This window comes from Talpa europaea, assembly GCF_964194135.1.
Source record: "Talpa europaea genome assembly, chromosome: 16".
Taxonomy (NCBI): domain Eukaryota; kingdom Metazoa; phylum Chordata; class Mammalia; order Eulipotyphla; family Talpidae; genus Talpa; species Talpa europaea.
In genome coordinates this window covers 43,323,487-43,436,889 of record NC_140084.1, presented here as the reverse complement: position 1 = coordinate 43,436,889, position 113,403 = coordinate 43,323,487, and the positions used below count along the sequence as shown (strand labels likewise).

General features: G+C 55.7%; 4 protein-coding genes across 6 annotated transcripts; 3 read left to right on the top strand and 1 right to left on the bottom strand.

Moving 5' to 3' along the window:
* Positions 1-7,692: 7,692 nt before the first annotated feature.
* On the bottom strand, positions 7,693-10,374 carry ZNF574 (zinc finger protein 574; the record flags this gene model as incomplete). Its single annotated transcript, XM_084256932.1, has 1 exon — positions 7,693-10,374. One exon carries the CDS (start codon positions 10,372-10,374, stop codon positions 7,693-7,695), a length of 2,682 nt encoding a protein of 893 aa, XP_084113058.1.
* An 11,285-nt stretch (positions 10,375-21,659) lies between these two features.
* On the top strand, positions 21,660-66,986 carry GRIK5 (glutamate ionotropic receptor kainate type subunit 5; the record flags this gene model as incomplete). 2 transcript variants are annotated; one of them, XM_084257969.1, is made up of 19 exons in its annotated part: positions 21,660-21,738; positions 22,041-22,205; positions 24,358-24,455; positions 24,558-24,723; positions 27,193-27,371; positions 28,962-29,015; positions 29,098-29,259; positions 30,998-31,150; positions 31,476-31,580; positions 31,670-31,777; positions 38,528-38,731; positions 49,783-49,896; positions 50,045-50,154; positions 50,232-50,405; positions 59,350-59,515; positions 60,712-60,937; positions 62,723-62,851; positions 62,943-63,064; positions 66,558-66,986. In XM_084257969.1, the coding sequence occupies 19 exons, from the start codon at positions 21,660-21,662 to the stop codon at positions 66,984-66,986; spliced, it is 2,943 nt and encodes a 980-aa protein (XP_084114095.1). The 2 variants fall into 2 exon arrangements, with proteins under 2 accessions (XP_084114095.1, XP_084114094.1); XM_084257968.1 differs by having other exon boundaries at positions 49,780-49,896.
* Positions 66,987-75,673: 8,687 nt separating this feature from the next.
* ATP1A3 (ATPase Na+/K+ transporting subunit alpha 3) lies at positions 75,674-89,104 on the top strand (the record flags this gene model as incomplete). 2 transcript variants are annotated; one of them, XM_084257967.1, is made up of 21 exons in its annotated part: positions 75,674-75,733; positions 75,914-76,117; positions 77,043-77,156; positions 77,255-77,389; positions 77,724-77,841; positions 77,963-78,231; positions 79,168-79,366; positions 79,442-79,551; positions 79,626-79,760; positions 81,537-81,729; positions 82,021-82,196; positions 82,282-82,418; positions 83,002-83,152; positions 83,250-83,418; positions 85,940-86,094; positions 86,174-86,297; positions 86,970-87,115; positions 87,586-87,716; positions 87,977-88,078; positions 88,390-88,475; positions 88,735-89,104. In XM_084257967.1, 21 exons carry the CDS (start codon positions 75,686-75,688, stop codon positions 88,761-88,763), a joined length of 2,931 nt encoding a protein of 976 aa, XP_084114093.1. In that variant the 3' UTR covers positions 88,764-89,104. The 2 variants fall into 2 exon arrangements, with proteins under 2 accessions (XP_084114093.1, XP_084114092.1); XM_084257966.1 differs by having other exon boundaries at positions 75,686-75,733; positions 88,384-88,475.
* A 3,657-nt stretch (positions 89,105-92,761) lies between these two features.
* Positions 92,762-95,399, top strand: RABAC1 (Rab acceptor 1). The gene is made up of 5 exons (XM_084258013.1): positions 92,762-92,891; positions 93,188-93,400; positions 93,733-93,830; positions 94,959-95,060; positions 95,137-95,399. Exons 1-5 carry the CDS (start codon positions 92,836-92,838, stop codon positions 95,223-95,225), a joined length of 558 nt encoding a protein of 185 aa, XP_084114139.1. The 5' UTR covers positions 92,762-92,835; the 3' UTR covers positions 95,226-95,399.
* Positions 95,400-113,403: the final 18,004 nt, after the last annotated feature.

Below are 113,403 nucleotides of genomic sequence, written 5' to 3'. Positions count from 1 at the left end.
CTTCCTCTCCTCCCCACACACATGCACACACGCACGCACCCCAGTGGTGGGGTTCCTCGAGATGGCGACCCCATCAGGGTCCACGTGGTGGGGACAGTGCCACGGCCTGCGGGCCCGTCTGAGAGGGCACTGTGGTGGCCACCACTCCCTCCCACGAGTCTCGGCTGGACCCGTGTCTGCCCGGCCCCGTACGCATCTCCACGGACGGAGGAGACAACCCACTGGGAGCCACTTTACCCTCCTGCTGTCGTGGAGGCCGACAAAGTTTTGAACCAAAAAAAGAAACCAAACAAACAAAAACAAAAAACCAAACAATAAATTAAAACTAGAAAAAAAAAGAATTTATAGATATATATATATTTAAGGGAAAGAAGATGAGGACTCTTCAAGAATACGAAGGAGCCGCGAGGCGGAGCCAAGTCCCTGCACCGGTGGTCCAGGCCCTTGGTCCCCAAGGCGGACGGAAGGACAGATGCTTCTTTCTCTTCACAAATACCTCATGGACGTCGTCTTCGGGAAAGCCGGAGGGGGGCGGCTGGGGCAGGGCCTGTCCCTCAGCCAGGGCGGATGGAATGGGTGGGCAGGGCTGAGAGAGGGTGTCAGGGACAGGGGTGAAGAACCCCAAACTCCCCGCCCCCCCAATCGACTGAAAAAGCTTTAAAAAAAAAAACAGGAAAAAAAGAATGAGAAAGCAAAAAGAATGGACGAAGGAAAAGTAACAAACTTTCGGGTGGTTTGATTCCTCCTTTGATTTCTTTTTCTGTTCTCTTCTGTCTGTCCTCTGTCCTGTCTCCACTCTCTCTGCTCACACCTCTTTTTCTTTCTCTCCCTTGGCTCTTCTCTCATTCTCCCAATCTCCTCCTTTCTGTGTCTCTCCTCAAACCAAAGTGTTGCTGTGAAGGACGCGAGCCATTAAAATGAGAGTGGAGCCCGGCAGCAGAGTGGCCCCTGCCCCCCTCCCCAGTGGGCAGGAACAGAGGGAGGGGAGCTCCCCAAGACACAGAGATGGGCAGTGCTGCCGGACACCCCGAGAGAGGCCACCCTGTGCCCGAGGCTTCAGCGTTCTCTCTTTTTTTTCTTGTCTCCCTTCTCCCACCCGGGAAATGGAACTGTTGGGCTGGGCCATGGAGGCGGCAGAGACTCTGCTGTTGTAGGGGTCTCGGGGTGCCTTGTCTGGGCAGCGGTGGTGGCCGCCCCTCCCACCCTGGCACCGAGGGGGCCCGACGTGCCGTCGACCCATCCTCGCCCGAATGTAAGCATCTCTGCTGAACCGACTCCCTGCCCGCACCCTACCTCTGAGTTTGTCCATTTTTATTTCCTGAAGAGAAGGAACTGGCGCAAGGGCCTGGGCCCCAGCCCATGGGTAGAGATGGGGGCCGAGGGCTCCTGACCACATAGGAAGGACATTTGAGCAGAGCAAAATGAAAGGAATGACAACCAAAAACCCCTCCGAGAAGACAGGCAGCATGGAAGGCATGGTGGAGATGACTCAAAAACTATGATTCTAGACCAAAAAAAAAAAAAAAAAAAAAAAAAAAACCAAAAAAAAACAAAAAACACAAAAAAAGGAAAAAAAGAAAAAAAAAAAAAGGAAAGAAAATCCAGGACTCACCACCACCCACTTCATCCTGCGTCCTCCTCATCAAGTGCTGCCACCTGGGGCCTCTCCACCACCCCAGTGTGTGGGGGGGAGTGGGGCAGAGGAGAGGAGGAAGCAGGGGGCAGGGATGGGGCCGATGCCCTGACATTGGTGGAGGGACCCCCGTGCAGCCGGGGGTGGTGGGGACCTCCCCATCCAACCCCCATAACTAGGAAAAGAAAAAAAAAAAAAAACAAGAAAAAAAGAAAAATTCCTGGGAGGGGGAAAAATAACCAAATCCCAAGCTTTAACTACAGCTGTGAAACCAAATATTGGGAAGGGGGTGGGAGGGAAGGAGGGGCAAGCGTGCCCCAGGTCTCCCCCCTGGGCCCCCTCCCCCAGGACTCGAGATAAGGCACCAAATACCTCATAGAACTTTAATGTTAAAAAAAGGAAACCAAATATCGTTGGCTGGGGGCCAGCCAGGGCAAGGGGCTGGGGGGCTGGAGGGAGCCAGGGTTGGGAAGGTGATGGGGGAATTCATGCCCCCCACCCCCCTCTGCCCCTTCCCCTCCAGTCCCCCCCCGTCTCGACTCCGGGAAACAAAACTATCTCATCGTTTTTATTTTGTGGTCTGTGCAGAGCCTGTGTCCGTGTGTCTGTGTGTGAGCGAGAGAGTTGGGGCTGGGGAACTTTGTGGGGGATGGGGAGGGAGACCCCAGGCCAGGCTCTGGGCTAGGTGAGACGTCTGAGATGGGGGGCCAGGGGCCTGGGCTCCAAAGAGAGGAAGATGAGTGGATTGGAGAAAGGGGAGCCCTCTGGATCTCTCTCCACCTGGCCCTGACCTCCTACTCGAGGGAGGGACAGAGACTGGGCCTGCCATCCTGGCAGGCCTTTTAATCGTGCCAAAAAAAAACAATGCCAGTAACTAAAACACCTCTCTCTGTTCTCTTCTGGGTGGATGGGGGCTGGAAATGGGAGGGAGAGGCTGGGAGTGTAAGTGGGGGTAGGCAGAGATGGGGAACCCACACCCCTTATGGGTGGGGACTAAGAAGGGGAAGGAGAAGAGTGTGAGCTTTTCACGCATCTCCCTGGGGGAAGGTCAAAAGAGGGTCTCCAACCCCCTGGCGGCCCTGGGAAGATGGGTTAAGGTACCAGCTACAGCTACGTAGAGGATGACCTCTTGACCTGACTAGATGTCCTCCCCCTCACCCAAATCCCAGGGTGCCTCTCTCCCCTGTTAGCCCAGGGTAGGGGGACTGAGTGAGAGAGAGAGTGACAGACTGAGCAAGACTGCGACACGCGGGCCCCACTGGCCTCTGAGTGGGAAAGGCAAGTGCGAGAGATAAAGGCCTCCAAGAGAAAAAAGAAACAAACCAAAGATTTAACCATTTAAAAAAAAAAACCCACAGACAACTCCGCTACCTTTTTATACGTTGGGAAAAAAAGCGAAAAAAAAATAAAAATAAAAATGAAAAAAAAAAATACACAAAAACTCCAAGCCGCCGGTCCTTCGTGCGGTTTGAACTTTGACCTCAGCAGTCTCCAAAGCAAGATGACGATGACAAAGGCGAAAAAGAAAAAAAAAAAAAATGTATATTTTTAAGTATTTGTCCTTGAGATGTTAGCTCCTTGTTCAACAAACACAAAAAGGAGAGAAAAATCCAGAGAGAAGTGTTGCTGGGACGGAGACAACTATTTACTATGTCTGTGACACCCCCCCCCCCCCCCCCGTCCCCCTTCCTCTCCTCTTTCCTCTACCCCTGCTACCCCTCCCTCCCCCAGCCTGTCCTCCAAGCCCAGGGGCTCAGTATTTATTTATTTATATAATTGCAGGGTGACTGGGGGCCTCTCTAAAAAACTTGTAGAGAGGGCCTTTGGATCATGGTGGGGGGGGGAAGGGGCAGGTCTGGGAGTGGGGCGGGGGGCACGGGGGCTTGATCTTGGATAGACTGTTCCACTGGCTTCTTATGCCACTGCTGCCACTGTCACCTCCCAAGTCCTGGCTGCACTAGGGCAAGGTGATACCGCCCCACCTTTGGAAGAGCTGAATGGCTCGGCCCTTTCTGGGGCCCTGTCTCACCTACTCGTATGTGTGACCAGGTTGGAGTGGGGATGGGAGGTGGTGGCAAGTAGTGGGTATGGGAGACCAGGAGGTGGTGTCTGGAAATTGAGTAGGCCCCGAGGACCTGCCTTCCCCTTTTCTCACTGAGTTAGCCCCCCCCTTTCAGTTCTGTCTGATCCCTGTGTTGGCAGCCCCTCCCTCCCCACCCTGTATTCTCTCCCTGTCTCTTCTCGTGGTAGCGGGTTAGCGTTTCAGTGTTCTTAACTCCAATCTGCTTGTTCATTGTACAATGTGCTTCTTTTAAGGCCCCATTTTTGTAACTTGAGTGTGTCATTCATCTGAACAACATCAAAAAATAAAAAATTAAAAACTGTACAGAGAGAAATGATGCGTATTCTCCCTTGGTCTCCACTCTGTCCTGGGCAGGGTGGTGGGGGCTGGCAGGGGTATGTGTGTGCTGGGCAGGGGAGGGCTTTACTTCTGTTCCGCAGTGGATGTTCAGAAGGCTTGAGTGATTTTATTTTTCCTCCCTCGACAATAAGAAAACCAAATCTCAGAACTTAGGGTGAATTCAAATCTCAGTTCTGCCATTTTGTAGATGTGTGAGCTTCCGTGTCCTCATCTGTACTGTAGGGACAGTACCGGCCATGGGCTTGTAAAAATTAAACGAGATGATGATGATGGAAGTGCTTAGGACAGCTCTCCAGCACCCCTCCTTCAACTGTGAGAGCTGTGAGGCAGACAGAAAACCAGCAAGTGCTTCCCCACGTCCCTCCTCGGAGGACTAAAATGACCCTTTAAAACCAGAGAGGGCTTTGAAGTTGTCTGGTTGTGCAAAGGACCTAGCCCCCTCTTCTTTTTCAGAACGTTAACTGTCATTCACTATTTCGTGCCCATCTTAAGTCATCTGGCAGGAACAGCTTCATGGGCCAGGCCCCAAGACCTCACCACTGAAACTCAGAAATGATGTCAACAGCTCACTGCCATCAGGTCTCCTTGTCACCGTCTCATCTGACATATGCTTGGCACAAAGGTACGGGGATTCCGCAAGTTCAGTAGTAAGGAGACATTTTATAGTTGGGGGGACAGAGCTAGCTAGAGGGGTAATTTATGAAGTATTGGCACCACATCCCTTTGCAAGATTGAAAGAAAAGAGGGCTTCCAAATTCTCCAGTCCACAGGGATGGGGCATGTGGTGAGATGTTGGGATGTTCAAAATAGTACCCCCAAAAAGAGTATTTGGTCCAGCCCCTGCCCTCAGGGTGGTGCAGTCAGAACCACCCAGACCCCGGAGTTCTATCACCCAGTCATGCTGTGACATGTATAGATGGCAAACCCAAGAGCACCCTGGAGCTAAACACGGTGCCCACCTGTCCCCCATGAAAATGCCCAACTTGCTCACATGCCCACACTGGACAGTAATACTTGGGCCTCCTCTTGTCAACACACTGGACACTGAAGACCACTGTTCTGTCCCCTTGACAGTCCTGCTCGCATGGCATCCGTAGCCCACGGAAGGCAGCGAATGCAACACTCTTTGCGGAGGGGTCTGTGAGTTACTTCATCAGAATTGGGTTTCCCCCACATGCTGGCTGGCTGCACAAGTCTGGGGGGAATGGCCTAAGACAACTTAAGAGTTCAAGAACCCCTGCCTGTCAGCAGGGATTAATGCTAGCATCAAAAACATTTTGGTTAATGTCATCTTTTTAAGTGTTTAACTGAGGGCCACTGGGTTTCAGTGGATTCATCAACAATGAATCTGGCTCATGAACATATTTGCAGGAGGACTGTTCTCAGGGAGGGAGTGCAAAGCTTTCATAAGAGGCTCAAAATAGGTACAGTGAAGGACATCAACACACCATCAGTCATGCTTGTCTGCTGAAAGCACCGTTACCTCGGGGTCAACCAGCACCCTCAGGCCCTCTCCACTCCTGGCCCCTTTCAGCCTGACTTTTATCTGGTTTCACCAAGGAGGACCCCTCCAACTGTTCTAAGCACGCATTTGATACCATTTTCAGGCTGTTCTGGCTCTTCTTGAGGGGGCAGTTAGAGAATGGTCCTTACCTGGCACCTAAGGGGCTCTGGAATGTGGGGCTCAGATGGTTCCAGTTCTCTCTGCAGGGTATGTGGTGATGAAAAGATGGTGCCCACAACCTACAAACTCTGGTCGAAAACTACTGACAGGCCACTGCCCTTCACAAGAGCTGGCGGGATAGCAGATGGGTGAGTCCATTTTCTTTTTTTGAAATGACTAAAATTATGCTTAATAATCTATTCATGGAGTTAGGGGACCAGGTTTCTTTTCTTTTTTTTTTTTTTTTTAAATAGAGGCATGTTTTTTTTTTTTTTTTAATTTATTTATTTGTTTGTTTCTTTGTTTATACATGTACTGGGTACAGTCAGAAGCGCGGGAGGGTGAGAGAATGAGCCAGAGCCAGAGCAGGGAGCAGAGCAGGCAGAAGGACCGAAGTACACTGCTGAGGGGAGCAGCAGGCGGCAGGAGAGGTCTGCGCGCCATGTGGGACCCTCCTCCGGTGGCCGGGGAGCAGCCGGGGATCGAGCCGCCGCCGCAGAGGCTGTGGGCAGCTTCGCAACCCAGCGCTCAACCGCTGCGCCACCGGGGAGGCCCTAGGGGACCAGGTTTCTAACTGCCTCTACCACCTATGTGCCTCATTTCCTCACCTGTGCAAAAGGCTGGGCCAGTGATTTCTAGAACATGTCTTAGTGCTCTCACAGAGGGCAAAGGAAATGATGAAGGGAATCAAATGTAACAGACCGAGGGGCAGCTCTCGGCCTCTTTTCCTTCAGTTTCAATTCAATGTAAGCAGCTCCCTTTCACCTCTCATTTATTAGGGTTCCAAATAAGAATTCTCTCCAATGAAGTATACTTGGGGGAGCTTATTTTTCTTGGGGTGTGAGTTATGAGGACAAAATTAGCATAGTAACTGAGCATTCCTATGAGCCCCACACACACCATCTCCTTTCTCCACTGCCCTCCCCCAAGCACGCAGACAGCAGCCGAGTATAGAGGAAAGCATGTGGGTGGTTAAACCAGATGAAACCAGGCTTGAATTCAAGCTCTGCCCAATCTGGGCTGAGTGACCTTCGGTAAGTCACCTCTCTGCTTATCACTTCAGATTCCTTCCCTGAAAATGTTCTCTTCACAGGGTCATCATTAAGATTATTTTTTAAAAAAGGATAGGAGTATTTGAGGCAAACTAGACATTCAAACACCACCCTTCTACCTAAAAAAAATACCTGTTGATTGGGCCCATGTCCAACTCCTGAGGCTTCTCCCGCCAGCGAACTATCACTCAAAGCCTTCTCCACTCCACCGCTGGTGCTGGGAGCCATCTTTTTCTACTGCCCAGATCATACCTTTCTCCTGAACTGCACTTCCCTCAGGGAGAAGCCAGATAGTCTTGGGGAGATGGCCCATAGTAGGCTAGGAAGTGGGGAGATGGATGGTAGGTATCTCAAGACTTTCCCAAATGTTCCTGCTAATAGCTTAAGGCTTTTCTGTGGGGCTGTGGTGACCTCTAGTGGCACGAGGACCACACTGCCGCCACTGAGTACCAGCCCAGCGCCCACTCCCTGGGTTGGTTCCCTGGGCTCCTTGAGAGCCAGCCTCACAGACTAGGTTTTAATCCAGTACTATCTGCAACTCGGTAGGACAATTCAGTTCAATTCCTACTACTTGCCAGGCCCTAGCCTAGATGCCAGAAACACAGTCATGAGAAGTCCAAGTACCTGGCCTTATGGCTCCCAAATTCCACCCCATACAGCTGGGCCAGACATAAATGTCCAATTCAAGTCTTTATTGACAATTTCACCTGGGGGCCACCAGTGCTAACCAGTGGAAGGTTGGGGGGGGGCACCTTCAAGCATATCAAGGACCCCCAAGCACCTCCTCAGAAGAGAGAATAAATCTAATTACAGAAATTACATGGTGGTTGGGAGGGGTAGAAGAAGGGGCACAGTATATACAGAGAATTAAGAGGATGTTGGAGGAGGTTCTTTGCAACAAAGCATAGAGGGAACGGGGCGGTCAGCCACTGATCTGGACCCCCTCGGCCTCAGCCAGAGGGTAGATCTCAATTGCTTCTACTAAAGGCAGGGCCTCCACTGCAGTCTCCATCACAGCCAGGCCAACAGCTGCCTCTGCCTCTGCCAGCTGCTGCCGCACAGCTGCCTGGTGCTGCTGTTGGTGGGTCTTACGGTGCTTCCAGAGGTTGGAGAAGGAGCGGTAGCTCTTGCCACAGTCGGAGCAGGAGTAAGGCCGTTCACCCGTGTGAATGCGACGATGTTCTGCCAGGCGCATGGAGATGGCAAAGGCCTTGCCACACACTTCACAGGCAAAGGGTCGCTCACCTGTGTGCAGGCGGCGGTGGTCCTTCAGGTGGGTGCTCTGCCGGAAGGCCTTGCCACAGTCTGGACATGGATACGGCCGCTCGCCTGTGTGGATGCGCCGATGTACCTGCAGCGATGTCTCTGTGCTGAACAGCTTTTTGCATTCACTGCACTCCAGGCCTCGGCGGCGGGGTGAGGCAGCAGGGGCCGTACCTCCCAGGGTCGTGGGGGAGGTAACAGGTGAGCGCGTAGCCCGGGGGGCCCGAGGGGCGGGGGGCTCCTTAGCCAGGACCTCTCCAGGTCCAGCAGCTGCGTGGGCTGCCTCGTGCGCCTGCAGCCGAGCAGCCGAGCCCACCTTCTTGCCACAGGTTCCACACTCAAAGCGCCGTGGGGCCTGGGCAGCGGCTGCTGCACAGCGGTGCTCACGGAGTCGCAGTGAGGAAGGGAAGGCAGCCCCGCAGGATGTGCAGCGGTGGGGCTGGCGCCCAGCGTGGGCCACAAGCTGGTGCACCTCCAGCAGCCGGCGCAGCAAGAAGGAGCGGGGGCACTCGCGACACTTGTAGGGGTACTCACCCGTGTGGTGGTAGCGGTGCATGAGCAGGCGGTATGGGCGGTGAAAACGCACCCCACACTCCTGGCAGCGGTAGGGGAAGTGCTGGGCATGCACCAGGCGGTGTTGCCTCAGCGTGGAGCTCTGTGTGAATGCCTTGCCGCAGTCCCCGCATCGGTAGGGCCGCTCCCCTGTGTGCGTGAGCCGGTGCCGGGCCAGGTTGGCAGGTGAGTTGAAGGGCTTGGAGCAGTCTGGGCAGGGGAAGGGCCGCTCGCCCGTGTGTGTGCGCAGGTGGTTACGAACATGAGACTTCTTCTTGAACATCTTGCCGCAAATGCTACACTTATGGCGCCGTTCCAGGCGGTGCACAAAGCGTTGGTGCCGGGTCAGCTGCAATGCCTTGCCAAATTCACGGCTGCACAGGAGGCAGCGGTACGTGCCAGGGGCAGTGGGCCCAGCTGGGCTTTCCTCGGATGTGGGGGGCTCTGAGGCCTCTGGCTCTCCAGTCTCTGCCGGCGTTGGCTCAGGGAAACCAATGACAGGCTCCTCTGGTGGGACAGGTGTTGTGGGCAGAGGGACACCGCCTGCCCCATGGGTACGCCGGTGATAAAGGAACTTGGTGAGGTTGACAAAGGTCTTACCACATGGACACGAATGCAGAGGATTTGGGGTGTGAGCTCGCCGGTGGGCCAGGAGCAGGGCCTCTGTACTGAAGGCCAGGCCGCAGTCCACACAAAGGAAGTGAGACTCGCTGCTGTGGTCTCCAAGGTGCTGGTCCAGACTAGAAGGGCTGGGGAAGACACGACTGCACAGGGGGCACTTAAAGACGCCCTCCCGGTGGCTACGCAGGTGCTGCTGTAGCTGGTGAGGCGAGAGAAAGAGCTGGTCACAGGCCGAGCAAAACAATTCCTGGGTGGCAGCTCCGCCAGGTTCTCCACTATTGTTCCTCCGGGTCTTGCGGCCCCGGCGATCACGCCCGATGGCTTCACCGTTGCGCAGCTCATAGCTGTGGTCTGAGGATGGCAGGGGGTCGGGCTGAGACACAGGCACCTCAGCTAGCGGAGGGGTCAGGGTCTCAGGTTGCAAGGCAGGCTCCTCAGACTCTGGGGCCGGAGCAGGGAAGTGAGTGGCCTGGTGCTCCAGGAAGTCGGCTGGCAGCTGGAAGAGCTGGGAGCACTCAGAGCACTTATAGAGGAGCAGCTCCACTTCAGTCACCACCTCAGTGGCGGTGGCAGCGGCAGGGGGGACAGCTGCCCCTTCCCCATCCTCTTCTGCCTTGCGGTATGAATGTTCCACAGCCACCAGGGCCTGGCCCACAGGGGATCCTAGGACCACTGGGGATCCCAGGACCACTGGGGGGGAAGGCTTGGTGGGAGTGGCCCGGAGGTGTGTCTGCCGGTGGTTCAGCCAGAGCTCCTGACTGGCAAAGAGAGCCTTGCAATCCACACACTCATAGTGGATGGTACTGGAGCTCAGGGCGGGGGCCTTGGGTGGCGGCTCAGCTGGCACTGCCTCCTGGGGCGCCATCATCTTCAGGTGTAGCTCCTGGTGCTCCAGGAGCTGGGTGGGTGACATCAGGAGCTGCCCGCACACCAGGCACTGGTACTGGCTCTCCTGCACTAGGGTCTGGTAGAGTCCGGTGCCGGAAGTTGTTTCTGTGGCCACAGTGACGCCAGGGTCAGCCACGCCCACCAGCTCAAAATGCTGCTGGGGCACGTGGGAGTTCTGGTGCATAAGAACCTCCTCCAGGGAGCCGTAGAGCTGGTTGCACTCAGAGCAGACATAGCGGTGCTCAATGTACAGGACCGTCTCCTCCGACTCCTCAGTCATGGCGGCGGCCAGGCCCTGGGCTGGGACAGGGGAGTGGTGGGGACAAAGCACAGCTCAGTCACTGCTTCCTCAGTCATTCCCAGGAAAAATTCTTTCCCTTTGTCATGCCCCCCCAACCTTAGATCTGTTTCCCCCTCTAACTCCTTGCTTCCACTTCTCCATTCCAGCCCCCCTCCCCAGTAATTCCTCCTCTCAACTCCCCTCAACACACAAAAGCACCAAGCACAAAACCTTCCCAGCAGTCCCTTCCCAGGAAATCTACCCAAGTCTCACCTCCAGTCAACTTGCACCAAACTCCACCCACCAGATCCCAGTAACCTCCCAATCCCTCATCTCACAGCAGGCTCCAGGCCCTACTCCTCCATCGCATAGAAGCCTGGGCCATCTTCTCTAGAGACATCCTCCTTACTGGTTCAATACCCCATTTTGGACTCCCAGGTTCCCAGGAGGGTTCTTACTCAGGCCCTAAACCCTCAGCTTCTCCCAGACTCACTCTTCTCTCCCTCTGGTGCCCAGATTCATGCCCCACATGCCTTCCCCCAACCAACTTTCCTCACATTAGCCTAACCCACTTTCACACCCAGACGTTCTCCACCTTAACCACTTCCCACTGATAGCCAGATCCCTCTCTGCAAATTACTTAACTCCCACTACAAATGGAGGCCCCCTCCCACAACCCTAACTCCTTATCTGGAACACCCAGACCCATCTCTACAAATCATCCTTTCCTTACAAACTCACCTGCCCTAACCCATTCCAGAGGTACTCAGACCCCCTCCATATCAACTTAATTCCTATCCTTGGCAAAAAAGATCCTGAACACCCAAGGATTCCCAGACTACCCTTCACGTTGGCTTAAACTCCTTTCACACAAACCCCTCCTACTGCCTAAATCCCTTCTAGGGTCACCCAGATCTTCTCTTACACAGATCTACCCCCACACCCCAGGCCGAGGGCAACCAGATCCCTCTCACCAGGCTTAACCTGTGGATACCCAGACCCCCAACTGCATCTAACGTCTCATTCCCACTCCAGTCAGACTCAGATCCCCTTTCACCTTAGCACACAGATCTCTCACCACCTTTAACACCCTCCAGGGATACCCGATACCCACTCTTCACGACCCAATTCCCTATACCTTCCGAAAAAACTACCTCCCCCCAGCCTAGTCCAGAGCCACCAACACCCTTTTCACAGGACCCTCCTTTGCAGAAGGACCCCACCCACCCATTCTAAGGGTGCCTCCCGCTTTGGCTTAACTTTTCACGTTAATCTAACTCCACGCCTCACACCTGGACGTCTCCCTCAGCTCCCAATCTCCCTTCAAGGGATCGCCACTTCCTAATTTTTCACACCGAGACCCTTCTCACTTATTCTCTCCCGGCATAACTCGACTTTCTCTTCACGTTAACTTCGTCGCCTCTTTGCTCATGGCCCTCACCCCCTCCCGGGCACCCGGCCTTCGGCCCAGAGCCGTCCCACGCCCCAAGCCCTCAGCCCCGCAGCCTCGGAGACCCTCCGGGGGGCAGCTCCAAAGCCTCCCTCCGCACCCCGATCCCCCGCAGCCCCCAGCCCGAGCCCCGCCCCTCCTCACTCAGCCCTTCACACGCAGCAGCCCCGGCCCCACGCGCAGCCCCGGCCGGCCCTCCAACCCCCACCCCGGCCGCCGCGCGCCCGAGCCGTTGTACCGCTCCGCCCTGCGCGCGCCCTCGCCCCGGCCCACACTGCGCAGGCGGGGTGGCGAGCAGGCCGCGCGGGCAGGGCGGGAGCGGGCCTCCGCGCGCCCGCCCGCACTCACCCGCCTCCGCTGTCTCGCAGGCCCCGGCCCCGGGCCCGGGCCCGGGCGGCCGCTCCCCTCGCGCGGCCACCCTAGCGCTGCGCCCTCTCTAGATCCCGCGGGCCCCTCTCGCCTGCTCCGCAGCCTCGCTCTCGCCCCCAATCGCCCTCAGCAACGCCCCGCCCACCTTCCTCCGCCTTACCACCGCCAGACAGCCCAACGCGCCCAATCATCGCCTCGCTGGCCCCTGCGACTCAGCCAATAGGCGCTCATGTCTCCGAGACTTGGGCCAATGGTATGCAGCGTCGGCATCCCTCCGCAGCGCCTCGCCAATCCTCTAGCGAGGTTCCCTCGCCGGCCCGCCCTCAGTGGCTAGTGCCCGCCCCTTAGGCCCGGAGGAGGCCGCTCCCCCGCCTCTTGGCCGGCTCCGCCCGACGGCTCAGGGGAGGGCGGCGCGCTGACGTCTGGCGGCGGAACGGGGCGGTGACCGCCATCTTGCCTGACTACGGGCGTCAGGCGCGTCGGGGTCGCGGGGCAAGTCGGGGAGGTGGAGGCCCGCGACCCGGGAGGGCGGGGGCATGGAGGTGCAGGGGCCGCCGAGGAGCCGAAGGAGAAAGTGACGCACCCGTCAGCGCGAAGGGGCGAGGGGGGACGGCAGCCCCGGTCACCCGGAGGAAAGGGGGGAATCGAGGTTCCAGTGGGGAGACATAACGGCGGCGAGAAGGAAGGGGAGCGACAGCGAGGGGCACTGGAGGAAGTGGGGGGGAGATGTGTCAGCAGAGGAGCGAGGGGCTCGGAGGGAAGGAGGAAAACCTGAAAGATAGGGGAGGAAATGGAAAACGGAGGGAGAAAAAGAAAAAGCCGGACACCGGCAGTTGCATTCGTGGAACAGGGAGTGAGAGAGAGAGAGAGTGTGTGTGTGTGTGAGAGAGAGTATGTGTGTGTCTCGGGGTGGGGGTGTCGAAGTGTTAGGCGGGTGAGGACCCACAGTCAGGCACCCCGTTTTGTATCGGGGTTGCTCTACAACAGAAGGACAACGAGGGCGAAACCTGAGGGAAGTGACCCCCTAGCGGATGAACTGTAGTCTGCTTCTTTGCAGGGCACCTTTATTTCTTCCAAGCTGACCGCCCCCATAGCTCTGGGGAGGTGGCCTCCCCTTGGGCTCCTGGGGCCTCAGGACCTTGGGAGTGAGCAGGTGTTTCCAGAGCTACTCCCTGAACCCGGGAAGAGGGCACCTGTGAGAGGTTCACCTACTCTTAACTGCCTCCTCCCCATTTCTCAGATGAGTAAACTGAGTCTCAGGGGAGCCATTTACCTGAGGCCAGCTGCTATTAGGGAACCCCAAGAAGAGGATGACCTAGGCCCCTGGGGTGGAGAGAGACATACTTCTGATGAGAAGATATTAAGTCGTGGGGACAGAATGTATAGCATGGTGACTATAGTCAATTGTGTGGCATATTTCAGTGTGTTGAGAGTACATCTTGCAAGTTCTCATCAAAAAAAAATAATGGAGTCTAACTTTATGGAGGCATGGCACCTACACTTCCTGTGATCATTTTGCAATGTGTACAAACACCAAATTATGTTTATGCCAGAAACTAATGTATGCCAGTTATACTTCAGTTATAATTTTTTTCAAAGATTGATTTATTGATGCATACAAGAACGGGTTTACAGGCCAGAGGTGTGGGGGGCTGAGAGGATTCACCAAGACAGAGCAGGGAACAGAACAGGCAGATCTACTGAAATACACTGCTGAGGGGAACAGTGGGCTAGTCAGGGGAGGTCTGCTGTGCCATCTGGGTTGCTCCCTGGCCAGTGTTCGAACTTGTCCTGCAGTGGGTACGGAAATAGCTTCATAGATTGTGTGTTAACTCCTTGCGCCACCAGTGAGGCCCAGTTACAATTTTTTTTAAAGATTTATGTATATAAGAACTGGGGTGCAGGCCACAGGTGTGGGGGGTGAGAGGATTCACTAGAGACAAAGTGGAGAGCAGAACAGGCGGATCTACTGAAATATACTGCTAAAGGGAGCAACAGGTGAGACAGGAAAGGTATGCTGCGCCGTGTGGGCCAGCTCCCTCTCTGGGAATTGAACTCAGGCATTGAACTTGTGCTACAGTGGCTTTGGATAGCTTCACAGTGCTGTGCTTAACCCCTTGTGCCACCAGGGAGGCCCCTCAGTTAAAATTTTTTAATTAAAAAAAAAAGTCTTAGGTCTGATGCTTAAGTCATCACTTTTGCTATGTCCTTCCATTAGTTTCTGACGGGTTAGGGAGGTGGTGGTCCTAATTTTCCACTGGATGAAACTCCCTAACCCCAGATGCATGTAGTTAAACCAGGCTGCCTAGATTGGACTCCTGGCTCTGCTGCTTTCTGGCTGTTGCCATGGGTTAGTCAGCCCCCTTGTGCCTCAGTTTCCTCATCTGTGAAATGGAGCTAGTAGCCCCTGCCTCTTACAGTGGGTGTAGGCACGGAGTAAAAACTGTATATGAGTTATTTTTACTGGGAACTCAAGGAGCATAGTAATAATAGCTAACAGGAACGTGTTAGGATGAGCGAAGCATCGCACTCAGTGCTTTCCAAGTATTCAGCTTAATCCTCTAAGCAGCCCTAGGAGGGAGGCACTAGTCTCACTGTGCAAAAAAAAAAACCAAAACCACAAACACACAACTGAGACCCAGAGAAGTTAGGTAACGAGTAACATGTCCATTAGAAGAGTCAGAGCCAGGATTCCAACTCACTATTAACTCCAAGGTCTATACTCATGGCCTCCAGGCTCTACTGCCTGGCCAGCGGCATGTCCCCTGGTCCAGGTCACATGTCGCGTGGATAAATGCTAGAAGTAGGGGAAAGAAATTGGTGGAAATTGGGCCTCCCCGGTGGCGCAGCGGTTGAGCGCTGGGTTGCGAAGCTGCCCACAGCCTCTGCGGCGGCGGTTCGATCCCCGGCTGCTCCCCGGCCACTGGAGGAGGGTCCCACATGGCGCGCAGACCTCTCCTGCCGCCCGCTGCTCCCCTCAGCAGTGGACTTCGGTCCTTCTGCCTGCTCTGCTCCCCGCTCTGGCTCTGGTGAATTCTCTCACCCTCCCGCGCTTCTGACTGTACCCAGTGCATGTATAAACAAAGAAACAAACAAATAAATAAATAAATAAATAATGCCTCTATTTAAAAAAAAAAAAAAAGAAAAAAAAGAAATTGGTGGAAATTAGTGAACTCTAAAGCTGGGACCAGTGTGCTCTGAAGCCCTCAGAGTGAATCACCTGGGACAGGACTCAGGCATTTGACATTCTCCAGACCCCTGGGCAGGTTCTCACTCCTGCTGAGCTGTTTTTTTTTTTTTTTTTACACCCCCCCCCCCCACTGTCCCCCTTGAAAATACCTGGGTCTGGCTTGCTTTGTCAGGGGCCTTTCAGCTCAGACTTTCTGCTTGGACTTCCCCATTTACCTGGATTAGCTTGTCTTCAGATGATACCAGAGTAAGCTGCGGCTAAAACCAGTCCGGGAGTGGAGCAGGAGTACGGTTGCTGGGACAGATTAGGTTTAGAGAGGGCAGGCATTCTGGGGTCCCGCACAAGCGCAGACCTAGAGGCAGGGCTTTCAGGCCTAGCTGAAGCTTAGAGTGAGTGTTGGGTCACATATGTTGCCCAAGTAAGGTGAGGAGGTACGTGCAAAATTAGTGGCCCTTCAGGATGAGCTGGATGGGTGGAGACCCCTGGAGGTGCCCCACATGCCAGCCACAGAGGACTTCCCCCTGCCAGGCCAGGGTGAGAGTTGCCACGTGCCACGTGTGTGTGCGAGGCATGCGGTCACGTGCGCTGGGGGCTGCACGTGAGTGTGGCAGCGTCTCCTCCCCATCACGAGCATTTGGGGGTGGTGGTGAGTCACAGGCTCAGCCTTCAGCGCCAACTGTCATGTTCCTTCCCCCCAAATTTCACCCCCCACCCAGCCTTGCACCACCCACCCCCACTTCAAGATCTGTGTCGCTTTGCTTCAGTCTTCCATCCCCCTGCCCTGCTCAGCTCCCTCCCAGAGGCTGCAGAGCTGCCCCTGGGAGTCTCCCACTTGTGCTGGCTCTGCCCTCCAGCTCTCTGCCCTTGTGGCTTCCCCTCTCTGCTGATTCTCAGTTGGGATGCTCTCCTCTCCACCCACTCATTTTTGTGGGTCCCAAGAATTACTCTTTGCCTTGTGGAGAATTCCCGTACTCACCATCCCTTCACCTCCATAGGGGCTGCTTCTATTTCTGGGGGCATACTCTTGTCTTCATGGGTCAGCTGCTCCTGCCTCAGTGGGCCTCCTGTCTCCAAGAGCTACATCATTGCCTTTGTGAGTTTCCTGGTGTCTGCAGGCCTCCCCCTCCACATCCACCCCCATTTCTGTGACCTTCTCCCACTCTTCTGGGCCCTCCTCCCTGTCTCTCTGATATGCATTCTTATTCTATAGGCCTCTCTTGTGCATGGCCTTCTCTTGTCAAGTTACCATGGGCCACTCTGCCTGAGAAGTGCTTTCCATGCCCATATTCCCAGGGGCCTCTGGCCTTTCTGACCTTTCTGTGGCCTCTCCCCATCTTCCCAGGGGCTCTCAGTGTCCACAAGCTGCCCCCTGTCCCCATTTCCTTGGGGTGCTGGGAGTGGGGGCATTAGGGGGGCTGTGTCCATGAGCTGCCCTCCTCTGCAAGGTCCTTGGCATGTCTCAGTGGGATGCTCGTTTTTCTCCCCACTTTCTCTGGTGTCCTTGTGGGGTTTGTGGACCTTGGCCCACCTCAATGTGTCTCCATGACCGGCTTTCTGTTTCTCTGCATTTTTCTTCATCTCTGTCACCCTCACCTCCCAGCTGCTTGGCCTTCTCCCCAGGTCTCCCAGCCTCTCGTCTCCATGGGCTCTTGTGCCCACGGGCTGCCAGGCAGGGCGGTGGCACGGTGTGGCGGAGGGGTTGGCCCGGGGTGGGGGGGTGTTGGTCCGTCCAATGCAGCGCCTTCCCCTCATCAGCATTCTCTTCGCGGGCCCCCCAGCCCCAACCAATACGGGCTCCCCCTCCCCCGACTCCCCTCCCTCTTCTCTCTCCGCCTGCCTCCCTCCCTTCCTCCAGCCCGCCCTCCTCCCTGCCTCCCTCCCTCAGCTCTCTCCCCCCGCCCCCCGCGCTCCAGGACCCAGCGCGGGCGGCGGGCAGGCAGGCAGGCGGGCGGGCGGGCGGGCAGGCAGGCAGGCGGCGGCGGCCTCAGAGGGAGAAGGAGAGGTGGCGGCAGCGGTGGCCGGCGGCCGGCGGGGAGGCAGGCCCAGCTGGGGCATCCGAGCCAGCGGCGGCTCCTCGCAGGGGACCCGAGTCTGTGGCCAGGCCCTCCTGCTGGGGCCCTGTGCCTGGTGCCCCCGGGACACCCCACCCTCCTCCCTCTTCCTCTTCCACCTGCTCCTCTCCATACTCCCTTCCCTCCTCCTTTTCCTCTTTTCCCTCCTCCCCATCTCTCCACCTTGCCTGCTCCCCGCTTGGCTTCTCCGGGTCTCCCAATACCCCATCCTCCCCAGCCCCTCCACCCCTCAGCGTCTCCCAGCCCCCAGCATGCTTTTCCCGTGGGGGCTGAGGGCTTGAGGACTCCAGGCCCTTGCCTCAACCAGGGCAGGGCCAAGGCTTCTGGGGGGAGGGGGGAAGGGGTGGCCCCCTCCCCCCCACAAAACCCTCCCCTCCCCCACTGCTCCTGATGGCCGGCTTCCTTTTCTCCACCCAGTCCTCGCCCCCCGTGGCCCCCCCAGGCCGGCCCGGCTAGGGGAGGGGGCGGGGGCCCTTTCCTGGGCCGGCTTCCCCCTCCCCCGGCTTTGCCTGTGCCCCCCTCCCTTCCGTTTTCACCTTCCTCCCTCCTTTCCTTCCTCCTTCCCCTCCATTTGCTCCTTCCCCCTCTCCTCTCTCCCCTTCTCTCCTCCATTTTCTCCTTTCCCCTTCTTCCCCTCCCCACCCGCCCTCTCCTCTTCCACCTGTCCTTCCTCCCTGCTCCTGGGGAGCCCCCCGTTTTGGATTAGTTGGGGACCACCGCAGGAGGCGGGGGAGGGGGCCGGTGGACTGCCCTCTCCCCCCGCCCAGCCAACCCACCACCCAGCACCAGAGCGTCTCCGTTGTGGTTCCTCGCCTCGAGGGAGCCCAGCCCTCCGTCCCACCAGGATCCGTGAGTGTCTGCAGGGCGGGGGTTGGGCGGGGGCCCAGCCTGGGTCCTGGAAGGCTGGGCTGGCTGCCGCCTGGCGGGCCCCACATTCCCCGGCTCTCTGGCTCGCTAATGGGCAAATACCCTCCCCCTAGGGGCTTGCCCTGCACCCTCCATCTCCCCCACCTCCACTCACCTTCCCTCTGGGCATGCAGCTCACCCCGACCCCCTAGTCCCCAGGAGCAAGTCCTGGGGGGCTGACTGTGGTCTCACTCCTTCTCTGGGACTCCCAGCAGGTCACCGCCCCTGTTTTCTCCAGCCAGCTCGCCCCTGGTCTCAGTCTCTGTCTCTCTGCAATTGCCTTTGAGCCTCTTCCTCTCTGCCCAGCCGCTCAGACCCATCCCCATCCCCTCCAGTCTCTCCCTCCTGGAAATGTCTTTCCATTTCTGAATAATCGCCTTCCATGTGTCGCTCTGACTCTGTCCAACTTCTCTCTTCTTTGCTGTCAGCCTAGCCCTTCCTTGGTGCGTCTGGCCATCTCTCTCGAAATTCCCGTCTCCTCTGTTTTGGAGGCTCCAGTGCCAGGTCCGGCCCTCTCACTTCTCTGCCCACAGTGCTCTGCCAGTCCCCCTGCTCACCTGCCTCCCCGAGCTCGGGATGTGGAATCTGGCTTCCTTTTCTGCCTCTTCCACTTTCCTCCAGATCCACTCTGGGACCAGCTTCCTCCGCCCCTCCCGCCTTAGCCGCTGGAGGTCCGGGGTGGGGGGTGGGGGTGAGGGGGGGAGCCTCTCTGTCTTTCCCTTGGTGGGCTCCCTTCCCAAGCTGCCTCCCACTTACGTTCCTGGCCCTTAGTTCCCATCCCACCCCGGCCCTGGGGCTTCTGGACTCTGGGGTCTCCCCGCCATGAGGCCCTGAGTGTCCCTTATGTGAGTATGGGAGTGCTTGCGTGGTCCCTGCCTGTGCCCCTCCAGGTCCCCGTCTCAGTTTCCCTCCCTCGCTCTCACCGCCCCCTCTTCTAGTCTGAGTCCTCCAGCAATCTCACCTCCTCCCCTAGAGCCCTTCTCTCTTCTGGGTCTGCTGCGTGGCTCTGATGCTTTTCCTCCCCACTTTGCTCTTTCTGGCTGGCCCTCTTTCTTTGCAAAGTTTTTTCCACAGACCCCCCCTCGAATCCCCCACGGCCCCCCCTGTTCTTATACATGTCATTGTTTTGGCCCTCTGTCCTCTTGCCTGCTCTTGCCCCCTGTGCCTTCTGTCTCTGTGCTCTGGATCTTTCTCCCTTGCCCACTTGTCTGTCTCCCTCTCCTGGCAGGGCCTCCCTGGCAGTGGGCTGCTGTGCTTCTGCCTTTATATGGCTTGGCCTGGGAGGCTCAGGTCAGCCCTGCCCCTCCTCTCTCCCACCTTTCCGTCTCTGACCCCTTTGGTGAAGCAGACACTTCCAGGTGGGGTCTGTGTGTCCTTCTCTCCCCTGTAGTCTCACTTTCTTTTGGTCTGTTTGTCTTTCTGTCTGTGCTTTCCTGTATCTCTGTTCATCTGCTGCCCCCCAGCCCTATTCCTCCTCTCTGTCCCTCCTGCTTCCACCCAAGTCTGCCTGCCACCTGTGGGTCCCTGCCTTTCTGCCCCTCTCTGTCCCTTGGTCTTTCTGTCCTCTAGCCTCTGCTACCTGTTTTGCCCCCCAGAAGCCCCTAGTGTCACAGGGTGACCCCCTCACCCCGTCTCTTTCTGAGCCCTGTCCTCCTTACCCCTCCCTCTGTGAATTCTTCCGGATCTCCCAGCGTTCCTTGCTCCCTCACCCTTGACAAGCCTTCACCTTCCATCCAAATTACAGTCCTCAGTCCCCAGCCTGTCCAGATGCCTTCCCACCCCCAGCCTGTCTTTCCCAGAGGCAGAGACAGAGACTTGCTCAAGGTCACATGGGAGTCAGGGCTGAGCAGGGACTAATCCGTCCCCCTGTCCTGGTGTTCAGGTTTTTCTGGCCAGGAGGGCCAGTGTGAAGTGTTGCCGTGTCTGCCCTCCCCTGTCTGCTCACCGGCCCAAACCTCCTTCCGTGGAGAGACACCCAGGCTCATCTCACAGCACTCTGCTCTCCCATAGTAACCCCGGGGTCGCTGTCTTGGGGCGAGGCCTCTGTCAGGGCTGGTGGTGCACATCTGGACAAACTCATCCTTGCCAGTGAGCAGAGGGGCTGCCCACTGCAGAGGGCTGGGGCACCCCTCGGAATTAACTCTGTGGGGATGGAGCAGTGGTGGGGAGCCAAGGTATATTGTTTCCCCCAATCTCTAGCCCCCCAGAACAGGATGGGGGTCGCAATCTGGCACCCACTTCGAGTAGACAGGGTTCACTCCCTGCCGTCTTCACTGTTCCCGGCCAGCTCTCTGTATCTCCCCAACATCCCCTTTCTCTTCTGTTTGTGTCTTTCCTGCTTCTGGGTCTCTTCTGCCAGCACTGCTCTTTCTCTCCCCACATCCAAGCCCCCATATCTTCCTGTCTCTTCCCTCTGTCTTGCTCCTCATCTTCTCCCTACCTTCCTGTAACTCTCCTCTCCATTTCTCCCCCCATTTTCCTGTGTTCTTACCATCTTTCTGTTTGTTTGCTTCTATTGCTGCCCATTTTCCCTTCTTTCTTTCCCAAGTTTTTTCATAGCCTCCCCTCTTTAATCCCTGTTCCTCTTTCTGTCTCTTCCCCCTTCTCGTTATTATCATTTTTTTCATCCCCCTTAACTGTCTTGGGTTCATACATCTGCCTGTATGTGTGCGTGGCTCTCTCTGTCTCCCCAAGTTTCCTAACTGCCGGATACTGTCCCTTCCAGACCCCGGATGTCCAGACCTCCCTCCCCGTGGGATTGTGGGAACCAGGGATGGCAGGAAGGTGGCAAGTGAGGCCTGGGATGGGGTTGCCTAGCAACCACCAGCATCCTCTCCAGCCGGTTTCTGTTGCCTAGTAACAGCTGCCTGCCCAGAGACAGGGGTGGGACTGGGTGGGGGGTGGCACTTCCTGGTTTCCTCCTGGGGTGGGGCTGGTCCCTGGAATTAGCTTTTACCTGAAAGGATGCCTCCCCCCACTTGGGTTTCTGAGCATCCTATGCAGCACGTCTCCCACTCAGTGCCTGAGTGCCCTGAGCTCCTCCCTGTGGTGCTCCTCAGGACCTGAGCTTCCCTCCTGGCAAGGCCCTTGGCAGGTCTGCTTCTGATGTGGGCAGACACACCAGACCCTACAGAGCTCATCAACAATGTCCCAGCATCTGTGGGCAGCTCCCCGCCCAGTCGCCTTCCCAGGGGGCTCAGAGGTCCCCACATCAGCATTCTCCCTGTGGGCCGGGGGTCTCCCTGTAGGTGGCGAGTGGGGGCCGCGGCAGCTGCGTCCCCATGAGGAGGGGAGGAAGATGCCGGCTGAGCTGCTGCTGCTGCTGATTGTTGCCTTCGTCAGCCCCAGCTGCCAGGTGCTCTCATCACTGCGCATGGGTGAGGCCCCACCACCCCCTGCCCACCCGCTCAGAGACCCTCCCATCGGCCTCCCACGGGGCTCTTCTTTGGGAACCCAGCATGCCAGTCCCTCAGGACCCAGGCACCTGGGCCTGTCAACTTTCCTCAGCAGCAAAAAAGCAACAGCCCCGAGGAGTCCAGACCCCTAGGCCTCGCCAGCCTTGTATTGGGAGTCTAGACACATCACCCCCATCCCTACCCCCATCTCAGAGTCCAGGACCCCAGTCCCTCCTCCCTCAGGACACCCAGGAGTCTGGTCCCCAACCCTTGTGTCCCCTCAGCTGCAATCCTGGACGACCAGACGGTGTGTGGCCGCGGTGAGCGTCTGGCCCTGGCCCTGGCTCGGGAGCAGATCAACGGGATCATCGAGGTCCCGGCCAAGGCCCGCGTGGAAGTAGACATTTTTGAGCTGCAGCGGGACAGCCAGTACGAGACCACAGACACCAGTGAGCAGGGCCACAGGGGTGTGGGGTGAGGCAGGGCAGGGTGGTGGTCCTCGGTCCATCCTCTGCCCCCTCAGCTCACCTTGTCTTCTTCTAGCCCCCTCTGCCCCTCATTTCATGTCTGCCCTGCCTTTTCCTTCCCAGAGGTGGGGCTGGTAGGCGTGGAAGGTGGGGGAGCACCAGCCCCAGGCCCGCCCTGGAGAAGCTCAGGGCCTCATTTGAAAGAGAAGATTCCCAGTTAACTGGGGGCACTGGCCCCCTGAGCTGAGTAAGGAGGGGCCCGGTCAGTGATGCCAGGTGGGTCTCAGGGGCTCTGAGGGTCATCTGGAGAGGGCAAAACTGAAGCGGTGCTTTGGAGAGTGAGCAGAGTATAGAAAGAGTAGGACATGACCAGCCACAGAGCTGGCTACAGAAGTATTTGTTGAATACTGACAGAATGAATAGATGTGAGTAGGTGTCCCTCAAGCAGAAGTGCTGGGCTCGTAGCCCTTGGGAGAGGCTGTCGTCAATGTGGTTTAGACAGATTTCTTTCCTGCAGGCCTTATCAGAGCCTTTATCTTGGTCATGTATGTTTCTGCTCATGACAGGGAGAACAGTATATTATATTTCCTGGCCTTTTTTTTTTTTTGACTGGTGTGGTCCAGAGTGCAAACTGGGGCAAGCTGGGGATGAAGGGCGGGGAGGCACATGGTGTTTCAGACAAGTGTCTGTCTTCTAGAACTGGGGCAGCATGATGGGGTATTTGGAGCCAAGGAACAGCTTATAAAGTTGTGCCCATCCTGACCACTTGGTCTCAGAACATGTTTTGAGGGATCATGAGAGACTTCTGAGGTGTAATATGATTGGGCAGTGAGAGTGGGAGGCGAAGCTGGGCAGAGTGGCACACTGAGAGGTACCGCTTTCACCCATAACCCACTGTCACTGGGTTATTCCAGGGAACTGAACTTCTGGAGAGTGAATCTGGGGGTTAGATTTGGGTGATCAGTGAGGGAGATGGTGCATGCCTGAGTTGAGAGCCCCAAAGCAGATCACGGGAGAGGCTGGAGAGAAGGGAACAGATGTGAAAAATCTGAGGACAAAAGAAACAGGACTTGATGACTAATTGGTTATTGGGAGAAAGACTGATGGCAAAGGCCATTTCTAGGTATTTGGTCTGTGTCAATGGTGGGGCCATACCCAACACAGAAGGCACAGAAGGAACAAGTTTAGAGGAAAATGAGGCATTTGTTTACGATGCCTGTGGTTGGATGTGGCAAAAACTCAATTGAGGCTGCCTTAAGGGGAAAGAACTTATCACTTCATGTCACTGAAAGTTCTCAGAACTGATTTCAGGCATGCAGGGTCTAGGCAGTGAAATGATATCCTAAGATTATTTCAGGCATGGCTGGATCCAGGTGTTCAAATGATGTTCTAGGATTCCTACCTTCATTCCTGGGTCCTGCTTTCCTCTAAGGTGGCTTCATTTCCATCCTCCCCATCTGGTGGCAGGATGGCCCCAACAGCTGAAAAATTACATCTCACCAGTTTAGCAAACTTAGAAATAATGGTAAAAGGCAGGGGAAGCCTCTCGTTGGTCTGGTTTGAGCCCATTTCCATCTCAGAGCCAAGCACTGAAACCAAGAGAAGGTGATTCTGTGATCCTGGGTCGGGTCCCCATCAATCCTGGGAACCTTGGGGGAAGGCAGTTTCTACCATAAGAACAGGCACTGGGCTGCCCCACAGATGCTTGCACCTTCCCATTTTGAGAACACACATTTTCAAGGCAGACAGAGTGGAAGGAAGAGGAGCAAGTGAATGTGACAGGAGAATGAGTTTGAGTATAGTGGAGCCTCAGCTGTGGGCTCAGGGCAGAGGGATGTTGGGTGCACCTTAGGTTGCAGTGTGGTTAAAAAGATTGAGAAAGATAAGGCTGAAGAACTGGGCCCTGGATTTGCAGACAGACAGAGACCTCAGATGTCTCTGGTTCTTCCCTTCCTCTGTTTCCCCATTGAGCTCACCTCTCCTCTGTTGCCGTTGCTCCCACACCTCTCTGCCTTGCACCCCTCCTGCGGTGGGCCAGGGTCTAGGCCTCTGGGCCCAGAGGTGGATCCTGTCCTGGGCCAGGGTGTCTGTATGAGGAGTTCCTTTACTCTGCCATCTTTCCCTCCCATCACAGTGTGTCAGATCCTGCCCAAGGGGGTCGTGTCTGTCCTGGGGCCCTCCTCCAGCCCTGCATCTGCCTCCACTGTGAGCCATATCTGTGGGGAGAAGGAGGTGAGGTGGGATCCTGGGTGGGGCAGGGTGGCATGGGTGCCTGGAAGGAGCGGGGTGGGAAGGAGGGAGCAGGAGAGAAGCCAAGGCTTCTTCTCTGTCCAGATCCCCCACGTCAAAGTGGGTCCCGAGGAGACGCCCCGCCTTCAGTACCTTCGCTTCGCATCTGTCAGTCTGTACCCCAGCAACGAGGACGTCAGCCTGGCCGTGTCCCGAATCCTCAAGTCCTTCAACTACCCCTCTGCCAGCCTCATCTGCGCCAAGGCCGAGTGTGAGGGAGGAGAACTGGATGCTTTATTTTTTGTTTTTTTTTTAAAGATTTATTTATTCATGCATACAAGAGCTGGGGTGTAGGCCAGAGGTACAGGGTTGGTGAGAGGATTCACCAGAGACCAAGTGGGGAGCAGAACAGGTGGATCTACTGAAATACACTGCTGAGGGGAGCATTTGGCAAGACAGGAGAGGTCTGCTGTGCCATGTGGGTCAGCAACCAGGCTGGGGATCGAACTCGGGTGGCAGTGGCTGGCAATAGTTTGGTAGCGCTGAGACTTTAATCCCTGTGCTACCAGGGAGGCCCCTGGATCCTTTGTTTTCTAATTCCCATGCTCCAAGAGATCTAGTGTCCCACACAGCCACATGGTCATCCCCACCACCCCTTCCCCCTTCAGGAACCCAGACGTCTGCCTTTACAGATCCCGCCCCTCCCCCACCTCCCCAAAGAGACCTCCAACAGATCGTGACTATACACCTGCTAGGGTGAGGCCCTCTGCCGGGACAGCGCGAGGCGTGGTCCCCAACCTCCTGAATCCAGGGCCAGTGGAGGACACAGCAGCTGAGCAGTTGTGACTTTTTGTGATCTGTCTGTCAGGAGGTGTGTGGGGGCATCGGAGCACACACAGGTGGGACCCTACTTAGTCTGGGAGGTTCGGAGCCTGCATCCCTGAGAAAGGGACATCTAAGCTGGACTGAAGGTTAGGGAGGAAGGCATGGCGGGGCCGGGGTCCTTTTGAGAAGCTCAAGGGCACGCAGTGGCCGGGGTGTGACCACAGGGGTCTTGTGTTTCATCTTGAAGGTGATGAAGGTCCCCACAAAGGGTGGGGCAAGGGGCATGGTGCCACATGTGTGCAGGAAGAGCCTTGTCGGGAATGCACTGCAGAGTGACCCAAGATGTGGCAGGGCCACCAGCCAGAGGTGGCAAGAGGTGGTGTGGGTAGGGCTCAGGTGGTGGCAGTGGAGTGCAGAGACACTGCAGGATCTGAGTAGGGAAGGGCAGAGGGTCATGGTTGGCAACCAGGTTCTGCCTAAGGAGGAGGGAAAAGTCAGTTCCGGGGCATACCTTGGGTCTTTGGAACTTTCTTTTATTTATTTATTTATTTGTTTATTTATTTATACAAGCACTGGGTACAGTCAGAAGCACGGGAGGGTGAGAGGATTCACCAGAGTAAGAGCGGAGAGCAGAGCAGGCAGACTGACGAAATACACTGCTGAGGGGAGCAGCAGGCAGCAGGAGAGGTCTGTGCTCCATGTGGTACCCTCACCTGGTGGCTGGGGATCAAACTGGCCTTGCAGAGGCTGCGGGCAGCCTCTCAATCAAGTGCTCAACCACTGTGCCACCAGGGAGGCCCGGTCTTTGGGACTTTCTAGTGGAGACATTGGGTGGGCTGGTGGGTTTGTGGGCATGGAGCTTGAGAGAAGGGACAGGAGGGCCATACTTAGTTACCTCGAGGAGAAGGTCCCCATTTAAGGGTGTTTACTGAGTGCCTTTTTGGTGCCATCCATCACCCCTGATGTTGGGGACCCTGCAGCACCTGGGTCAGAAGGGGGCTCTGCCCTTGTCAAATCTGCATTCCAGAGGGAGGAGCTAGGAAGTGAACAGAAGTAGGCAGAGTCAGCTCTATGCCCAAAAAGATGAGGGTACGGGGGTGGAGTGCAACTTAAAATGGATCTGGGGCTGGGCTTGGGCCTTATAGAAGGGGTGACATTTGAGTACAGAGCTGAGGGAGAAGGAGGGAACCATGTGTGGCTCTGGGAGAAGAGCATTCCAGGCAGAGGGAGCATAAGACAATAGGAGACTGGAGCCAAGTGGAGGAAAGGAGAGGTCAGCCAGGTAACTCGGGCGTCAACAGGTCCAGAGGGGCTGTGGAGGCTGTGAGGACCTAGCCTTCACTCTGACCCAATGAGAAGCCTTTGGAGGGTTTGGGGCAGAGGAGAAGAGGATCTGCCTTACATCTTTCTGGCTGCTTTGTGGGGAACAGACCCTTTGGGATAAATGTGGCTGTTGAAACAGTCAAGAGATGCCAGTGTATTGGGCCAGGGCTGCTGGATGGTGCCATGGTGTTCAATGTGTTTTGAAGGTAGAGTCTAGGTGGGCTGGGCAAGGCAGTGAGAGAGGAAGCCAGGCTGCCATCCTGAGTTTGGCTCAAGCAACTGTCTGGAGTTGGTTCGCTGACCAGGGCAGGCGAGCAGAGAGCAGAGTGTAGCACTGCACATGTTACATAAGATCCCGGGAGGGCAACAAGTTGGTAAGAGACGGGAGTCTATGTTCTCGGGGAAGGTGTGGCTTGGTGGTTGAATTCAGAAGCACCCCTGGCCAGGGTGTGCCATGGTACACCCAAGAGTGCCATCTCCTGAGCATGCCCTGGTCTCCCCCTCAGTTCCTGTGTTGGGGAGGACAAAGAAGTCTCCACCCCACGTGCTGGCCCACACAGGGCTTCTCACTGGGCCCCCGCCACTCCCTCAGGTCTGCTGCGATTGGAGGAACTGGTTCGAGGCTTCCTCATCTCCAAGGAGACACTGTCGGTAAGGATGCTGGACGACAGCCGCGACCCCACGCCGCTGCTCAAGGAGATCCGAGATGACAAGGTGTCCACCATCATCATTGACGCCAATGCGTCCATCTCCCACCTCATCCTCCGTAAGGTGGGTGCGCCCACCCCATGCTGACTCTCTGCAGGGTCAGGGGCAGAAACAGGGTGACAGAGCAAGGCCCTCAGTAGTCACCGGGGTTTTGGGGACCCATTTTCTACAAGCAGGAGACAGTCACGAAGTTTGTCTCAGCTGATTCCTGGTTGCCCACTGGGCCCCCTCTCCTGAATATTTGCTCCCTTGGTGGGTTGCTCTGCCGGTCAACAGGGAATGGCAGGCCAAGTGTCTGTGGCAGTGCCGCGCAGGTAAATGCCAGCCTCTGTGGGACAGCGCCATGTTCTTTCCTTGAGTGCCGGTGCGCTCCCCGTTGAGGGCCTCCGCATGAATTCTTTAATTTGACTATCACCCCATTTGCAGGGCAAGCGTGATGATCATTGTGTAGATGAGGAAGCTGGGGTTCGGGGGGGACGGACTGGCTCAAGGGCACCCAGGGGAACCAGCAGTAGGACCTTCCCCCGGGCACAGCACCACATGTGTCCACTGGTGATCTGCATTCATTAATCATTCATGGCTGCCCTGCCCTTAATTTTTCCTCATAACTTAATCTGTAATATTTATTTTTGTCCACTTTTTTTTTTATCTAATTAAAACCATATGTCACTGCTGATCGAAGCTCACGGGAGAAAGTGGGGACAGAATCCTCAGGGTTCTTGAGGCTTAGAGAAAAGATTTCAGACATGGGAGGCAGGCAGGCCTGGGCTGGGTCCCGGCCCCTGTCGGGGTCACTTTGCTCTTGGGCCTGCATGTGCCTACCGTGGAAAGGGCTGTGAGCCTATGTGACAACAGTCGGGCACTGTGGCCTGGCATCTTCAGTGTTCAGATGGCCTTACCTGGACAGGCCTGGGCACTCCCAGCAAGGTTTTCCAGCTTAGCTCTCCTTGAGAGCTGAGAAGTGGCCTCAGATCCTGAAACCTGAGCATCCACTGGGTGACCTTTTGTTGCAAAGTGCCTTTATTTTTAAAGATTTATTGATTGATTGATTGATTGATTAATTGATGCATACAAGAACTGGGGTACAGGCCAGAGGTGCAGGGGGTGAGAGGACTCCCCAGAGACAGGGAGGGGAGCAGAATAGGCAGATCTACTGAAATAAATTCCTGATGGCAACCGCAGGCGATACAAGAGAGGTCTGCTTTGCCATGTCGATAGCTTGACAGCGCTGAGACTTTAACCCCTAGGCCACCAGGGAGGCCCCTGACCAGGCTGTCTTATGCATCATCAACCTGTACTTGGTTTAGGGGTAGCACAGGGGTTTGGGTTACCCTCTCCCACCACCGCCCTGTTTCTGAGGCAGCCTTCACCTCCGGAAGGTATCCTAACAAGGGACTTCAAGGGCGCCATTCTCTCCACCAACAAAATATTCATCCCACCCTAATGGAGCACCAGTCAATTGCGGTGCCTGGTAGGAACTGAGTCTCCCTCTGCTCCCCAGGTCTCCTGCTCCCTGTGTCCCTGTCTCTGGGTGACTTTGTTTCCCACAGGGTGTCTTCTTGCCAGACCTGCTCTAAATATCTCTTCCTCTCTCAATTTCTCCCTGTTTCTGCCTGTGGGTCACCGCCACCTCTCCCTCCTCGTGTCCTCCAGGCCTCGGAGCTGGGAATGACCTCAGCGTTTTACAAGTACATCCTCACCACCATGGTGGGTACTCCCTCCTACCCCAAGTCCCTCCGCAGTGTCTGCCCCCATGGCCCCAGGCCTCACCCCCTCTCCTCGGCCCCAGGACTTCCCCATCCTGCATCTGGACGGCATTGTGGAGGACTCCTCCAACATCCTGGGCTTCTCCATGTTCAACACCTCTCACCCCTTCTACCCCGAGTTTGTGCGCAGCCTCAACATGTCCTGGAGGGAGAACTGCGAAGCCAGCACCTACCCAGGCCCCGCGGTGAGCACACAAGTGCACACTTCGGTCACATGGCCCCCAGGATCCTCACTTTCCAAGTACATGCCCTGGGGCTTCCTCTCTGCACCTCTGCTGCCCCAGCCCATGTGCACCTCAGGGCCTTTGTACTGACTCTTCTGCCGTTTTGTACATACAACCCCAGAGAACTAGCCACTCACTCCCTCATCACTGCTCAAATTATGTCCCTTCAATTGTAAAACATTCCTTGGTTCCATTTAAAAAGCAGGAAACCCCACTATTTTGCCCCGTTCTGTGTCGTTCTGTTCTCCACAGCACCTGTCTTTGCTCATCTAATTGCCATGTGGCTTGCTCTGATTTTGTGTCACTGTAGATGCAAATACACAGGTTGTGAGGTCCCTGAGGGCAGGGGTTTCTGTCTGTTTTGTTCACTTTTGTCCTCCCAGCACCTAAAACAGCCTGGCTCATAGTAGGTGTCCAGTAATAGATGGTGGATAAACGCAAGCATATTTATGTGTATTTGCTCACAGACACCTAGTCATGTACCAAGTCACCAAGACACTCCCCAGGATGCACACCAACAAGAAGCACAGAGTCACACTGCTGGGATGCACACCCACACCCCGTCAGGCACATCTGTGCGCATGGCCGCACCTACCTACACAGTTCACTCTCAAACCTCACACTCCTGCAGCCAAGACACAGACATGTGCGCACAGACACCAGCATCTCAGGCACAGCCTGTGGGGAGTGGAGCACTCACCATGGGAAGGGGGCTTTATGTTGGGGAGTGACCCACATTTTTTAAAAGATTTATTTATTTTTGTGTGAAAGAACTGGGGTACAGGCCAGAGGTGGGGGCAGTGAGAAGATTCACCAGTGACAGAGTAGGGAACAGAACAGGAGAATCTACTGAAATACACTGCTGAGGGGAGCAGGGGATGAGACAGGAGAGGTCTGCTGTGCCATGAGGGTAGCTCCCTGGCCGGGGATCAAACTCATGCTGCAGTGACTGGCGATAGCTTGATAGCGCTGTCTTTAACCCCTCTGCCACCAGGGACATCCCCAGTTTACCACTTCTTATATTCTGGGGTTTTATAACCGAGTGGACATTTGAGCAATGATTTGGTGATGAGGGAACGGGTGCTGCTGTAGGCTTCTATGAACATTGTCTGCTTGATCCCTCCCCAGGCATTCACAGGCAGTTTCCTGTTACCCTCAGTTCACAGGGGAGGAAAGCAAGGTTGAGAGGTGGGCACCTGGCCTTCCAGCTCTGAGCCACCTGCTCCTCCAGGCTGGTCTCACAATGGTCTGGCTGGTCCCCCAGGCTGGTCTCTACCTCCCAGACTCCACATCGACCCTGTGCAGAGATGGCAGACACCTGAGTCCAAACCCACCCACATAAAAGTGCCCGTAGCCGCTTGGGGCTGTGGCTCCTCCCCATCTGCATCAGTCATGCATAACTAGCTTCCTAGGTTCCACCCCCCAGGATGAGGTGACACTGCTGGCCTTCCAGGGATACCCTTTCAGTCATGTCCTTCTCCAAAGAGACACGTGACCACGGAGTGGGGGATAGCTGCACACCCCCTACCTGTTGTCCATGTTCCCCAGCCAAGGACCCTCCTGGTCCTTGATCTACAAAGTCCTTGATCTGCAAAACTTTGTAGAGGAAATGTCAGAGGGCTTAGGAGTAGTGATTTGGGGCTCCCCTGACTCGGCTGCCTCTTTGCCATCTCGCGCCCCCCTCGGGTCCCCACCCCAGCTGTCGGCTGCCCTGATGTTTGACGCCGTGCACGTGGTGGTGAGCGCCGTTCGGGAGCTGAACCGCAGCCAGGAGATCGGCGTGAAGCCACTGGCCTGTACCTCGGCCAACATTTGGCCCCATGGGACCAGCCTCATGAACTACCTGCGCATGGTGAGCCGGGAGCGGGCAGGGCAGAGGGGGTGGGATAGCCCTTTCTGGGGGCACTCACTGTGTCCACTCTGCGGCCCCTCTGCTCTTTCCTCCCTCTTCCAACTGCCCCCGCTGCTTCCCATGTTTCTCGGCTTCCTCCTCTCTGCTCTTTCTCCTCCTGCTCCCTCCTCCCTGTCTATGCTGCCCCTTCCACGGCTTTGTCGCACCTCCCCTCTTTAACTGTGGTCCTTCCTGGCCCCTCTCCCTCTCTCTCATCCCCTCCGCCTCTGCCTCCTTCCCCTGGGCCCCTGCCACCCCTCCCTCTGCCCACCTCCCACCCTGCTAGGTAGAGTATGATGGGCTGACCGGGCGGGTCGAGTTCAACAGCAAAGGGCAGAGGACCAACTATACCCTGCGCATCCTGGAGAAGTCCCGGCAGGGCCACCGCGAGGTGAGCTGTCCAGGAAAAGGCAGAGGCTGACCGTGGGGGTGGGCCGTGGGGCAGGGCCCTGAGGGCTGACGGCACTCTCTTTACCCCAGATTGGGGTGTGGTATTCTAACCGCACCCTGGCCATGAACGCTACCACTCTGGACATCAACCTGTCGCAGACCCTGGCCAACAAGACACTGGTGGTCACAACCATCCTGGTGAGTGACCCATGGGGAGCTGAGGGGTCATTGAAGGGGCCTTTCCTGAGGGGTATCTTGGCCCCGTTCTAATGAGGAGGGTGGTCTCGGCTGAACAGCCAGGTTGTGACCCGTGCCCCCACCTACCAGTTGTGAACAAGGTGTCAGCATCCTAATCGTTGCACAGACTGCCCTCAGGCCCAGGCCCAGCCCGGGCTCTGCCAACTTGTGGACGTGGCATACGTATAAGATGGGAATCACTGGGCGGCCGGTAGGAGCATGTCCTGCGCCTCCCTCACGCAGTGGCTGGCTGTTAGGTCCCTGTTCATCACCATTGCTAAGAGTGGATGTTTCGTTACATGTGCCAACTCTGTGTGTTGGCACCTGACAACGAATTTAATTTCCATATTGAAGATAAGGAAACCAAGGGCCTCCCCTGGTGGCGCAGCAGTTGAGCACTGGGCTGCGAGGCTGCCCGCAGCCTCTGCAGTGCTGGTTCGTTCCCCGGCCACCGGCGAGGGTCCCACAAAAAAAAAAATGATAAGGAAACCAAGACTCAGAGAGGTGAAGCGACTTGCCCGGGATCACATAGCCCTGATGGAAGCTGCATCTCTGAGCCTCCAGGTTGAGTCTTAGCCTCTGTCCTTTGAACCCCCAGTGCTCTCTTTTCTGAGCTCCGGTCAAGGGCAGCGCCTGATATCTCCTGGGGGTGCCACTCCTACATTTTGCCAGATCACAGAGGGGCCTTCGCGTCTCTCTGGATACTTGTTCTGTACCAGCAGACATCCAGATGTCTGCTCTGTGCTAGGGCCTTTGCCAGTGTCACTCTTTATACCTCTCAGCTGCTCCAGGCAGTTAGTCAGATTTTTCTCCTTTTGAAGGTAAGGAAAGATGTCACACTTGAATATGCAGGAATTGAGCATCAGACTTGGGGCCTAGGCCCTCTCATCTGTACCCTGCTGCCTTCCCCAAGCACAGAGGGTCTCCTGGAGGTCAGGGCGGGGCTATACGTAGGGCACCTGTGAGCAGGAGGCTCTGACACGTGGGTCCTGGATGCCTCCACACCAGCAGCCAAGCTCAGCTAGCTGCCGAGTCCCTGGCCCCAGGCATCCACTGTTGGTCGCTGGGAGCCCTGAGCAACTGTGAGCTTGCTGCTAATAGCAGTGGGCGTGGAGAGGACGACCACAGGGTTCCACAGGATGTGAGAGGCTCCCCAAAGCAGAGCCGATTCCTAGGGAACTCCTGACCTAAAGTGGACCTTGAGTCCCTCTGGATGAGGGCCATGAACCTGCTGGGGAGGCACAGATGGCCTGCAGACAGGAAACCAGACACTTGGTAATATCTTCTCCCAGGACCCTGAGGGCCAGGCCGGGCTGCTGGGAGAAGCCAGTGCCTGTGTGCTTTCGGAGTGTGAGCGGTCCCAGAGGCTTCTTGAGGCTGAGGAAATGGAGTCCTTGGTGGGGAGTAGGGGCGGAGATCAAGGAGGGGGTGTCAGGAGAGTCAAGCCACACACTTGTCCTTCATTTTCCCCAAAGCCCAGAAGCCAGTGTTGTTTCTCCCTGACATTTGTTCTTCTGATGGATTCATTCATTCATTCCACAAGTATTTACCAAAACTGCCATGTAACAGACCTTACACAAATTCTAGAATCCCAGGAGTAGTCCTAGGGGATCTCGTGGTTCCCCCAGTCTTGAGTGGCACTGAGGGTCTAACAGAGGGCCAGGCAGCAGGAGGGGAAGGGTCTCGGAAAGAGTCCCTTTAACCCCTTCATTTTGGAGAGAGTGAAGCAGAAAGGACTGGTTCTGAATGTCAGAAAAACTGATATGTTTGCCGAGGAAGGCAGCAGCTGTGGAGGAGATGGCCCCAATGTGGGGACAGGACGAGCCTGTGCTGGGCTAGGGCTGTGGGGAAGAGGCAAGGGAGGCTAGGGCTGTTGGAAGTTGAGAAGCAAGAGGAGCTCTGGCTTGGGGTGGAGGTGGGGATGTACCTGGGTGGGACTCACCAATTTGGAGCAGGGAGTGGCACCACAGGGCAGGTGGAGATGCAAAAAAGGCCAAGGAGATGTGCTGCAGGGCTCCACCCCATCCAGATTTTTCCAGGACTCTGTTGGTCCCCAGGATTTCCTCATTCATTCCTGCTTCTTGGTCAGACAGACCTTGTTCCTGGTCTTGTTCCCTGCCACGTCAGATCGTCTAGCTGTGCGGTTTCCATGCCTTCGTCTGTAAAAAGGGTCTGATAAGCCCCTTCTTGAAGGGCTATGGGAGGATTGAGATAATGAAGCATCCTGGCTGTGCCCCGGGAGCCTGGGAGAGCCTTCCCTTCTCTTCTGACTCTGCATCCTTGATAAAAGTCTCAAACACACTGGTCATATCCGAAGTACCGCTTCACTGAATTTCCACCTACAGAACCAGCCTCTCTCCCTGAGCCCTCCTGGGTCCCTTCTAGTCTTTACAACCCCCCCAAGAGCAACCCCACCTAGACCCCTTGAACTTCACGCTGCTGGCATCCTCCTCTTGTTCTGCTCCTGTCTAGCTGCTTCTGTTTAACATATTTGTGAGATTCCTCCCTGAAGTAGTTTCGCCTTGTTGCTGTGTGTTCTGTGACTACCGTGGTGTGCCTCCCCATCGAGTGTAGATGCACATTTGGGTCGTCTCTAGTTCTTTTTTTTTTTTTTTTGTTCTCACGAGCAGTCCTGCCATGAACATTCTACTACGTGCCTTTTGGTGAACACCTACGGCACTTCTGTCGAGTGCTGGGCCCAGGAATGGAATTACCACTCCTGTTCAACTTGCCTAGATCCTAGCAGAGTTACCCAGAGTGGCCCTAACGTTTTTCTTTTTAAAGATTTATTTTATTTATTTATACATACAAGAACTGGGGTACAGACCAGAGGTGCAGGAGGTGAGAGGATTCACCAGAGACAGAGTGGGGAGCAGAACAGGCAAATCTACTGAAATACACTGCTGAGGGGAGCAGCGGGTGAGACAGGAGAGGTCTGCTGTGCCGTGTGGATAGCTCCCTGGCCGGGGATCACACTCATGCTATAGTGGCTGCCGATAGCTTCATAGTGCTGAGACTTTAACCCCTTGTGTCACCAGGGAGACCTCGTAGCACTTTTCATTCCCACCAGCCATGTTTCAGTGGGAATTCCACTTGCTCCTCCTTTTTGCCAGCGGCGAATAAAGTACCTTCCGTGTATGTTCCTCACTGATCAGGGAAGTTGGCCACTTTTTTTGGTGTTTATTGGCCATTTAGAAACATCTTTGGGGGGCCTCCCCGGTGGCGCAAGGGGTTAAGATGCAACTTGTGAGGCTGTCCCCAGCTACTGCAGCACGAGTTTGAGCCCCGGCCAGGGAGCTACCCACATGGCGCAGCAGACCTCTCCTAACTCTCCCGCTGCTCCCCTCAGTAGCGTATTTTGGTCAGTCCTCCTGTTCTGTTCCCCACTCTGTCTCTGGTGAATCCTCTCACCCCCCACACCTCTGGCCTGTACCCCAGTTCTTGTATGCATAAATGAATAGTGCTGATGCTTAACCCCTTGTGCCACCAGGGAGGCCCCTCACCTACTTGTTTATTAAGAACTTAATGATTGTACCTTTTATAGTTAGGTCTAAGAGTCATCTGGAATTGATTTCTGTGTATCATATAAGGAGGGAGGTCAGGTTACGTTTTTCCCTCTGGATGTTGAATTGAACAGCATCCTTTATTAAAAGGCTCATTCTTTCCCTTATCTCCACCATCTTACTTTTATTATAAATCAAGTATCCATTTGTGTGTGGGTTTCCAGACTCTCCATTTTGTTGTCTTTCTTTCTTCTGATACCACATTGCCTTAAATACCAAGCTTTAAATTAACTGTTCGTGTCTGGTAAGGTAACTCCTTCAGTTTTCATGTTCTGGAGGATTGCTTTGGCTCTTCTTGACCTTTTGCATTTTCATATATGTTTAAAGATCAGACTTCCAAATTTAATATTAAACTGGGAGGGGGAACAGAAGTTAACACAGACCTACATAAAATAGAATTAAGATACATTGGGGGAAAGGAGTGAAAAATCAGTCTTCTTCCCTCTCTTGTCTTTCATTTCCACCACCACCACCACCCCCTCTCCCTGGCCACATTCTTCCAGAAACATCTATGCACTTAAAATCACATCCCCACTCTCTCCCTCACAAAGAGTGGCATATTATACAAGTTGTTCTGTAGCTTGCTTTTTTTTTCCCCCTCTTAATATATCTGATAGAACTTATTTTAGTTGTTGCCTGGGATTCTTCTATGACATCAATAATCTTTTTAACCTGTCCCACATTAACCTAATTTCAACCATTTCAGTCTTTGTTCCCGAGATGAGCCTCATTGTGCAACTCTCAATTCTGCGTTTCTGTGTACAGGTGCATGGCTGGCCACCGGCCATATTCTTAGACTCAGCCTCAGCAGTGTTGCTTTCCGTCTGCGATGCTTCTGCGGAGAATCTCTTGGAACAACTCTGAAAACCCTGGATTAGAGCCTTGGATCTTTAATCAAAAACAAAACAGAAAGTCAGAGCCTTGTTTCTGGTGGTCCAGGGCCCCTTTATTTATTTATTTATTTTAAAGATTTATTTTTTGTTTATTTTATTTTATTTATTTATTTATACAAGCACTGGGTACAGTCAGAAGTGCGGGAGGGTGAGAGAATTCACCAGAGCCAGAGCAGGAGCAGAGCAGGCAGAAGGACCGAAGTACACTGCTGAGGGGAGCAGCGGGTGGCAGGAGAGGTCTGCGAGCCATGTGGGACTCTCCTCCGGTGGCCGGGGAGCAGCCTGGGATCCAACCCGCACTGCAGAGGCTGCAGGCAGCTTCGCAACCCAGCGCTCAACCACTGCACCACCGGGGAGGCCCCGGGGGCCCCTTTAAATCCTAGTTCAGTTTTCTGTTGTTGAATTCTATTCACAGGCCCCAGCCCCTGCTTCTGGCTCCATGAATTTAAACCCTGACCTTGAGGCCTTGAATCCTAATCCACAACCCAACTGTCTCAGTCTTAAGTGTGGAGATCAGCCTGGGGCAGGAGCCTTGGAGCACATGGCAACTAGATTTTGAATCCCAGTTCTGCCCCCCCATCTCCCTTTCCCACTGCCCTGCTTCAGCGCTGCAGTTGCAGACAAGACACTGGCTCTCTGGGCTTCAGCTCCTCACGTTAGGAGTGCTGTGCAGTGGATTGGTGCCCAGCACTGGTGTCCGTCCAGGGCATCCTTCTGATCCTCCAGTTCTGATACTCAGGCTAGGTCCCCGTCTCTGAGTCTGGCTTCTAACTTCGCCCAGGCCCCTCTATGATTCCGTCCACTTGAGTTCAATCTAGCACAGTATGTAAGGGCAGAGCTTTGACCTCAGACCAACATGTCCATCTCAACCACTTACTACTTCTCTTCTCAGGACCTTAGTGTCCTCATCTCTAAAACAGAAGTAATAATACCGACCTCCCACGCTGACAGAATAGCTGTCACACAGCTAGCTGCCGCTGCTATTATTAGTATTATCTCACATTCCTACTCCCAGTTCCACAGTTTGGGATTTGGAAAGGCAGCTTGGTAGAGAGAAGCACTGACTTCCCTCCTACCCTTCCCCCCTGTGCTGTGGGGCATATGAGGTCTGGGAATCTGTAGGCCCAGCCTCACAGTGCTTAGTGCTGTATAACATACCACCGCAAGCCTCAGCTTCCACTTCTGTGAAGTGAGTTGTCTAATGGTGCCTCTTGAATAAGGTCACTGAGGAATGAGTGATCCACATGCAGGGGCTGATACCTGAAGGAAGCTCAGTAAGTAGAGCCATTGTGGATACTTTTGCCAAAGCTCTTCTGACTCTGTCCCAGGTCCTAATTCCTCTCCAAAGTCCAGAGAGACTACATAAACAATTGTTTAGACAATAACTATGTCAGGGTAAGTTTCTCTCGTTACCATCATCTTCATGCACCTGGAACATTCTCTCTGCTTTTGTGCTTATTCAGTACAAAAGTAAAATTGTCTGGCACCCTTCAGAAATAAGCATAAACCTTTTGTAGGCCAGAGATTGCTGTCAGGTGTTTGTTTAACCCTCAAGCATTTTTTTTTTTTTTTTAAGGTATTTGAAGCTAGTCTTTATAATCAGGACATTTTACCAGCCTTGGCTTCCAGGTTTTCAACGCTGGCACAGCTGGCCTCTTAGGCTGCGTCACCTTGGGCCAGAGCTCAGTGCTGGTGGGGAGGCCCTCTTGATCCTTTGGTAGTTCATGATGTCAGTTTGCTACTGGTTGTATAAAAAAGTGAAATAGAGCAGGACAGACAGTGTCAGGGTGTGTTGCCCATGGGGATAAGGGTTAGGACTGATTTGTAGAACCAAGTCTGGTTACTTGGGTTGCAAAGTCCAATGTAACTTTTTTTTTTTGTGTGGGACCCTCTCTGGCAGCTGGAGAATGAACCGGTGCTACAGAGGCTGCGGACAGCCTCGCAGCCCAGCGCTCAACTGCTGCTCCACCAGGGGAGGCCCCACCATTGTAACTTTTAACTGGGTCATAGCCAACACTTTGAAAGCCTGCATTCCAGTTGGACCCAGGCTCCATCCCGTCTGATTCAATCTCAAGTTGCTTGCCTCCCTCGTAAGCCTTGAGCTTGAGACAGCAAGCATCAGCTTGGCTGGTGGAGATGAAAACAGCCCTGGTCTGCAAGCTGGTTTTGAACTAGCTGCCTGGTCTGGCCTGGGGGATCCCCAACCCAGCCCCCAGCGCTCAGGTTCTCACACCTCTCCTCTCCTGCTTCCCCAGGAGAACCCGTACGTCATGCGCAGACCCAACTTCCAATCCCTGTCTGGGAACGAGCGCTTTGAGGGCTTCTGTGTGGACATGCTGCGGGAGCTGGCCGAGCTGCTCCGCTTCCGCTACCGCCTGCGCTTGGTGGAGGACGGGCTGTATGGAGCGCCTGAGCCCAACGGCTCCTGGACGGGCATGGTGGGCGAGCTCATCAACCGGGTACGGCGGGCCAGGGTGGGGCGGCCTGGGAGGGCAGCCACGGGAGCCCCAGGGCCAACCTAGCACATAACAAAGGTGGGATGAGGGTTCCTACGTCAACCACACGGACGGCCTGTTGTGCTGGCGAGCTCCCGGGCTGGGCACTGGGATGACAGGTGAGGGGTCACTGCCTATGCCATGTGCTCCCCTCACGCCACTTTGTCTCAGTCAGTGCTCAAAGAATGGAACTTGGAGAGGGGATTGCACAGAGGCTGAGGGGGTCAAGAGGGGCTTCCACTGGGAGACAGGACTAGGGCTCCAGGGCCGGGTTCGCGCCCCATGGAAGCACTCTGCCAGCACCTGCTAGGAACCCTGGCAGTCGAGGTCACAGAGGTGGCCTGTTACTCATTCATGGGCGATAGTGGTGAGCACAGTAGATCCAGCCCTTGCCCCGGAGAGCTCAGGGTCCCCTCATGTTGCCGAAAAGCACATGCCTCCAGGATAGAGCCATGGGGTGGCGAGATGGGACCCAGAGGCTCCTGACCCGGCCAGGCATCCAAGGAGGGTTTTCCAGAAGAGGTAACCCCCGGGGTGATTCCCAAGGAGTGTGAAGGAGTCAGCAAGGTGAAGGAGGCATGGGAGGAGGGGAATGTGTTTAGATTAGAGGAAGCACTATTTACAAAGGTAGGGGTGAGAGAGAGAGTGATTCATGGAAGAGCTTGCTGGACACTGTGCCCACTATGGGCAGGAGATGGGTGAAGGGAAGGAGGGAGAGAGGCAGGGGCCTGGGGGATAGGGTGTGACAAAAGATATTTTGCAGTCAGACCAACCTTTTTGAATCCTCTGATAAGTCATTTCTCTCCTGAACCTCAGTGTTGCACTTTCTAAGATGGGGATGATAACACCCTGCAGGTCAGTGGTGAGGGTTACAGAGAGCAGGGACAAGCTCCCCACGCACTGCTTGTCAGAGAGGGGGGCTGATATGTAACCCCCTTTTTATTCCGGGTATGAGAACCCATGTGGGCAAATGCCTGGAGGTAGGACTGTGCCTGGCTGAGGACATACCTGAGGCAGGTGTGCAGAGCAGGGAGCTGTGGCCACAGACTCTCAGGGTAGCCCTGACTTTGGATTTGCTGAGGGCACTGGTGATCCTCACCCTCCTGGCCCTCCCATCCCCAAATCCACTTGGCCCAAACCCCTGAATGTCACTAGGCTAGACTCCAGAAGGCCACTTCATTTGACAAGGACTTTCATCCTTAGGGTGCTGATTTTCAAAAGTTGTTTTGAAAGCAGAACCTTTTTTCCCATGAAGGTGCCCTCAGAACCCTGAACCAAAGCAGAACTGCTCAGTGGAGGCAGAGGAAAGGGTTCCCTGGGGCTCTGGCATCTTGGTCTCCCTCAGACAAGGAAACCCCTGTGCCTCTGGCCCCACCCTTCGGATGGGCCTGGGGATTTGCTGTAGTGGGGCCCAGCGGGCTTTTCTGCTGTGTTGCTGGCATTGGGACCCTGAGACTGTCTGAAGCCTGGCTGTGCTGCGCACTGGCTGTGTGACCTTAGACAAGTTCCTTAATCTCCCTGTAATGTCAGACTTGCTGGTAGGACTGAGCCCAAATTGAGCTAATCCAGATAAAGGCCTTGAGTACCATCGGCCAGTGCTCTCCGTCATTGTTAGTGTTCTTCCTCGTATTGAAAAGGTGTTGACATAGGAAGTGTCCTTCCTGTGTATTCACATGGCAATACATAGAGACATATGTGCCTGCATCCATTCTCCAGCCAGCTGGCATTTATTGAGTGCCTACTGTATACTAGGCCCTGTGCCATGCCCTGAGCAGAACAGAACAGGTTAAAGAATTTAGCCCTCAGCAGGGGGTCCATGGGATGCACCACTCCCAAAGGTGCTAAGGCAGCTCCAGTGAGGGTTTGGAATCTTGGGGGGCAGGGGGAATAGGGACAAAGGCTACAGGGTGACCTTGGGGAGAAAAGGGGATGGAGGCCAGGGAGCTGGAGAACGTCAGGGTTGGGTGACTGTCTGGGGTGGGGGACGTGGGCCGTCCTCCGGATTCTGGCTCAGGCAGCTGGCGATGGCGGTGACATTTAGGGAGAGAACACTGGAGGAGGAGCAGGCTGGGAGTGCAGAGGATGGGCGGGGTTTGGCCTTGCCGAGGCTCAGCTGCCTGCCGTGGGATGGCCACGTATGTGGAGCCTCACACGGACTCTTAGCGCCAGTCTCACAGAAGCAGCTGCTGCTGTTTGTTGATTCCACACCCTGTGCCGAGAACTTTTCTGGTGCTGCTTAATTCTTTTTTTTTTTTTTTATTTATTATCTATGCATCCAAGAACTGGGATACAGCCAGAGGTGTGGGGGGTGAAAGGATTCACCAGAGACAAAGTGGGGAACAGAACAGGAGGAATGACTGAAATACACTGCTGAGTGGAGCAGTGGGTAAGACAGCAGAGGTCTGCTGCACCATGTGGGTAGCTCCCTGGCGGGGGATCAAACTTGTGCTGCAGTGGCTGCGGATAGCTTCATAGATTGCATCTTAGCGCCTTGCGCCACCAGGGAGGCCCTCATGTTGCTTAATTCTGACACTCCAGAGGATCATCTCCTCCTCCTGGGGCGAGACCTGGGCTCCACGGTGAAGGGACTTGATCCCAACACATAGGGCTACAACCAGGTGTGTCTGACCCCAGACCTGTGCCCTTTGTGGACAGGTGCTTGGGAATCCTGGAGGGATCACTTTCTGAACTGTGTTAACCCCTGACTCCCAACGACCCCCCCACCCCCAGGAGGCACTGGTCCTAGCCCAGTTTTCTTAATGGACAGAATGAGGCACCAAGGCACTAAGCCCAGGCTATGTGGCTGGTGATGGGCAGAGCCAGGGCTGGCACCCCAACAGGCTGGCCCAGAGCTGATAAGTGACTTCCAAATGGAAGACAGCCCAGGGCATTGGCGCGCCAGTCACCTGGGCCAGACTCGGGGCTCAGGAACCACTTTCCACTTATGGTTCATTTATTCCACCCAGTGGCCACTGCTGGAATTGGCCTTCTCCCCGGGTAGCATGAATTCAGGCCATGCCGCCTCACAGCCACCTCACCTCTCATTTCCCCCAATTGCAGTAGGATTTTTCTATAATGCAAGTCTGGTGTCGCTTGCTTCACCTGTACCCCTCCAGGGCCCCCAGGAGGAAGTCTGCACCCTGGCCTGGCCCTCCAGGGCAGTGCAGATGTCTTAAGTCTGGATCCCAGGAGCTGACTCTAAGGTGGAGACTAGCAGGCAGGACTGGTGTTGGGGTACCCTGGAGACTGAGCCCTGTGAGGGGTTGAAGAATGGGCTTAAAGGGAGGAGAGGGAGCCCCCCTGTTGTGCATCATGACTGGGGCAGCCCCACAGGCAGCTCTGGAGTAGGGGTGGCCCTCACTCCCCCAAGGGCAGGGCATGCCATCAGCCTCCAGCACCCTTGGCAGCTGAGGCAACGAGAGCCCCGTCCTGAAGTAGGACCAGCAGTGACCACACAGTGAGAGCCAGTCTTTGGGTGCCCACGTGGCCACACCATCCCTGATAAGCCACTTCATCTCTTTGAACTTCTCTCCATTTCCTCTCTTGAATTGGGGATGGTATCTCCTCTCACCGAGTTTCTTGGGGGTTAGAGGGGACATGTGGAAGAGCCTCTGCTGCCTGGCACGTGGGTGACACTTGTTACGAGGCCAGGCAGGTAATGTGATTGGAAGCACAGGACCTAGGACCTCAGGGTGAGGGCCGCCCACTGCATTTGGGGCACCCTCACCCTGAGGACGGGAGCCTTGCCTAAGCTCTGTGTCCTTAGCACAGGGCACTGCACACAGGGGGTGCTAATCAGTTACTGACTGATTCAGTCCAGGGTTCTATAGAAATTCTGCCCCTCGTTCTCTCCATCTAAAGGAAGGCACACATCAGCACAGTTCTCCTTCAGCCAAGTCCATAGTCACGGAGGAGCTGATTTCAGCTTTACTATTGACGGTATCCATCCAGCCTTTTGTGCTGGGCTTGCATGGATGTCCTAGGTTGGCATTTTCAAAGGACACGTAGCAATGACAAGTCCCTACCCATTCAGCAAGCACTCATTTTCACGCACTGTAAAAACCACAGGTAGACACAGAGAAGGGGACTGTTACTACAGAATACCCCTATTGCCTGCTTTCCAGAATTCATCTTATCTTACATAGAGAATTTTGAATGACGACTTGAAAAAGTTTTACATTTTACTGTGTTTCAGATTATCAAACAGGACTTGCACTGAATCTAACCCCATTTTGTACAAAAATAGTTTATACATATGTGTGTGCACATAGAAAATTATAAGCATGTCTGCCCGCTATCAAACATTTTCCTTAATTGAAAGCAATTCCTTTGTTTTCTCTGCTTACACATGTGATACAAAGTGATAGGAACTGGAAGGCACAGAAAGAGCCATGGACATAAAACCCTCTGTGGGCTCACATCTGAGATGACCACTGTGACCGGTGTGGGGCAGATTCCCCAGCTCATTTCCTGCAAAGTCAGGGCTGCCTAGATGGACTTTTTTTTTTCCCTAAAGATTTTATTTATTTATGCATATAAGAGCTGGGGTACAGGCCTGAGATGCGGGGGGTGAGAGGATTCACCAGTGACAGAGTGGGGAACAGAACAGGCAGATTGACTGAAGTACACTGCTGAGGGGAGCAGCGGGCGAGTCAGGAGAGATCTGCTGAGCCATGTGGGTTCCTTCCTGGCCGGCCGGGGATCGAACTCATGCTGCAGAGGCTGTGGATTGCTTCATAGTGTGGTGCTTAACACCTTGTGCCACCAAGGAGGCCCTTGCATAGATGGACTTAAAACACATTCTAGGTTTGCATAAACGGTGCCCCGTCACACATGCTTGTGCAAGCCGCTTTTTCCCCTTGTATGTTGACCATCTTTCCTTGTTAGCACACGTATATTTAGTCATTCACATATTCAGTAACCTTTTATTGAGCACCTACTATGTGCCAGGCTCTGCTCCATGCACTATGACAAGCAGTACACAGAACAGACACACATGCTTCCTGGCTCCCGGGAGCCAAATTGCTAGTGGGGGCCACTGACAGCAAATATATTAATATCTCGTCGCCTAGTGGGACCATGAAGGCAGAAATCGAGTTCAATAGCTCAGATGATGTTTAGACAAGATGATGGAGGCCAGGAAAATCGGCTTGAGAAGCCCATTAGGAAGGGGTTTCCTGGGGACAGGTGGGGGCTTCCTGGGGACAGACAAGGGGCTCACTTCCCCAGTGCCTACAACAGTCCAGTGCTCCATGAACACTTGCTGAATGAATGGATGGGCCTGGGGAAAGTTTTCCAGAAGTGTAAAGCCTTGAGGTGGAAATAGGTAGCCATGCCCAAGGGGCAGTGCAGACTGTGGCTGAGAGGGGTAGTGAGGAGCGAGGTTCCAGAGCAGAGCTGGTCACGGGGCTGTGGGTAGGGGGCGTGAGTGTGATTTTTACTCTGTTGCAAAAGCAGTGGAAGGTTTTAAGCAGGAAATTTGCCTTGCTCTATTTTCCTTTTCCTTTTCCTTTTTAATTGCAGTGAAATTCATGTAAAAGTCACCGTTTTGAAGTGTGTTTTTTCAGTGGCATTTCATATACTCGCAATGCTATTACGATAAAAGTTTGGAGCCCCTGTCTAATTCCAAAATGTTTTCTTGACCCTAAGTAATAGTCTTTAAGCATTACTCCCCGAGACCCCTTCCCCCAGCCCTTGGCAACCTCCAGTCTGCTCTGTCTCCAAGGGCTGGCTTATTGTGGACATTTCATAGAAATGGAATCACCCAGTAAGTGGCCTTTTGCGTCTGGCTGCTTTCGCCCAGTGTAACACGTTTGACATTGGACCACTTTGCAGAGTGGATGAGCACCGCGTCCCATGTTACGGCTGAGCATTCTGTCATACAATGCCTGGCCTTGATTTAATTTTTAAATTACCCAAAAATGACTACCCAGGCTGCTATCTTGAAAACTGACCGTAGCAGGGCAGGAGTAGAAACAGAACTGTCCATCTGGCAGGCTGATGGTGGGCACAGAAGAGAAAAGATGCAGGGGTATGAGGTGTGCCCCCAGGAGGGAATCCGGAGCTCCTGCAGGGTTGACCTGGTCTGAGCACCCAGGCGAAAGGTGAACTGGGTGCCACACGCGGGGAGCAGTTTGCTAGGGAAGTAAAAGTCTCTCTGGCCCAGGCTCATCTGAGGACAGAAGTTCAAGTGCAGACACCCTGGTTTCACTGTGTGGCCCTGGCCTGAATTTTTCAGCTCACCCCAGTGTGTGGATTTTTGGGTGGTTTCCAGTTGATGCTAGAATAGACAAGGCCACCATCAGCTGGACTGCGGGTTTGTGGGTGTGTTCGTGAAGGATAAATTCCAAGAAGTGGACGTGCCGGGTCAAAGGGTGTAAAAATTTTTTTAAGTCCCTACCACCAAATGGCTGTTCAAGGAGTTTCCACCAAATTTTATTCCCACCCAGAGTGTACGAGAATGTCAAATTTCCCACACTCTTGCCAACAGTGGGTATTCTCTATCTTTAAAAAAAAATTTTTTTTGAAATCTGAAAGACCAGAAGAAATAATATTGTTTAAACCCAAACAGCATGTTAAAGGGGTTATTCCTCACATGGCCGTTTTGTAAGTCGACAAAGCATCTTTTCATATTTCGTTGTTTCTGGGTATTTTTATTTGCTCGTGCTCTTATAAACAATAACCAGAGCTTTGCCTGCCTTGCGGCTCGTTAGGATGGCTTCCCTGGGACAAATGACCGGCTGGAAGAGGGAGGCCCTTTGCTTTGATTTTAAGTGGTAGAACTGCTTCCCAGAAAGACAACCACTTTCTCTGCAGTCTCCTCCTCAGCACTGAGTTCTGATTGGCTTTTAGACATCTAGACAACTCCCTGTCTTTTTTTATAGATGGAGAATTCTTTTGATTTTCCCGGCTTTGACAGGTAGACCATATGTACTCAGGTGATAGATGAAGACTCAGCCCAAGCTAGACTCCGTGTGAGTCCAAGAGGGCCCCAGACCCACCCTCTGTTTTTCCACATTCTGTGATTGGAGTAGCCATACATGGCAGTTGGCAGAACCCCACAATGGCTTCATCAGTCAGAGCTGTTATGGCAGAAAGAGCCCGTGGAAGCCCCTAGAACTCCCTATCTTTCCCATGACAGTAATCCCAAACCAATTCTACATCCTTTGGGGGCATTGCAGAGATGAGTGCCACCATTCATGGTTAGAAAAAGCAGGGTAGTGATCTCGTCCCCATTCAGCTGGCCTGTGCAGAAGGCAGATGGATCGTGGAGAGTGACTCTCAGTTATTGCAAACGTAATCAGGTGGTGACTGCAATTGCCATCACTGTCCCAGAGGAAGTAGCTTTCCTGGAGCAACTCAGCATGGCCCTGGGTAGCTGGGGCAAGCCCCTGACCTGGCAGATGCTTTTTTCCCCATCCCTCTCCCTGGGGACCACTAGAAGCCAGGAGGGCACAACTCCTGTCACCCTGGGGCAACCTCAACTCATATAGGCTTCAGCCAACTTGATCTTAATAGTCCCCACAGCATTTCGCCAGCCACCACACTGCCTGCTGCTCAGATCTTGCAGGAAGTAGCTTGTAGTAAGAGGTGGGGGGGTGGGCAGTGAACCTTCTGCAAGGCAGGGGCAGCCTGGGGACAGGGCACCGGCTGCTTGAAAGTGATTGTTGGACAGAATTGTTGACCATACATAGAGCTGTGAAGCTGCTAACCCAATGAGAAAAAGAAAGTGCAGGGGTCACGGAGGCAGCCACTGCAGGAAGCAGCCCTGCCCTGGGGCTGAGGGTCCAGGGGAAGAAGCTGGAAAGGTTAAAATGTAGAAACCCGGACCAGGGCCCCAACAGAGCTGAAGGAGAGGAGGCGCTGCTTGGCTGGTCCTCACGATGTTGGGTGGTTTTTTTAGTTTGGGCAGCAACTTATACCCAGTATAAGTTGAATGTGCTCCTTCATTCCACTGACCAAACAGCCCACAAGTCTTTTCATTTTGAGGGCGGCCAGACTGGGATGGCTCACAGCATGTCCTGATGGTGATCGCAAGCTGATGGTGATCTCACGGCCACCGGCCCAATGACACGGCAGGTCAGGCTGCGCAGGCAGCCGCTGGGGAGGCAGGCACCACGAGGTGTGTCAGAGCAGACATGAAGACTCGGGAGCGAAGCAGTAACTGTTCTCCTGAGAAACCCTCCTTCGTGAGTCCTCCGAAAGGCAGAGCCCCTGCCAGTGGGAGACAGCGACCACGTGGCCAGAGGGTGTCTGGAACCCGCGTATTGTCACTTCTGCATTGGTCAGCATCCTGTGAGACCAGCCACCCGAGATAATTGAATGAAGAGAATTACTTACTAGGAATTAAGTTGTTCGTTAGGTAACCGAGTGGGTAAAAGTGGAACCCCAAGGAAGGGATCAGCCAGCATGTTCTGATAGTATGTTTGGCTTTGAGGATGTACAGCCAGGACTCCTCAACTGTCCTGTTGTCTGGAAAGTGGTCAGATGATACCTAGAGGATGTGAGGGCTACCTGGCTGAGGCATCTGCCACCTTATTGATCCCAGGCTACTCCTAGACAAATGGGCCTGGCAGCCTTCCTGTAAAACCTGATTACAAAATCAGGCAGATGGGCTGCACTGACCTGAGGATCATAGTTTGCCCTCAGATATCAGGGAAGTGCAAGGCAGGTGGCTTCATCCTGAGTTATGAAGGATCAGAGAGAACAGTTGAAACTACTGGAAACTTCAAGAAAAGGCTCAGACCCTGAAGAGCGGACACTCACTGTTTGGCAGCGGTGTCCCCAAGGGGCTGGGTGAGGCTGGTTCTGCAGGTTATCAGGAAAAAGCTGCAAACGAGAATCATCTGCTCCAAAAATAGAGCAGGAGCTGCAGCTCCCTCCTGCCTGCCGCCTCCTCTAGCGCCCCCTATGGGCAGAGCCTGGCAGGATGCCCATGGCAAACGGAAACATTCTTTGCAAGGAGCTGATGCAGAGGGTGGCCCTGGAGCTCAGGGCAATCATGAGTGCTTTGATTGGATTTCAGGCATTTAGACAGCCCCCCTATTGTCTCTACAAGTGGCTCATCATTTGGATTCTTCCTGATACCCTTCCATAGATTCAACAACTGTCAGGGGCCCCTCGGGGAGGGAAGTCTCTGAGAAAATAGTCATCTGCTGGGAAATAGAGTGAGATGGAGGAGATGGGGGGTAGTTCTGAAGGCCTGGAATGAGCTAGAGAGAACTTGCGGCATTTAAGGATCTGTCTGTCCTCCCTTCTGAATGAACCCCCCCCCAAATCTGACCACCTCTCTCCATGCTCATTGCCACAGCATCTCGCGGTGGATTGTCAGCTACCTTGACCTTGTGATCTGTGTTCATGGTGACCAGGTCACTTCATCCCATTATTCACACCCACTCACACCCACCTATTGAGAACCCAGCCCCTCCAAGGCCCCCAGACTCTGCTTTGCCCACCCCTCCCTTCCCACTTCAGCCACCGTGGACACCATCACTTCCCATCTTAGGTCTCCCCACTGCCCCCTCAGCCTGGAACCCTCTCCCCAGGTCTTCTCATGCTGGTCCTGGCTTCCCTGTACATTTGTCCTTAAGACACTCACAGTGGAGAGTGTGTGGCTGTCTCCACTGCACTGCCCTGATTTATTCTCCCTTGCACTAGTGGCTGTGTGACATTATATGTCTCTATTCACTGCTATATCCCCAAAGTTAGAATTGCATTTGACTGGAGGAGTAGATTCAGAAAATATTTGTTGAGTGGATCAGTGAATGAATGAACAGTATGGCTGCAAGGTGGGGATACAGAATATCATAGACCGGCCTATAAACCACAGATCTATTTCTCACATTTTTTTAAGATTTTATTTTATTTATTTATGCATACAAGAACTGGGGTGTAGGCCAGAGGTGCGGCGGGCGGTGAGAGGATTCACCAGAGACAGAGTGGGGAGCAGAACAGGCGGGTCTACTGAAATACACTGCTGAGAGGAGCAGCAGGGAGACAGGAGAGGTCTGCTGCACATGTGGGTCACCTCCCTGGCTGGGGATTGAACTCCTCCTGCAGTGGCTGCAGATAGGTTGATAGTGCTGACTTTAACCCCTGCGCCACCAAGGGGCCCCTATTTCTCACATTTCTGGAGGCTGGGAAGTCCAAGATCAAATCCAAGTCTCTCTGAGACTCAGTTTCACCATCTGTAAAATGGGACTAGTAGTGCCCCTCAGGGAGCAGTGGGGAGGAATTATAAGGTGGTCTGTATAAAGTGCTGTCTAGCATGGAACCTGGCACATAGGAAGTGCTCAGGAACTGTTCCCTGTTGATAACTGAAGGCAGAAGGGGAAACTGAGGGGGGAAGAGAGTTCTAAGTGGGTCAGCAAGCAGGCATCTGGACCCCCACCTCAGCTGTCAGCTCTCTCCACACCTGGAGGCTGGGAGGGTTGTTTTTTTTTTTTTCCAAAGATTTTTTTTATTTATTTACACAAGCACTGGGTACAGTCAGAAGCGCGGGATAGTGAGAGAATTTACCAGAGCCAGAGTGGGGAACAGAACAGCCAGACTGACGAAACATACTGCTGAGGGGAACAGTGGACGTGGCAGGAGAGGTCTGCGCGCCATGTGGGACCCTCGCCGGTGGCCGGGAATCAAACTGGCGCTGCAGAGTCTATAGGCAGCTTCACAACCCAGCACTCAACCGCTGCGCCACCAGGGGAAGCCCTGGGAGGGGGTTTTATAAAGCAGGGCCTCCATGATGAGCTTGGCGGGGCCATGGGGCGGTCGGAAAGAGTGGGCTAGCCGAGCAGAAGAGGCCATGGGAGCCTCTCTCAGCAGCCATGTGTTGACGAGGGTCCAGTTTCGGGCCCAGGATGACCCCTGAAACCATTGCAGCTCCTGGTCACCTCCCCCTCCTCTCGAGACTCAGCCTCTGACCCCTCCGTGCTCTCTCTCGGTGAGCTTCTCTCTAACTGCCCATCTGTCTCCCTGGCCACTCCCCCCCCACCCCTGCCCGGCTTCCCCTCCAGCAGAAGGCAGACCTGGCTGTGGCCGCTTTCACCATCACAGCTGAGCGGGAGAAGGTCATCGACTTCTCCAAACCCTTCATGACCCTGGGGATCAGCATTCTCTACCGAGTGCACATGGTATGGTTTCTGTGGAGGGCTGGTGGCTGGCGGGAGGGGGTGGGAGCAGAGGCTGGGGCTGGCCGGGGCTCCTGGACCCCTGGCAAGGCAGGGCCAGGCTGGGAGGAAGCTCAGGTGAGGGTGACCATCTCACTCCCTGTTCCCCCAGGGCCGCAAGCCCGGTTACTTCTCCTTCCTGGACCCCTTCTCTCCTGCTGTGTGGCTCTTCATGCTTCTTGCCTACCTGGCTGTCAGCTGCGTCCTGTTTCTGGCTGCCAGGTGAGTCCACTGCCTGGGGTGCACGTCTGTTGCTCCCCCCTCGGCCCTGCTCACCCTCCCACCATGTCTCTCTGCAGGCTGAGCCCCTACGAGTGGTATAACCCACATCCCTGCCTGCGGGCACGCCCTCACATCCTGGAGAACCAGTACACGCTGGGCAACAGCCTCTGGTTCCCCGTGGGCGGCTTCATGCAGCAGGGCTCGGAGATCATGCCCCGGGCGCTGTCCACACGCTGCGTCAGTGGAGTCTGGTGAGAGGCTTTCTGTGTGGCTGGCTGGGGAGGCCCAGGCACCACCTATGTGATGGGAGGGGGTAAGCCCCAACTCTGCACTCACTAGCTGTGTGGCCTTGGGTCGGCCACTTCCCCTCTGCATATCTTGGGCTTCCCATCTGGAAAATGGGATAAACGTGCCATGTCTCGGCCTGGAAGGACTCGGTGAGGCCTTTGTGGGGTCATGCCGTCGACAGGAGGTCAATGAGCAGACCCCGGCCTTGTTGTTAGAGACATGAGCCTGGCGGCCGCTGAGGCCTCGATCCAGGACAGTCTTCACTGTGCAGAGGCCAGAGCTGAGACTCAGATGGGGACACCTGTTCCCCAAAATTGCACCAGGACTCAGAAATTGGACAAGATATAGTTTGCCCTGAGACAAACTCCAAGAAGCCACATGTCCAAGAGCAGACACTGACAACTCATGGTGTCTGCTTGGCCCACAGTTTAAGGTTTTTTGGAATTAGCTGGCGACATTTAAATATTGGGTGAATTCATCCCACGTCCAGATTTCTCACTCTTCTTGAAAATTCAGGCGATCTGGAGATACTTGGCCGGCCTTTCCACCCGGCGTCCTTGTCTGATCCCTTGGCCTCGGCCTCCGCTTCCACCTTCAGTCCCTCTGGCCTGACTCCAGAAGCATTGCACTTGCTGCCTATCTCTTAAATGGCAGCTGGGCCTGGCTGCAGTTCAGAGAGCTCTTTGGAACAGCAGAATGCCCAGGAGAGTGCTCAGGACAGCAATGTTATCCTTGTGTCAAAGGTTAGAAGATGAGACCCAGGGAGGAGCGATTTGCTAACGATCCTGCATTCGGCTAATGCCCCCAGTCACTCCCTCCCACCCCCAGCCAGCCCTGGCTGCTGCCGGAGCCCAGCCCTGCCCCTCATTCAGGCCCGTGGGGAGCCCTCCTGGGCATCCCAGGCATCAGGCCTCCTTTCAGGGTGTCTCCCTCCCCACCAACCCTTCAGTCAGAGTTCAGACATCTGTGATCCTTCAACAGATGCTGGTCTGGCCCCTCTGTGGGCCAGGCACTTGGGTGAAGATTCAGCTCTCCAGAGGCAGAGATGCTGAGAATACAGATGAGCACAGGGCCATCCTATTTAATGCCAAGAATATGCCCGAAAGATAATGTGTGATTCGAAGCTTGTTCCCATCGAGACTAACCTCAACGGGCAGGCTTTTTCTTTCTCCCAGTGAAGCAGAACTGACTCCCAGGCACTCACTGGCAATTCGCTTGGTCCACGGGCTTTGAAGGTGGGGGGGGGGGGCAATTCGCTTGGTCCACGGGCTTTGAAGGTGGGGGGGGGGTCTTGATTTTTTTTTTTTTTTTAACGTTTTGGGTTGCCATCATTTCAGATGTTCCTATAGCTTCCTATGGGCGCTGCATCGAATAGCACAAACTCAGTGGCTTAGAGCAACAGAATGTGTTGCTTGTATTTCTGGAGGTCAGAAGTCTGACTGGAATTTTGGTGCAACCCAGGCGTGGTCAGAGCTGGTTCTTCTGCGGCTTCGGGGGAGACTCTATGCCGTTGGCCCTGCATCCCTCACTCATGAGCTCTCTGACTCTGATCTCCTCCTTCCTAACGACCCTTGTGGGCCCGCCAGACACTCTCCCACCTCAAGAACTTTAGCCTAATCACATCTGCGATTACCTGCCTATTCCACACCCCAAGTGAAATTTATCAACATTTGCGGTATGAGCATGTTAACAGGTGCATGTGGTCTGGACTTCTGGGTGACCCAGTGGTGCCACGATAGAGAACAGGAGAGTGGGGAAGACTTTCTGAGATACGTCAGGCTGAGTGCTGAAAGACCCCTCCATGCCGAGGGGAGAGGGGCGCATTCCAGGCCAGGAGGGGGCCACCAATGTGAGGAGGTAGCCGAAAAAGCCAAGGAGACCTATATATGCGACAAACCTGGCCAAGGCCCCAGGTCAGGCAGGGTCCGCCTCTCTGCAGGCACCCACTTTTGCTCCTGGGTCAGGGACCCACTTCTCCAGCCACCACTTCCTGAGACTCACCCAGGAGGCCCCCCTTGTGTGCCCTTCCTCACTGGAGCTTTTCACCCTGGGCTCACTCTGGTCTCCACCCCGAGTCCTCCCACACATTCACTGTTCAGCCTGTTAATCTCCAAATGTGACGTGGTGGCCGAGGAGCCAGGTTGGCATAGTGGATCCTCCATCTTTGGGCACTTGGCTGTCCCCTGAGTGCTGTGACCTGGCCAGGACCCGCCTCCTGGGGCTCTCATCTCCCGTGTCCTCATGGGCCACAGCCACCGGCAGCCTGGCGAAGGACTCCTCATGGGTCTGGAAGACTCTCCCTCTGTCAGTCCCATGAAGTAGCCCCCACCTCCCTCTCTGCTGTTCTCTGAGCCTGTCCCTTCCAGTCCGGTTCCCAGGCCATCTCTTCAGCCTCTTCTTTGCCACTGTCCTTGGCCAGCTTTTCCTCGCACCTTCCTGGCAAGAAAGCTCCAAAACTTCAGATCTGGCCCACAGCTTGGCCTCTCCCCCAACACTCCCCACTCTAGGGTCACACACATTGTTAGGTCCAATGTGCTCCTTAGCCACCCTCTTCTTAGAAGCGCTTTGCTTCTGCACTGCCATGTCCTCCTGGCTTCCCTCTGCCTCCTCAGCTCCTGTCCCCTGGTGACCTCACCATCCTCCCCTCTCCACACTAGCAAGTTCTCAGTGCTGCAGACACTGAGGCCCTTCTGACAAATATTTTGTAAAATCTTTTCTTCCCCTGATGAAATTCCCTAGCAACTTAAAGGTAATTTAAAACAAATTGATAAAAGGCCCTAATTGCAATACAAAGGAGAGAAAGGGGGGTGATTTATGATAAATTAATACCTAAATGCTTGGGCCAGGACAAAGGCAGAAGACACTGTAGACATCTGGTGGCCGAGCCCACTTAGGATGGCTGCTTTTAGCATTGTGAGTAGTAGGACCACTTAATAGCATTGTGCCAACACCTGCAACTTGACACTTGAGACTAGCTGGCCAATGAGCATTTTGTACAAATACAGATCACCATGGACGTGAGAGTTTGCTAATGCAGCTGATCCAAGTATCTTAACTTGGTGACTCAAAATGCGGGGAGCAGAGCTGCTGGCTGAGATGTGCTTTCCCCAGATGGCGAGTGGCTCTCGGCAGTGGTTCAAACAGAACAGTTGTTCCTCCATCTAAACAATAGGTGTATTTCTAGAAATTTCCATTCCTTTTATAACCATGCAAAAAAACACACTGGAAGAAGTACCACGGAGTTAAATTCAGGTGATCATGTGCTGGGTCCCTGTTCAGACGGGGCTGCCCTGCCTGGACAGGGTGCCCCCTCCTGCACTCTGGTCCACCGAACACAGCGCCTTCCTCAGACACCTCCTGAGGGGTGCTAGATCCTGGGGTTCCCTAGCTTTTCCTCATCTCCCGTCCTCACCAGGCGTGTCCAACAGGCATCCCCAAATGGAACTCACATCCTTTCCCCCAAACAAGACCCCCTCTGTCCATGAATGGCCTCATCTCCCCCATTATCACCACCACCTCGGTGTCTCAGGCGGCACCTGCGTGCCAGGCACTGAATGCTTTTGTCCTGGGTGAATGACAGTGTGAATCCCTGAGAAGGGTTCAGAGAGGCTTGGTTTCCGGGGATGTTCGTCAGACCCTGGCTTTTTGGGTGTCAGGGACGGGTTTTCTTTTGCAGGAGGCAGTATTATTCATCCGCTGTCCTCCACTCCACCCCCACCCAGTGCCTAGCACAGCTCTGTGCACATGTGCCCGGCAGAGCACAGCTGCTGTTTTCATTCTTGTCTGCTGGAAGAGGGGGTGGACTGGGAGGCCTCTCAGCAGCTTCCTGTCTTCCGGCCCCGCAGATGTATGTGTCCCATCTGCAGGGAGCCCTGCCACACTCACCTGCCAGGACAGAGAGGGCCAGGGTGAGACAAGCGACTGCTCTTGGGTCCCACAGCCAGACCAGGGGGTTCCTCTTCTCCCCATCAGTCCCCAGCCACTGGGACAAGCATGCACACTTGCAGGGCATTTGCCCTGGGCCAGATGTGACTCCCTCTTACAGCAGCCTACAAGGTACTTACCTCTCAGGTGAGTCCAAGGTCACACAAGTAGGCAGTGGCGGGGCCGGGATTTGGGGATTTTCCAGAGATCTTTCTATTATTGATTTCCAGTTCCATCGTGGTCAGAGAACATCCTCTCTAGGACTTTTATCCTTTCAGATTTCTTGAGACTTCTGTGGCTGAGCATATGGTCTACCCTGGTGACTGCCTCTGTATTCTGCTGGTGGTGGGTGCAGTGTTCTGTAAGTGGCAGTGAGGACCCGTAGGTTGATAGTGTTATTCAAATCTCCTACGTCCTTACTGATTTTCTGTCTACTTGTTCTATCAATTATTGAGAGAAGAGTGTTGAAATCTCCACCTGTAATTGTGGAGAAATTACATCCGTTTCTCTTCAGTTCTATCAATTTTTGCTTTGTGAATTTTGAAGCTCTATAATTAGGGGCATAAGTATTTAGGATTGTTATGTCCTCTTAACGAACGGGACCCTTTGTCATTTATAATGTCCCTCTTTATTCCTGGTAACATTCCTTGTTCCGAAGTTACTTTCAGTTTATCTAGCCCCTGGCTTTCTTGTGCTTAGTGTTTCTGTAGTACAGTTGACCCAGGATAACATAGGGATTAGGGGTGCTGACTCCCTGTGCAGTTGAAAATCCATATATAACATCCGACTCCCCCAAAACTTCACTACTGATGGCCTGCTGTTTGCTGGAAAGCATTACTGATAACATGAACAGTTGAGGAACACATAAGTCCCATGTTACATGCACAATATATTCTTACAGCAAAGCAAGCTGGAGACAGGAAGGTGCTATTAAGAAAGTCATAAGAAATAGAAAATACAGGGCCTCCCCTGGTGGCACAGCAGTTGAGCACTGGGCTGCGAGGCTGCCTGCAGCCTCTGCAGTGCTGGTTAGTTCCCTGGCCACCAGCAAGGGTCCCACAAAAAAAAAAAAAAAAAAAGAAAGAAAGAAAAGAAATAGAAAATACATTTATAGTGCTGAACTGTATTTGTTGACCCTGTCAGTCAGTGGTGTCTGTTTCCGAGAAAATCCAGACATGAGTTGATCCATGCAGTTCAAACCCATGTTGTTCAAGGGTAACTGAATGTCTTTCCCCTCCCTTTCACTTTCACACTACCTGCATCTTTATATGTAAAGTGGGTTTCTTATAGGTGGCATGCACTCAGGCCTTGGAGCAGGGGGTGATAAGCCTTTTCTGTTTAGGACCAGATAGTAAATAGCTCAGCCTTTGCAGATCCCCAGGTCTCTGTCCCAGCCATGTAGCTCTAGTGCTAAAAGAGCCACGCACAAACAGAAATGAATGATTGTCGCTGGGTCCCAATAAAACTTTATTCATGGACACTGACACTGGACTTTGCCTTGTCTATGTTATTTGTAGTGGAATATTCTTCTCTTGATTTCTTTTTTAAACATTTTTTTTAAAGATTTGTTTTTATTTATGCATACAAGAACCAGGGTGTAAGCCAGAGGTGCAGAGGGGGAGAGGTTTCACCAGAGACAGAGTGGGGAGCAGAACAGGTGGATCTAATAAAATACACTGCTGAGGGGAGCAGTGGGCAAGACGGGAGAGGTCTGCTGCGCCATGTGGGTCAGCTCCCTGGCTGGGAATCAAATTCATGCCGCAGTGGCTGCCAATAGCTTGATAGTGCTGACTTTAACCCATGCGTCACCAGGGAGGCCCTCTTTTTTAAACATTTAAATATGTAAAAATTGTTCTTACTTTGTGGACTGTACAGAAACAGACAAGTCAGAGCAGGCCTGTGGGTCAGAGCTTGCGAACCCTGCAGGAGAGTACTCCTTTAATGTAAAGACTGATTGGGTTGGGTTTAGATTTACCAACTTGCTGTTTGATTTATTTGTCCCATTTCCCTCTTCCCATTTTTTTCTACCTTCTTTTGGGTTTATCAAGATTTTTAGGACTCAGGGACTCCCTGGTAGTACAGGAGTTGAATCTCAGCACTGTCAATCTATTGCCAGCCACTGCAGCACAAATTCGATCCCCGGCCAGGGAGCTGACCAACATGGTACAGCTGACCTCTCCTGACTTGCCTGCTGCTCCCCTCAGCAGTCTGTTTCATTACATGTTCCTGTTCTGCACTCCACTCTGACTCTGGTGATTCCTCTCACCAGCCATATCTCTGGCCTACACCTCAGTTACCAGTTGTTACCAGTTCTTGTATGCATGAATAAGTAAAAATAAATCTTTAAAAAAAGATTTTTTAGGACTCTGTTTTAGTCCACTACTCAGTTATTAATTATACTTCTATTTCATTTTTCCTAGTAGCTTCTTAGGGTTTATAAAGTGCATCTTTGATTTATTACAAATACTCCAAAGTGACATTACACTACTTCCCATAAGATGTAATACTCTTGGGCCTCCCCTGGTGGCGCAGGCAGTTGAGCACAACGCTGTGAAGCTATCTGTAGCCTCTGCAGCACCTGTTCAATGCTGGCTAGCGAGAGTCCTGTCGCGCCCACTGCTCCCTTCAGCAGTATATTTTGTCAGTCTGCCTGTTCTGTACCCCGCTCTGTCTCTGGTGAATCCTCTCACCCTCCCGCGCATCTGGCCTGTATCCCGGTTCTTGTATAAATAAATAAATAAATCTTTAAAAAAAAATGATGTAACACTCTTAACACAGATACTTCCATCTCCATCCATCATTTATGCTACTGTTGCTATATATAGCACTTGTACATATTGGTGAGCCCCAAGGTGTATTAGGGGTGTGTGTGTGTGTGTGTGTGTGTGTGTGTGTGCGTGTGCAGTAAATGTCTTGTAAAGAATTTTTCCTAACAAGAATATGTCTTTTATATTTACTAACACACCTGCCATTTCTATGCTTTTCATTTCTTCACATACATCCAAATGTCTATCTAGAACTCTTTTCCTCTTACCTGAGGAACAGTTTGGAACCTTTCCTGAAGAGCAGGTTTGTTGGCAATTAATTTTGTTTGTATGAAAAAAATTGTTTCACACAAAAACTGTTTCTTCTTTGACACATATTCCACTGGGTATGGGAGCCCAGGTTGACTCCTTTCTTTTGGTCGTTGCATTGTCTTCTAGCTTGCTTACCTTCTGGCAAGAAGTTGCTTGTCACTCTCACCTTTGAGCCTCTGTGTGGTATATTTTCTCCCCTCCTGGTTGCCTTAAAGACATTCTCTTTATCACTGGTTTTCGGCAATTGATTATATGCCCCTTGATGTACAAGTATGCATATATGACTTGACGTCTTGGCTCTGCAAGTTTATAATATTCATTAACTTTTGTTCCTGTTACCCCTCTTTCTCTCCTCTCTTTCTGATATTCCAGTTACATATGCAAAACCACTTGGTATTATTCCTCAGGTCATTCAACCTCTGTGCTCACTGTCAGTCATTTCTTTCTTCCTGGTGCTTCATTTTAGATAGGTCAGATTACTGTCTCCCAGCCCCCCCCCCCCGTTCTTCGCTGCTGCCTCATCTCATCTGTGTGCTTTATATTCATGTTTTTCTTTATATCCCTGAGTGTTGCGAATATATTTGTAATAGTTGTTCAGTGCCCTTGTCTGCTACTTCCATCATCTCTGCCAAACTACAGCTGTTTCAGTTGATGATTTTTCTCTTGGTATCATGCATTTTACATTCTTTACATGGCTGAATATATTCCTTTAAAGAGTCTTGGGCTTTTCCTGGCAGGCAGTTATGTTACTTGTGGACTGTTTCCGTCTTTTCCAGGCCTGTTTTTAAGCTCTTTTGGGACAGGTGTCACAGAGTCTGGTTCTCAGGCTAACTTAACTCTCTAGGTGGTCCTGTTTGGAATGTGTCATGTATCCAGTAAACTCCCTCTACTCTACTGGAAGCAGCTTAAAGATTCCCTGCCCTGTGTGAGCGCTGTTTGTATGAAAAAAATTGTTTCACACAAAAACTGTTTCTTCTTTGACACATCATTCCCCTGAGTATGGGAGCCTCTCTTTAAACAGTTGACCTCTCTTTAAACAGTTGTTCTTGCATTCTGTATAAGCAATATACTGGCAGATATTCAGCCAAATACCCAAAGGGACCTCATGCCGATACTGGGAACCCCTTCTCTGTGCAGCTCCCTCCTCTCAGGTACGCAGTCCCTCATATTCCAGCCATCAGGCCTCCCTGACCTCTCACTAACTCAGCAAGTTTGCTGTGCTGCTTGGGTTTCCTTTCCTGGCTCCGCGTTCTCTCCATTAAATCCAGTCAGACAGCCTGGACCATGATGGGGCTCACTGCGTTTGTTTCTCTCTTATGGATTGGGGTCCCGTTGTGCCTGCTGTCCTATGTCTTTTAAAAAAAAAGATTTATTTATTTATTTATGCATACAAGAACTGGGGTGTAGGCCAGAGGTGTGGAAGGTGAGAGACAGAGTGGGGAACAGAGCAGGCATATCTGCTGAAATACACTGCTGAGGGGAGTAGCGGGCAAGACAGGAGAGGTCTGCTGCGCCATGTGGCTTCCTTCCTTGCCGACGGGGGATCGAACTTGTGCTGTGGTGGCTGGCAGTAGCTTGATAGCACTGTCTTTAGCCCCTGCGCCACTAGGGAGGCCCCCCTGTCCTATGTCTCTATAAACAGTTTCCTAAGTTATGTCCAGTTGTCCATGTTCACAGTGGAAGGATCTTTCTAGACCACCTTATTTTCTTATATCTGGAAGAGGAAGTCTTTGGAAGCAACATTTAAACCCAGAATCTGTGCTCCCAGTCTTTCCACTAGTTGGCAGTCACTGGGCCTTCTAGATGTTGGGGTCACTGAGGGCAGCACTGACAACGGAGTACACAACCATGGGGGTAGGGGAGTAGAGTTGACTCCAGCCTGTGGCTCACCCTTCCCACCCCTCAGGTGGGCCTTCACCTTGATCATCATCTCCTCCTACACGGCCAACCTGGCCGCCTTCCTCACCGTGCAGCGCATGGAGGTGCCCGTGGAGTCAGCCGACGACCTGGCAGACCAGACCAACATTGAGTACGGCACCATCCACGCTGGCTCCACCATGACCTTCTTCCAGGTGGGGTCACCGGAGCCACCCAGGCTGGGTGCCAGGATGCCCGCCGTGCACAGCAGCTCAGGGGGGCACTGGGAGGGCCTCCCGGGTCAGAGGGACTGGCTGTTGGGAGAGTCGGAGAGGCTGGGGAGCAGAAGACATGCCTGTACCCTCTTGGGGCTGCTGCTTTCTGGCTGGACTTTCACCGGGGAGCAGGGGAAAAAGGCAAATATGAGAATGATATTGAATCAGTGCTGGACAGAAGAAACAGGGTTCAAGGAGGCTGCGAGCAGGGTCAGGAAAATAAGCCAGCAGAGAGGATGCTGATTCCCTTCAAGGTGAAGGGAACTTGTCCCCATGTATTCTGGGTGAGGGGAAGGAGTCAAAAAGAAAACAAGTCTGGCAAAGGGGTTTGGATAAGGGGGTGCTGAGGCATCGATGCCAGGATAGCTGATTGGACCCAGGAAGTGGGGAGATGGGAATGGTTACTGAGCAGAGGGGTCACCTTCTTAAAGCTGAAAGTTCCCTTTGAGGCCGGTGGGGTAGACCATGGGTCTGGAGAGAGGAAGGAGGGGTGGACTCACAAGTCCCCAAGGTGGGTGCTCAGACCAGTTCCAAGGTGGGAGGCCAGAGGAGGGGCCTGTGACAATCTAGGAAGGGCAGTGTCGAGACCTTCTGTGGAAGAGGCAGAGAGCCTGGGGGGAATGGTAGTGGCCTACATACACCCCCTGAGATTTGGGGTAATTTGTTATGCAGGCGCAGGTAACTAATGCAGCAGACATCGGCATATAGACAGCTTTACAAACGAAAATGACAAGTACGCCAAAGGCGTACTTCGCAGAAGGTTCCCTCGGGTGTATAGCAGCAAGTAAGCTGTCCCATTTGGCATGGACGTGGCCCTCCTTGAACCAGCCCAGGCGCTGATTTGGAGTCTAGTGTCTGCTCCCAGCGTCAGTGAACAAGGCTAGAGAGTGCTAGGAAGGCAGGCTGGGTGAGTTGCCAGACCCAGGGATAGAAGAGAGAGACCTTTGATCCTTGTCTTGACTGGGCTGGTAGGCGTGTGGCTGACTTGAAACTGGCCTTGAACAGTCTGTCTGTCTCTGTTGTGTCTTTCTGTCTACCTCTGATCTCCTCATGCTTGCCAATTGAGGAGACAGGGCTCAGGGGAAAGGCAGGGGAGGGAAGACTCTCACCCCACTTCCCCTATGCCCCCTCTGCAGAATTCGCGGTACCAAACGTACCAGCGTATGTGGAACTACATGCAGTCGAAGCAGCCCAGCGTGTTTGTCAAGAGCACAGAAGAGGGCATCGCCCGCGTCCTCAACTCCCGCTATGCCTTCCTGCTCGAGTCCACCATGAACGAGTACCACCGGCGCCTCAACTGCAACCTCACCCAGATAGGGGGCCTCCTCGACACCAAGGGCTACGGCATCGGCATGCCGCTGGGTAAGGCAGCTGTGGGGCTGGGGAAGGCAGTGGGGACCCTCGGGAGCAGCCGAGGACTGGGCCAGGCCCTCTCTGAGGCAGGCTGGTGTGTTGTGTGTGGCCTTGGGTGAGTGACATCACCGTCCTGCGTCTCTGCAACCTCATTCTGCAAAGCTGGGCCTAGGTATAGCGGGCTCCAGCCCCACAGGGCTGGTGGGGGAGCCCCGGGAGGCTGCATGCACAGCTTGCCCATGGGGCCAGGACGCTCGCCTAGCTGCCTCCCCAACTTGCCCACGGGCCCCTCGAGGGTGAGGACCTAATTTTTATTTACTTCCTATTCTCTGCACCAGACCCCACCGCTTGACTCAAAGCAGGCTCTCAGCAATGGATGATGGATGTTGTTGCATGAATGGATGGTGGATAGGTGGCTGGGTAGTGGATGGTTGGGTGAATGGCTAGGTAGATGGAAGGAAGGAGGGAGGAATGGATGGATATTTCAGGTAGATTTGGAGGGAGGTGCCAATTTATACTTCAACATCTACTTTTCCAGGGCTCAGTGCTGAAAATTCACCACCAATTTTGTCACCCGATTTTGTCATTTTCGTTTGTAAAGCTGTCTATATGCCGATGTCTGCTGCATTAGTTACCTGCGCCTGCATAACAAATTACCCCAAATCTCAGCAGCTTTGTAGGGAGTCGTGTAGCCTGGTGCTCTGGGGGGCAGGCTCTGGAGTCACACCGCCCTGAAATCAAATCCCAGCCCCCTCCTGACTGAGCACATGACTTTAGGCAAGAACATCACCTGTCTCATTGAGAAAACAGTCAGGGTCGTACCTGCCTCACTGTCTCATTGAAATAATTTCTGTAAATCAAAGATTTGGCACACGAAAGGTGCCTTATAGACCCCCAACTCCCCCCTCGCCCTTGCCCCTACATGTGGTAGGTGGTCCAGAAGACATGAGCACAGACTATAACATGGGCTCCCGGGGGCCCACTCATCCTGGGGAGGATCTGAGGGTGGCAGGAGCGAGGTGGTGCCAGGAATCCGTTCCCTCGTTCGGCAGACCTGAGGATGCCCCTCTGCACCAGGCACTGTGCTGGATGCTGTCATGCAACAGCAGGGAGCTGCACCCCCCAACTTCTACCAGGGGTACAGACAGACAATAAACACGTAGCTGTGTCATGGTGTCAGTGGGTGACAGATGCTCAAAGTGGTTTAAGGGGAAGAGGCTGACTGGAAGTGAGGTGTTTGGTGCCATTTTAAAGTTAGTCAGAGAAGACACCCCCTATTTCCTCCCCGGTGGAGGCACCTTGGAAACAGAGATCCCTGCCAGAAGTGAGGGTGGGAGCATTCTGGGCAAAGGGCCTAAGGTGGAACTGTGCCTGGAGAATCCAAAGAGCCAGTGTGGTTGGAGATGAGAGAGCTTCAGGGGGTGCCAGGGGCCCCGGGATGTCTGGGCTGGTGAATGCAGGACCTTGTAGGCATGGGGTGTCCAGGCCTGTGAATGCAGAATCTCATAGGCATGGGGAGGACTTTGTTCTGGCTGAGAGGGGAAGCTCTTGGAGAGTCTGCAGCACAAGGGAGACCCAAAGGTGTTTCTGAGATTGTCCGCTGGGGTACTGGGTGGTGGTGAGGGGAGGCCGCAGGACGGAGACTGTGACAAACATGACATGGGGTGTAGTGGTGCCTGGCCCACTCAGGGAGCACATCTCAGGTGGCAGGGAAGCCACGGCGAGGGAGCAGGTAGAGTGGGTAGGCAGAACTCGGGCCCTCACGGCCGTCTACGCCTCATCCACCCGGTGCAGGCTCCCCGTTCCGGGATGAGATCACACTGGCCATCCTGCAGCTTCAGGAGAACAACCGGCTGGAGATCCTGAAGCGCAAGTGGTGGGAGGGAGGCCGATGCCCCAAGGAGGAGGACCATCGAGCTAAAGGTCAGCCATCCCGCATGCGGTGCCCACCCTGAAAGTCCCCATGCAGCCCCTGCCCACAGCCTGACTGCGCGGCTCTCCCCTCCGCCCGCAGGCCTGGGCATGGAGAACATAGGTGGTATATTTGTCGTGCTCATCTGTGGCCTCATCATTGCTGTCTTCGTGGCGGTCATGGAATTCATATGGTCCACAAGGAGGTCGGCAGAATCTGAAGAGGTGAGGTGGTGTGGGGGTGTGTGCAGAGAACGATGGGGTCCCCAACGTGTCAGGCATGAAGCAGTGGCACGGGGGGCCTTACTGGAACAATGTACAGGACAAGGAGGGGCCAGGAGAGCACCCTGCGAGCTCCAGGGGTGAAGGGAGTGGAAGAAGAGGTAAGACAGAGAACCTGGGCTGGAGGAAGGACAAGGACGGAGGAGGAAAAGCTGCACAGGCAGAGATGAGGACGGGGGAGAGGAGGTGAGAAGGGCCACAGGAAATGCACATGGCGGGGCGGCAGAGGTAGTGAAACAGGAGGAAATCAGAGGAGAAATGGAGACAAAGGCAGCTGACAGCAGCTGCAAGAAAGCACAGACTTGCCCGCTGCTTGCCCGCCCTATTCCAGGTTGCAGGTCCTCACTCCTGCCCAGATGTGCTGCCCTCCAGCTTTCCTGACCCATTTGCACTCCTAGCTGGTTCTGACCTTCCCCGCTCTCCACCAGTTCCCAATCTCTTCTCCCCATTCTCACTTCTAGCTAATGACCTTGCTTCTACCCCTCTGAAAAAGCAGAGGTGTCAGAATAAAAGGCACAGAGCCATCCCTACTTGTAGCCACTACCTGAACCACCTCCACATGCAGCCACTGCCTGGGCCACCTCTACCTCTACCCACTGCCTGCTTTCTCAACTCGCACTATTAGTAACTCTACATGATCCACCTCGCTCCTAGCCGAGGCACCCTCCACCCGTGTCCCATCTCTGCCACTGCCTTCTCCTTCCCAAGGACACCCTTCAGCAGTTTTCTCCTTCCCTCCTGCATCATCAGTTTCCTCTATTGGATTCAAGCCCATCAGCATACAAATGTGCTGCTGTTTCTCCATTAAGGAAACCCTGGCCTCGCTTCCCTTCCCAGCCACCACCCCTTTTCTCCCTTTCCCCTCCAGCCTGGAAAGACTAGTTGACCCCTGCCGTTCCCAGTTCCTCTCCTCTCCTTCACTCTTGGACACAGTCCAGTCAGATTCTGTCCCCCCTTCTCCCCTGAAGCCACTTTTAGTCATCAGTGACCTCCACATCTGAAGCCCAGTGCCAGTCTCGGGCCTCAGCTGACAGAGGTAGCGACAAGGCCTCAGCACCGCAGTCACTCGCTAACACCCCCTTCCCTACTGGCTGCTCATTTTCCTCCTGCCTCTCCAGCCACTCCTTCGTTGGGGGCTCTAGGGCTTGGTCCTCGGATTGCTTCTCTTCTGCTTTCCTCCACCCCCCGGTGATCTCATCCAGCGTAGCCAGTTATATGCTCGCCTTCCTATATTCATGATCTACTAGTCCACGTAACAAATGACCCAATATTTAGCAGCTTAAAACAGCAAACTTCTATTACTTCACAGTTTCTGTGGTTAGGGATCCAGGAACAGCTTAGTTGGGTGGGTCTCTGCGGAGGTCACGGTCACAATGTTGGCTGAAGGCTTGACCAGGGCTGGAGGATGTGGATCCACTTCCAAGCTGGCTTACTGCCTCGAACTGTACCTGTGGGGTTGTAACGTATGGAGGTGACTGAGCAATGACATAGAGAGGCCAAGAAGATTTTTATTATTTACATTTCCTGGGAGGGAGCACAAGGCACCACACAGCACCACAGGGGGAGCACTGGGTTTGGTGAGGCCGCAGCAGGAGCCAGGAGCAAGCTAGGTCAGGTCAGAGCTGCCATTGGAGTTTCCACAGGAGAGGTCAGGTGGGCAGAGGCAGCAGCTTAGGACTGGCGTGGGCAAAAGCAGTGGACTCTGGTTAGGGGCGTGGTCTCGAGTTGTCTGCTATAAGCCTTGGGTTGATTCAGGGCAGGAGAAATACTGGCTTGTAGTGTAAGAGTTAGATAAAAGGGGTGACAGGGAGCAGACACTGGGATCGGTAAGTTTGTGTACGAGGAAGGTCAGCTCTCTAAGAATCACTAGCTCTGGAAGGAGCAGTCGCTTCCTGGCCAGGAAGGTTTTTAAGACATAAATGCATCCGAAGATGCTTTAAGAAAACAAAGAACACGATCGATACTCCATTCACATGGCATTTAGCAGGAGGCCTCAGTTCCTCGAATTGTCCAAACGCTGCTCGAGTGTCCTCACGGGGTGGCAGCTGACTTTCCCCAGAGCCAGAGGTCCAGGAGGGAGCCAGCAGAAACCACAATGTCAGCTGACCAGGCTGATTGTATTGGTCACACAGCGACCTTGATACAAAGGCAGAGGGGACTCTACAAGGTTGGGAACATGGGAGTGTGGGGGAGATGCCTGCCATACCCCCAAATGTGTACCTCACACAGGGACCTTGAACCCAGGCCTGTCACTTCAGCTCCATACAGACATCTCACTCCGATCCAGTTCCTGCCCATCCACCCGCCACATCATCACTATGGTTGCTCAGGCCAGAGTATGTGGAGGTATCCTTCACGCCTGCCCCTGCTGTCTGGCCGCAGCAAATTCTGTTGGCGCCACCATCCGAATTTCCCCACATGCCAACATTGCCCCATCCCCTTGGTCCAGCCATTGTTATCTCCGCCCTGGGTGTCAGGAGCAGCTTGCCCCGTGGGCCTCTTCCTCCTGGCCTTGGCCTCCCTGTAGCCTGTTAACACAGCACAGAGTGATGCCATGAAAGCATAGTGGTCCCCTACTTCAGACTCTGGTGGCGCCCATCTGACTCAAAGATGGCCCGTGCTCACAGTGGCCACTGGGCCTGCACAAATGGCCCCATGTCACCCTCTCTCCACCTTACTACCCCATTCCCAGCCATGAGACACTGGCATGTCCTGCTGAGCCTTCTGCCTGCTCCCCCCACCTTTCAGGCCCTCTCAGTGACTATCCCCTAACATAGTCTTAAAAATCCCATGTCACTACTCCCCACTTCTTGCTCCTGGCTAATTTTCCTCCAAAGCACCCATCACCCTGGAACTTCTGACATTACATGTCATCACCACTGGAATGGAACCTTTAGGAGGGCAGGGAGCTTCTCTCTGCTTTGTTCTCTGCTGCATCCACAGTGCCAGGAACAGTGCCTGGCACACCGCAGGCCCTGGCTGAATTTGCCTAGTAATCACAGCTGCTTGAGTAAGAGGCAGAGGGTGGAAACCAAGTCGAGGGGAAGGCCTAGGGGCCATCGGGAAGTTTGGAGTGAAAAGACCAGCAAAGAGAGGAGAGACGGTGAAGGGCAGGTTCAGGGACAAGCCCCAATGAGACGGGAGTGGAGAGGAGACAGAAGAGGGGAGACAGCAGCACGGGAGCCCAGGAAACCGGGAGGGAAGTGGGTGGGAAGTGAGATGGTGGGAGGAAGAGGAGGTGAAAATGGCCTCCGGGAAAAGTGAAGGAGTTGGAGGGCGGGGAGAGCTCTGAAGGTGTGAGGACGGGGGAGGAGGAGGGGAGAGTTTGGGGAGAGCTGGAAGAGGCCAAGAGGAAGAGGGGTCGCTGAGGCCTGGGGTGGGGGGGCGGCGAGCAGAGCCGGGAGGGTGACCCCCGCCCCCCGCCGCCCGCCCGCAGGTGTCGGTGTGCCAGGAGATGCTGCAGGAGCTGCGGCATGCGGTGTCTTGCCGCAAGACGTCGCGTTCCCGCCGGCGCCGGCGCCCGGGCGGCCCGAGCCGGGCCCTGCTGTCGCTGCGCGCGGTCCGCGAGATGCGCCTGAGCAACGGCAAGCTCTACTCGGCCGGCGCGGGCGGGGACGCGGGCGGCGCGCACGGGGGCCCCCAGCGCCTCCTGGACGACCCGGGGCCGCCCGGGGGGGCCCGGCCCGCCGCCCCCACCCCCTGCACCCACGTGCGCGTCTGCCAGGAGTGCCGGCGCATCCAGGCGCTGCGGGCCTCGGGGGCCGGCGCGCCCCCGCGCGTCCTGGGCGCCCCCGCCGAGGCCACCAGCCCGCCCCGACCGCGCCCCGGCCCCGCCGGTCCCCGCGAGCTGGCCGAGCACGAGTGACCGCGGGCGGGCGGCCGGGCGCCCGGACTGACCGCAGGACTGGAGTCCGCCCCAGGCCCCGGCCGCCACCGCCCCCCCAGCGGGCGAGGAACAGGACTTGTGCCCGGACACCGCGATTTTGCCTTCGGTTTCTGGTGAAGTCCGAGGCCCGGCTCCGGAGCCTGGTGCGCCCCCTCGTGGACTCGCCGGTGGGCGCCGCGGACGCCCGCACGCCGCCCCCCACCGCGGACCAACGGCGCGCGGGAGCCGAGAACCCCGGGGCCCGGACTGCGGAAGCCGCTCCCGGAAGCGGGAAGCAGTCCGCGGGGAGAACCCCATCTTGGGAATGCTCAGGCCCCCCAAGACTTGACGCAGCCCTCCCCACTTCCGGAAGAGGGGAGGGCTTCTGGGCAAATGGGTATCCCTTGGTGCCCCTCGACTCTTCTCTTTCTCTCTTTTTTTTGGGGAGAAACCTCAGAATTTCTATGAGATCCCTCCCCCAGCCACACCCCGGCCCCTGTTGGAATAAAAAAAAGAACAAAACCCCAACACTGGGGATACCCGGGTCTCATTTTCTGGAGGTGTGAGGGCTCTGGGGAGTGGCTGAGACCCACACCCTGGATGGTCTCGTCTGCCCTCCTCCCGCTCAGCCCTGCCCGCGCCAGCAGGCAGCCCAGATCCCAGCCGCTGCCTCCTCCCCACTGACCTTCGCTTAGGACAGAAGGAGGCTGCGACAGAGACCCCGAGACAGATGGAGAGAGATGTGGGGATCTGTAGAGGTGGAGACGCGGGGAAAGGAGACACAGAAAGACAAACCAGATGGGGCTGGAGGAGGGGAGGGCAAGAGAACTACTCGGCGGCAGCGTGGTGGCACCTGGGGTGCCCGAATGGTGACAGGGGTGTGCGTGAGCTGGGGTGACTTGCCGACTTTGTGATCCGTGTGCATGTGTGTGTGTCCCGGAGGCCATCTTCAGCTGTCTGTGACTGTGACCCTCTCTTTCTGCCGAAAATGTACCTCCCCGGCCCCCAAGGGAGGAAGTGAGAAATCCCAGTAGTGTGCGGGAGGGAAGCTGAGGGCTGGTGGAGCAGAGAGAAGGGTGGGTCTGCGCTCTGTCCCCGCCCTCGCCGCCCCACTGGAGGTTTCTGTGGAAACTGCAGCTGAGAAAGGACGAGTGAAGGTCACACAGCGAGAGCCAAAACGAGGCCGAGGAGAAGGGGAAAGAGAGAGAGAGAGAGACACGGGGCGGGGGTGGGAAAGCCAGAAAGGGAAGAGCCAGAGATGGGGTAGAGATGGGGAGAGACGATGAGGAGGGTTGGAGAGGAATAGGGAAAGAAATAGAGGCAAAGCAGGGGAGAGATGGTGGGAGGGGGGCATGCTATGATGAAGAGAGGAAAGGGTGAGGTAGGATGGAGCCAGGAGGGATGGGGCAGAGGTGAAAACAGGTGAAGCGGGGAGAGTAAGAGCAAGGGAGTTGGGATTGCGAGAAGCAGACATTGAGGTGGAGGAGAGAGAGAGGAGGTGCCCTAGAGGACTAGATGGGGCCAGGGCAGCGAGGACAGCCCCACTGAGGAGCAGAGGGAGGGACGGGCTGGGCCCGCCCCTCGGGAGCTGTCCGTTTCAGCACTAGGCCTGGTGGTGGGCCTGGCTGGCAGCCCTGCTCCATCTCCCCTATACTGCCAGCCTGCCTGCCTGCCAGGGGGTTCTCAGGTGGGCCACTCTGCCTGGCACACAGTGGCTCCAGTCTCCACTCTGCCCCCCTTTTGAGTCCCCGATATTTGCCCGTGGGGGATGGTGAGCTTGCGCCTCAGTTATTGTCTCCACATCTCTTTTACAGACTGGTCAATGTCTCTGACTAGTCAATGTCTCAATCTGTCCAGGTGACTAGAACATGACTGCAGGCATTTCTGCTATCTCTCCTTCTCTGTCCCAGTACCACGTGGCTGATAGCCTCTGGGGTCTCCCCATTTCTGAGTCTCCTCCCTAACCCCATTTCTGCTCTGAGTCTCTCCCCAGTCATTATCTCTGAGTCTCCATGGTCTGCCAGACCTCTTTGTGCCTGGTTCTTTTGTCTCTGTGTCTCTGTCACCTTCACCGAGTATTTCTGTTGCTCTTTCTCCCTCCTTCTGTTTTTTTTCATCTCTGTCTTTGCTGGTCTCTCTGTCTTTGTCTGTCTGTCTATATCTGCCTCTCTCTGCTTCTGGACTCTGTCTGTGTCTCCGCTTATGTCTCTCCTTATGCCTCTCATGCTGAGCTCCCTGTCCCCATCCATCCCTGTGACCTTCCTAAGTCTTCCCTCCTCCCCCCACAACTTCCGCAGAGCCTTGCGCTGGGAGCACGATGCACAGTCATCAGTCTCACCACGCTTGTGTCTGAGAAGGGAGTGCATGGTGGGGGGTGGTAATGAGCCTGTGTCTGAGGTGGGGTGTGGGGGAACAAGATCTCCCTTATCCCAACAGAGAGCAAGAAGAGAAAGCCTAGAATCTCATGATATCCTTCACCCCAGGTTTCTCTGTCGTCCCCCCCCCCCAAAAGCTTTTCTGCATAGTCCATGCCCATTCCTGCAGGCCAGTTTGTCCAGAGAGGGGAGGGATATGTTGACAGACCCTCTCTCCCCAGGGAGGAGGGCAGAGTTGGGGAGGTGGGCCTAGAGGCCAAGCACCTGGGTTAAAAGATATGGCTCTCTCCCTCCTTCCCCAGTCTCCATGGAGACAGGCCAGGTCTGCAAGCCCAGCCTCCTTTGCTGCTGCATATTCGGGCTCCCTGTTACCATGGCAACTAAAGACTGCAGGGAGGGATGGGGATGGGTCAGAGTACAGGATTGGGATGAGGCTCAGGGTGCTGGAGAAAACCACAAAACTCACCGCTTCCTTCTCTTTGGTCTATCTCTCTGTGACTCTGAAGCTCTCCCCCTCCCCCGCAATCCCTCTTCCTGTTTGTGCTTTTGTGATATCACTCTGGTCTCCAGCTTTTCACACATTTCCTATCCGTAGGCCCTTAATCTTCTCCCTCTTCCCTATACCGAGCTTCCCTGTACTATGCCCCTTGCCTGTGTCTCCCACTCCTTCCTCTAGTGGGAAAGGTCCCACATTCTGAGAGCTTCAGAGATGGGCTCTCATGCTCTCTGCTCCTTCTACCATCTCCAGGTGGTATCTGGGGGTGTTCCCCATAAAGAAGAGGGGTGGGTGGGAGGCGGTGACTCCTGAGGTTCCAGTGGGTGGCTGATGGGGTGTTGTGTGTATGTGGCAGGCCTGGGTGTGGGGGCCACTGAGCATCTGCATGTGCATGCAGGGATGGATGTGTGCAGTGTGTGAGTGGGGGTGTTGGGGTGTGTTGGGAGGTACAACAAAGTTGTGCATGATAACGCGGCAATACGTAATGTGTGTGGCGTGGGAGGTGTGTGGGATGGTGGTGTGTGATCTGTTTCTGTGAATTCTCGGGCTATGTGTAGTTCTGTGTGCCCTTTTTGTCTTGTCATTCACAATCGGCAACAATTTGGCAATTTTCACTGCGGGCTCATGGCTGGATACACTGGGGAGGATTGTGTGTGATGATGTGTGTGATACTGTGTGAATGTGCAAAAGCACCCACAAAGCTCAGGTGGTGTGTAGAGAAAAAGCGAGGACTGTGTGTGTGCAGTGCTGAGTGTGGATGTGTGTTGGCTCTTGGGTCCATGGGCAATGGTACAAGGCCAGGTGTGTGATGTGTGTGAGGTAATGTGTGTGATGGAGTGTGTGATGTGTGTGTTCTGAGAGGTGTGTTGATCTACATGATGCTTTATGACTGATTGTGGTTCTATGTGGGGTGTGCAAGTGTGTGTGAGGGAACAAGCTGGTGTGTGACGGAATGTGATTGTGAAACCGGTGGTGTGTGATGGGGTGGTGTGAGTGTCCCAGCATCTGGCTGTCTGGCTGATGGTCCTGTCCGAGAGTGATGCTTGGCCAAGTCCTCTGGCTGTGATGAGCCTGTGCAGTTGTGTCTCATTGGGTACCTCTGCCATGGCGGGGGGCTGGAGGGGTCTTAGGGCCCTCTCCAGCTTCCCCCTTCATTTGGGGGTCTTCCTTGCTTCTTGTGCTCCCTCCAGCGCCCCCTCTTGAAAAGCACCCCCATATAGTCTCCAGCGCACCCCCCTTGTCTCACTGCGGAGGGAGATGCTCTGGGTCCCCTGCCTTATTGCAGTGATTTAAGGGGCTTTCGGCGCCCCTCTCCCTGGTGGTACACCTTCACACTGCGGGGATTTCTGGGAGTTTCTTCCTCCTTCAGCGCCCCCTCTTTGGAGGCGCCACCCCACATTGCGGGGGTCTCCGGGATTCCCCCTCCCGCAGCGTTCCCCTTTTCGGCAGCGCCGCCACTTTGCAGAGACTGGGGGCGGGGAGGATAGCTGCAGAACCGGGGGCGGGGCCGCGGGCCGTCCGTCAGGGCGGCGGCGCCTCTGATTGGCCCGCGGCGCCCCCCCGGGAGCGCGGGCATATGAGGAGGCGGGGGCCGCGGAGCCGCAGACTCTGCGCGGCAGGGCTGACGGCCGCACGGACGCGCGGACCGAGGCGCGGGCGCCGCAGAGCCCCCAGCCAGAGCCCGCGCCGGAGCCCGCCTTGAGGCCCCTGCCCCGGCCCCCGCCCCGCCCGCGCGCGTCTCTCCTCAGGAGCCGCCAAGATGGGGGTAGGTGCCGGGCCGGCCGGGCGGTGCTTGCGTGTTCGTGGGTGACACGGGGGTCCAGTGACATTGGCTGTCCGCGGGGGGCCGGGGCTCCTGGGCCAGGTCTGCCGGACCCCGCGAGCCGGCCGACCCCGCGGGTCTGTGGCGTGGCCGCACTGACGGACTCCGGGCAGCCGCCCACCCCGGCTCCCCCTCCCCTCAGGGCCGGCGGGGGTCTGTGGCGCATGTTTGCGAGTCTTTGTGTGCGGGGCCTGCGCGGGCAGGGGCTGGCCCTTCGCACCTCTGCCTGACCTGGCGCGGTTGCATGCTTGGTCGTGTCATGCGTGTGCATGTGTGCTTGTGCATGGGTGCGTGTGTGCGCTCGCTCGGGCAGGCCCTGCAAGTGCATTCGACTTGCAATTGTGAGGCCCCAGTTGTGTCTGACTATCTGCCACCGCGTCTGGGTGTGTCTGAGAGCTGGTGTTTGTGTCTAGGGGTCTTGAAGCCCCTCTGCTTCCCTGGCCAGGTAGAGACAGGTCCTGGCTATGGGTAGACACCAGATGACCTCTCTGTCTCCTTCCAGACCTGGATGGGGGGCCTCCGCAGTGCGGCGCGGCCCCAGGCTGCAGAGTGTGGCCAGCCCCTAATCTGGGAGAGCCCACCTGGGAGGCTGGGAGGAGCAGGAGAGCCATGGGAGGAATCTGAGTGCCTGGTTGGGGGCATACATGTGCAAATGTGTGTGTGTTGGGGGGAGGGGTGTCATGCATGCCTGGCTGTGCCCTTGCCCCTATGTCCGTGTGTCCTTGTCTCGTCTGTAAGTCTCTCCTGCAGATGCTGCCTCACCTCCTTCCCTGGCTGACCACCTGACCCCTGCTGCAGCCCTGGATTCCTCCCTCCAGTCTGGGGCAGGGCCATGGGGTGTGGGTCTGGGGGCGGAGGCAGGTGGGCTGGGATGGGTGGGATGAAGAGAGAGGGCTGGGGTGGGAGAGGCTGATGGAGAGAGGGAATATGAGGGAAGAGGAGAAAGATGGCGGATGAAGGCTCATGGGCCTAAGGATGGGAGTGGGGGATGGGGCTGGAGATCTATGGAGTGGGGTGGGTGAGGGGGATGGGAAAAGAATTGGGTGGAGAAAGCACTGGGAGAAAGAAGGGGGAGGTGGGAATCAGTGATGGCTTCCAGGTAAGTGGGATGGAGGGAAGGGAAGTGATGGGCAGATTGGAGGAGAGGGCTGAGGCTGAATGCCTTAGAGAAGAAGGGGGGGGAGTCTTAGGGAAAGAATTGGGGACCAGAGAAGAAATTAGACACTTTATACATGTGGGGCAGAGACAGAGACACTCTAAAAGAGATAGAGAGAAAGAGACAAAGAGAGACAGGCCGAGCTATATAGAGGAACAAAGAGAGACATGGAGAGAGAGACAAACTGAGGCTGAGCTCAGGAGGTCCAAGGACAGGCATTTCCTATGAGAGACAACCAAAGTCAGCCTGAATGATGGCAGGAGGAGGCAGAGGGGAAATGAAGGAGGTGCAGAGAGAGAGGGGCAGAGATGCTGGCCCCAGACACCCAGAGAGAGGGAGGGAGAGCCTGGCCAAGGTGCCGAGACCGCCAGAGTGGGCGGGTGTGAGGGGGAGGCGGACAGCACAGAAAATGGCGAGGAGCTGCAGAGGCGGGCTGCAGCGAGACAGGCGTGTCCCCCACCCTCGGAGGTGCTCCCGCCCTGCAGTGTGCCCATCTGGGCCTCCTGCCTTCATTGGGAAAGCCTCAGCTCTCCCTCCAACAGATGGAGCTTGCCCCCTAAGGGAGTCTGGTCATGGCAAGGGCAGGCCGGAGCCAAGGTTTGCCTGCCAAGGACTGGGGTCCTCAGCCCCCTCCTCCTCCAGACCCAAGTGTCCCCACACCCAGTCCCTCCTCCCTCAGATGGGAATCCAGCCCCCAGTTCCTCCTCCCTCAAGCCCTGGAGTCCAAATACCCCTGTCCCTCCTCTCTCAGACGGGAATCCAGCCCCCAGCTCTTTCTCCCTGAAACCCAGGAGGCCAGCCCCCGAGCTGGACTCCTCTCCTTTTTCAGATCCAAAGAGTCCCTGGGTCCCATGTCTCGACCTCACAGGGACCCAAACACCAACTTGCACCCTAAGGTTTCAGGATTGGGCAACTGGTTTCCTCCCCACACTCCTGCATATCTCTCTTCTGCTACCTACCCCCTCATTACTCTACTTTGACCCCATGACCTTATATCTCCACATCTCCCACCTCTGGGTCTACCTCTGTGTGGAAGCTGAGACCCTCCTGGCATGGGGGCTAAGGAGTGTCCTCTCTGCTCCCTGAGCCTCCTGCCTCCTTTCGTTTCAGACCGCAGAGCCGCTGCAGGGCTGGCCCAAGGCCAAGCCTCCCTCCCACCCTCTCAGCCCTCTTAGAGGTTCCCTGGCCTCTTGGCTGTAGCCTCTCCCAATAGCCCCCCAGGCTCTGCCTCCTGGTCAGGGGGCAGACTGCAGGCTGCTTGGCCCTCTACAAGGTCACAAGGGGATTAGTGCTGAGCCTCCCTGAGCCTGGGATCCTGGCCTGGCGCTGAGCCAGTAGATCTGCCCTCCCTCTATCAGCACCCACCTCCCCTCCCCTCTCCTGCCAGCTTCCCCATCTGCCCCAAACTGGAACTTCAGTCGCTCCCCCTCATAGTGCACTTACTTCAAGCCAGTCTGGGGCTTCCACACCCCAAATCCTGGCCAGTTCCTATTCTGTCCTCCAGAGACCTGACCGCCTACCCCCCATTCAAACCTGGCTCCCACCCACTCCCACTCGATGGAGGCCTGCAGGACTGGCTACCACCCCCGCCAGGCTGGCTAGCCCCAGGCCATCATCCCTGCTGTGACCCACACCTGGAATGCCCATTCCTCCCGCTCCTGCCAGACCTGTGGGGCCTCCCAAGATTTGCTGGGTCCTTTGAGAGACAGACTGAGACACCCATGGTCCAGAAGAGGTAGAGAGAGACAGAGGGGCCTGGAGCCGGAAGGACAGATGCACAATAGACACGGGGGAGAGAGAAGATGGCAGAGCGAGATAGTGAATACACGACAAGATGGTTGAAACAAGGCAGAGACAGATAAGGACACACTGAGTAGCTCAGAGGAGAGCACTCGAGAGAGAACAACATGGTGACCAGGCAAGGCAGGGGAGGATGGAGAAAGACACAGAGACAGACAATAATCACGCTTAAAAGAGGCCCCAGGCCCCAACATGCCAAATCGCAGAGACAGACTCAGAGATAGTTCCAGAGAAGGAGATGGAGAGACAGAGAGAGGCCAACTCAGCCAGAGAAACCCACAGGGAGACTTGGGGAGGGAACACGAGCGAGAGAAACGGACAATATAACAGGATGAGGGAGAGAGGTCAGGGAGGGACAGAGATACACAGAGACGGAGAGATAAGGTGACACAGAGAGAGACAAAATAGAACAATGAGACAGACACAGATTGGAGACCTGGAGAGACAGGTTAAGAGAGAGACAGGCAGACAGAAAAGAAGCAGGACAGACAGAGAAACAGAGTTAAAAGACACATAGAGTGAAGGGGAGGGGTCCTCAGAGATGGGCACAGGAAGGAGAGGGTCACTGAGATATTCAGGGACAGAGACCCAGAGATAATGAGTTCCACTGACAGACACAAGACTCGCAGGTTCTGAGATGCCCAGAGCCAGAAGGGACTCTCACCCAGAGACACAGGACAGACTCAGGGAGACACAGATGGGCCCCACGAGACAGGCTGAGGCCCCCAAAGGCAGCCCCAGGCCAGGGTGAGAATGGGGCGCAGGGCTGGGGTCCCCCTGCCACCCCTTCTCGCCCGCAGTCTGTTGGCTCTGACATCTATCCTGTCACCACCTCGCAGGACAAAAAAGATGACAAGAGCTCACCCAAGAAGGGCAAGGCCACCAAGAGCAGAGACATGGATGACCTCAAGAAGGAGGTGGCCATGGTAAGCCCTGCCCTCTGCTCCCCACACCCCCCCCCAGAGGCCTCTCCACCCCACCCCTGCCCCCTGCCGGGCACCCATTCTCACAGCCTCCCCCCAAACTCCTGTTCCTTAGACAGAGCACAAGATGTCAGTGGAAGAGGTTTGCCGGAAATACAACACAGACTGTGTGCAGGTGTGCTGGCGCGGGGGGCTGGGCCTGGGCTCTGGCTCTGAGGGGGAGGGCTGGGGACCTGGGCTCCTGAGTCTGAGGAGGGGCTACGGGTGGATCCCCGGGTGCTTGGATGTTCTCATGAAGCGTTGGCATGCCATGGGTGCTCAGGGAGGGGTCCATGCTAGTCCTATGTCCCCCTAGGGTCTAACCCACAGCAAAGCTCAGGAGATCCTGGCCCGGGACGGGCCTAATGCGCTCACACCACCGCCCACCACCCCCGAGTGGGTCAAGTTTTGCCGTCAGCTCTTTGGGGGCTTCTCCATCCTGCTGTGGATCGGGGCCATTCTCTGCTTCTTGGCCTATGGCATCCAGGCAGGCACCGAGGATGACCCTTCTGGTGACAATGTGAGTGTCCTTCACCCTGCCCTGAGCAAGGGACAGACATTTAAGGACACACATGCATGTCCCCCTCCCCCCCCCATCCCTTTAGACTCTTCAAGGCCCAGTCTCCTCCTTTCTTTCATGTAACTTTCACAATCACCAAGGGATGGACCAGAGGTGGTATAAGGAGAACTGAGGCTCAGAAAGGTCAAATCACTTGTCCAAGGCCGCACAGCAGGATGTGTGACCTCAGTGGCTTCAGGGACAAACACCAGCAGGTGGTTATGGCCTGAAAGACACCCAGTGAGTGAGTGTGCTCATGGACAGCCTCCTGCTGATATGCTAGGATCATCCATCTACTCAGGGGACATGGGCTCAAGAAACTGCAGACCCGTAAACATAGACCCCACACCAACAACATGGATGCTCACTTGTATACATATACACATGCATGCAGTCATACCTAGACACATGGTCGAGTCCAGACACACAGGCAGAGATGGTCCAGACACATGGGCAGAGATAGCACAGAGTTGCAGGCATAACCAGCTAACAGACAGAGACCTGAGACTCAAGCACGGACTCAGGTATTAAAACTTAGACAGACAGACAGATCCAGAGTCCCAGACCTAAGCAGGCCAACAGAAAGGGACAGGCAGGGACCCACGGTCAGACTCAAACATAATATGCCTGTAAATTTAAACCCAGGCATGTAGACAGACAGACACCCACATGGATGTACATATTCCCAGATTCTCTAACAGAGGCAGAGTCTGGCAGACCCCAGTATTGGGAGATGGACAGACCCAGAGACTCAAACATAGGCGGCAGAGACACACAAGTACAGACCCCATTAATGCAAAGCTCCCCTCCCACATTTCACCCAATTTGGGGTGGGACTGGTGGGGAGCCACTTCTGGGCAGGCCATAACCCCAAGTATCCCTGCAGCTGTACCTGGGCATTGTGCTGGCCGCCGTGGTCATCATCACCGGCTGCTTCTCCTACTACCAGGAGGCCAAGAGCTCCAAGATCATGGAGTCCTTCAAGAACATGGTGCCCCAGGTGAGGGCGACCAAGAAGGGGCCAGGTGGTCAAGGTCATACCAAGTGACCCCAGGCAGGCGTAGACAGGGAGGTGACTCTTCCTCCTCTCTACCCCAGCAAGCCCTGGTGATCCGGGAAGGGGAGAAGATGCAGGTGAATGCTGAGGAGGTGGTGGTTGGGGACCTGGTGGAGATCAAGGGCGGAGACCGAGTCCCAGCTGACCTTCGAATCATCTCAGCCCACGGCTGCAAGGTGGGCCCGGCGCCTGGGGCCCAGCTTGATCCCTTGTGGAGTGACCCAGATCCAGGCCCCAAACCCAGGAGTCCAGCCCCCAGGTCCCTCCCTCAGACCCAGGAGTCCAGCCCCCAGCGCAACCCCTCAGACCCAGGAGTCCAGCCCCCAGCTCAACCCCTCAGAGACCCAAAGATATCATAGAATTCAAGAATTCTTGTTTCCTCTCCACCTTTAAGAGCCTAACCTCTGACTTCCAGACACCATTCATCCACCCAAGCCCTAGTCTTCTGCCTGTGCCCCAGTTGGATCCCAGGTGGGGCCTGAGCCCTCTCCCCCTGCACGCACCCCGCAGGTGGACAACTCCTCCCTGACTGGCGAATCAGAACCCCAGACCCGCTCTCCCGACTGCACTCACGACAACCCCCTGGAGACTCGGAACATCACCTTCTTTTCCACCAACTGCGTAGAAGGTGAGTAGGTGCCGTGGGAGGCACTGGTCAGAGGGCAAAAGTGGCCCCAGTGGGAGGGTCCTGCCTCAGGGAGCTCCCTGAGCCCCACCCTAAACTCTGCCCCTTCCCCTCTGGCCTGCAGGCACAGCTCGGGGTGTGGTGGTGGCCACAGGGGACCGCACTGTCATGGGCCGCATCGCCACCCTGGCTTCGGGGCTGGAGGTGGGCAAGACGCCCATCGCCATTGAGATTGAGCACTTCATCCAGCTCATCACCGGAGTGGCCGTCTTCCTGGGCGTCTCCTTCTTCATCCTCTCCCTCATTCTCGGATATACCTGGCTTGAGGCTGTCATCTTCCTCATCGGCATCATCGTGGCCAATGTCCCAGAGGGCCTGCTGGCCACCGTCACTGTAAGGCCCAGACCCTGTCTGAGGGAGGAGGGGGCTGGGCCTGATTGCCCTGTTCTGCGGAGGCTGAGCCTCCAGGTCTTGAATGAGGAGGACCAGGGCCTCAGAGTTAGCAGCATAGTCATGCGAGGCACAGAGGGCTAACAATCTTCTCACTCTTTAAGGTAACTTACAGAGTCCAGAAGTTCACCCCCTAAAGTCTAAATAATACTGTAAAACAGCTAAAAAACAAACTAGCAGCCCTTCCTCTAGCCAGCCAGGGCCACCCCCTCCTGAAGCCCACGCTCTGCTCTGCTCTGACCCCACAGATGTGCATGGGCAGGCGCCAGTGAGTGTGATAAATTCTGTTTCTAGGGCAGAGGAGGGGCTCACCCAGGAATGAGGTCCTGCTCCTTGACTCTTTTACTTAATAGATCCTGCTACTTTCCACATTAGCATATGCAGAGCTACTCCAGGTCAAAAGGCTTTACATGCATAAAACAAACACCAAGGGAGACACTCCTGAGCGGCCTCCCTCTGGGCTCAGCCCTGCCCCCCAACCCAAGGGTAACCCCTCTCCCGGCTTCTAGCAGCCTAGATGAATTCCACCTGTGTTCCCGTGGGTGGAATCATCCCGTGTGAGTGCTCGCTTCTGCCCCTTTTTCTGCTGAACGTCACGTTTTTGAACTTCATGCGATTGCAGAGAGTAGCAGCTTGTTCTTTCGTTCCAACTTTTATTCCACCATCCTTTCATCCCTTCTGTTGTGAGTGCTGTTTGGGGTGTTTTCAGTTGTGGATGGTGATGAACTCTGCTGCTGTGAACATTCTGGTACAGGATTTGGGGGTGGGGCGGCCCCCAGCCTTTTCCCCAGGCAGGTGGGTGGTTGGCCTCAGGTTGCTGGTCTAACCTGCCCATGGCCTGCGGGAGGCCTCCCGGTGACTGACCTGCATGCCCCCCAGGTGTGTCTGACGCTGACAGCCAAGCGCATGGCCCGGAAGAACTGCCTGGTGAAGAACCTGGAGGCTGTGGAGACGCTGGGCTCCACATCCACCATCTGCTCTGACAAGACGGGGACCCTCACCCAGAACCGCATGACAGTTGCCCACATGTGGTTTGACAACCAGATCCACGAGGCTGACACCACTGAGGACCAATCAGGTGAGGGTGGGGCCCTGGCGAGCCTGGAGAGACTACAGCCCCCCTTCCCCCAGCCCTGACACGTGCCTCCTCCAGGTACCTCATTCGACAAGAGCTCGCACACCTGGGTGGCCCTATCTCACATTGCCGGACTCTGCAATCGCGCTGTCTTCAAGGGTGGCCAAGACAACATCCCTGTGCTCAAGGTGGGTTCAGCCACTCCCTGGCCTTGGCCTTGCCCACTCCCCACTGCTGAGCTCTGACAGCCCTCTCCCCGCAGAGGGATGTGGCCGGGGACGCCTCCGAGTCTGCCCTGCTCAAGTGCATTGAGTTGTCCTCTGGTTCTGTGAAACTGATGCGGGAACGCAACAAGAAAGTGGCTGAGATCCCCTTCAACTCCACCAACAAGTACCAGGTACTCGAGATCTCCAGGAGAGCTGGCCAGGACCTGGGTTTCTCCAGGATGCCCCTAAAATGGTCCACTTTACCCCTCCAGCTTTGGGCAAGATACACCAGTCTTCCCAGCACCTCAGTTTCCCCACCTATAAAATGGGAATGGTAGTATCCACTGAATGGGGAGAGGAACAGGTGGACTCAGGAGGGAGAAGGTCTCCACTGGAGAAGAGGCAGAAGACTAGCCTCTTCCTACAGCACATTGGGAACAAGCCAAGCTGTCTTTCATTCATTCAACAAATATATATATTTTTAAGATTTTTTTAAATCTTACAAGAACTTAAAACTTACAAGAACTTCTTATACAAGAACTGGGGTATAGGCCAGAGGTGTGGGAGAGTGAGAGAATTCACCAGAGACAGAGCGGAGAGCAGACCAGGCAGACAGACCGAAAACACTGCTGAGGGGAGTGGAGGGCGAAACAGGACAGGTCTGCTGTACCATGTGGGTATCTTCCTGGCGGGCTGGGAATTGAACCCCTGCTGCAGAGGCTGCAGACAGCAGACAGCTTCACAGTGCTGCACTCAACCCGCTGCGCCACTGGGGAGGCCCTCAACAAATAAAATTTTTGAGCGTGTGTTAGGTGCAGAGGATACACCCAGCTGTGAGCGAAACAGTGATGTTTCCCCTCTTGTGGAATTTACACTTTAGTGCTAGAAGGCAAAGACATAGGCACAAAGAAATACAGAATATGTCTGGTGTGGTCCTGAGGGAGGAGCCCCACAGGTGTCTGGGAAAGTGTGTTCTAGGCAGCAGGCACATATGCAAAGGCTCTGAGGCAGGAGTGTGTTGACATGTCTGGACAGCCAAGCAGCCAAAGTCCGGAAGCAGTGAGCCAGGAAGTATGTCCAGAAGGTGAGGTTGGTAGGACTAGACCAGGTCTCATGGGGCTCAGGGACCGTGGCGATGACGTGGGTATGACACTGAGGGGGAGTGAGCTGCAGGAGGATTCCAAGCAGAGGGAGATGGGCACTGACTTACATTTTAAAATCAGCTTTATTGAGATCTAATGCACATACTTCGCTTGCCCATTTCAAGAGTATAATTGGGTAGTTTCAGCACAGCCCCAGGGTTGTACAGCCACCACCCTTGGCTCCTAAGAATGTTGCTGCTGTGAACATTCTCATGGACATTTGTGTGAATATGGTTTGTATGTTTCTGGGGTGATTCCCTGGGAATTGCTGGCTCCATGGTCACCCTGTGGTTAACCTTCTGGGTTCCAATGTGGCTGCATTTTTCACTGACAACATTTTTTGAAGGATCTGTCTGACAACTTAGGGAGGAAATATGGGGTGGGGAGGGCAGAAATGGGTCCTCGGTGTGGAGGCTGCTGCGATCGATATTCCTTACGAGAGACACTGTGGCTAGCGGGGCTGGGGCCAGTGGGAGGAGAGAAGGTGTCAGAACCTGGGTGTGTTTCAGAGGTGAGCTGATCAGGCGCGGTGGTGGGTCAGTGGTGGGTCAATAGTGGGGTGAACGAAGTCAGGGTAAGGACAGCTGAGGCGCTGAGCCAGACAGGAATAGGTAGGGATAAGCAGAGATCTCTGTGTAAGAGTTGGGGAGACAGAGATTGCAGGTGGAAAGATTTGGGCAGTGCCTTTTGGGGAGCCAGGCAGTGGTCTGTCCTGGACCCCGTGGCTCTGGTGGGCAAGGGTTGGCCCCTCCTCTCCCCCCACTGGATGCGTTCAGCCTCCAGGTCCCTGCCAGGCTCAAGCAGCCGCCCTCACTCTGTCCCCAGCTGTCTATCCACGAGACTGAGGACCCGAACGACAACCGCTACCTGCTGGTGATGAAGGGCGCCCCCGAGCGCATCCTGGACCGCTGCGCTACCATCCTGCTGCAGGGCAAGGAGCAGCCACTGGACGAGGAGATGAAGGAGGCCTTCCAGAATGCCTACCTGGAGCTCGGCGGCCTGGGGGAGCGCGTGCTCGGTGGGCACCATGGGCGGGGCCAGTGTGGGGCTGGGGTCTGGCTGGCTCTGGAGGGCCCCTGGGGACAAAGAAGGGTGGCAGCCCAGAGCCTGGGAGCCATGAGGCGTCCCAGAATGCATGTGAATGAATGAATGAATGAATGAATGAATGAATGAATGAATGGACATCTTTAGGGAATGAGTGTTGACTGACCAGGAGGCTGACTGGGGAGACTGACAGCTGAGAACTGGGGCTGGAGGCACTGAGGCCCAAGGCCGGAACCCTCATACCCTACCCTGTCCCTGCCACCAGGTTTCTGCCACTACTACCTGCCCGAGGAGCAGTTCCCCAAGGGCTTCGCCTTCGACTGTGACGACGTGAACTTCACCACAGACAACCTCTGCTTCGTGGGCCTCATGTCCATGATTGACCCACCCCGAGCAGCCGTCCCTGATGCAGTGGGCAAGTGCCGCAGTGCTGGCATCAAGGTGTGGCCTTGGGCAGCCAGGGAGGCAGGGCCAGGGCCTCAGAGGCCAGTGGGTGAGGCTTGACCAACCCCAAACAATGCTGCAGGTCATCATGGTCACAGGCGATCACCCCATCACAGCAAAGGCAATTGCCAAGGGCGTTGGCATCATCTCTGAGGGCAACGAGACTGTGGAGGACATTGCTGCCAGGCTCAATATCCCCGTCAGCCAAGTCAACCCCCGGTGAGCCCCTACCCCTGCCCCCACCAGACCTCCCTCTCCAGTTGTGGGTCCCCCCTCCCTTGATTGAGCCCTGGGGCCCATTGCTCTTCCATGGGTGAGGACAGGTAGCCTGGTAGTCCAGCCACACGGGTGTAGGTAGTCCAGCAAGGTGTAGGTTCAGGGGCTGTGTGACCTTGGACAAGTCACTTAGCCTCCATGAGCCTCAGTTTCCTCCTCTCTAAAATGGGCTCCTAGCAACTCCCATCTGGGCAGGAGGCATCATTGAGAGCCACAGGCCTGTGTCCATGCTCTCTCCCTGCCTTTTTACGTCTCTGTATCGCTTGCCTCTCTCTGGGTCTGCACCCCTTCCCTGGTTGTCCCTCCAAGTCCACTGGCCCAGAGTCCTTCCCGAGTCTGCCCTCTCCCTCCTGCTGACTTACCCCCTCCAGCCCCCGTTTCCTTCATCTCTGACCCCCAGAGACCCCCGTTCCTCTCGCAGAGTCCTCTGCCTCTCCTGTCTATGGACCTGACCTGACCGACCCTCTGTCCATTGGGCATCACTGTGCTTCCCCCCCACATTCTGACCTCTCTCTGCTCTGCCCAGGGACGCCAAGGCCTGTGTGATCCACGGCACTGACCTCAAGGACTTCACCTCCGAGCAAATCGACGAGATCCTGCAGAACCACACCGAGATCGTCTTCGCCCGGACGTCCCCACAGCAGAAGCTCATCATTGTGGAGGGCTGCCAGAGACAGGTGGGCCTGAGCTCTGGCCCTGGAGGCTGGGCAGGGACTGGGCTGGGGTGGGGGTGGTGGGCAGGCTGCTGAGCATCCTCCCCCTCCCTCCCTCCAGGGGGCAATTGTGGCTGTGACTGGAGATGGTGTGAATGACTCCCCTGCCCTGAAGAAGGCTGACATCGGGGTGGCCATGGGCATTGCTGGCTCTGACGTGTCCAAGCAGGCTGCGGACATGATTTTGCTGGATGACAACTTCGCCTCCATCGTCACCGGTGTGGAGGAGGGTGAGTTGGCTACTCAGAAGGGCAAGGGCAACAGGCCAGGGCTGCAATGCCACAAGTGGCAGGGAGATTCTGGAAAACCACAGTCCTTGGTGAGCTGAGCCTGTGCTTTTCTGTCTCCATCACCCCTCCTCATGGGGCTGGGGGCTCCTGGGGGACAGGGAGCTGATGTACTTCGGGGTCCTCTTGTCTGGTGGGTGAGACAGACTTGGAAGCACTTTAAAAAGACACGTCAATACAACCTGGGAAGCAGAGGGCATCGAGGGAACCCTCAGGCCCTTTGCCCAGCCCAGCTTCCAGGGACAGGGAAGCTTCTGGAGCCCCTAGGGCTGTAGCACCTGTCCCCAGGGCCGTGTTGGAATGCCCGGTGGAGCAGCAGGGAAGGCAGTTGCAGGCGGAGAAGCAGAATGGGAAACAGGCAGTGTGAAGGAACCAGAGCCTGAGGCCGAGCCGGCGTCTGGTGGGGGGGACACAGGGAGCCCGGGCTGCAGACCCGAAAGGCACCACCTCCTGATGGGCCTTGATGAGGCCACAGATGGCGCTTGTTCCATTTAATTTTATTCTAGTCATTAAAGTAATTCATGATAATTATAGAAAATGTGGAAAAGCATTAAGAAAATTGGAATCACCCATAACCTCACCATCCAGAAATAACCACAGTTCAGGCTGTGGTGCATTTTCCTGCCATTTCTCTCTCCCATTTGAAATGCCCCTGGTGTAAGAGACAATTCATGAGAAAAGAGGATTCAGAGAGTGAAACTGAGCCTAATGTGACAAATGAAATGCCCTTGACTTCTAAGCCCCAGAGGACCATGGTTAACCCCTGCCCAGCCACTGAGGCATCCTCCCTGTTCACATGTTCACACACAGGCTTCCTGCTTTCCAGACACATTAGGCTTCTACCTGGCACGTCTCACAGGAGCTGGGGATACAGCTGTGGGCAGAGCAGACATGGGCCCTGCCCTGGAAGGCCTGGGTGAAACAGCCTTCAACAAGTTGTAACATAACAAACAGAATTACAAACTGTGACAAGGGCTAAGAGGAAGACACCCAGGGAGTCACATAGGCGAACAGGATCCCCCTGGACAGGTGGACAAGCAAGGCCCCTCCCACTAGGGGAATCTCCAGATATACCCCCAAATAGCACACACGGCCTTGGGAACCCCCGTGTCATTGTCACCCAACTCCAAGAGTTACCAGCTCATGCCGATCTCGCTTTGTCTCCCCCACTCCCACTGCACACTGGGTTATGTACAAGAACATTTTGGTCATCGTTTTCTAAATATTTTAAGATGAGACACAACTAGTGTGTGGAAGGCAGCACATTGCAGGGGCAGGGAATTGCGGGTGTGAATACCTGGGCACCTCTGATACAGAGGGGCTCACCAGGCCTTTCTGTTCCGTGTTCCATAAGTGGGTCTTATGGCTTGTCCTCAGCGCCTGGGGGAAGGTGGAGGGAGGGGCTGGCTGACTTCACCTTAGTTCCTGTTACTCTATACACATTGTATGGATTGAATTTTTTTTGAAGATTTAGTTATTTATGGGCCTCCTTGGTGGTGCAAGGGGTTGGGAGGCAACCTATAAAACTGTCCGCAGCCACTGCAGCACGAGTTCGATCCCCGGCCAGGGAGGTGACCCTCATGGTGCAGCAGACCTCTCCTGTCTCACCCCCTGCTCCCCTCAGCAGTGTATTTCAGGCAATCCACCTGTTCTGGTCCCCACTCTATTTCTGATGAATCCTCTCACCCCCCACAACTTTGGCCTGTACCCCAATTCTTGTATGTATAAATAAATCTTAAAAAAAAAAAAGATTGCAGAGGCTGAGGACGGCTTCATAGGTTGCGTCTTAACTCCTTGGGCCACCAGGGAGGCCCTGGATTGAATTCTTATAGAGACGTGACATAATACATAAAGCTGAGCAGCTCAATGACTTTTCACGCATGCATACTCTGTTTACACACCCACCAGGCCCCCATCAAGACAGTGGACGTGTCCAGTCCCCGTTAGGTTTTGTGAGTGAGCTTCCATCTCAGCCTGTGTACCCCACACAGAAATGATCCCTCTCCTGACTTTGAGTACCATGGTTTCATTTCGAACCTTACCATTTAGATGCAATCCATGCAAGATGACTGTGTAAGGCTCATCCCTGAAGTTAGGTGTGTCGGTAGCTCCTGCCTTTTCTTGCTGGACAGTATTCCTTTCTAAGGACGGGCCAGTCCTTGATGGACATTGGGGTTGGTTCTGAGTTTGGACGTGGTTTTTGGTGGACAGTAAGCACTCCCTTCTCTTGGGTGTAAACCCTGGAGTAGCGTTCCCGAGTCATTAGTGCTGGGAGATGTTCGACTTCAATAGAAACTGCCAAGCAGTTTTCCAAGGTGGTTTTAGTTCAATAAAGTTTGTACAGGGGACAAAGTGGAAGGTTTGTGTGGAAAGCCAGGTGGGAGAGGGGTGCATTAGAAAGGGTGGGTGGACTAGGCAGGGAAGGGACCAGGGCACCCTGGTTCTGAGCCTGCCCCTTCCACAGGTCGCCTGATCTTCGACAACCTGAAGAAGTCCATCGCCTATACCCTGACCAGCAACATCCCCGAGATCACGCCCTTCCTGCTGTTCATCATGGCCAATATCCCGCTGCCTCTGGGCACCATCACCATCCTCTGCATTGACCTGGGTACCGACATGGTGAGCCCTGGCCGCCCCTGGGCCCCGGGAGGGAGGCGACTCTCCACCTTCCCTGGCTCACCTGGCCTCTCCCATCCAGGTCCCCGCCATCTCCTTGGCATACGAGGCTGCAGAGAGTGACATCATGAAGAGACAGCCCAGGAACCCACGCACTGACAAGCTGGTCAACGAGAGACTCATCAGCATGGCCTATGGGCAGATCGGTGAGGAGCTGGTGTCCCCCCTTCAGTGCCCAGGGCCTGGCCCCTAGTGGGCACTCAGAGATCACGTGTTAGATGAGCAGACTAGAAGTAGTGGTATTGGTCACCAAGATGGGGGACAAGTCTGTGGGTGCAGCCAAGGAGCACACAGGACACTGAGTGGCCCCAGCTGTCGACTCCAGAGCCCAATGCTGCACACACCTCCATGATGGGAAGGTCAAGGCCAGCCTTTGACCTCTCTGAGTCCCACCCTACCCCTCCTTCACCTGCTACCTGAGGTGCTGAACTCCCCGTCTCTGAGAGTGTCCCGGCAAGAAGAGGCTTCATGGCAGTTGTCAGAAGCCTGGGGAGGTCATTCCTACATGACAGGGTCCATCAGACTCAAGCCCCGGAGGCTTTCAAGGATTTCCTGGTCAAGAGAGAGGGACCCTCCAGGTTCTCCCCCTTAGGTGAGCAGGGCTCTGAGCATCTGTTACAGGAGCCTACCCCAGGTGCTCACCACCAGGTAGCATCTCAGGTCACCTCGGGAGCCCAGGCCCGCGTGATGTTCCAGCAGGACTGAGGTGGCCTGCTCTCTCTGGGGGGGCGAGGGCTTCAAGAGACCTCCTAGGAGTACTGGGCCGGCTGCGGGCCCCCACCCAAGCCTCTCCTCATCTTCCTTCTCTCCTCCCCCAGGAATGATCCAGGCCCTCGGTGGCTTCTTCTCGTACTTTGTGATCCTGGCAGAAAATGGCTTCTTGCCTGGCAACCTGGTGGGCATCCGGCTGAACTGGGATGACCGCACCATCAACGACCTGGAGGACAGTTATGGGCAGCAGTGGGTGAGAAGACCTGGGGGCCCCACCCATCCCTGCCACAGTGGCAGCCAGCTGAGCTGTTGCAGCCACATGTGGGCTGCCTCCTGCTGTGTGACCCTCTGCCCCCAGGCAGCATCAAGCCCCTCACCAGGCATACCAGGCCACCTGGTGCCCCCCGCCCTGCCTTTTGAGGGCCTCATGCCCACTCTGCCCCATCAAGTGAGATGCCTTTGCTGTCTTCTTCCCCATCTCTGCCTGTTCCTTCCAAGCCTGCTGGTGTCCAACCTCTCCGGAGTCCTCTGGGGTCCCTCGCAGATACTGCAGGTCCTCCCCTTCCTGGTACATCCCCTGACTCTTCCCAAGGGGACACATCAGAGGCTCTGGGGGACCCAATTATAGTCCCTGATTCACCCGGGCCCCACCCAGGGGTGTGGATGCGGGGCTTCTGGGAGGGACTGCAGCCACCCTGACCCAGCCCGGCGTGACCCCCGCAGACCTACGAGCAGAGGAAAGTGGTGGAGTTCACATGCCACACGGCCTTCTTTGTGAGCATCGTGGTGGTGCAATGGGCTGACCTGATCATCTGCAAGACCCGGAGGAATTCAGTCTTCCAGCAGGGCATGAAGTGAGGCAGCCATGTCTGTCTGTGTCCTCCCCCGCACTGTGTGTTTTTGCTTTGAATTGACTCTGTTCTCTCCACTCATGCATCCGTCTGTCTCGCCTGTCTTTCAGTGTCACCACCTCCCTGGGTCTGTCTGCCTCTCGTTGTCTCTGTCACTATGTGTCTCTGTGTCTGTCTCTTGCCATCTCTCTTTGACTGTGCCTGTGGGGTGGGGGTGCTGAGCTGGTACTCCACACCCAGCCCCTCCCCACCTGTGCCTCCAGGAACAAGATCCTAATCTTCGGGCTCTTTGAGGAGACGGCCCTGGCTGCCTTCCTGTCCTACTGCCCCGGCATGGACGTGGCCCTCCGCATGTACCCTCTCAAGTGAGTGCCCCTTGCCACCCCAAGGACCCCCTGCACCCTGCAGCCCTGGGCCTCAGCCATAGATCCAGGTCCTACCTTTCCTAGTGTCTCTTTCCTCCCACCCCATCTCCTCCTCCCTGTTCCTGTGCTGGTGCCATCCAGCCTCCTCCCTGTGCGCCCCCCACCCTGGGCATCCTCACAGTGGGGCACTCTGCAGCCCCCAAAACATGGCCTTGGTCAGGGCACCCCTCATCTACAGGCACAGGGTGGGGCTCGTCTCTCAGTCCCTCCCCCACGACTGACTCCCTCTGCTCCTGTCTTTGCAGGCCCAGCTGGTGGTTCTGTGCCTTCCCGTACAGTTTCCTCATCTTCGTCTATGACGAAATCCGCAAACTCATCCTGCGCAGGAACCCCGGGGGTGAGGGGGCAGGCTGGGGGGAGGAGGGGCAGCTGGAGGTGGGAGGCGGAGAGAAGTGCTGTGGGGACTTGTCCAGCGCTGGCCTCACTCTCTGTATCTCCCCCTCCCCTTCCGTCTGTGCTGTCTCTCTTTTCCAATCCTTCTCTTTCCCCGTCTCCCGGCCTCCTCCTCTGTCTTTCTCTGTGTCTCTGTCCCTTTTCCTTCTTTCTGCTGCTGTCTCTCTCTCTGTCTCTGTTTCTGTCCTCCTTTGTCTCTGCAGGTTGGGTGGAGAAAGAAACCTACTACTGACCTCAACCCTACCACATCGCCCATCTCTTCCCTGCCCCCCAAGCCCAGGACAGCCCTCTCCCGTCCCCCCCATTTTGTATTCTGGGGGAAGGGGGCCCTCTCTCCCTGTGGCCTCACCTTGGCCCCCACCCCTCAAGGTATCTCTTGCCTCTCTCCCGCTCTGCCCCTCTGGCTGGCTTCTCTCCCCACCCCTGCCCCTGCCTCTCTCCTCTCTTTTCTGTGTCTGTTTCTCTCCCTCTCCTCACCCTACCTCCCAGCCCCCTCCCTGGGCTCTTTTTTATTCCCCCTCACCCGGCTGATGCCATCTCTGGTTCTGGACAATTATCAAATATATCAGTGGGGAGAGAGAAGCCACGTGTGTGTCCTGTTTGCTTTCTGGAGCGGAGTGTGGGCGGGACAGCACGCCCCCAGTGCTGGGTGACTCATGCTACCCCAGGAATGTAGACTGATGTGAGCTGGGGAGTCACAGAACCTTGGCGTCATTGAATATAGAGTTTTAGACCCAACGGAAGTTTGAGTCAGAACAGAGGGCAGGGGTTCAGACTCGCAATCCTCCCATGTTGGAGTGGGACCCCAGGGAGACCCACAATGATGGTGATGATGATAGCGAATCACTGAGCGCTCACTATGCGCTCTGCCCTCTTGTAAGCACTGTATGTATTAATTCATTTAATCCTCACAAAGCACAGAGAGGGGAAGTGACTTGCTCAAGGTCACACAGCTGAGAGGTGACAAATCTTAGAACTGTCTGACTTCTTGTCCTCAACATCATGTCTGTGAGAGCCATCCACACTGAGACATTATCAGCAGCCTGCTCTTTTTCAGGGCTGCACAATATTCCACAGATGATATGGCTGTAACACAACTGTTCATCCATTCTTCTGGCGATGGACATCTGGATTGGTTTACATTATAATTTGTCTATTATAAATGGGTGCTGCTAGGGATAGGAATATCTATTCTAGTAATGTCTTCTGAAGACACATGTATGCATCTCTGTTGGATACATAACAGGACTGGGGGAGCCAGTTATGGGATGGACTGTGTTTGACTTTACTAGAAATAGCTAGACCTTCTGCAAAGCCATTCTGGTTGGGTGGCTGTTCCACTCGTCAAGGCAGCCTTTCTAACACAAGTCAGAGGAGGGGCTGGGGCTGAACTGGACTAGGGCCTGCCTGATTTCCAGCCTGCGCCAGGTGACTGGGTACTGAGAAGTCACATGATTCAGTGAGAGTGAAAAAGAAAATGGTTGGAGGATGAGTGCCTGAGTCTGAAAAAGAAATCACAGGGAGGGGCAACATGTGCCACACACTGCTGGTGATGCCCAGGACATATAGCCTGGAATTTTCTGAGGGAGGCCACAGAAATGCCGTCTCCATCTGGTGCAGACAGTACTCCCAGAGAGAGGTGGGCAAACTAAGGCCCAGAGAGGGCAGGGACTTCCTGGAGGTGATCCAGTAGAGACGTAACCCAGGTTTCGGATTGTGTAGGCTAAGGTCCTCCTGCCCTGGCCGGCTCCACTTCCTCTGGAGGTCTAAGAGGCAAGAAGGATGCCTCTGGCTGGAAGGACCACACAGGGCTGGGGCCCAACTCCCAGTCTTCCCAGGAGCCTCCTCATCTCCCACCATTCCCCTAATTCAGGGCCCACCTACCTTGGCCCCCTCGTAGGAACCCCATCTCTCACTTTTCCCCTGTCTCAGGGAGACTCCCACCTCTCAAAATTTCTCAGCCTTGGGTCCCCTCTCCCAGGATCCCTGTTTTAAAGGATCCTCTTATACTTGGTCCAGGCTCCACTTCCCTAAATCCCTTGATTTCAGCTTCCTTCCACACCCCACTGAGAAGGCCCACCCCCCACAATATCCTTGCCTCTGGAACCCACCATCCACAGCTCATGCTGTTGAACACCTTCAGGCCTGCGCCCCATATGTCCTTTGCTCAGAACAAGCATGGGGTTATCAAGCGAAGGTACCAGGACTGAGTTTCTCTAAGGAAACCCAACCATCTCATAACAAGTCAACCCCAAATTTCCTAAGGAGGTGGTGGCTGGACCTTTGCATCCAACACTTTGCTCTGCCCAAGATCCACCTTCCTTTTGGGGGCTTCACTGGTTACCTCTGCTGCCTCTACCACTTTGAACTTGAGTGTTGCTCCCCATTAATGCTCCTGGCTAACAATGTACTCACAGGCCTCCTTTGACTTCCTGAAGCCAACTGGACCAAAGAGGGGAATCCTGGTCTCCACTGATAGGTTGGCGAAGGGGACAAGAAGGGGGAAATGAACGCTACCTAGCCAATCCGAGGTCCAAAGTATACCTCAAAGTATGGGAGGAGCGTGGGACCCTCCCCCCACAACACAGGAGACTCCCTGCCTATTGCTTCACTAGCCCCTCTGTTAGAGAACATCTTGCCCCACCTTTTGGAAATATTTCCTGCAGGCCTCAAAGTCCAAGCCCAAAAGCAATGTGGATGCTGGAAGACAGAGTTGGGGTGCAAAGAGTCATCTAGTGCTCCCATGTGGGTATCTCCTTCAGGCCCACGCATGGAAAATGAGGAACCCAATCCTTGGAAGGGGGCCCAGGCTCCTCCGCTTTCATACACACTTCTTTTTCTACACATTTCTTGAGGCCGTTCTGGTGCACCCCTCTTCAGAACTGTTTTCTCACAACTTATTGGGACAGGGGCAGGCCACTGAGGAAGCTGTTTAAAGACTGAGAGAACCATGGCTATGGGGAATTGGGAAAAGGAAGGCCCATGCCTCAGACGCCAGGCACTCTGGGACTTCCAAGGTGCCTGCAGCCCTAAGGCATTACTGTTACATTCAAGAAAGCTGAACTCAGGGTCTCCCTGGTGGCACAGGAGTTAAGATGCAGCACTATGAAGCTATCCACAGCACTGCAACATGAGTTTGATCCCTGGCCAGGGAGGTGACCCACATGGTGCAGCAGACTTCTGTCTTGCCCGCTGCTCCCTTCAGTGTATTTCAGTCAACCCACCTGTTCTGTTCCCCACTCTGTCTCTGGTGAATCCTTTCAACCCCCACACCTCTGGCCTATTCCCCAGTTCTTGTATGCATAAATAAATAAATCTTTGGGGGGGGGGGTGGGGAAGGTGAATCCTAAAAAAAAACCCACAATATTCACAAGGTAGTGGGAATGACATTATCATTTATGGAGCATTAGGAAGCATCTTTGTCTGGACCATGTAACTGAATCATAGGCCTGCATCTGGTACCCAAGGATCCCCACCTCCAGATGAAGACACTGGTTCTGGTTCAGGGAGGCGATGAGGTCCACGGAGCCTGGATGTCCACCAGTCTGACTCCAGAATCCCAGTCTTTTAATTGTAACAATTCCGTTTTAAAAAGCCTCAGATCTCCCACTATCCCAGTTTCCCTCCTTATCCAAAAGGAGTAGGGAGTGGTTCACAGGTTTATCCCATCCATCCCTGGGCGCCCAAGGGTTGTGGGGAGAGACTTGCTTCCCCACTTTAGATACTTCTTCCCCCGGCCTCTCATTGGCTTCTGCCTTCTGAGGGAGGAAGGAATAGACTCACACGAATCCTCTACAGAATCGCCATTCAAACTGTGGCTTACGGACCAGCAGCACCAGCACTAGCTGGTGGAACTTGTCAGAAATGCAGATTAAGGAGCCCCACCCCGGCCCTGCCTGCTTCCAGGTGTTTTTCTATGCCCTCTGGAGTCAGAACGACAGTGCTGCAGGGAGAGAGGGCATTGACACAACGCCCACTTCTGCCTTCAGAGCGCCCAAAACGCCCCGACTCCTGACAACCCACCTTCCACCGCAACTCCCACAATGCCCACAGGCGCCCACCGGCTTTTGCGCGACTACATCTCCCACGGAGTTTTGCGAGCCAGACCACCATCATGGCGCCCACCCGCCCTGACAGGGCCAGGACTACAACTCCCATGATGCCCCGCGGCAGAACCCCGCCCCCGGCGCCTCCGGAGCCGCGCCACGTCGGCTCGGCGGCGTGAGGCCGGGCTCGGGGCAGGGCCGGCGGGGTCTGCCGGGCCCGGGGCTCGTTACAGCGGTTCTACCCGCCTCGACGCAGACATGGCGGCCGAGAAGGACCAGCAGAACGATGCCGAGGCAGAAGGGCTGAGCGCCAAGTGAGCAAGCGGGCTTCAGCCCCCTTGACCAGAGACCCGGGAGTCCTGCCCCACCCCCGCCCCCTCTTCCCTCAGGTCCCAGGAAACCGGCCCCTCAGGCAGGAGTCTGGCCCTCGCCTCGTCCCGAGCGCTCTGCAGTCTGGCCCTCGGCCCTCCTCCCCCGGGCTCCGGGAGTCTTGGACCCTCCCCGCGCCCCACCTCCCAGGACTCAGGAGTCCGGGCCCCTTCCCCGCTTCTTGCTTGGGGGTCCGGACTCCATCCCGGCCCCCCGCTGACCCGCCCGTCCCGCCCACCAGGACCCTGCTGCCGAAACTGATTCCGTCTGGCGCGGGTCGTGAGTGGCTGGAGCGGCGCCGCGCGACCATCCGGCCCTGGAGCACCTTCGTGGACCAGCGGCGCTTCTCGCGGCCGCGCAACCTGGGCGAGCTGTGCCAGCGCCTCGTCCGCAACGTGGAATACTACCAGAGCAACTACGTGTTCGTCTTCCTGGGCCTCATCCTATACTGTGTGTGAGTGCCTCTCCCGGCCGCCCTTCGCCCCCGGCAGCCAGGCCCCCGCAGGAGGCCCGCCCCCCGAACCCCGCCTGCTCCCTGCTTGGTGACCCTGCCCCCAGATCCTGGCCCCGCCCCGGCAGGCCCCGCCCCCGTGCCCTGCTCGGGCCACATCTTTTTAATGGAAGGGCCGTCGACCTCGTCCCCATCGATGTGGCCAGGGCGCAGTGTGACCAAATGTGACTTAGCCCTGCCTGAGCCCAAGGATGTAACCTGCCATGCGCTAATGAAGGTCAGGGCCCCTGGCTAGCCCAGCTCCAGCTCCCTGACCATGTCTCCCTGCCCTCCAGGGTGACGTCTCCCATGCTGCTGGTGGCTCTTGCTGTCTTCTTTGGCGCCTGTTACATCCTCTATCTGCGCACATTGCAGTCCAAGTTCGTGCTCTTTGGTGAGAAATTCCCTGTCCAGATGCATCCCCAACCGTACAAATCCTGGCCTCTTAAAATACAAGCCTTAGACCCCAAACCCAGCCAGCCCAAGCCTAGATTGGCACTAGATCTTCCAAACCCAGTCCCTGAAGATTTCAGACACACCAGATGCTCCCAACCAGGCTCAGCTCCCAAACTGCTATTTTTCAATCCCAGAATGAGATACCCAAGAACCCACTCTCCCCTTACTTACCTCCAGGCCCTTAAGCCTATTCCTCACACTTCCTAAGCTCTGGGCAGAAAGCATCAGCTGCAGGTACCCACAATGAACACCAGATGGCGACCTTACCATGGCCTAGATTTGTCCCAGCTCCTGTTTCCCTGGGCTGGGACCCTCAAAATCTTGGCACTTCTGGACGAGGGAAGCTGAGGCCAGTCCATCACCCTGCTCCACAGGGAAGACAAGCAGGGCCTAAGTCCCTGCCTAGGGGAAGCTCAAAGTTTGGGACAGGCGGGAGTTGGGAGCACAGGTAGACCTAAGCCAGAGCCCTTTAGGGACCTACAAGTTAAGCGCAGGGAAGGGCCTGTTGGGGAAGCAGACACAGAGGAAGCGCCTGTAGCATAGCCACAATTTGGTTTCAGCCACCTGCTCCTACCAGCCTGCAGAGCCAGTCTTGCAGGCTTCTGTGAGAAGCTGGAAATGCATATTGTCATGTGAGATCATTCAGTTTCTTTGTCAGCCACAAATCAAATTCTTGTGGAACATTGTATAGACTGCAAAACACATTCACAAGCCCCACTTGACCCTTCGGCTGCCAGTTTGCGACCAGGTCCTGGTGTGTGTCAGCGTAGCTGCAGTCAGAGAACCGCAGTCCAGGGGAGTGGGAAGCTAGGAGGCTCCTTGAAGATGTGGGGTGAGGGGCAGAGAGCAGGGGCTGCAGGTGTGCTATAGGCTGATGGACTGCATGGCCATCCTAGAAATGGGTGGGACCAGGCCTAGGAGGGCGTTGGCTGAGGAGTTTGGATTAGCTTTGGAGGCTCCCAGAGCTGTGACACCAGGTTGTCAGGAGGCATCAGGGGTTATTCTGGGAGAAAATGGGAGTATGAGAACAGCTGCCCCAATGTTCTCTGCCCTCCCCCCACCCCAGGCCGTGAGGTGAGCCCAGCCCATCAGTATGCTCTGGCTGGGGCCGTGTCCTTCCCCTTCTTCTGGCTGGCTGGTGCAGGCTCGGCCGTCTTCTGGGTGCTCGGTGAGTACTGGTTCTGGGAAGCAGGGTGGCAATGGGGGCCTGGAGAGGGAGCATGGCCCTGAACTGCTGGTTGTAGGGGCCACCCTCGTGGTCATCGGCACCCATGCTGCCTTCCACCACATCGAGCCTGTGGACGGGGAGGAGCTGCAAATGGAGCCCGTGTAAGGTGACTTCCAGGACCGGTCGGCCTCCCAAGCCACATGGCCCACAAGCCAGCTACCCCACGCCGTCACCCCTGCCCCGCACGGCTCCACTGCTCCCAGCCAAGGCCTCCCCATCGCAGGCCTGGGAGGGATTCCAGCCTCGGAAATAAAGCTGTTACAGTTGTCATTCAGCAAATACTCTCCCAGGTTCTTCTGTGGGTCTATGTGGGGTGATGCTAGGGATACTGTAGAGACCAAGACAAGGTGGGGAAAGACAATGGGCCGGAAAAATGACTAAAGACTGGTCAATGAAGTGCTAAGGAGAAGAGTCGGGAAGGAGATTGTGTCGGGGCCCCATAACCACCCTCATGTCTGTTGATTTTGGTGTAGACAGGCCCTGCCCTGGCCCTGCTGCATAAGAACAACTTAGGACTCAGTAGGGAGCTGCACTCACAGCAGTGATTATCTTGAAACATTGGCAAAGGGGACAGGCACATGGTACACAGGAGACTGGTGGGCTCCACAGAGTCCTCCTGGTGGTGTCTCCTGGGACCCTGTGCCAGTTCCTCAGCGGTGGATTGTGACACTGGGAAGTGTGTGCGGGGACGCACAATACTCCATGCCGAGGATCTTTATCAGGGAATGGTGCCATGAGCTCCCCTTTAATCTAGTATATACCCAAATTCCAAACCCAGATCAGCAGGTGCTGAGCATAAACAATACTGTTTGAACAGTGTGGTCACATGAGCCACTCTTATCAGGGAATGGTAAGTTCCAGATGCCAGCCAAGGGCCAACTATGCAAGCAGGCCTCACAGCCTGTTCTTTAACTTCTGCGTAGAGTAAGTTCTCCTCAAGAGCTGGAGATGAAAGAGCCCTCCCTGAGGTGATAGTGAGTCAGGGGTCAGGGCAACTGCACATTGGTTGGAAGAATGTTCTGGGCAGAGGAAGCAGCCATCTGGGGCTTGGAGGAGGGGAGAGGCCAGGAGAGCTAGACTTGGAAATGGTTTCCTCTGAGTGAGGTGAAAGGGCCAATTTGCTTTTCACTGCAACATGAAGACTGTCAGAAAGAGACACCAACAAAAGACACACCTGAGCTAAGTACTAGGCAGGTAAAGGGAGGTGAAGATAGGGTCTGGAGAGCTTCCAAGGGGGTTCAGGGAGGGCTCTCTAAGGAGGTAACATTGCAGGGGGGCCCCCCGAAGAATATCATTTACACCTCTTAACGTGCTTAATTAGAAAATATAAAATGGCATCTGTGGCTCTAGCATATACCCCATTATTTTTACTGATGTGTGGGCTGAGATGGGGAAAGAGCAGTGCCTCAAACAAGGAAGGCCCTGCCCTCCAGGAGCCCACATTCAGTAGGAGAGGCGTGCCTGAGCCAAATCACCCAAGAGCAGGAAGCACCTGAGTGATCTGCCCTCTGTAGCCTAGAGGGGAGCTGGGGGAGAAGAGAGAGTAGCTGAGGAAGGGGAGGGGCTTGCTGAGAGTGGTGAATGAGGGGGGTCTTGCTGGGCACTAGATTGCTCCTTGGAGGTTTGGGGGAAGAGAATTCCAGTAAGTGCAAAGGACCTGAGGTCGGATCTGCTCAGTAACAAGGAGGTGTTCCTGGTTGGGATGAAGGGATTGGGGAGCAGCTATAGGAGATGGAGGTGGGTTCTGGGGGGCCAGATCTCTCCAGACCAGCAAGCCTTGGTGAGGTCTTTGGATTTTAGCTTCAGGTGATGTGGAGCTGTGGAAGGGCTTTTGGCAGGGGAGGGAAAGATCAAGTGTGATGTTAGAAATGTCCTTTGGGGTCCTATGGGGGATGAGCTGGAGGAAGAGTGATCAGGGAGGATAAGCCAAGTGGGGAACAGGAGGCAGGAACCCAGAATGGAGGGGGGAAGGGACAAGGAAGCCCGCTTTAGGAGGGGGAAGGTGGCCATTACATCGGAGCTGAAGGAGCTGAATGGGAAGGAGCAGGCAAGGATGAACCCAGGCTGCAGGCTCCCAGCAAGATCCAAAGACTCAAGGGTTGTGGGGTCTGGTTCCCCACTGATCTTAGGCCGTCACCAGGGTGCACTTCCAGCAGCTGCCACCAGAGGGTGGAAAAGTGCTTCCTCTGCCCTCCCCCAGGGAGGGAGCAGCAGATGGAGAAGACCCCTGCCTGGAGGGTTGGGCCCGGCCTTTAGGCACTTGGGTCTACACCAAGCTCATGGTCCCAATCCCAATTCTGGATGACAAAGTGTTAGGGGGAAAGGATGTCCTGAGCTAATTCCATACAACCCGTTTTGTATCGGGTTGTAACAAAAGGGCATTTTGTTTGCTGATCTAGATACCAGTGTTTCCAAGGGAGAGTGAGTCCTGATGCCCAGAGAGGGGGTGATGTGGTCACTATGTCTATTTTGCTATGGCCCTGTGGTCTGGTCAGGATGCCTTGTTTGGAGGTGACAGGCCTGAGACCTGAGACCCCGGGACTGAGATCACTGTTGCAAAGGGGTCAGCAGCCTGGGGCTGAGGGTGGCCACAGGAGGCTGAATCCAGAGCCTAACACAGGGGTAACTGACTATAGATTCCTATCTCAGATGTCCAGTTATTGACCTGCTGAGACCAGAAGCTTCTAAAGGTGGTCAAGACTGGGGGCCCATTTCACCATCGGTCTCTTCCTGAGGGAACTTGAGGATTGAGAGGTTTGGTTGGGGGTAACAGAAACTGGGAGGGTTGGTGTATCATCAAGGGCATAGAGGTTTGGTTGTCTATTTGGGGGACATAAGGAGGCTCAGCTGTCCAGTTGAGAGTGACTGGTGACCATGTTTGATAGACCCTATGTTAACTTGGGGTTCTATTGATTACTTTAGGGCTATCTGAAACTTAAGGTCCTCAAGCCTAGTTTAGTGCTGACTGAGCTGGGGTGTCCCACATCCTGGTTCTGGAGTGAGCTGAAACTGGGAGGCCAGATAACAAGCTGTAGAGTGCAGATATGTATTTTTAGAGTGACTGGCTGTAGTTTTACTGACTAGAGGGCCCTGCAGGTTAATTTAGGGTGAGACAATGGTCTTGCATTCTAACTTGGGGACTAAGGCCGGGGCCTTATCACCAAATTGGAGGGCATTTACTCAGCTGTCCTGATTGTGGGGTTCTGAAGTTGGGGATCCAGAGACCTATCTTGGGTGTAACTGAGGCAAGTCACTCAAATGTCTAATTTGGGGGTGCCTAATACAGGCTGCCCAGAAGGAATTGTTGTAGAGCAACCCCGATACAAAACGGGGTGCCTGACTGTGGGTCCTCACCCGCGCGCTTAAAAGGACTTATCAATGCTCTACTGCAGGCACACGTGAAAGGTTAATAAAAGGTTTATTTACAAGGGAAGGGGAAATGAGGAAATATACAGCTCTGGGAGAAAAGCGGGAGACAAAGTTTTAAATGAGTCCTACCCGATCCGCCGATCAGGAACCCCAAAATGGCGCTCTGAGAGCTGGCCGCCAGCCAGGAGCGGTGAAGCCGGGAGGCGAGCGATCGCGAGCCAGAGAGCGCCCTAGGCCCACGTGTTTGGTTTTTTATATCCAACCTGGCTGCCCAACTCCACCCTCAGGTCCCAGCCACCCTCCCCTTGGTGGTGATGGGATTTGTCTTCCCCAATGTCCTGATGGTTTTAGTCTGGAGTGGGGGTGGAGTCCACAAAGCCTGTATGGGATTAACTCAGGACATCACTTCCCCCTAACAGAATGACCAACTGGGACTCTCAATGTCATCTTGGTGGCTCATACCTTGGGGAGCCTAGATGCAAGGATTAGGGGTGGCTTAATGTGGAGACTTATAACTAGCTCAGGGATGCACTAACCTCAGGTCCGGATGCCTCCTGTTGTGTCTCAAGGTCAGATGTCTTTTGAGGCTGTGGCCAAGAAGAGGGTGGAGGTCGCTGCCTGTGGGGGAACTCAGTGCTTATTTTAATGGTGATGGGGCTGTTAATCCCTGTATAAGGGTGGGGCTGGATGAGCCTGGGGGCCCCATCAACAAACTTGAAGGTGACTGTGAGCTCCTGGGCACAGTGATAATGCAAACTTGGGCTGAGATCTGGAAGCCTGGTCTGGAGAATAGAGGCTCATTTTGGGCACCTGATTGTGGGGGTCCACATTCTTAGATTGGGGGCTTGCTGAGTCTAGAGATATAGATGCTTGGGGGTTTTCCTGTGACTGGTAACAAACTGGGTGGCTTAAAGCAGCACCACTTATTTCTCTTGCAGTTCTGGAGTAGGACCTCTAGAATCAAGCTGTCTGCAGGGCTGCTCCCCCTCCCATGGAGGGAGAGGCTTGAGGGGGGACCCTACCCTGCCTTGTCTCTCCCAGCTTCTGGTGGTGCAGGCCTCCTGGCTTTTGGCCACAGCACTGTCACCTCAGCCCTTCTCTCTGCCTGTGTCCTCCCTTCTAGCTCTTTATTTTTTTTTAAGATTTATTTATTTATGCATACAAGAACCGGGGTATAGGCCAGATGTGGGGGGGTAAGAGGATTCACCAGAGACAGAGTGGGGAACAGAACAGGCAGATTGATGGAAATACACTGCTGAGGGGAGCAGCAGGTGGGTTAGGAGAGGTCTGCTGCACCATGTAGGTTGCTCCCTGGCCAGGGATGGAACTCGTGCTGCAGTGGCTGCGGATAGATTCATAGGTTGTGTCTTAACCCCTTGTGCCACCAGGGAGGCCCCTCCTTTCTAGCTCTTATAAGAACATTCACCTTTGCATTTTGGGGCCCACCCCAGGACCTCACTTTGAGATCCTCCCTTTATTACATCTAGAGAGACCTTTTTTCCAACAAGGTCACATTAGCAGATTCCAGGGTTAGGACATGGACAGATTTTTTTTTTTTTGGGGGGGGGGAGGCACCATCAACCTACTAACGGGGTGTTTGAGTCTAAATTCTGAGTTTGAATCTCTCTGATTATGGGGTTCCGAGGGTTTGGTTTATGGTAACTGACCTTGAGAGTCAACTCCAGATACCTGATTTGGGGTTTCCTAACTTGATTTGCATGCTTTCAGAGTTCTCATGGTTAGTGTACAAGTAACTGAAGTTTGGGGGCTAGAGATGTAGTTTGGGGATCACTAAGCTCCAGTGTCACAGAGTCCTCTCTTTAGAGGGGTCTGAGGTTGGCAGGCTAGCTGCATCGGTCGTGTGTTCACTTATTGAAGAGGTTCCTAACACAGGAACACAGATGTGTTTTTTAAGGGCAGCTGATGCTGAGCTACCAGATGCCAAGATGGGGAGCATTGGAACCCCAGCTGGTTGTTTAAATGGCTGATTGTTTAAACACCTAGGTCTGCGTCACCGATGATTGGGTTCAGATTAGGGGTGATAGGAGAGACTAAAGTGACTAATGTCACAGTAACTTGTTGGGAAGGGGGTTTCTTGGTCTTGCTATAGAGGAAACTGAGTCTGGAGAACCAGATGTTTATTTTGAGGGAGTCTCAACCTGGGTAGGATCCAAGTTCCAAGTTTGGATCGATTGAGTCTGTGGATCAAGACTGTAATTGCTCAGTTTAGGGGTGACTAGGTTTCAGTCCCATTTTCTAGTTTACATTGAGAATGGGGTGCATATGCTGAGTGGGGTGACAGCAGCTGGAGACTCATGTGTCTAGATTGGGGGTTTTATTGTAGGGTCCTGATGTGAGAAAAGTGTAGGTATGCAACTTTTGGGGCCCTGATGCCTAATTTTGGGGTACCTGAGTCTAGGGCAGTAAATCCCTGCACTAGAGGGTGACTGTGGAGGTACTGATGGGGGTGACTGAGCTTATCCTATCAATGACTTAGACTGGAGTTTTGCAGGGGTGAGGGTGGTGGAGTAGGGATTCTCTCATTTTGGGGTGTCTGAGGCAGGACTGAGGGTACGTTCCTTGTTTTTTCTGAGTCACCTGCCCAGGGGTGACACAGCTTGAGGTATAGGTCTGATCCTAGGGTCTTCAGTCCGGGGTTTCTAAGGGCGGGTGGGGTTTCACATACCTGATCTGTGGGTATCCAGAGGTCTCCTTTGGGGGCATCTGAGACTGGGTCCCAGAAGTGCTAACGACCTGCCCCCCCCCCCCCCCCCGTCTGCAGTCCCCTCCTGTGAGTCTTAGTCCATATCGGGGGTGACCGATTTGGGGGTCACACGCCTGGAGTGCGCGGCGGCTCGTTCAGGCGGTGCGTGAGGGGGCCCGGGCGGGGTGGCCGTGGGCGCTGCGGCTGCGGCCCCCGGGCTGGCTGCGGCCCCCGGGCTGGCTGCGGCCCCCGGGCTGGTTGCGGCAGGGGTTCCCGCGGGAAGCAGAGCGCGGCGGGGCGGCCGGCGGCGGGAGGGCGAGCGCCGGAGTGACAGGAGAGGAAGAAAAATGGGCCGAGAAATCAGAGTGGACGCGCGGGGGGCGCGAGTCCGGGAGCAGCGGCGGCGGCAACGGGCGGGGGCCGCGCCTCTGCCTCGAGGGACGCCGCCCGCGCCATCCCGGGCCGGATCCCACCCGCTCCCCTAATCCCGGCCCCGCGCCCCTCCCCCGCCGCGCGCCCGTTCCCCCCCTCCCCGTCCGGGTCCCCTCCGAGTTCCCCTTCTTCTCCAGGGAGTTCTGCTTGCCGGGCCCCCTTCCCCCCCACTGCTGTCTGCCCCCCTCCCCGGCCTTCTGCCCGCGGCGCCCACCTTCTGAGCCCGCCCCGGCGCCCCCTCCTCGGCCAGGGCCCCCTCCTCCTTTCCTAACTCTGCCCCCGCCCTCCAGCTCCCCCTTTTCCAGCCCCACCTCCGCCCAGGTTTCCCCCCTGATCCCCCCACCCCTCCCAAAGGTTTGACGCGGAAGTGGGGCGCGCGCCGGCGGGGGAGGGGCGGGGCGGGGGCGGCGGCCAATGGAGCGGGAAGCAGGACAAATGAGGCCCGGCCCGCGCGGCCGACAGGCCCCTCCATCTTCCCATTAGCGCCTAATGGCCCCCCCGCCGCCGCCTGATGAAGATTTATCGGCCCCGGAACCCCGCACCCCCTCCGCCCGGCCTCCCCCTCTCCCGGCCAGGCCTCCCCCTTTCCCTGCCCGCCGGACACCTGATGAAGCCGTCAGCCCGGCTGGGGGGCGGCGGGGGGTGCAGGGAACCCGACCCGAGGGGTCGGCCCCTCGGCCCGGTGGATCCCCAGCTCCCCAGCCGGATGGCCAGGCCGCCGCGGAGACGCTGAGGAGAAAGTTCCTGAGACCGGGGAAGGGAGTGTCAGGAAGGGTCTGACCCACCGCCCAAGGGGCCGCCCCCCAGGGGATAGGCCCTCAGTTTGGGGCGGACGGGAGTGGGAGTATCGGGCTCCGGAGGAACCAAACGGCTGCCTTCGGCGTCTCAGGGAGAAGATAAAGCCTGGGGTCTGGAAACTTGGGTCTGAGGCAGGTGGACTCGGGACCTGAACTCCGAGAGGAGGGCCTTGGGGTCCCGGGCTCCTGGGCCTGAGGGAGGGGACTGGAGGCCTGAGGAAGGAATTGGGGGGCCCAAGCAATGGACAGGGCTGGGTGTGGAGGGCGCCTGCAAGGGGCATGGGCTGGGGGCAGCCCTGGACTTCGAGATCCCTGAAGGCAGAGGGGACTGGGAGCCCGGACTCCAGGGCCCTAGGCTGGGAGCTTGGCATTAGGGGGGCTGGGTTGGGAGGCCCCTGATTGATTTCTGTTTACCGGCTGTCCCCGCGGGCGGAAGAGCGAATCGCGCCCCATCCATCAACAGGCTCGCAGCCTCCCTAATAAAAACATTTTACTCCTAAATGATCTCGAACTAATTAACTCAAAGTGTTAATTAAAGTTTGCGCAGACAGCATTGTCATCAGGGAGGGCGGTGGATCCATCTTCCTGAGAGAGAGACAGAGTTTGGGGGGGCATGTGGAGAAGAAGGGAGAGATTCCCATCCCCCTCCGCACCCAACCCTGTCCCTTCCTTGAGCCCCCCACTCTCATGGACGCCTCCCTGGCTTCTCTCCTTGAATCTCTTATCCCTGCGCTCTGAGTTTTTCCGTTGCCCTCTTTACCTCCCTGTCTCTTCCATCTGGGTCAGGAGGTCAGTCTCAGAGTTTCCGCAAGTCTCCACACCCCTCTGTCTCTGGCAGTCTCTCCCATGAACCCTGTCTCCCCAGTTGCTCCTTCCTCCCGTTAATGTGTGTGTCTGGAGTGTATGTGTGGCTGCATGTGTCAGAATTTGTGTGTGGACTCATGTGGTGTGAGATTTCCTCTGACCTGTGTGGAGGTCTGGAGTTGTGTGTGCGCACGTGGGTGTGCCGAGGTGTGCATGAACCCAGGGGTAGGTGTGCAAGCATATGTGTGTCCTGATGTGTGTGAGTACTGCCGACAGGCAGCTGGGGCACTGTAGCGCAGGGTGCCAGAGACAATGGTGGAGGGCCTCTGAGGGTCCCTGGGGACAGGGCCTGGCCCCCCCCATCTACTCCCCTGGCACAGGCAGGAGGGATCAGGGCTGCAGGTCCAGTGAATGAGTGAGTGGCCAAGCGTGAACTCAACTGTGAACTCAGGTGAACCCATGCACACGTGGGTGTGGGTGTTCGTGTTCGGCCCCTGGATGTGGCCTCCCCAGCCCCCAGGCCCACCTCCCTGCCCTTCCCCACTACAGCAGGCAGCCACCCCGGCAGGGCAAGGGAGCTGGGACCAGGACAGGCCACTAGGCCATGGGCATCCGTGGGGTGGCTGGCTGGGCGGCCCCGGTGTGAGCTCATACATCAGGGCTGACAGGCTCCGAAAGCCCCGGAATTAAAACCTAAATCGAATATTGATCACCCGCTCCGGCCGTGGCGCCCACAACAGCCCCCCCAGCTCCCTCACGCTTGCTCCCTGCTCCCCTGCTCTCAGGCAGCACTGCTGTCCTGTCTTTCTCTCGTCTTTCTTGCCTCCTCTCTCCCCTGCGACCCCCATCCTGGCCCCACCTCTTCTGGTCACCCCTTCCAGGCCTGCCCCAGCAGGTGCTCTCTCAGCCAGAGACAAAGAAAGAGATACCCAGAGACCAAGAGAAGAGAGACACGGGACTGGTCACACACACAAACAGACCCAGGCACGAAACAGTTAAATGCAGACCTACAGGCCCAGAGCAAGCAGAACACAGACACAACCCAGGCAGACAGACAGACACAGGCAGAGGAGCATTGCAGATGAATACACAGGACACAGGAAGCCACACAGACACACCCTGATTATCACAGACACAGATCCGCCCCCCTCAAATACGACATCATGTGCACAGGGAAAGTAACCCTCAGACACAGGCGAACAGTGAGAGACAGTCACAGACCCAGAGCTACAGGCACAAAGCAGAACCACTGAGGCACGAAGCACGGGGATGGTGACACACTGAGATAGGCTCAGCCACAAAACAAGTCATAACGCAGCAAGACAGAGTACGGTCACCCATGCAAGGCCCACAGACACGCTGAGCTCCAGAGGGACAGAGAGCACCCCCTTCCACTCATCCTGACAGGGCTCCCTCTCTCTGACTCAAGGCCCCCAGAAGCCCCCTTCTTAGATCCAGAAGCCAGAAAGCCCCCTGCATATGGAGGAGGTGCTCAGACCTCACCTCCCCCTCCCTAATCAATACTGAGCAGCCCCCTTGGTCCCCCAAGGTCAGGGACCGATCCAGAAAGGAAGCCAGTAGGGTTGACCCCAGGGCAAAAAGGGCTCCGCATCAGAGAGGGGTAGGGACAAGGCCAAGGTCACGCTGCCAGATCTGGGGTCCAGGGGTCTGGGATTCCAGTCTCTGAGACCACCTGTGGGATGGAGGCCAGATCGTGGGAAGAACTTCCCTGGATTAGGAGGGCTGGGGCCGTACTGAGTGGGTAGGGGCACGGCCCCAGCCCCCCACCCCCACTCCAAGGCTTCCCGGCTGGGGCGGGCGCGGTGGAGGCGGGCGGTGGCGGCTGCCGGGGAGAAGATGAATCTTTCATGAGTGATTTGCGGCCGCCTCTTCTCGTCCCGTGTTGTTTAATGTTTCAATTTGGGCGAAAGCAAAACATTCAATCAGGCGGATTAAGTGCGTAATGCGTCTCATCGCTCAATCTGTCGCCTCCGCCGGGCAGCCCGCCGGGTGGGGGGGGATTAGGAGGGGGTGATGGGCAGAGACCCAGGCCCGGGGAGCCGGTCCCCAGCTCCACTCCTAAGCTGCCACGAGAAGCCTGCAACCCCTCCAGGCATGTGTCCCCTCCCAATCCGGTCTAGCCTCCACCCCACTTACCGCTCTCTCTGCTCTATCTTGGGGTGTCCACTTAGCTCTTGGGGCCCTGGCTTCTCTCTCTACCTCTTTCCACCTGCCTCCCTCTGTCTGCCTGTCTCTCAGCATGTGTGCCTGTATTCCTCTCTCCACCTCTTTCTTGTCTTGCTGGGCGTATCTGTCCGTGTCTGTACGTCTGTCTGTCCTTGAGGGTCTGCCTCTGTCCTTGGCTCAGACTGTAGCTCCTGTAGCAACCTCCTCTGCCTGCTGCTCTCTGCTTGCTCCCTGGGTTTCCTCTTCTCTGCACTTCCCTTCATTAGATCTCTCTGCCACTCACGGTCGCGCTCTTGTCTCTCCTCAGTCTGTACCCATGTCTTCTCACCAGCCATCTCTGCACACTGTGAGAAACCCTGCTCTGTACCCCATCTTTCTGTGCCCCTCTCTGATTCTGTCCCTGCCCTGCTGTCTCCATATATTCGCTCTCTAAACTGGGATCCCATACTGTTACCCTTCAGTCTCCCTACTTCTCTGTTCCCTATTCATCTCTGCCCTTGTTGGTGTCTGCATGTCTCTGTCCATATCTCTCTGTCTCTGCTCCCACTGGGGTATCTTCCCCTCCTCCCTTGACCTGCCTGCTCCGTCACTTGGCGGGCCCAATCACCATGTCCACTAGGGGGCAGCAGGTGCAGGCTTTTCTGACGGGATGGCTGAGGCACTTCCCTGCTAGCCCCACGCCGGTCTGCCTGCCGTCCCATCTGGGTCTGGAGTGTCCGTAGTGGGGGGCCGGCCCCTCTCCCTCAGAACCTGGAATCTTGACCCCAGCCTCTGCCCCCTGAGACCCAGGGCTCCATCCCTCAGCACTCCCCCTAGACCCAGAGTCCTGTCCCCAGCCCCTACCCCCTCAAGCTTGCTCCATCCCCTAGGCCCCCCTCCCTCAGCCCCAGAAGTCCATCCCCCAACCCCTGCTCCCTTAGCCCCAGAAGTTCATTCCCGTCCTCCTCCCTCAGAACCCAGGGGTCCCCATCCCCAACTTCATCTTTCCTCTCACATAGCCTGTGACTTGCTCAGGGATAAATGGAGATTTCAACTGGAGGACTGACAGGCAGTAACCAGAAATGTGGTCACCCGCTGCCTGCTGCTGAGACCCCTGGGGCTGTGAGGCCAGAGACCCACAGCGGGTGCAGGCACAGGCTCGGGACGGACACACACAGATTCCAGGAGACTCACAAGTAATGGGATTCAGTCATAACATGCCAGGGCTCACACAGATGGCAGCAAACACACATGATCGCACACATACCACTACCGGAAATACGGCCCTGGGCACCCCAGTCACCCTGGGGCACACCCTTTGCCCCCCAGAGAAGCTCAGGGGCACACAGCATCCACACACTCGCTGCCTCAGCCAGGCCCGTAGTTAGGACTGTGCCTGTTTTGCAGGTCTCACACTCACACACACCCCTTTCCCCCATTCAGGGTGACTTTAGGGGAACACAGGCAGATCTCCCAGACTCCCCTCTGTGTGAGCCCTCCACCTCTGCCCTCCGCGGGTTCCCCCCTCCCACTCCATGCCAGCAGCCTTCTCTTCTCTCCAGCGCCCCTCTCTCCTCTCCATTTTCTCTCTGTGGCTCACACTGTCCCCCTCAGCACCTCTCCCAACTCCCTAAGTTTCTCCTCCATGTCTCACTTTCTGTGTCTCTCCCAACTGTGTCACTGCCTCCAGCCTCTTCCCTCCTTCTCCATTTTTCTCTTTCTCTGAATTTGTCTTTGTCCATTTCTTTGCACCTCTGTGGCGAGTCTGTATGGCTTTCTCTCTAAGACCTCTCAATCCCCCCCCCCATCCTGTCTCTATCTCTGAGTCTCTTGAACGGCCCTTCACTGTCTCCCTCCCTCTCTAAACTGCAGAATTCAAAATCTCTAAGTTTCTCTGTGTCTCCCTGTCTCTACATGTCTCTGCCCCCCCCCCATCTCTCCGGGCCTCTCTCGCCTTCTGTCCCCCTCTCTCTGTCTCTGTCTCTCTGTCCATCCATCTCTCTCCTCCCGGCCCCTCCCTCCCTCCCCCGCTCTCTCCCTCTGTCTCACTCCTCGCCTCTCTCTTTTCTCTCTCAAGTGTTTTCAATTTTATTCTGAGTGGAATTAACTACCCCTGATGTCAAATTGCCGCCGAAATCGATAATAATATCTTTACAAAAGAGGATATTCTTCTCTCGGAGAACGGCCTCTGAAAAATGGAAAATTTAGTCGAAATTGATTCATTACTTGACACTTTATAGAACGGCTGCGTATTGATCGCACCTGTCATGTCCCATCTCCCCTAATCGAAGCTGAAGGCCGGCTCCGATGCCTGCTATTTTTCATAATTCCACCGCAGCCGACAGCTCCACAAACACCGCCGCTCGCCCGGCCTCCGCCTCCCGCTCTGGCCGCCACTGCGCGCGCCCTCGGCCTGGCCCTGGCCTCGAGGGCCACGCCAGCCCGGCCGTCCCCCGCGTCCATCTGTCCACCGGTTCCCTGGGTGTCCTCTGTCTGTCCTCCGCTCATGCGTGGCCGCTCTCCCCAGCCAATCTGTCCGTCCTCTTCCGCCCCCACCCAAGCCCTGAGTCTGTCTGTCCTTCTCCTGGAACTCCCCTCCCCCATCTCAAACCCCGGCCCTGCCCTCATCTGTCTGTCTGACTGCCCCCGTGGCACACTCCAGGCTCTTACCCTGGCTGGTTGTCTGTCCCAGCTCCCCCATTTTCTCGCTTGGCTGTCTGTCACCGTTCCCCAACACTTGCCACCTGGGGGGGAGGGAGAAGGGGTTGGGGTGCTGTCTGCTTCCCACTCCCCCCAGACTTGACCCCCTCCAGACTTTGGTTTCCCCCAGCTGTCCCAACAACATCCCCACCCCCCAGGGTAGCCTGGCCCAGTCCCAACCCCAGCCCCCTAATCCTCAGCCCCCTCCCAAGGAGATCTGGTGAACCTGCTTTCCTCCCTGAACCCCTTTTTCCAGCTGGCCCCTCCCTCCCCTTCCTGCTCCTTTAAAGTCCTCTCCCTCCCTCTCCTCACATTTTGGGTATCCCCAGGCTCTCTCCTCAGAGAGGACACAGGCCAATCAGACATTGGCCGTGCCCTTAGGGAGCCTTGAGCCCAGTGCCTTGGGGTGGGGTTAGGGGTGTCAGGCCTTGGCAGAGGAAGTGCGGAGAGCTGTGGGGAGGGTGGGCTCTGCTGGGTGGTGTCAGTTGTAGTTGGAACCTAGAGCCCAGTCAGGCCAGCTCCCAATCTCCAGTGTGGGGGGGAGGGGGGGAGGGGGAGTGTATATGGCTGGGCAGTGTAGTCTGGGGGTTAGAGACAACACAGATCCCACCCCACACACACACACACAAGATGCCTGGACTCAGGTCTCACTTCCAGAACTAAGTAGCTGTGTAATGGTGGGCAAGTGACATTTTGTAAAATGGGGACGATACTAATGACAGCACCAGCCCCCTGGGGTCACTGTGGGAATTGATAGGCTTCATTGCGTGTCTAGAGCCTGGGCAGGTGCCTGGCCTGAGTGACTCCATTAAAGTGCTCGCCATCACGCTGCAGTGCTTTGCAGTGCTTTGCCTCCACCAGCCCCGCCCATCCCCCCTGCGCTGGGGGCTTCAGGGAGTGGAATTGGGAGGTGCGGTCCTGGGCTGAGGCCTCAGCTCACACCCATCTGGTTTCAGCCTCAGCCCCCTTTAGCAGAGCTTGCTGTAGGGGAGGGTGTTACCAGCAGTGGAAGGGGAGCAGCAGCGCAACCCCTCATGGTGGGATCCCTCACCCCTGGGGGGTTTAAAGAGTCTGATGGATGTTATGTACCCCAGAGGTGTTCTCTCCTTCATGCGTAATGAATTCAGTCCACTGGGTGTTACAGGCTGGTGAAGGTGTTTCTCTCTCTCCCTCTTTTCTCTCTCTTCTCAATCTCTTGCAGGGGGCATTAAACACCCCGAGGGTGTTCTCTCCCAGTGGGGTGTTAACTACAGTGTCTGCCATGGCAGCCTCCCTGGGGATATTAATTACAGCTTAATGGTTCCCCTCCTGTGAGAAGCTTCCTTCAGTCAAGTAGGTGTAGGCAACACTGTTAACGAGGGTGTGTGCCGCCCGGGTGGTGGTCCAGACCTGCTGGGGAAGGGAATGCCACCCGTGCTGCCAGCGCCCTGGGTTTTATTGAGCACCTGCTATGTGCTTACGGGCAGGGTACACTCGGATGGGCTCAGAGACGGAATTTAGAAAGCCCAAAGGTGCACAGCCCAGAAGCCAGGGCGGTGTGATCCTCGGGGAGCGGGGTGGATGCTGAACAGATAGATGCTCCTGTGCGTGGTGCCCAGCCTACTGGGGCCTGGCCGCTGAGGGCACCAGACTTCCCCTTGGCCATGAGCCCTTTACAGGGGTTACCTGCCATCTAACGGGGGTTCCCCACACCCTGGGCTGCCTCTATTTCTCCTAGAGGTGGGACTTAGAGATTAAGAGCACAGAAGCCCTTTTCGTGGGGACTCTTGTCTGTCTTGCGGGTTCACTAACATTCCAAGGCTGCTCCTTCTCCCAGGGTGTTGTGTACAATGAAAGAGGCTGTATTTTCCCTAAGGGTGTGAGCTGTCTTCCTGAAGGGGGTGCTGGCCACTGAGGTCTTTCACCCAGAAGATGTGCCTTCTTGCTTTGCAGGCACAGAAGACATTGTGTGTGTCCTCAATGGCTCAGTGGTGTTGTAGGTCTCTCCAAGGGTGTTGCGGCACCTGCAGGGTGTTGTTGCTTTCCCAAAGGGGGTCACGTGCAGCTGAGCAGTTCCACCCCACGGAGGGTTTCCAGAGCACCCCTACTTGGCATTCAGAGTCACACACTATGAGGGTGTTCTCTGAAGTCCAGTGGGTGTCACGGACCGCCCCCCCCCCAGGGAAACCAGTGTCAGAGACCACCCACCGGTGAGTTCACTTCAAGGGTGCTGTGTACAGCCCAGGGCTGTTCTAAACTCCTAGAGGATCATGGCTCCCTTGAGGGTTTCAAATGCAGGCCAGTGAGGGCATGGGGTCACCCAAAGCAGGGGCTTCAGCAGCTGCCTTGATAGCCTTGATGGGTTTGAGGTAGTAATGACCCAGCGAGTGTGTAAGGTTTGGCGCTTGGCCAGGCACTTTCCACCTGTCTTATTCACCCTCCTGACACCCCTCCGGGTAGGGTAGGAGTAGTTGTCATTATTGCCCTGTTTTGCACATGAGGAAACTGAGGCTGGGGATGCTGAGTGACTGCCCCAGTGGGCGGTGGTGGACAGAAGCCTGCCTAGGGCCTCCGGTTCTCTTCTAGCCCACCCGAGCTGGGGTGCCACACTGGGGGTCAGTGGGCAGCAAGAACTGCCCTGGCCTCAGCATTCCCCTTGGGGTTGGCTGTCTTGCTCTGACACACCTGAGGCAGGTGACTGGGGTCTGCAGACCTGGAGAGCTGGTCCGCTGAGAAGGTGGCTTTGGGGCTTGGAGCAGGGAGCCTGGCACCTGGGATGGGTGAGAGATGTGAGGGGAGGGAGGGAGGAAGAAGTAAGGGAAAGGTTGGAGGGAGGACAGGAGAGTAAGGGTGTGGCTGGCCCGGAGGCCAGAGGGGGCTGAACTCTGGGGCTCCCCAGCCTCCCTCAGGCCCTTGAAGTGGCTATTGTTATTTCAAGGGAGCAGATCCGCTGGGCGGGCCCCTTCCCTACCACACTGCTGGTGTGCGTGCGCGCGCCGAGACTGTGTGTGAATGAAGGGGAGCGCGGCGTGTCTGCCCACGGGCCGGTGTGTCACCGAGGGTTTGTGTGTCGGGGTGGAGGGTGGCTGTATGGCACCAAGGGTGCGCGGGCCTGGTCGGTGGGTCAGCGGATCAGGGAGGGGCCAGGGCCAGGGCGGGTCCGTGTGTGCAAGTTGTGTGTCCCTGTGCCTGTGTGTATGCGTCCGTGTGTCTGTGCATCTGTGTGCAGCTGTGTGTGCTCGCCCCGTCGTGTGCATGTCCGTGTGTCTGCCGTCGGGGCTGTGCGTGCAGGCCGCCTCGGGGTCCCGGGGGTCCGGGGGCGTCCTGCGTGTCCCCAGGGGTCCCGGCCCCGGAATTGCCGCCTGCACCTCGCGCGGGTGGGTCTCTCCGCGCGTCCGCCTCGGGAGGGGAGGGGCGGGGCGGGAGGCGAGAGCCGGCGGAGGAGGGGGTCTCGCCACCCCTCCACCCACCCCGTCCCCACCCCCACCCCCACTCGCTCAGTCCCGGGATCGAACCTTATTTAGAGTCGCGATTCGACATCTGTTTTCAAATTTGATCAGCTCTGAACTTTATTTTCCGAGTTTGAGGAAAATTATATTCCATCGATCGCGCTCCCGCCCCCTCCCCCGCGCCGCCCGCCGCCGCCGCCTCCATATATCTGCGCGCCGAGCCGGGCCGGGCGGCCGCGAGGGCGGGAGGCGCGCGGCGCGCCGTGGAGGAGCAGCGGGAGGAGGAGGACGACGAGGAGGAGGCGCAGGAGGCCGTCCGCCCGCGCCCCCGCCGGCCCCGCGCCCCGCGCCCCGCGCCCGCCCGCGCGCAGCTCCGGCCCCGGCGTCCCGCGCTCCGGCCCCTCCGCGCGCCTGTTTCGGTCTCTCCGCCGCGCCCGGCCGCGCTCGGCCGCATCTCCGCGTCTCTGCTGTCTCTCCCCGTCAGGGTCTCTCGGGGACGCTCCGCCCAGCTCGCGCCCCCTCCGTCCCGGCCCCTCGTCCCTCGGGGCTTGGGGCAGCTCCCCCAGCGCCTGCGCGCCCCGGCGCCCCCTCCTCAGGAAGCCGCGGGGGCCATGGCTGCGGGACCCGAACTTTAAACACTTCTCTCCGGACCGGAGCGGATGCGCAAGCCCCAGAAAGTGAGTGAGCGCCGCGGGCCGGCGCAGGGGCGGGGATGGGGGGCGGGGATTCCTGCCCGAGGCGGGGGCCGGGGCGCGTGAGGTGGTCCCCTGAGACCTTGGAGTCTGGGCTCCCGAGTCCGAGAAGGGGGGAGGCAAGGTGGGGTCACCTGCCCGAGCGGTGGGTACGGGTGGGAGGAGGAGAAGGTTGGAGGTTCTGCCTTGGAGCAGGGTCCAGCATCTCGGGGCGCAGGAATGTGTGAGAGCGCGGGAGACGGGGCACTCAGGGAAGGGGTTCTGACTATTTGGGAATGGGGGCTGGCGGGGCTGACCCGAGAGTGGGTCTGAACACCCTCTGTTGGGGTGAGAGTCCTAGTGAGTTTTAGAGACCAGCGTTGAGGGCTTGAAATTTGGGGTGTGGGGGTTCAGAGTCAGGAGACGGTATTTAGGGCAGAAGATCTAGACAGTTGGGGTTGAGAGTTGGCCCTTTGGTTGGGGGTCATGCCTGGGGGTGTGGAGTTCTGGGGCTGGGGTCAGCATGAGTTTGGATTGGAGGCCAGGGTGGTCTGGATTTGGAGCTGGAGTTCGAGGCTGGGGGTCTGCCAGTTTGGATCTAGATATATGGGATCTGAATATTTGGTGGCAGGGGTTACCAGATCCACCTGTGGGAAGGACATTTGGACCCATTCAGGGGTCAGCACACTTGGGGGCAAGGCTGGGACCCTGCAGGGGCCATGTCCTTTTCGGGACAGGGGCTGTAGCATGCTGCACGCCTTTCCTGTCCCTTATCCCATGCCTGTCACAGGGGCCACGCTGGGCCACCGCTGCCATCCCTTCTCTGGATGGGTCTCTCCTCACTGTCTCTCTGACTCCTGTCTTCCTCTTAACTCTGTCTCTGTTCACCTCTCACTCCCCCAGAATCTGTCTCTCAAAGCCTCTCTCTTCCTCTTTGGGTCCAACTCTCAGACTATCTCTCAGAATCTCTGTGCCTATCTCTCTTTCCGGTATCTCTCTGTCTCTGCATCCCTCTGTCTCGCTATCTCTCTGTCTCTCTCTCTCCCAGCATCTCTGTCTCTGTCTCCCCCTCGCTGGTTTCCGCTCAGATTAAGCCGGGGACCTAATTCCAGGCCCAGGATCGAATTTTCTGGCAACAAAGGGAAATAGCGAATCGATCGGTCGCTCCGGAGATTAAGAGACAAGCGGCGCGCGGATCTATCACGGCTAAAC

Bases quoted from the DNA above. Each gene is read 5' to 3' on its own strand.
- RABAC1 (XM_084258013.1), top strand. From the start codon at position 92,836: ATGGCGGCCGAGAAGGACCAGCAGAACGATGCCGAGGCAGAAGGGCTG. The intron at 93,401-93,732 runs GTGAGTGCCTCT...CCTGCCCTCCAG, and splicing joins GGCCTCATCCTATACTGTGT to GGTGACGTCTCCCATGCTGC. The intron at 93,831-94,958 runs GTGAGAAATTCC...CCCCCACCCCAG, and splicing joins GTCCAAGTTCGTGCTCTTTG to GCCGTGAGGTGAGCCCAGCC.